Here is a 144,179-nt window from a genome sequence, read left to right on the forward strand (position 1 = left end):
GATCCGTTGGAACAGGTTCCAACGGTAATATAGCCGTTGGAACCGGTTTTTGATGCCCAAACCTATATATAACTTGTTTTCCACCACTAATTTCACCACCAAACTCAAAAAACAAACTAAAATACTACTCCTTTAGCAAACCCGTTCCGTTACCCGACCATCCAACTAAATATTATTATGGCACCCATCAAAAAAACTAACAAGAAGGCTAAGAAGAGTGTTTTTGTTGCCCCCGTTCCTGTTACGGAGGACCCAAGGGTTGTTACGGTAGTCAACCATAACCGCAACCAAGACATATGGAAGAATTGGGATTTGATTGTGGATGACGAAGGTTATCAAAAGGCTCGTTGCAAACTATGTGGTTCAATATTAAAGCACGATTCCAACTCTACTTTGAGAAAGCACATCGAGAAGCCATATTGCAAGGCGTTGAAAGGGATTGGCGCGACCGATCAAATTGACTTGGGTAAAGATGGTACACTATTTCGTTACAACACGACTCAAGTTCAAGATAGAATGGCAAAGTTCGTTATTCAACGAGGTTTGCCGTTTAACCACTTTGATGACCCGGAGTTGACGTCGTTGATTCGGGAAACTCTACAACCGAGATACACACATGTAAGTCGTACTACCTTAAGACGTCATTGTATCAGGTTGTGGGAGTGTGCTAAAAAGAGTTAATCGAGTCTTTTCATTCTTTAGAAGCCATGGTTAGTTTAACTACCGATGTTTGGTCGGCACCACACGGGTTGCCCGAATCATACATATGTGTCACCGCTCATTGGGTTGATCCGGTGACATGGCAATTGATGAAACGCACCATCGCTTTTGAAAACTTCCCGTTCCCACATACCGCCGAAAATTTGTTTGAATTACTTGATGAAGTTATAACGACTTACAACTTGAGAAATAAAATATTTTCGATTTCGTTTGACAACGCTTCAAACAATACTAAGGCGGCTGAAAAATTTATCATTAAATATTCACCACATTGTTTCGGGGATTTTTTTCATGTCCGATGTGTTGCACATATCATCAACTTGGTTGTTCAAATAGGTCTTGACAATGAAAACATTTGTGATGATTTAAAATACTTTAGACTTATGTTACAAGATGTCTTCAAAAGTGGTAAAAGAAGACATCTTGAATATAAGAACTATTGCAAGTCGGTTGAAAGAAAGTATTTGGGGCCGAATTTGGACGTTCCAACCCGTTGGAACTCAACTTGTCATATGTTAAAGTGTGCTTTTGCCCAACGCCAAACTTTACAAGCTTTTCATAACAATCTTGTTGAAGAACGCGAGGCCGATATGTTTCCGGAAAGTGTTTGGGTCAAAGTCGGTTATTTGTTAGAGTATCTTGACGTGTTCAAAAAGTCAACAACAAAATTATCGGGAGTCTATTACCCTACTAGTTGTTGGGTTTTGCAAGAATTGTACTATATGTCTTGTGTTTTTAAAAGCTTTGCGGAGAAGAACAAACTCTTCGAAAATATTGTTGCGGTGATAAAAGAAAAGTTCATAAAATATTTTGAAAACATACCGCCGGTCTTTACTTGTGCCGCCGCATTAAACCCCTATTGGAATGTTAATGGGGTTGAAACAACGATTGAGGAAATATTCGACAACTTAGGTATGCACGAGATTGACCCGAAGTTGTCGACGGAAGCGAAGGACAAGTTCAACAAAAACCTTCAAGACCTTTATGACCATTATTTTCAAATGTATGGTCCAAGCACGAGATCGTCTTTTGTGAAAAAAACAACTAGTAGGCCGTGCAATGACCCACTTATAAACTTGATGAATGGGATTCGTGAATCGGCATCTAAGAGGCAAAGAGGAAACACACCAAGTAGCGAACTTGGTCGATATAGTGGAGCAAACTATGTTGAGGGCGCAACGGTCGACGAAATTCGCAATATTGATTTGTTGGCTTGGTGGAAAGGTAAACAAAACGAATTTCCCATTCTATCCGCCATGGCTCGTGATTTGCTTGCCGTACAAGCCTCAACGGTTGCTTCCGAATCGGTTTTTTCTCTTAGTGGGAGGGTGTTATCTATGCGAAGAACAAAACTAACTCCCGAGTCTCTAGAGGTTTGCATTTGCCTAAAGGACCATTTGGATGCTGTGGATCGTGTACAACACAAGGCGAACTTTGAAGACGAAATACCAATAGAGCGTCATATTCATGATGAGGAGGCGGAGGACGGGGTTTCTTCCGATAACGAAGACAAGGGTGAAGACGAGAATGAAGACGAAGAAGAGTTGTAATTATTTGTTTTGGTAAAATTATTTGTAACTTGTTCAACTAATATTTAGTTTTGATTTGTTTTATTATAATTACTTTTGTTACTCATGATTAATTTTTGTTACTTTTTTAATAACGACGAACATTTTATTTATTTAAAAAATAACTATTACAAACATTATTAAAACATAAACGATACTAAACATAACAACTAAAACATAAAAAACAAAGTCCGTCGTTTTAATCCGGGAATACTTATTTTTGGATTGTAGAGCCGGACGACTCTCCCACTTCCGTTTTTTTAGCATCCAAACTTCTTTTCTCTCGACAATACTTATTCGTATGTTTTCGTAATGTCGAGTTGGACCATGCTTTAAGAAACTTCGAGCAATATTTGCAACGTGCCAACTCATGTGAGTCGGTCATGAGACACAAATCGTAATGAACCCAAACATCGGGGCATCTTGTTGTTTCGATCACCATAACAACGTCATCATTAGTTGTCATTTGTTGTCGGTTTAAGGTTAATTGTGGTTTGGAGTGTGTTTTATAGTTTTGGAAGTGGTTTAACAAGTACACAAACAAACCTTGCTATTTAGAGTAAAAAAATAACCTATTTATAGTTAAAAAACCGGTTCCAACGGTCAAAAACGGCTATATAGCCGTTGGAACCGGTTCCTAACGGCTATGATATTTAAATTTCAAAAAAACCGGTGGAACCGGTTTTTACGTAAAAACCGGTTCCGGTTCATACCCTACCCGGTTCTTAAAAGTTAGCATATCTGGGCATCGGTTCGGGTCGGGAACCGAACCGGTTCTTGATTGGAACCGGTGCCATTTTACAACCCGGTGTGAAAAAACCGGTTTCGAACCGGTTCGGGTTTTCCAGTTGAACCCGATTTGTGCACCTCTAATAGCCACGTCTAATATCTTATATCTTCCACATAATGGCCTCATGATAAGAAAACTAAATAATCAATATACGCCTTCTGCGAGGGAAAAAACACCCGGAGAAATGTGGGTTTAGCTTTTAAGTTTAGATTTATTTATTTATTTTTAAAGTTTTTTGGGGGAAAAAACACCACTAAAATGCGAAATGTAAAATATCAAATAACACAAAAGAAACACCATAAAGTTAGATGGATGACTATAAATCTTTTACACCTTATTTTTAGAAAATTATTTATCAATAGTTTGACACAATGCCACATCATTGTTTACTTTTTTATAAGTCCAACATATCAAATTAAACTTTGATAAATTATCATGTTTATTTTAATGTTCTTCTCAAATGTATCACCTTAATATAAATCTAGAAATTGTAGGTACTGCTAAATTAATACCAACATATCGATCTCTACCGGTTGTAGGTATTGCCTAATCTTGATAATTTACCGGACCAACACATACTGTATACTGATCTAGTGGTTGTAACTACGTGGGGTAAAACATGTATGTAAAGGGCAATGACATCATATTTGTTGTTGCTGCAAACAATTGAACCCTTACTGCCAAAATCTATGAAAGCACACGAAAATCTTTCTTAATATGGTTTACAATGAATTGAAGCTAAATTGCATGTAAAAGACGATATGAACTAGTTTTTTCTTTCCACAAGAATTTCTACCACTGGTGATGCATGTTGGGATGATAAAATAATTCCTGAGACCTGCTTCTCATCATCATCGTCAATGTCCTTCCATAACGATATTTTGGCCTTCTTTAGCACCGGTGACGTGGCCAAGATAAGCTTCACAAAATCCAACTCAAGTTTCTCATTGTTCAAATTAAAAATCTCAAATTTGTTCAGACGTGGCAGCCAAATATCCGAGTGATCTTTGCGTGTAAGAGAGTGTTTCTCACAATCAAAAAAGCATGGTTCATCAAAGACCTACTTAAGAGTGTTAGTATTTACTCGTATGAATGTATTCTACATAATAACAAAAAATAAAAATTATGCAAAGTGTTGTCTACCTCCAGCTTAAGTTTTTCCAAGTTTGGGGAGCTCCTAATCTAAAGAAGAATGAAAGGTAACCCATATTGGAGATCCATATCATTAATATATAAGTATTTGAGGTGGACTAGTGCACTTGGAAGCACGCGTGGAACTCCATTTTGAGCAAAACACTTGAAAAATAGCCAAAACAAATATTGAGTACGTGAAAAAAAAAAAGTTAAATGTTCATGAATCTGTTAAATAATAATACCATGTAGATGATATAATTACCTTCATCGCCATAAGCCAAATACACAGATTTTCAACCAGTGGTAAACACTCAAATAGATTTGTAATGGAGGAATTACCAATATCTTGAATATCGTCAGTATACTGCACCGACATACAATATTGAGGTAAGTAATAGAAGCCGAAGGGATCAATACTATAATTATACAAGAACTTACCAAAGTTAAGCTCTTAAGTAATGGATAACTGGATAGGAAATGAAGAAGCGTGCTTCTAGTGGTGGTTACATTATCCACAAATAAGCTTGCAAGGTAATAAAAACCTTTGAATGTTGGTTGATGGTAAAGATCACAGTAACCGAGATATAGGTCTGTTAAGTGATCAAACATGAAGAAAGATGAGGGTAACCTATACCCGGCCACGTCAAGTTTTAATTTTTTGACATCCCTGTTCCTTGACAAATAAGATATTATATGGTCTATTTCAACACACGTCTTATCCGGTAGCATGAAGAGAGTAAACTCATCTATTGGACCCTCATGTTTTAACAGAACTTGATATATAGCATAGAAAAATTTACACCTCTTGGTCATCCCTTTCCTTTGGCTTTCTATGTTGTCAAACGTTTCCTCAAGAGTAGACAACTCATCCCCATAAGACGATACTTGAAACACATCCTCATGAAACACAATTTTAGGAATTTTTGTCCAGTGGTACCTCCATTCCTTAGACAAGATACTTGTCCTTGCCGCCTCTTGAATCGGCGAAAGACATAAGATGCTTTCTATTATAGTTGGAGGAAGCTTGTTGATCATGTCCATCACTAAGAAACTCTTTCGGTATTCTTGTTTGATTGCTAGCAAATTATACTGCAATATTAACAACCGTGAAATACAATACATGACCAGCTCATACACAAAATAACACCATCAACAATAGTACATAATATTTTTATTTTGAAATAACACAAGTGATAAATGCTAAAATTAAACATAAGAGTTGTCAATTGATCAAACATTAAGCATAAATAAACTTTTCATATTGATTTTCGAGCACAAAGATGAACATAAGAAAATGATATAAGGAATAGAAAATAGACCCTTCCAACTAGAGGTGGCAAATGGGTTGGGTTGGGTCGAAACGGGTCACTTAAAAAAGGGTTGTTTTGGTTCGGGTCGCAACGGGTTAGGGTCAACAGGTACGGGTTAGAACGGGTCAAGGTTGGAACGGGTCAAAACTCGTTTAAGTGATTTTTCATTTCGTTTCAGCGCGTAACAGCTCGTTTAAGCGATTTTTCAGTTCGTTTCAGCGTGTAACAGCTCGTTTAAGCGATTTTTCAGTTCGTTTCAGCGCGTAACAGCTCGTTTAAGCGATTTTTCAGTTCGTTTCAGCACGAAACAGCTCGTTTAAGCGATTTTTCAGTTCGTTTCAGCGCGTAACAGCTCGTTTAAGCGATTTTTCAGTTCGTTTCATCGCGTAACGGCTCGTTTAAGCGATTTTTCAGTTCGTTTCATCGCGTAACGGCTTGTTTAAGCGATTTTTCAGTTCGTTTCATCGCGTAACGGCTTGTTTAAGCGATTTTTCAGTTCGTAATTTTTCAGTTCGTTTCATCGCGTAACGGCTCGTTTAAGCGATTTTTAGTTCGTTTCAGCGTGTAACAGCTCGTTTAAGCGATTTTTTAGTTCTTTTCATCGCGTAACAGCTCGTTTAAGCGATTTTTCAGTTCTTTTCAGCGCGTAACATCTCGTTAATGCGATTTTTCAGTTCGTTTCAGCGCGTAACAGCTCGTTTAGCGATTTTTCAGTTTTTTTCAGCGCGTAACAACTCGTTTAAGCGATTTTTCAGTTCGTTTCATCACGTAACAGCTCGTTTAAGCGATTTTTCAGTTCGTTTCATAGCGTAACAGCTCGTTTATGCGATTTTTCAGTTCATTTCAGCACGTAAAAGCTCGTTTAAGCGATTTTTCAGTTCGTTTCAGCACGTAACAGCTTTTTTAAGCGATTTTTCAGTTCATTTCAGCATGTAACAGCTCGTTTAAGCGATTTTTTATCTCGTTTCAGCACTTAACATCTTTCTTTAGCGATTTTTCAGTTCATTTCATCACTTAACAGCTTGTTTCAGCATGTTTTAGTTTCGTTGTTGTCGAATTTTCAGTTTCGGTTAATTTGTCGATTTTTTTTGAACGAGGACAACGGACGAAACTTTTTAGTTTTTTTACATTTTTTGTTTTTGTTTTATTTTTTGAGTTATGATTTTTTTATTAATTTTTTTGAATATTTTTTGATGATTTCTATTAAGATCAAAATCCCTCAAAAAAAATTCAAAAAAACAAATAAAAAATCATAACTCAAAATATAAACGAATAACGAAAAAAGTAAAAAAACCAAAATATTTTCGCCGTTAACCTCGTTCATCAAAAAAAAAAACAAAAAAAAAACCGACAAATTAACCGAAACCGAAATGTCGACGAAAACGAATCAAAAACCTTAATCGACCCGTCTAGTGCGAAAACTCGAAAGAAACCGAAACCCAACCCGACCAGTGCTAAAACTCGTGTCGGCACGAAAGCTGATCCGAGCCGAAACCTAAACCGATATCGTTCCAATCTAAAACCCGTTTCAACCCAAACATGTCACTTTTCCTTAAGACACTAACCCACATCGACCCATGTAGTTAAATTTGTCAACCCATTTTGACCCAAAAATAAGAATGTGGAATTTCAAGTGACCCATTTAGACCCATTTAATTAAAACTTATGACCCAAATCAACCCATTTGAATTTTAAAACAACCCAAATTGACTCATTTGGAATGGTTTGGGTCAAGGTTGCCACCTCTACTTCCAACTCAATCAAACCACACATTCATATGAACCAAAAAGTAAGTGACAAATAGAGTATTCTAGAGACAAACAATGAGAAATATATAGATTTAAACACATACAAATTGATAAAAGGAATAGCCCATAATTTATTCAAAAATTAACCCTAATCAGCAATCAACAATGTAATTTTGTGTATGGGAAGTAATTATAAAATGATTTATTAACATATATTAAAAAACCACCTGTTACAAATTTCAAATTTCCTTTCCTAAAGCTAAAAATAAAAATAAAAAACATGTCCCCTTCTTAAAACATATATATTACATACATATTATCCATTTCATTAAAGATAAGTTATTCAATTACTCGTTTACCCTTTTTTTACTAAAGGAACATTTTAGACATTAACAGGTGTCCGAGGCGTTGCCAGCCCTGGGCGTCGGGTACGGCGTTACCGGCGCCAGACATGCTAACCAGCTTCAGACCAGGTCGGGCGTGTAATCAATGACTATTTGGTCAGAACACTACGGGTTTATCAAGTTTCCAGCTTTTACTCGCTTATTTAATCCACATTGTAACACACTAAATAATTCAAGTAAACCACATAGGTTATTTTGTGGAGGCATTACAACAAACACCTTGTAGGCATAAATTCTTTAGCTCACATAATCACAAGTTTCAATAGCTAAAAGAAATGGTGTTAAATTATTACCTTGTGCGAACCAATTATTGACTCAAACTTGGGGATTGCCTCACCAATTTCTGGATTCACAACACACACACACACACACACACACACACACACACACACTTGATTCTTTAATTTTAATTTTGACCTAAACCCCCTTTTGACCCTTTTTAATTGATCTTCCATCAATTGACAAAGCTAGCCCCTCTAGTTCTTTTAGTTTTGTAAAATAAAAATAAACTTAGCTTTTGTCATGTGTACTTAACCCATCCATTATTTTTAACATTGTTCCAATCATTTTATGAAAACACTTTTATCCTTTCTTATATAAATCTTTCAACTTATATTTATGTTAAAACATTCTTTTGATATTCAAATACTTGCATAGTTTCATGTCTTTTTGCGCTCTCCGTTCTCGCATTTCTTCTGACTTTCTGAGTTTAACTAGGTTATGATAGGCGGGTAGAAATATTAAAGACAATATACACATGTGAGGTTTGTGTAACTCAATTGCTTATTATTATTTTTTAAATGAAACCAACATACAAAATAAATCTAAATCTTGCAAGTATCACTAAATCTTGATTAATTATCGGGACCAGTACATATCAATATCTACTTGTTATGTTAAATCACTCTTAACCATGAAACCTAATGTGCAAAGGTAAGGGGGAGTGATATTACTATGGTTATAAACAAGCCGTCTTATAATCCTAAAACTTTTATATAATATTTTTTTGAACGACTAAATTTTTACATTTTTTATAAGATTTAAACCATAACCACCTTACAATCCCATCAAATGGGAATGATAAAAGCTTTTATATAATTAGTTATGATCTATAGTTAATAGTTGTTATTATATATAAGATAAAAATATATAGTTTGGTGTCACAATTTCTTTCAAATTTTTGTTTCTACTTTTTATTTCCTTTTTATATTTTGAATTTTTATTTGGTATATTTTTCATTTGACATACAGTTAGGTTTAGCTCTATACGAACAAGCCATCGAATACTTAAAACAAGCCGTACACCACGACAATGCCGGCTATAACTACACTTTTTGGATCAAAATTGTTAGCCATGTGTTTGAAACTTTAAATAATCAAATAATTGGTAGTTGTTTGAGCGTTTGGAGAATTTTGATTAGTCAGAAATTTTAATAAATAAATGAAACTTATTGCAGATTAATCCACCGCCTATCATGCGTGCCGACTTTGACAAGGTTCTTACAAGGCAGAGGCCAACTGTGAGCAGAAGCGACCTCGAGGTTCATGAGAGATTCACAAAAGAATTTGGGGAAGAAGGTTAAAAGAACGGTGAGATGTGCGCACAGGTTCATGTGAAATATATCTTACTAATTCATGTTGGATTATTGTACACGTTTGAGCATGTTCAAGCTTTTTCCAGGTGAAAAGCAGATAAAAGTATCGTGTTTTCTTAACCTCGAATCAATTAAATTGTTTGTTTTGGCTTTTGGGAATGTAAAGGGATGTTTATATATTTGCAGATTATGCCAAGTTGACTTGGTGTCTTAATAGTCTGCTTTTCTCTATTTCTATTTGAGTCTTACGTTTCAGTGACTTGTAACCAGTGCATTGAAATTAGTTTAATCACATTATTAGTAATGTATATTATTAATAATAAGTCATAAGACACCTCCACATGCAAGCATCCTGTGCTAGTTTGCGTTATCTTTTATATAACAAAACACACGCTCGCGGAGTGAGTTTGTGAGTTTGAGAGAACCAATTTAAGTATGAAAATGTGAGACCGCATAATATAATTGTTGTTTGAAGTAATGTCATGATTTAACAAGTGTGAGTGGGTTATGCGGTTACATAACCGCTTTATGTATTACTGGTAAAGTAGAGTATATACAACTTTTTCAGAAAATCAGTTAAATTATACTATTAGTTATCAAAGTATATTATTATTAATGATACAATTTTCTTGGAACAAAAACAAAAAAACAAAAGCCGGCTATGGAAACTGCATTACCAGCCGGCTAACTGATGCTAGTACCATTCAACTCAATATTTCTTAATTCATTAAACTATTTTAAATTAATCATTTATAGCGCTCAAAATCTCAATGACTTCATCTATTTAAAGCATACAATTCCATTTGCTAATTAGTGCCTAAATCCACTAAGCAACCCTTTGGCTCCTCAAGAAATATGAAGTTTGTAGGAGTTTTCAGTTTTATTTTGCTTGCTACACTCGTGGTTGGCCATGACGATACTAGAAAGGTAACGCTTTCCCTTCAAAACGTTGTCACTTTCTTGTACTTCTCGAAATTGGCACCAGCAGAGTAGATAAGTTGAATGAAACAAATGTAAAAAAAAAAAGAAGTCGAAAATTTGGGACCTTATAATTGAACATTTTAGTTATGTTAATGTCTTTATTAACGATATCTCCTTCGCAAAAACATAAAATTTGTTGCTAACATATAGTACTGTTTGATCAATGTGTAGCATTACATAGTCTACATGGGACAACACTCGCACCCGATCTCAGAATCTGTCATCTCGGCTAACCATGATATGCTTGCATCAATTCTTGAAAGGTAACCGCAAATAGATGGCTAATTGGCTATAACTACATTTTTTCATTATATTCACAATACTGTGTTTTGAACCGACGCTTTCTTTTTTCAGTCATAAAGGAGCAAAAGAAGCAACAATCCATCATTATACTAAAAGCTTCAGAGGCTTCTCGGCGATGCTTACACCTGATCAAGCTACAAAACTTTCAGGTTTCTTTACTACATTAAAACTGGCTGGTTGGTTTATAAATATAAATACCAACATTTGTGCCGTCAAAATCCAATGGCTTTAGCGTAAAAAAAAATAAAAAAAATCCTAACTACAGCTTTACTGACACATGCTATGCTATACAAACACCAACCTAAACTTTACACCTGTCACATCATATACAAGGTCATTTGATGCCATGTGGGCCATGTTATGTTATATTGGTCATTTGATAGAATGAAAAATGATCATATGAATTATATCATACTAACTATATGACAGGACAAAAAAATAATTATATGAGCCATATGACTTTGTTAATTGTCACATCAAGCATTTTGTGTTAATTAAACATGTCATATGAGTCCTATGATTTGTTAATGGTCACATCAATCATTTTATTTAATTTTGTGTTAACTAAACCACCTCATACGACTTATGTCCATTTTCCGTCTGTCATATGGACCATATGGCAGATTTTTCTTGTCATATGACCTATCTAAGATCAGATCATATGGGCCGTGTGACACATGTCACAGGTGTTTCTTAGCCATACCCTACAAATCTAGAAAAAGTTTCTAACATATAGCTTAGTGATAGAAATCTAGAAAAAATAAAAATCTAACCTATGGTATTATAAAAATTTGGTTTGATCAAACTGAAAAGTTTTTAATCGTTGCATTAAATTGTTTTTAACAGTTCATGGTTTGGTTTGTGAGCAGAAAATGAAGATTGTTTCGGTCTTTGAGAGCAGGATAAATCGGTTGCATACAACCAATTCATGGAAATTTTTAGGAGTCGATTCTATTCCTCGGTATAACAAGCTTACAACAGATATTCAATCGGATGTTATTATTGGTGTCATTGATTCAGGTACTTGTTACAAATACTAGTTCCTTATAAACTTGTTTTTTAGCGACACCATTTGTTTAATTGACACCCCTAATGAAAAATGATACTCAATATAGGTGTGTGGCCGGAATCACAAAGCTTCAATGACTATGGATTAGGGCATGTGCCGGCAAAGTTCAAGGGAGAATGCATGTCGGGAGAGAGTTTCACACAACTCAACTGCAATAGGTAATCATTGTGATGCTCGTCTCTATGTACTACTAAGCTTCACGTTAAGATTTGCACTAATGAAAGATTAACCACTACAAACAAAAAGCCATTTAGTGGCACAGAAATAGTGTCACAAGAAACCACAAAATTGCCACTAAAGAACCTTTTTGAAATGAGTGACACACAAAAAAAGTGTTACTAGAAGTGCTACCACTAAAGCCTTTTAGTGGCACTTTTTTCGTCTACCACTACAAACTTTTAGACTTTTAATGGCACTTTTTTTTGTTTGCCACTAAAACTTTTGGGGCTTTTAATGGCACTTTTTTCGTCTGCCACTACTTACTATTAGACTTTTAGTGACACTTTTTTACATTTGCCACTACAAACTTTTTGGGCTTTATTGGCACATTTTTTTCGTATGCCACTAGAACCTTATGGGCTTTTAATGGCACTTTTTCTTTATTTGCCACTGCAAACTTTTGGGTTGAGTGACGCTTTTAATGCCACTATAGATGTTCATCATGTTACTTTTGATTAATTAAAAACAATATTATTTGTAATATATACTTAAAATAAAACCTAAAATATATAAATCATAATATCTTTACCACGTTTAAAAGTCTGATCATATTCCAAAAATAACCAAATGTCTAATAAGTCTCAAGCTATGTCTAAATATTAGATATGTAAAAAGGAAAACTAACAAATATCATAATAAAAACTAAAAACTTCATTGCATTCATGAACATCTTTCACAATCTTCAATTTTCATGCAAAGTACCTAATAAAAAAATTAAGACATTTTAATAAGCAAACAATAGGGATACTATTAGGGATGAGATATTTTTTTCCGATTACCAATATCAGAAAAGGATATAAATGAAAACAAATGTTAGTACATGGACAGTTTATGCAGATATTTTTGTGATAAAAAACATGCAATATAAATATTTAGTAATCGTACATGTGCGTTGCTACGGGCGGATTTTGTGTCATGTTTTGTTTGTCTTAGACATGTTCATAAAGTCATTTTTTATAGAGCAGCCATACCGTTGGTAAATCAGAACTCAGTTTGTCTCTAGAACCAACCAACGCGTCACCTGCACATGCACAATTACCTACTTACCTATCCATGAACTCTCCAACAATGAGAAGCACATAAAGTCGCCTATTAACCCATCTTTCTTAGTTTGAATAGGGACTGCTTGATGACATAATTATTTACACCTATTGTACCAAAGAAAATGACATGAGTTAAATACATCAAATTTGAATAATAAAAGTATCATAATATTGCATACAAAATATTAGATTAAAATATAATACATATGTAAGAAATTTAATACTTATCTTGTTTGAGAAGTAAACCCACAAAAAGAGTGTAGCCGTGAAATATGCACCAATTAATAGTAGTTAAAAGTAAGAAAATAACATTATCAATAAGTCAAATGAAGAAACATAAAAGTATTATATGGCATTAGCTATTTAGGCATTGCCCAACTTTCAACAACTTTTACGACACACCCACGTATATGCACTTTATGTCCCACATTGACATTTGGTATAATTCCAAATTTTGTATCGTGAACCATTAGTAGACCTTTCTTGAGACATTGTATCAAATACCAAAAAATTCAGGTTTTTTTATTGGATCAGATATATAAAACAAAAAATATCTAAAAGTGAAACGCATCAAATTACACTTCAGTGGGTATAATAGTTTCAAAACAAATTTTTTATCAATATAAAACACTCATATCGATAAAATTATTTGAACTACTTATTGGGGGGGGGGGGGGGGGTTTCAAAAAAGTTACCGTTGATTTAAATGCTAGCAGTTTAGTTTCCTCTCTGCGAACTGCTAAATCTGTGGTCCTTAGGGACATAAATCTGTAAGTACGCAACATACCAATTCGGCTTTCCGTATTCGAATCTGTAAAAAAACACCACAAAAACATTCAGGTACCAAACAATACAACAATTTGATACTTGACTTTGAAGATCAAACCTAAGATTTTTCAAAACTTAAAAATGCTATAGGTATACTAACAAATTGAGTATTTAGGATTTTAATACCACAAATTTTTTAATACGCCTTATCAACTATATGGGGAATTGGTGTTATAGCGCAGGTCCTTGCATAAAGGGCCAAAGATGGCCAAATATAGATCTACTGCAAATATGCAAATTGGAGTTCATGTATTGTCTGATATTTGACATGAAGACTACGAATTAATGATGGGCCTGCAATTATCGATATGTGGTATTTGACTGTATGATGATCAGCTATGATACACTAACAAAAACAACACGCATTTAAGGATAATTAGTTTATAAACATAGTACCGATAATCCTATTTAAAGTATGAAATCGAAATAGTAATCACAAGACAAAATTCATAACTTTTGACTATCATGAGTAGCTATATCGATATAAGTATACAGATTGTACAATAAACGAATGCAGATTGTTTGTTCCAAGGCCCCTGATACAGTGACAGACAATTCAACTTCAATCAACAGAAAGTTATAATCAGTCACTGAAAGTCCTAATTTTAACCCTTACATGCTTGCCAAGACGGAACATACATCTATGGTTTTAGTAAATATGATTTCAATGAATAGCTCGTGAACAAAAATGATTATTTGTAGCAACAAACAAGGTACAAATAGCAAAATACATCAATGAAAACCTAGAAGCAAAATAATATAAATTTTTACCTAATTTCAACTTAAACACGCAAATGAACATCCAGATATTAACATACCGCAGTACTCCAAAAGGAACGGAGGAGGAGCATAAGCATATTGAGAAACAGTCATTGGCTGGCGGTCCTTCATAGGCAGTCAAACGTGTTATGCCTTGGTTTGAAACAGATAGACTGCAACTACATAACAAAATTAGGTCAACATAAACAAAATGAAAGAGTGAAATCGAAGAACTGAAGGCGATTGATTACCTTCCTAGAAGAAGAAATTAAAGGATCGCCGGAGTTGTGAAGATGCAGAACGGGAGCTAATCCATCACTTTCGGCTCAAAATTGATATGGTAATAACTCTACATTGATTTCCATTTCGAGCCCTAATTTTCAATAAATTATGGAAAACATCAATCCGTCATCGGAGGATTCAATTCAGCTTGTAATACATCGTCTTACATCATTTTCCGTCAATGTCGATGAGTATAATACCAGTACAGTGTGTGATTTGACGGAGAAACATGAAGAATTAGGTGTGCAAACGATTCAATTCGGTGACGCAATCAGATCCAATCTAGATTCAAATTAAGCGGAACTTCGAACAACAAAGCAACAAGCGAATCATCGAATCAGATAAATAAAAAACCTAACAATTGATTCGAACTGATGTAGCCGAATACAGATACAAACTAACAATCAAAAGCATTAGCGATGTAACCTAGATAGTGAGATTACCGACGTCCGCCGTATCAGGTGATGCAGATGATAAGGCGACGGTGTAAGCAGCGAATTGAAACCGTAGAAGATCATAATCGAGCCGGAGATTGCACAAATTTCCGAAATAAGGAAGCGGAACTGGTTGTGATTGTAGTGGCAGTGGCGCCGCCGGTGAGCGGCCATGGATGACGGTGGCGACAGTGGAGGTGGAATCTCACAAACACACTCTCTAGAAAGTGAAAGAGAGATGCCAGCTATTTTTTGGGCACACGATCTATCTACTGCCAACAAAGAAAGAATTGCATTTTTTTTTATAAAACAATTAATACTTTTTATAAAACAATTAATACTATTTCGTTATGCGCCCAGTAGACGAAGAGGAGAAGCCAACTATTTTTGAGTTTCATTGAGTTTGATTTGCTGGGTGGAGTTTTGGAGCATGTTTGGGAATGAGTTTGACAACACCTTACTGGCTTATTGGCTTTTTTAAAAAGCCAACAACTTAAATGGTGTTTGACAATCATAAAAAAGGCCTTCTATTTTAGCTTTTGACAAGGGTTAAAAAGCAGCTTTCTAAAAACCCCAAATTCTGCCTTTTTAAAATGGTTTTTTTGAAAAGCCTCGCACTTTTCAAACTCAATCCCAAACATGCTCCAAGGATGGACAGGGTTGGAATGAGTTAAAAAAAATTTTAGGAAAATAAAGTAAAAAAATATAATTACTTAGTTTACATATATAAGAAAAAATTATTATTTAAAATTATACCAGTTTATTTTACCAAATTGAGTATTTAGGCGATGGGTTTTCACGTAATAGGAGATGGTGGGCTTAAACTATCCAAATTAATGGCACAAAAGCTAAACATCATTGAAAATGTGTGCCATGCACTAGATTTTTAGTGACACACACAAAGTGCCACTAAAAACCCAAATTAATGACACAAACTCTAAATGCCATTAAAAGTGCGTGCCACCATAATTTTAGTGGCATACGCAAAGTGCCACAAAAATAAGAAATTAATGGCACTAAAACTAAGTGCCACTAAAAATGTGGTTATAAACAAAGATGGCATATGCAAAGTGTCATTAAAAACCAAATTAGTGGCACAAAAGCTAAATGTCATTAAAAACATGTCACAAGAATTTTTGTGGCATACGTAAAGTGACACTAAAATCATAAATTAGTGGCACTAAAACTAAGTGTCACTAAAATTTTGTGCTACGCATACATGACATACACAAAGTGCCATTAAAACCATATATTAGTGGCACAAAAGTTAAATGCTACTATAAACGCGTGACGCTACATTTTTAGTGGCATACGCAAAGTGCCACTAAATCATAACTTAGTGGCACTAGAACTAAGTGCCACTACATATGCCATTAAAAACGTAAATTAGTGACACAAAAGCTAAATGTCATTAAAAATATGTGCCACTAAATGGACTTTTTTTTGTAGTGAACGATCTTCATTGACGGGCATTAGTCGTTAAAAATATGTTTAATGTTGTCACTATGTTTTTGTGAGTCGCTAAAGGGTCTTGTTCTATATATCGTGACACGCCTGTGACTAGGGGTGTGCATATAATGGATTTGTTACGGATAATTCCTGATTTCGTCTATTTTAATTGGCGTTTTTCAGGAAGATTATAGGAGCTCGATACTACTACAAAGGATTTGAAGCGATAAACGGCCCTCTTGAGAACTTTAACCAAACTTTCTTTCGATCAGCACGAGATAGCGATGGCCACGGGACCCACACATCATCTACCATTGCTGGATCAAAGGTTTCTAATGTTAGCCTATACGGGCTAGGCTCAGGCACCGCAAGAGGAGGTGTTCCAAGTTCTAGGTTGTCCATATACAAAGCTGTTGGGTTCGTAGGCCTTGTTGGCCCGGTTTATTATATGAAGTCAAAAGAGGAGACGGGTGTGGGCGGTCGGGCCCAAGCCCGGCCCGGTTTAGATTTCTTGCATAATAATTTACTAACCCTAGTTCAGTCTCTATATAAACAACATTATGTACTTGTAATATTGGTCACTCAATAAAGATATACCTAGTTGCCACCCGTGGACGTAGGTCAGTTTAGACCGAACCACGTTAAATCCTCGTGTTCGTTTATTGCTTTCGTGTGTGTGTTCGGTTTCGTGTGTGCGTTTAATCCTAACAAGTGGTATCAAAGCTTAGGTTCGGGATCACACGAAGAACACTTTGAAGCAGTTACGCTTGCCGCCACATCAATCGATCGGAAGTATACCGAAGGCTTTTGGCAGTAGACCGTTCGTTCATAGGGTTGCGCGGTTCCGTCGGCAGAAAGCCGCCGCCTCTCTAACTTTCGTCTCAGCCGCCCTTCGTTGATTGAAGTTTATTCTGTGGAAAGCAATTATAACTACATCTAGTAGCATCATCACTGGTATCGTGCGCCGTCGTAAAAATTATATATAATATAAATTTTGAGCAGGAGCTTGGATTTAGGTTTGACCAACATTTGTTTGCTTTGGACGAAACACAAGTTTGTTTTTCTTTGTTGGGCTGTGTAGTTTTGGGCTTTAAAAAAACAACAAGGGCAGTAGGCCCAGTGTGATTCTTTTGTGTGGGTAAAAAGAGGTCGAGATCCTATTTGCAAAAGGACGAGCCAGAACAAATAAATCAAGATTTTATTTTTCGGAGAACCCTTGTCAATCAGAAGAAGCGTTATAGAAGCCAGAACCAGTGCCAACCGCGTTTGTCAGGTTTATCGTTTCAGTTTAAAGTTTCGGTTTCTGATTTACAGTTCGTATTTCCGTTGCGTTTAAATAGGTTGATTGTTTAACAGAGTTCAGTAGAATAGTTGTTAGGTTCAGGTTCGTGTCATTGCTTTTTTTGTCTCTGTTTTTATCCAGTTTTTCGTTTTAGTCATTGTTATGGCAGAAGACGGAAAGGTTTCGATACAAAAGTTTGACGGACAGAAGTTCGGTTGGTGGAAGATGCAGATTGAGGCACTACTTTGTCAGAAAGACTTAGATGTAGTGCTTGAGGATGAAAAACCAGAAAAGATGTCAGAAGCAGATTGGAAGAAGTTAGACAAGAAAGCTAGGGCTTGTATTACTTTGTCGTTGTCGGAAGATGTGGCGTTTAACATCATGAAAGAAACCACAGCACGTGGTATGATGGAGGCGCTATCCAACATGTATGAGAAGCCTTCGGCAGCGAATAAAGTCTATCTTATCCGAGAGCTAGTGACAACAAGAATGAAAGAGGGTGGGTCAGTTACAACTCATATCAATAATCTTAATTCGATCTTGTCCCGCTTAGTGTCAGTTGACATTAAGTTTGATGATGAAGTTCAAGGCCTCTTGTTATTATCCTCTTTGCCCGACAGTTGGTCGCAAACAGTGACTGCAGTTTGTAGTTCGTCTACAAATATTACTTTCGATGGGATTCGAGATCTGATTCTGGGAGAAGATTCAAGACGCAGAAGTTCAGGTGAATCATCAGGCAATATGCTAGTCACAGAAGGTAGAGGTAGGGGAAAACAGCGAGGCAGTGGGAGCAGGAAGAGGAGTCAGTCTAAGACTCGTAAGGATATTGAATGTTGGGGTTGTAAAGAGAAAGGACACTTCAGGAATCAGTGTCCGAATGGTAAGAAAGAGGTGAACGTTACAGAAGACGACACAGATGACGGGGTCAGTAGTGATGAGGCTTTGGTTTGTAGTGTTGAGAGTAGCGTTGATGCTTGGGTGATGGATTCTGGTGCATCGTTTCATGCCACTCACTGTAGTGAAACGATGAAGAATCTTAAATTTGGGGATTTTGGAAAGGTTCGACTAGCGAATGATGATATTGGGAGACGTTGATTTGATAACTTCAGCCGGGTACCTCTTAGACTTTGAAAGACGTGAGGGTTATTCCAAGTTTGAAGAAACGTTTGATTTCAGTTGGGCAGTTGGATGACCAAGGGCACGATGTTAAGTTCGGGAATGGGCAGTGGAAAGTAGTCAAAGGGAATCTCGTTGTTGCTCGTGGAAAGAAAATGGGTTCATTGTATATGGTCGGCATGTCATCAAAAGGAGTGGATCCAGTTTTGGTGAAAGACAAAATCCGGTTCACAGAATCTCGTGGGCAGAAGAAGGTTCGTTTTGCAAGTAACAAACCCAGAGCCAAAGTGAAGATTCAGGATGAACGAGCTAGGAAGGTTAAATCAGTTGGGGGACATCGTGATAGTAGGAGCACAGGTCGTGTTTCAGTTACAGTTCCAGGTCGACAGTGGATTAAGAAAACCAGTATTCCAGCTGTAAAAGTCTCTCCAATGAATTACTTGCTGAATATGGAGAGTGTTTGTTCTCAGGTTATCTCAGGATCCGGTAGTTCGTTACAGTGGGAGCCGGTAGGGACAGAGAACGGGTCAGGGGCAGTTTCAGCCATGACTGACGTGTTGGAGCTCCGGGGAGCTTCAACGGGCCTTCAGGTTAATTGATGAGAAGGCGGTGACAACTAGAAGAAGTTTAATGTTCAGATTACAGAAGTACAATTAGGAGTGCAGACGAGAGTACTCAAGGCCTCCGAGTGGGAGATTGTTGGGTTCGTAGGCCTTGTTGGCCCGGTTTATTATATGAAGTCAAAAGAGGAGACGGGTGTGGGCGGTCGGGCCCAAGCCCGGCCCGGTTTAGATTTCTTGCATAATAATTTACTAACCCTAGTTCAGTCTCTATATAAACAACATTATGTACTTGTAATATTGGTCACTCAATAAAGATATACCTAGTTGCCACCCGTGGACGTAGGTCAGTTTAGACCGAACCACGTTAAATCCTCGTGTTCGTTTATTGCTTTCGTGTGTGTGTTCGGTTTCGTGTGTGCGTTTAATCCTAACAAAAGCGTGCTGGTTCGGTGGTTGTGAAGATGCCGACGTTCTTGCAGCATTTAGCGACGCTATTCACGACGCTGTTGATGTTATTTCTATTTCCTTTGGTCCGAATCCACCCCAACAAAATTACTTTGAAGACGTAAACTCTATCGCATCATTTCACGCGTTTCAGAAAGGTATTGTTGTAAGTGCATCAGCGGGTAACAACATAGTTCCAAGAACAGCGGCGAATGTGGCTCCATGGATGATTACTGTGGCTGCTAGCACAGTTGACCGCAAGTTTCCATCATATGTACTTCTTGGGAATCTAAAGCAGTTAAAAGGTTTCGGGGTAAACACAATGCCAGATCAAGGGAAATTGTACAGTATAATATCTGGTGGCGTTGCTGCAGCGTCGGGTATCCCCTCTACAAATGCAAGGTAAGTTATTTAAGAAAATCACGCATAGCGTAAGCCGAAATAATAATAATAATAATAATAATAATAATAATAATAATAATAATACTTCTGTGGAAGTCTGGCTAGTCCAAGTATGAGTCTGCGAACTCTTGAATCAACTACATATTATAAAACTTAACAAGCCCATTGCACAGACACAAAAGACAAAGCATAATTAATACAATCTATAGATGTTTTTCAACCCAATCGTCACAAATGTAACAGCCAAAATGTACCATAGACGACACTATTTGTCGCGTGGGACACTTACATTTTGAACTAAATTATTCATTGTTTTGGCTCCTCTTGTCTAGTTTTTGCAAGAGCAATACCTTGGATTCAAACTCAATCAAGGGGAAAATCGTGGTCTGTATGCTCGAGAAGCTTAACGATGATAGGAAAGAGAAGGCCATTGCGGTGAAAAAAGGTGGTGGTGCCGGGATGATCATCATCGATCCTATTGGAAAATACGTGTTGTTTCAATCCGTTATTCCAAGTGTTTTAATCAGGAAAACGGAATACATACATGAAAACAGAAAAGTAAGTCACTAAATCATAGATGTACAACTTATCCATAAAAGAATGGTTTAAAAGCATAATTCACTAAACCTTAAACCCTAAATCAGAATCGTTTCATTGTGATTCCAGGAATCCAACAGCTAGAATCTACCTAACAGTAACAAACGTCGGTATTAAACCAGCACCAGCGATGGCGATCTTCTCTTCCAAGGGACCGAACATTATAACTCCCGACATCATCAAAGTTTGTATCTTTCCATTCTATGTGTTTTTTACCAAATGAAACTTGTGTTCTAATATGTGTTGTATATTTGAATGCAGCCGGATATAACTGCACCCGGAGTGAACATTTTGGCAGCGTGGTCACCTCTCGCGACTAAAGATACTGCTGGCAATAGCATTGACTATAATATTATCTCTGGTACTTCTATGTCGTGTCCACATGTATCTGCGGTAGCTGCATTGTTGAAATCGGTTCATCCTTATTGGAGCCCAGCCGCGATAAAGTCTGCAATTATGACCACAGGTTAGCACTTTGGTTAGCAAGTTAGAAAACCTTAGCAGATGAGTTTTACCGAAAATGGATGTCACTAAACATCGGTCGTAATATCAATTTTTTGCAGCTACCACCACTGACAATACCCAAAACTTCATAAGAAACGATGATTCCACAAATGCAAATCCTTTTGATTACGGATCAGGACACATAAATTCAGGTGCAGCAGTAGACCCGGGACTCATTTACGATTTTGACACCAACAATGTCATTGATCTCCTATGCAGCTATGGTGCAAGCATTGCACAGCTCAAAAACTTGACTGGGACACCGATTTCCTGCAAGAATCCTCCCACCCCCTCTTATAACTTCAACTATCCGTCAACTGGTGTCTTTAATATGGCTGGAAATTTATCGGTTTACAGGACTGTTACATATACCGGTCAAGGCCCGACTGTTTATTATTCAAAGTTAGAAGCAATTGCAGGAGTAAAAGCTTCAGTTTATCCTGATGTCCTTAGGTTCTCAAAATCAGGGGAGAAGATGACTTACAGGATCGATTTTGTGCCTTATAAAAGTAGCAATGGCAGCTTCGAGTTTGGATCGTTGACATGGAGAAATGATGTTCATATGGTCAGGAGTCCGATTGCTGTTAATGTGATTTCGATTTAAGTTTAGTATGTGGAGGAACTTTAACGTACAAAAAGTTGTTGATCGAGGGACTTATGTGAGAAAAAAAATAGAAAGTATGTTGGGATTTTTATTTTGTATTTGCTGTTTATATTTATTGCACTTTCCGTCTTCTTAACATCAACTTGTTCTTGTATCTAAATGCTATTTTACCATTCACATCTCGACCTGATGTTGGGTTGGGTTGGGTTGTCAGGTGAAAATTAATTAACAAAAAAGAAAAATCACTTTTCATTGGTTTATCATCACGACCGGTTCTACATAGCAGCCTAGGTTGCAACCAATTTTCGTGTCAAATGTTAACTATTCATGTGTTTTTCTTAAAACTTTAGATTTTTAGTTGCTAACTTTTTGTTTTTATAATTAAATTCATACGAACGGACTTTGACAAGGTTCTTGCAACAACGTTTTTCCTCATAAGGGGTGAACTGTGAGAACTACTTAATACGGAGAGGAGTGGAGAAAACGGTTATGTGTATTAAGGTTAAAGCAAAATGCAAATCTTTACTTATTTTTGTCACTAATTTTATTTTATCAACAATAAAAATTAGTTAAAACACATCATTAGTAATCAGTTTATCTTATTTGCAATAATACAGTTTTCTTAGAACAAAAACAAAAAACAAAAGCCGGCTATGGAACCAACATTAGCATTATACCAGCCGGCTCATTGCTGCGACCCTACAACTCAATTTCTTTTTAACTAATTAAACAAATATAAAATTTTTGTTTTTATAGCTCTCAAATTCTCAGTGACCTCATCTACATAAAGAGTATAAGTTCAATTGTAAAGTTGTTAAAACAGAAACCCTTTGGCTCCTCAAGAAGTATGAAATTAGTAAGATTTTTCAGTTTTATGTTGTTTGCTACGCTTGTGGTGGGCCATGGCGATACTTATAGAAAGGTAATGGTTTTTCCCATCAAAACATTATCACGGGGTCACTACCTTGGTCTGTTCGTAATTTTGTTTCGTGTGTCTTGTTTCTAATTACTAGCTGGGTTCATGTTAATAAAATGTTTGCCTTTCAAAAGAAATTCTTGTACTTTATTGGCACCTGCAGTGTAGATTAGTTGAATGAAGCAATTGTAAAAAAGAATTATTTTAGAGCCTAGTAGTTGAAAAATCCTAGTTAAGTTAATGTCTTTATTATAGATGTGTCCTCCCTAAAACATTGGATATGGCGCTAACTTGTATTTTCAATATATAGCATTACATAGTCTACATGGGACTGCACTCACACCCGAACTCAGAGTCTGTCATCTCGGCTAACCATGATTTGCTTGTATCGCTCCTTGAAAGGCAAGCACGAAAACGTACATGGCTATAACTATATGTAGACATTTGTTTTATGCATTATATTCGTACTACTACTATATATGTTTTAAAATGTTGCTTTTTTTCCAGTTATAATGGAGCAAAGGAAGCAATGATCCACCATTATACTAGAAGCTTTAGAGGCTTCTCCGCGATGCTTACTTCCGACCAGGTAACAAAACTTTCAGGTTTCTTTACTACATCAAAACTGGCTGGAGCGATTAGTTGGTTTCTAAATAGCTAATTACTACCACCATTTGTGCCGTCACAAATAGACAAATAGTCCAAGTTAAATAGTTTCTTTTTGGCATATGTAGTAATGTAGATTTAAAATTTTAAATGGCTAAACTATCACAAATCAGAAAAAGAAATATCTAAGTATAGCTTTACTGAGACATGTGATGTTATACTGTTATAGAAACACCACTCTAAACTTTACATGATACATGGTCATATGATGTTGTGTGGGTCATATTGTAGCATACTAGCCATATGATAAGACGAAAAGTGAGCATATGAGCGATATGACGTTGTTAGCAGTTACATCAGTACGTGTGTCAAACATGTCATATGACGTGATTGGTGAACACCGCCTCACACGGCTCATATGACCAATTTTTGCCCGTTATATGATGCATGTGACATTTTAGCATGTCATATGCCCTGCTTAAGGTCATATGGGCCGTGCGACATGTTATTGATGTATTAATATAGTGTCATTACTGTTGCTTAGCCAAACGCTTCTAACATAGCTTTAATAACCTAGAAATGATTCTAAAATATACCTTAGTGACACAAATCTAAAAAAACTCTGACCTATAGCTTTACGAACATAAATCTAGAAAGTTTCTGACATTGTTATATTGAGCCGAGTCAAGCTTGATTTTGAAAACTTACACACGAGTCAAGCCAGAGCTTCAAACATCGAGCTTGAAAAGAGCGGGGCTCGACTCGTTTACACCCCTGTTATTATATAATTATTGGCTTTGATCAAACTGAACTAGATCTTAAAGTTTTAGGTCGTCACAGTTGTAATTCCTTTTAACAGTTTACAGCTTGGCTTCATGGTTTATGTCGCAGAAAATGAAGATGTTGTTTCGGTCTTTGAGAGTAGGACGAATCGTTTGCATACAACCAATTCATGGAAAATTTTAGGAGTTGATTCTATTCCTCAATATAACAATCTTCCTACAGACATACAATCGGATGTTAATGTTGGTGTCATTGATTCAGGTACTTGGCTACAAACACTAGTTCCTTATAAAATTGTTTATAGTGACATTCCCTTCTTTCGCTTGTTTTTAGCGACGTCCCCTAATGAAAAACACTATTCATTTAGGCGTGTGGCCGGAGTCACAAAGCTTCAATGACTATGGATTAGGGCCTGTGCTGACAAAATTCCAAGGAGAGTGTGTGTTGGGACAAAATTTCACAAGATTTAACTGCAACTGGTAATCATTGGGATGCTTGTCTCGATATACTGAGTTTTATGTTAAGATTTGCACTAGTGAAAGATTAACCATCTTTATTAATGTGTATTAGTCGCTAAAAATGTGTTAAAGCAGCCACTATGTTTTTAGAAGTAGCTAAAGAGTCTTGTGATGTCACTGAGAGTCTTAAGACACATTGGTAAGTAGGGATGAAACCGAAATAATTGACGCATAACCGAAATACCAGACATAGCAAAAATTAACTAACCGAATCCGAACCTAAACTCACAATTTGGTTTTATGTTTTCTTAAAAACTAATTCCCGGTTCAGTTTTAGTTTTGCATGTACTAAAATTGAACTAAACAGCTTTTTTATAGATTATAATTTTTATTTTTGACTGGTGAGTAATTTATAAGAAATTAATAAATTATGCAACCTGAAAAATTTTATGCCCAAATATGTAGTGATTAGTGAATCAATAATTAACAAAAAAAACAAAATTAGGCCCAAAAGTTACAAGCCCAATAGAAAAAAAAAAAGAAAAACCCGAAATCGAACAGAACAAAAAACCACCCATACACACCCTTACATGTAAAAAAAAAGAAATTTATGTGAATTAAAACTTGAGAAGCATTATGTAATCACTAACCCAATAACGTCAAAAAGAAAAAAAATCATTATTTTACGATTAATGTGAAACTTGGTGCAATACTAACTTGAAGGACTCGAATGATAATGCGAAAAACATAACGGTGGTATGGAAGATTTCAAAGGACGGTTATGATAGAGATCTAGAGTCTATGGACCAAAGTTAACTACTTGGGGTTTGGACCTTTGGTGTCTAAGTTATGTTATTTATAGAATTAGTTTGTATTTAGAATTAGACGTTTTTCTTCCTGATTTATGTATTATTGTCCATTAAGTGTCTTGTTGCTTAAGTATCTAGTTGCCTATAAATAAAGGTTTGAGTTTAGATGTTTTTGTTAAGCATTGCAACTTATTTAGTTTTTCCTTTTATTAAATAAAAAGAGTCGTATAAGGTTTATGTAATATCGTGCTCCGTTTCTTGATTTCCTTGATCGAATAAGTTCAATATTTAAATGTAACACTATTTGTCATTAGACATCCTTTACAACACATTTTATCAAACCTGTTTTGTGCCATATGATAGATAAGTTACGGATAATTCTCGGTTCGTTTATTTCAATTGCCGTTTTTCAGGAAGATTATAGGAGCTCGATACTACTCCAAAGGATTCGAAGCAGTACACGGCCCTTTGGAGAGCTATAACCAAACTTTCTTTTGATCAGCACGGGATAGTGATGGCCACGGGACACACACATCATCTACTGTTGCTGGATCAAAGGTTTCTAATGCCAGTGTATACGAGCTAGGATCAGGCACCGCAAGAGGAGGTGTTCCAAGCGCTAGACTGTCCATATACAAAGCTTGTTGGTTCAGTGATTGCGACGATGCTGACATTCTCGCAGCATTTAGCGACGCTATTCATGATGGTGTCGATGTTATTTCTATATCGCTTGGTCAAATTCCAGCCCAACAACTTTATTTTGGAGAAGCGATTTCTATTGGTTCGTTTCACGCGTTTGAGAAAGGTATTGTTGTATGTGCATCCGCTGGTAACAGCTTCTTTCCAAGTACAGTGACGAATGTGGCTCCATGGATGCTTACTGTGGGTGCTAGCACGATTGATCGCGAGTTTCCATCGTACATACTTCTTGGTAATCTAAAACAGTTGAAGGGTTTCGGGGTGAACACAAAGGCAGATCAATGGAAGATGTACGGTATAATATCCGGAGGAGATGCCGAAGCCCCAGGAATCCCCACTACAAATGCAAGGTATTCTTAATAAAAATAATAACAAATACTCAAGCTCTCTTTTATAGCGTCGAGCCAAAATTTGAAAACTGAAATTTGCTGTATAATTATGAATTTGGCTTCTTGAATAAACACATAAGTTAGTGAGAAAAAGATTTATGTGTTTTGAGGCATGCTTGGTGAAGAGGTATGTACCCGCCTCAACACCAAGCAAGGCGGGTCAACCCACAAGATAAAGACATTATGAAGGCACAAAGCCAAAACCCAGGCGCATCGCGCATACAAAACATGCTCAGGCATCATATGCTCGCGCATCACATATGCGCGCGGCGCATATCGCATGCTCTTGCACATCACATATGCTCGCGCGTCACATATGCGCGTGGCGCACCAGCGCGCGGCGCATATCACACGCTCGTGCATATCACACCTGCGCATGAAATATCTGCGCGTGAGAATAAAAAGAAGACTTCGCGCATTCTCAGGATGGGCGCATATCACACGTACACATAATCAACCTCGTCCTTATCCAAATCAGGATCAGGGCAACCTTGATTGTGCACGTCAGACACTCTTCTAGAAGGCATCTTTTTAAGGAGTAAGAATATGCTGATGTTGACAGCTGCCAAATGAAAGGTCGACAACTCAGCATGACACATGTGCTACCACATGATTTCAACCAACGAGAAAGCGCCAGGTGTCCCAGAGGACACGTGGCGCAGTGCGATTGGAGGAGGCCAACGAGGCTGAGCCCAGCCAGTGGAAACCCTAGCACTATAAATACAGCATCAACTCCACTTTGATGACACATTCATTCACACTCAATCATTGACAGTTACAAGCAGTGATATCACATTCAATCATATTGAATTGTATTCACTCACAGTCAGTTACAGAAAACACACAGTCACATAATCAAGAGTATTCAGCGATTCAGCAATACTCTTGAGATTTCACTGACTCACACTTTATTATCTTCTCCACAAAGATACTGATTCTCACGCCGGAGGGTTACCCCAAAGAGGACCCCTCTGTCCCTTTCTGAGGGGTAAGTAACGGCGCTGTTCATTTTGTAGGTGGAAGAACACGGATTCAAAGGAACCATCGGTAAAACAGTTTAATCATACCCGAGGAAAGTAGATCTGCTACCAGTGAGTAGAACACAATGCCTCTGTATCTAGAGCATGTTTAATCCATGGGCGCGCGAGCTGAGAAACTCCAGGCGGAGCTCAGTGAAAACAGAGCAAGTGCCAACACCGCATACATCAAGCGCTTCTTTTGACATTTTCAGTCCGTTAACTTGGTTTCACGATCGTTATTTTCATATCGAACCATCCTGATAGAACTGGGGACATACACATGACATTTCATGTCCTAACAAACTCCCCCTTGGAGCCAGTTCTATTTACTTATAATCAATCGAGTTCTCTTGCTCGATCGTAACTCCCCCTTGGAGTTATCTCACTCTCTCTTTTCTCAAAGCTAGTGGTGCGCACGTTGCATCCACGAACTCCTTTCTTCATGAAGTTCTCTCAAGATCAAATGGTTCAGTCAGTCAGACTTACCATAGGTTCCGCATATCCTGAGAAGCTTCGTTCCTACAGAACATATAGATCATAATACATTAGTAACAAGTGGAAAAATATCAGGCTCAAACATCTTTGGGTTTTCTTGTCACTTCATTCTTTCTTTCATGCACAGCCTGTTGCACAGATGAACATTTAGCAACCTGCATGAAGTTTTCTTTCATTCCTACACACTGGATAAACATTTAGTAGGAACAGACAGGGATCAGACTACCTGTCACGATGATTTCTCATTAAAAAAAAACAGAATAAAATTAAAAAAAATTAATTCAGAATAAAAATCTCTTTGGGTTTTCTTGTCACTTCATTCTTTCTTTCATGCACAGCCTGTTGCACAGATGAACATTTAGCAACCTGCATGAAGTTTTCTTTCATTCCTACACACTGGATAAACATTTAGTAGGAACAGACAGGGATCAGACTACCTGTCACGATGATTTCTCATTAAAAAAAAACAGAATAAAATTAAAAAAAATTAATTCAGAATAAAAATCTTTTTGTATGTTTTTTTTTTTTTTATAATATTCAAACTGAAATAAACAACTGTACAAAAATTTAAAACACATTATTTTTGGTTGAGAAAGATCTATAATAAGAAATCATACAGACGTATATGACTATCTACTGAGACTTTTCGGGAATTTTTTTTTTTTTTTTTTTTTTTTTTTTTTTTTTGGTCTGGAACATGTTCGATCGAATTTTTTTTTTTTTTTTTTTTTTTTAACAGAATATACGAAGTTAAACAAGACATAATGAATATTCTTTTTGTGAGAAAGATCCGAACAGGAATCATACTAATTACGTGACTGTCACACAGATCCGTGTTTAGCTGTATTATGACATAAAGAAACAGGTTGTGAGCATGTAAATAACTTAAAATGGTTTTCATCGTTTCTGTGATACGAGTTAGGTTCAATTATGTCTCAAAATTTAAGTGGGTAACAACTCAGAGATTATGATGCCTCCTATCTATTCTCAAAGCGTATTTGGCTTTCCCCAAGTCACCCCGAATTGACCTTGACCCATAGTGTCTGATTAAGGTTGTAAGTGTCTTCATCTGCTTCCCGTTTTCTTTCTTACTCCATGATTGAGAAGTCTTGACATTGTTAACTCTAGAATGTTTCAATCACTCATAAGGTAAAATTTTTTTTTTTTTTTTTTTTTTTTTTTGAATGTTACATAGACTTCAGAGTAGTAAACAATTGCAAGTCCCGAATCTGGATCACTGCAGTTTCTTCACACACTATCTTTACAGGAATCAGAACACTTATGGGCTCGTGTATGACTGGGTAATCGCTTTTCTGCCTATCATTCGGAAAGATATATATGAAGACATACAAAACTCTTAAGGAGTTTCCACGTAAAATCGAGTAGATTTAGTTTGTATCACATCTACTTTTACGCACCATAAAAAGCTACCATGACACACAATGACCGTTCTAAAGCCTTTTAAGCCTAATAACTTCACTAGTTAAGCTCACAGAATCAGTGTATCTATCATTTTCCAAGGTTGGATCAATTTCTCATTTTCTGAATATATATGAATGTCCTTTTTTTAAAAAAAATAACGTTTAAATTATTTCGCCCCGATCAAGTCAAAGTCTTCAGGTAAACGGCTATCCTGAAGATCCAATGGATCAACTGGACCGACCACATACGAGTATGTGTCCTTCTAACTAAGTATAACCGACTATTTTTCAGCGAAAGAATAAAAAACCCATCAAAACCCGCCCCGATCACTTTCAGTCATCTGGTTAATGGCTATCCTCATAATCTACTAGTAGAAGTAAGGACCAAAACACGTCCGAAAATGTGTCCATCAAACTGAGGTAACCGACATAATTTTAAGCGATAGTGATGTATAAAAATTTAATATAAGAAAAATGAAAATAAGCTGTACAGAAATAACAAATCTTTTTGATGTCTCAGTATGATAGCGTCTGTGTACTATCACCTTTCTTGTAACAAGATCAACTTCTCAAAATTTTGAAAATTTTTGGTTTTTCTTGAAACCTTTCTCCCCCTAGAATTTATAAAAAAAAAACAAAATCTTTTTGGATTTTTTTTTTTTTAAATTTTAAGAAAAGAAAAAATGAAAACAATTTAAATGATATCTTCAGGAACATCTTCTGATATACGTTTAATGCCGTTGATCTCTAGTAAATATAAAAACCGTGGTTTATCAAATGCTTTAGTGAAGAGATCAGCGCGTTGTTCCTGAGTGGGGATTTTTATCACATCGATTAACTTCTTTTCGTAGCAGTCACGAAGGAAGTGATATCGAATTTCGATGTGCTTCGTTTTGCTAAAATGGACCGGATTTTTGGTAATTGAAATTGCAGCAGAATTATCAATATATATGGGAGTAGTAGAACATTCAATACCGTAGTCACGCATTTGTTGCTGAATCCAAATAACTTGAGAACAGCAACTGGCAGCCGCAATATATTCCGCCTCAGCTGTTGAAGTGGAGACTGACGTCTGCTTTTTGCATTGCCACGTTACTAAACGACTTCCAAAGAACTGACATCCTGCTGTTGTTGATTTGTAATCGAGTTTACAACCACCATAATCCGAATCACTATACGCATGAAGATCGAAGTTGTCATCATAAGGATACCAAAGACCCCAATCTGGAGTACCCTTCAGATAACGCAAAATTCTTTTGACTGCAATCAGATGGGAGACCTTCGGCTTTGACTGGTAACGTGCACAGAGACACGTAGCAAACATTATGTCTGGCCGAGAAGCAGTCAGGTACATTAGAGATCCGATGATCCCTCTATAGTGAGTTGGATTGATCAATTCACCCTTCTCGTCAGGATTAATCCCGTGATTAACCTCTAAAGGAGTTCCCTGTGAAGAAGAACTCAACATCTCAAACCGTTTCAAGATGTCATTGACGTATTTTGTCTGGTGAATGAAGATACCGGAATCTTTTTGATCAACTTGAAGTCCTAAGAAGAACTTCATCTCACCCATGGAGCTCATTTCAAATTTTTCTTTCATCACTTGTTCGAACTCCTTACAAAGTGTTTTATTCGTGGACCCGAAGATGATGTCGTCCACGTACACTTGTACCATAATTAGATCTCCTTCTTTTTCTTTTGAGAATAGCGTGCAGTCAATGGTTCCCCTTCTAAACCCGTTGTTCAGAAGGTGTTTGGATAGTTCTTTATACCAAGCTCTCGGGGCTTGGTGAAGACCGTACAAAGCCTTGTTGAGCAGATAGGCTTTGTCCTTGTGATATGGGTCTTCAAAACCTGGAGGTTGTGCCACATATACGGTCTCTTCGATGTGACCGTACAAAAAGGCACTCTTGACGTCCATTTGATATACTTTGAATTTCTTGAAAGATGCATACCCCAAGAACATCCGGATTGCCTCCAAACGAGCAACCGGAGCATATACCTCATTGTAGTCTAGGCCTTCGATTTGCCTAAACCCTTGGACCACCAGGCGGGCTTTGTTGCGAACAATCACTCCACGATCGTCACGTTTACATTTTAGTACCCACTTAGTGCCAATTTTCTTCTGTCCTTTGGGGAGATCCACCAGCTTCCACACACCAAGTCTTTTAAACTGCAATAATTCCTCTTGCATGGCTGAGACCCAGTTGGGATCTTTCAGCGCATCGGTAGTGCTGTGTGGTTCTTCTTGTGCTAAGAAGCATTCATGGGCATTAAGAGCAACTGATCCTGACTCCATCATTTCTGTGTAGAGACCAAAATTCAGCTGTCGACGAGTTTTGACACCCTGTTGAATGTCCCCTATAATGTTGTCTTGTGGATGATCACGTTCAGTCCTAACAACCGGATTGTCAGGAACGACAACATTTTGTTCCAAGTTAGTTAAGTTCGGCTCAGGAACTGGAGCGGATTGTGGTGCCTCTGAAGTAGACGTTAGAGGCTGATCTGCATTCGGCACTTCTTGATTTGACGATGAAGGTTGTGAAGTAACCTGAGTTGGTGCCGATTGTACATCATCTGCTGGAGATTCATCTTCAGATTCAGATTCGGAAGATTCTTGAACTTGATCGCTAGACTCTGTGGAGGAAGATGATGACGGACCAGGATGAGTTGAAGATTGCAAAGATTCATCAGGAGGTGCATTTTGCGCCTCATACATCATTTGAATAGCAATCTCATACAGATTGAAAGACTTGAACAATTTGTCATAATCAAACAACCAGTCTTCTCCTGTCCCCTTGGCTGGTTCTGTGTAGCGTTGAACATCGACATGGTACCATTCTTCAACTAATTTTGTTGTTCTGTTGAAGACCCTTTTGAGAGGTACGCTGTAACCCAGAAAATAACCCTTGATAATCTTCTCCTCGAACTTATTATCAACGTGCCTTTTAAGTAACGTGCAAAGAGCTCCGAATGGTTCCAGGTGCTCTAAGTTAGGCCTTCGTCGTTGAAGAAGCTCGAAACTTGTCTTGCCGTGGCGCTTGACAATGCCTACCCGATTTAATGTGAAACAGGCGTTGGCAATTGCCTCACTCCAAAACGTAACAGGTAACACTGAGTCGGCTAACATTGTTCTTGCTGTCTCGATTAACGTACGATTTTTCCTTTCAGCAACCCCGTTCATTTGTGGAACATATGGAGCACTGAACTCCTGAACGATCCCTTTTTCTTTGCAGAAATTTTCAACATTCGCATTTTTAAATTCTGTACCGTTATCTGACCGCATTCTTCGAACCTTCAGATTGTATTGAGACTCAATAGTTGTAACCAGCAGTTGTATACATCCAAACGTTTCTGATTTTACTTTCAAGAAAAACACCCAAGAGAATCTAGAATATTCATCAGTAACCACTAGACAGTATGAGTGCCCAGAGATACTTTTGACGCTTATTGGGCCAAAAAGATCCATATGAAGGAGTTCCAACGGAATATCAATCGAGTGGAAACTCTTAGACTTGTGGGACCTTTTTATTTGCTTTCCTGCTTTGCACTGCACACACGAATCAGGGAGACGAAAGCTTCTCAGATTAACTCCCTCAACTAGTCTGTTGTGCACAAGCTTGTTCATGTTCGTGACATTTATGTGTCCCATCCGTCTATGCCATAAGACAGTATCACGTTCGGATGCCTTGGACACAAAACATGTCGCCGTTGGAGACGATGACCCTGCCTTAGCCATATCCAGAATGTAGAGATCACTCTGGCGTGCAGCTGACATTAAAACCTTGTCTTCAGGAAAGTTGAAATCCTTAGCCAAGATGTGGCAATCTCGGTCGTCAAACATAACTTTGAAACCTTTGTCGCAGATTTGACTTATCGACAACAGGTTGTTCTCCAACTCTTTGATGAAATTAACTTTCTCAAACGAAATTCGCCCATTAGACACAATTCCTTGGGCCGTGATATAACCTCCTTGATTTCCTGCAAAGGAAACTGCACCTCCTTTTATTTGTCTGACACTTGAAAGGAGATTCATGTTTCCAGTCATGTGCCTGGAAGCTCCTGAGTCTATGATCCACATGTTGAATCTTGGATCATATAGAGCAACCTGCACACAAAAACAAAAGGTTTAAATATCATTGGAAACCCAAGCCTTTACGGTCTTGGGTTTTCCATTTTCATCACGAATGTACAATTCAATCCATTTACCCTCATTAACACTGTTTTCTGGTTTGACATTGTTGTCAACAGTGTTAGTTTTCTTTGGTTTCCAAAAGTCAGTCTTCTTCTCAACATGTTTGAGATAGATGGTTGAAGACTGAGTTTCACTTGTCGAAGTGGAAACATTTGGATCTGAGGGGTTTGGGGATTGGTGTGGTGAGGTTGGCTGAGGTTTCCGAGGAGAAACCGACCTCGGTGTGTGAAACCGTTCTTGACCTTGAACGTCAATGGTCGGTCGCCTCCTAGGAGGTGACTTGGCATACCTCGGATCCGGAGTCGATATGTACTGCTTAGGATCCGTGTACTTATAGCAAAATCTTGCTATATGCCCTACCTCTCCACACGAAAAACAGTAGTTTCTCCCCCTTTGACTTGGTGGAGAGAAATAACTCTGTTTTTGTCGGTTATCATAGTACCCCCTGGATTTGATATTTTGGGGTGTAGTTTGTCTAGGAGGGTGTTTTGGGAAATTATGTTTTTCATTAACGTTACCCTCCTTTACAAACTGGGTACTATGTTCCACATAGACTTTCTCAGATTTAGGATTAAACTTTTTCTTCTGAGAATTTCTTGTTGTTGTTGCCTTTGACTTAGATGGTGGTGGGCCCGACTTAGTTGTGGAACCTAAGTCTGTGGCAACAACATTTTGTTTGGACTCAGGAGCCGGGTCAATGACTTCTTTTCCCTTAGACTTAGAAATTTGGTTTGTGTCCTCGGGTATATAATCATTTGATTCATCATCCGGCACAGCTCCTGGTGTGCTTGCAAATTGATTCAGGATCGGGGGTGGGACATTGTTATATCCCACGCCTTTTTCCTTTTTGCCTCGGAACTCGGGAATGATGTGTTCTAATAAATAAGATGAATTTGAGTAACTTTTTAATTTGAAATTCAATGATTCAAAATCAGCTTTCAAGTTTTCCAATTCTTTTTTCAAAACATTATTCTTATTTATGTGAAAATTGATAGAATCTTGTTGATTCAGAACACATATTTCAAGTTCCTTGTTCTGACGCTTAAGGCTATCAATCTTTTCTTTAAAAGCAGACTCTTTCTGCTTCCAAGCCTTATTCTGTGCAAGCGCGTCAGTCAGTTCCATTAAAGATCTTGAGGCTGCTTGTTTGTAAGCCTCGAGATCTTCAATTCTCTCTTTTAGAGATTGAATTTCTTGTTCATACAATTCACATTTTAAACATTTAACATTTTCTGGTTTGGGAGTTGATGGGTTAGAACTTACCTTGGCATTTGATGTCTCTGCCATGAATGCAAAGCAAAGATTCCCAGCTTTTTCCAGAAACGATGCAGAAGTTGCTTTAGACTCTACTTCGTTGACTTCTTCAACTTTAGCAGCCTCTGCGGGAATTGTCGAACATGGAGATATTTGAGGAACATTTGACTCTTTATCGTGATCCTCCTTAATCTCCAAAGATACCACTTCAACCTCAGGTTCTTCTTCATGGACTTCAGCAGCTGGTTCATCGACAATATATTCTTCATTGGTCGAGGAAACAACAGACTCGGTTTCAGAGTTTCCATCTACTATTGTGACATCAGCCATGTTGATGCTGAAGTTCCATGTCTCGCCTTCATCCCCTTGAACTGCAAGAGCAGTTTCATTGTTGATGTTGACGTTGTTTGCTGCGGTTTGATTTTGAGGGACCAGTTGTCTCTCAAGGTTGACAGTTGCAGCAGCTGCAGCAGGAGTGGATGATGATGAAGTGGTTCGGAATGGATATTGGTGACCTTCCCTTCTTGGCTTCGAACACTCCTTGGCAAAGTGACCAAGTTCGCCACAGTTGTAGCATTTTACTTTGTTTTTATCAAAGCCGAACTTGGATTTGTTGTTTATTGAGAGGGCCTGACCTGTTTTCTTCGTCCACTTTCTGGCCCTTCGGAACGCACTGCCAAGAGCCCACATAATGTCTATGCGTTCCATATCATCTTCGTCAAGCTGTTCATAGTCATCACTGTCCAGATGACTATTTCCTAGCTTACCCGCCACCATTAAACTGTAGGACTCAATTATCGTGCCTAGAGTTGCCATGTGTTCTTTGGCAACCTCCACTGTTACTGTTCCCAAGCCTTCAGTATTCAACGTTGCTTTCTCCGTTGACTTGGGTCCGGAGTTAGTACTTGAGTTTCCAGAAGTTGATGGTGGGACGGAAGATCTCGTTTCAGTCCCCTTTGATTGATTTGACGTTGAGGAGACAAAAGCGGTCTTCATCGGAGCATGATCAGTTGAATCTGACATAGGAGGTTTTGACATGTAGAGTGATTTGTCAGAAGTTGATCTCGGTTTTCTGGAGGAGGCTCTTAGTTCAGCCTCTTCTTGTCTGATTTCTTTAATAAAATCAGACAGGAGAATCGTCTCCAGCTGATGACTTCTTCTCATTACTGTCAGGAAGGTGTTCCAGCTGGTTGGAAGTCCTTGAGCAAGACATCTAACCTTTTCAGTCCCTGTTGTTTTGACATTATAGGACTTGAGTTCTGACATTAGATGATAGAATCTCGACAGTAACGATTCAATGTCTTCTCCCGATTCTGGACCAAACAAATCAAATTCACGCTTGAGCTCCCGTGCGTGAATTTCTCTAAGTGAGTCAGATCCTTCACATCGTTCAACCAGTGCGTTCCAAAGAGTTGACGCTGTTGTAAACTGGTTAAACTGATGGAAGAGATCGCTTGAAAGTGCTTGTGACAGTAACGAGAAGGCTTTCTTCTCAGCATCAAAGGCTATCCTTTGATCTTCAGACAGCCTAAAGTAACTCAAAGTCTCACCATCATCATTTGTCGGATGCACCCAAGTTGTCTAAACAGCTTCCCAAAGTCCAGGATTCACACCTGTTATATGAATTTGAAATCTTGTCTTCCAGGTTGTAAAATCGTTTAAAGTCATTAGCTTTGGTGGCTTGTTATAGCTTCCCGATTCAGAATCACTTTCGAGAATCGATTGAATCCTCTTTCGAGAATCGATTGAATCCTCTTGTTAATGAGAAATCATCGTGACAGGTAGTCTGATCCCTGTCTGTTCCTACTAAATGTTTATCCAGTGTGTAGGAATGAAAGAAAACTTCATGCAGGTTGCTAAATGTTCATCTGTGCAACAGGCTGTGCATGAAAGAAAGAATGAAGTGACAAGAAAACCCAAAGATGTTTGAGCCTGATATTTTTCCACTTGTTACTAATGTATTATGATCTATATGTTCTGTAGGAACGAAGCTTCTCAGGATATGCGGAACCTATGGTAAGTCTGACTGACTGAACCATTTGATCTTGAGAGAACTTCATGAAGAAAGGAGTTCGTGGATGCAACGTGCGCACCACTAGCTTTGAGAAAAGAGAGAGTGAGATAACTCCAAGGGGGAGTTACGATCGAGCAAGAGAACTCGATTGATTATAAGTAAATAGAACTGGCTCCAAGGGGGAGTTTGTTAGGACATGAAATGTCATGTGTATGTCCCCAGTTCTATCAGGATGGTTCGATATGAAAATAACGATCGTGAAACCAAGTTAACGGACTGAAAATGTCAAAAGAAACTGATTCGATCGAATCAGTGACTGATTCGATCGAACCAGGACTCATTCGATCGAATGAGATACTCATTCGATCGAATCAGTATACGATATATAAACGAAACTTAGGAAATTTCACAAGAGAGAGCACACATTACACACAGTCACGAACCTGCTACTGCCGAAAATCCTCTCTGCCCATCTTCGTCGTGTCGGTCTTTTCCTCCGTCCCTAGGTGTCAAACCGTCTTAGGAATCGTAACCGTGCGTTGTTGATCACCACCGAATCGCCGTGTTAGAGGATTCCGCACTCTAACACGTTGCCCCATGAATCGTTGGGAAACCGTGTCCCGCACCGGTCCGACAAAGTGGTATCAGAGCCTTTGGTTCTAGATTCACGTTAGATTCGTGGTAAAATTCGTGTTTTTCTCGCGAAAATCGTAATTTTTGCCGGAAAATTCCGAATTTTTGGTGTTTTTGATCTTGGTGTTCGTCGTGTTCTTGTCAAAAACTGTTAAAATTGTCATACTTTGGTGTTTTGATCTTAGAATTGTGTGTTAAAAGTTCGAGTTTCGTCAAGAACGTTCCTCGCGTTCTTCGTGTTCTTCGTATTTTTGGTGGTTTTGATCCGTTTTTTGGTTGGTCTTAAGTTGTTTTTGTGTTAAAAGTCATATTTTGATCTTAAGTTGCTTCTTGATCTTCCAAGATTTGTGTTTTTGATTCAAAATTCGAAAATCCGTCAAAATCTTCTAATTTTGGAATTTCCAGATTTTCCGATCGAACGTGTCTATTTTTGGAACTCATTCGATCGAATAGCCTTCCTATTCGATCGAACAAGTTTAAACTTTGACCGAATCAGTTTTTTCCCGCCGAGAATTACTCCTAGTTCATTCGATCGAACCAGATTTGTTCGTTCGATCGAATTAGTCACCATTCGATCGAATAAGTCTTTTATTCGATCCGCCGATTCGATCTTTGTCTTATTCGACTGTCAGAACCCGTTCGATTGAACCAGAAACTCTTTCGATCGAACCTCTCAACCCATTCGATCGAACCAGATTCACTTTCGATCGAATAACTTACAGATCAGCATTTCAGAGAGACATTCGATCGAACCAGAACACATTCGATCGAATAGGTCACTCATCCGATCGAATCAAACCCATTCGATCAACAGTTCAACGTTAAAGCAAAGAAACAAAGATGGCTGCAAGTTCGAGTACCAACAAGAGGATTCCGCACTCTAACACGTTGCCCCGTAAATCGTTGGGAAACCGTGTCCCGCACCGGTCCGACAAAGTGGTATCAGGAGCAGGACCAGAACCAGCAGGACTAGAGGCGCATGTTGATTCTTACTTGGTAGCTGCTCAGGTCAACGGCCTATATGACGCCAAGGAGAACACAATGCCTCTGTATCTAGAGCAGGCAAAAAAGCTCGTTGAGCAGTTTGACTTCTTCAGAATAATACACATCTCGCGCAGCGAAAACAAGTCCGCTGACGCGTTGAGTAAAATGGCATCAACTAATTTTGATCACTTTGGCAAAGATGTCAGGGTGGAGGTAATGAGCAGCCCGTCAGTGCAAACGCAATCGGTCCTTGTAATTCATACAACCCCTTCATCCTGGATAACTCCAATAACAGAATTCCTGATGAAGGGGAAGTTACCGGACGATCGCGCACAGGCGAGAAAGATAAGACACAAGGCACAGAACTATGAATTACTTGATGGTACATTATATCGGCGCTCTTATCTTGGACCGCTCATGAAGTGCCTGGATGCTGAAGAAGCAACCTATGTGATTAGGGAGATTCATGAAGGAATCTGTGGAATTCACGCTGGCCCGCGCATGGTGGTTTCCAAGGCGATGAGCTCAGGCTACTATTGGCCAGGCATGTACTTGGATGCGCTAAAAGAAATCCAAAAATGCAAGGCATGTCAGAGCTACGCGCCAAACACCATGCGTCCAAAGAACAACTTGATTCCAGTCACCTCCGCATGGCCTTTCCACAAATGGGCCATTGATATTGTAGGGCCCCTGCCGCAAGCGCAAGGGCGAGTGAAATTTTTGGTTGTGGCGATAGACTATTTCACAAAATGGGTTGAGGCCAAGCCACTAGCAAAAATCACAGCTGAGGCGATGAAGCAATTTATCTGGAGCCACATCATTTGCCGTTTTGGCCTTCCCATGGAAATTGTGAGCGACAATGGCAAACAATTCACTGACAGGAAGATATCAAGCTGGCTCAGAGAATTGCACATCAACCAAATCTTCACATCCGTCTACCACCCTCAGGGGAATGGTCAAGTGGAGCGCGCGAATCAAAGTTTGCTAAATGGGCTGAAGAAAAGGTTGGAGGGAGAATCACATTCTTGGGTCGAAGAGTTACCTAATGTCCTGTGGGCGCACAGGACATTAAGCAAAACTAGCAATGGCGAATCCCCGTTCAGCCTAACCTATGGGACAGAGGCTATGATCCCAGCAGAAATTGGATGCCCATCCCATAGGGTACTCATGATGAGCAAAACTGATAACGAGCGCGAAAGAAGATTGGACCTTAACTTGCTTGAAGGGCGCAGAGAAGCGGCTATCATTAATGAAGCCAGATACAAGAAAAAGCTGGAAAAATATTATAATCAGCGCGTTAAAGAATGCCACTTCAAGAAAAATGATTTTGTCCTTCGAAACAATGAAGCTAGTCGCGCAATACCCCCAGGAAAAATGTCCCCCAATTGGGAGGGACCTTATCAAATTTCAGAAGATTTGGGGAAAGGCGCGTACGCTTTAAAAGATTTGAATGGAAAAAAGATACCGCGCTCGTGGAACGCGGCACAACTTAGAAAATGCTTCATGTAAAAGTTCAAATTTGTAATCAAGGCTTTTAAGCCATCATGAATGATGATTCGCGCTATCTTTCAATATTTGTCGCGCTATCTTTCAATATTTGTTCTATTACCTTTGCATACATGTTTCACACTTCCTTTATTAAATTGGAACAATATGACAACACTATATTGACTTCAAAACAAAATAAAGCGAAGTAAAACATACATGCGCGAGCCTTAGCTCAAACGCGTTAACGAGTCTTAACTCTAAAACGTCAGGGCCTTAGCCCAAACTTACGAGCCTTAGCTCAAACACGTTAATGAGTCTTAACTCTAAAAACGTCAGGGCCTTAGCCCAAAACAAAGAGCCTTAGCTCAAAACACTCACAAACATCCATCTTACATCCCGCGCAGCCTGATCATAAAAATCCTTAAACACAACTAAGGCAAAGTACATGCCATATCATGTTAAGGTCTCAGGTCGAGGCCGCGCGCGGAATCATAGTGGATATCTGAGTAACACAAGCTGACATGTAATGGCTAAACTCATACTTCCATACCGCGCGACAACGACGCGCAAAAAATAAAATAACGAAAAGTTAGCGCGCATGTCAGCATGAGCAAGATACTGCGAGAACCACAAACAAAATAGAACAGAGGTTAAGTGAATAATTTCCATACAACCTTGTTCTTATTTTAACGTGCAAGCATATCTTATATCTATACAACCAAACATGAAGAGATGAATGGAAATGCGCAAGATATGAAAACGAGAGAACAAGTTTCATTCCATTGGATCGAAATTTACAAGTATGATGAGTTACAAATTACAAGTATAAAAAATAAATATACAAAATTTGATGAAGGGCTTCTCAAGTCTCCACGTCGACGTCAGCCGCTTCATCACCCTCATCATCTCCCGCAGCATCTGGCGCGGTCTGCTCCTCATCCCCGAACTGACCATAGTCAAGTTCTTCCTCCTCATTGGAGTCTTCGATCACAACGGTGTCACGAGCAGATTCTTTCGCCGCGCCAGAGCCGCTGGCAGGGGCAACATCCCCCGCGCCACCATCATCGCCACCAGCCCTCTCGCAATCATCAAGCAACTTCTTTAGCGCGCCGAGGTCGGGCTGGTCAGCAAGCGCAGCTATCTGTAAATCATTAGAAAAGTAATGAGTACAAAACACTTAGAAAAGTTAGTCAAGAAAAACTCATTATGATCAAGGTACCTGCATAAGGATGGGGATGGGAGTATTCATATACTTTTCCCCCACCGCGGCCATGTCCGCGCAGGCCGCATCGCTCTTGTAAGGGTACTCGGATGGGTTCTTCCTCAACATGCCATATTCATACCCATCCGTAAACCCTTCAGCTCGGCCCACCAAACGCGCGGCGGCATTGCAGTCCATCACAAGGGCTTGAAACTCGGCGGAATATTTCATCGCCAAAGCGCAGCGAGCCATGCCCTGTGACACCAGCCATTGGCGATCCTGCGCGAGGCCAGCAACAGACGTCTCGAGGGCAGGAACCTGAGAGTTTAATAACTCAACAGTTTCCTTAGTCTTTTTTAGTTCCTCCTTATCAGACGCTGCTGCCGCCAAAATTTTTTCTTTCTCCGCCTGCGCAGCACCAAGTGCTTCCTGGCTAGACGCCGCCGTCGCTAAGGCCTCATCTCTATCGGCCTGCGCGGCCGCCAAATCCCTTTTCAGGCGCGCAACCTCGCTCTCCAGTGATGATTTCTCAGTGATACTCTGGACGATAGCTTGGTCACGCGCCTCGGCCTGCTGTTCCAAGACACGCACTCTACGCGCGTACTTGGCAACTTCGGCCTCCGCCAACTGCTGCTTCTCCCGCGCAGCTTGGAGCTCATGCCCGCGCTTGATGTATGCGGTGTTGGCACTTGCTCTGTTTTCACTGAGCTCCGCCTGGAGTTTCTCAGCTCGCGCGCGAGCATCAGACAGGTTCCAGGCGGCCACCTTAGCCTCTCGCTGGGCTTCCACAAGAGCGTCGCGTACTTTAACATAATCACGACGAAGCTCTTGGGAAGCAGCGAAGAAAGCCGACCCAGCGAAAACATGGTCGTTCAGCAAGTCCGCGCGGGTGCGCTCCTCCTGATACCTCCTTTCAGTAGGAGGCACGGCATGAGCCCAGAAGTCCTCGCATACGCCCATGGATTGAAAGGAACTCTCTTCATTAATATTCCATCTCGGGCGGTAAACGGGGACACCTTCCTGCAAAACACAAGAAAAGTTCTAAGTCATAAAACATACTTATATGGAGATACGCGCAGCGGACCAACAAATCAATACATACCTGCGGGGATGAAGCAGGAAAGTCAGCGCCAGCCCCACCAGAGGTCTGCGCTGCGAACACTTGCGGCATCGCAGGGCTGGCGCGTGTGACATCTGACCCGATCCGACCCGACCCAGGTACCCGTTTCTCTGACCCGATCCCTTTCTTTTATGATTTAATATTTATACTTATATTTTACTTTTAATAATAATAATAATAATATATTTTCCTTCCCGCCTCTTTCTCTCTCTTTCTTTCCGCCGTCCCGTCCCTCTCCTTCTCTCTTTCCGCCTTCTTTTCCCTCTTGTCGCTGTCCCGCCCTTACGCCTTGATTCCCTCTTTTTCTTCTAACTCTTTGCTTGTCCTTTGGTTCTTCCCGCCTAAGGATGTCTGCAGCTCCACGCGCCAGACTCCTTACATGGAAGCCTGCGTGAAGACATCTTGTTCCTGCGATGCGTGAAGAGAACTCTTCTCGCAGCGCGCTAAGAATGCATGTTCTTCCCGCAATGCGCTAAGAATGTATGTTCTTCCCGCGATGCGCTTAGAATTCTAGTTCACGCAGCACGCTAAGGATGCGATTCTTCCCGCAGTGCGCTAAGGGTTGTTGTGCCAGCCTTCGCGCTCGCGCACTCAGCCTTCCCGCGCTTAACCCTTGTATCTTCTGTTTAAATCTAGCCGTTTGCTTTTGTGTTGTCTTATCTTTTGAGCCGTTGACCTAACCCATCTAATGTCTGAATAGTTACTTTCGGCGCAGCATGCGCACCAACCCCATTGGTTGACAGATAAAGTGACTGACATAATCTTTTGAGATCTGCTTTTGCCATGCTTGACCAGTACCTTTATCTGATCCGCCCATGCTTTTTACTGTTCCCTGTCAGCTTTATCTTGCCCCCTGCAGCTGCCATATCTTTTGATATCTTTACTTTTCAGAACTTTTTACCGTTGATATCTTTTCTTTTACTTTTTGAGATCTTTTCCCCTTTTTCTAGGGTTTGTGTCTCCTAGGGTTTTCCTATATATAATAATAATATTTTCATAACACATCACACAAACACTTAATCTCTCCTGTTCTCTTGCTCCTTGCTCTCTCTGCCGTCTTCCTCTCCTGCCTCCGTCTTCCTCCCTGTTCTTCCCTGCTTTTCCGGTAATATATATATATTATATATAATAATTTACTTATTAATTATGCTAACTTATAATCAAGACTTAAAACAGATCATTAAAACAATAATCTTATTTATAGGTTAACTTGTGCTTGTTTAAAGTTGGTTCTTGCTTTATCTTACACCGCATCGTTTATCAAGTGAGTTATCTCGTATCTAATCCCTTTTTATTTTAAATGCTTTGGGATGTTCATGTGTTCATACAAAACTTGAGTCTTAAACTGTTTATGAACTTTAGTCGCGCAGTATCCCATGTGTTGAGGACGTAGACTTGGCTGTTTATCTGTATGTGTGGATCATTAACCGTATGGACGGTCTATTCCGCAGTTTTCATGGTACCATTAGATGAACACGGGAGAACATTCGTTTATGATTTTCTCTTTTGTTTACACATGCACAGTTAGTCTTGTTTGTGAGCTCAATTGTGAGCACTGGCAGTCTTGTCTCTTAGAGTTGGTCCCGATCAGATTACACCCTTGTTGAAAACCAGACATACACATGTTGCGCGCAGATTTATTGTTATCTATGTATTGTATTAAACTTGATTTCTCACCAACACGCAAGTGTTTGACGTTTATTTTAACACATGTTCAGGTTTGCAGTAGCTGTTTTGGAGCTTGTGGACACATAGGACGTTTTTACTTTTGGACCTAGATTAAAATGTATCAAGACAAGTTAATGTTGTTTGAATGTTATAATTTAAAATATATTGATTTATGTTTGATTTATGTTCTATATTTTCCCCGCTGCGCGTGCGCGATAAAATGTGTATTAATAAATATTGACACCAATAGTGTCGCGAGTAATGAAGCAATATGTGGCGCCCCGATGTATAATCCGCCTTTGGTCGGGGTGTTACAGCGCGGTCTCCCAAGGAGTCTTCAACTTGAACCCCCTCGTCCTCCTCGTCTTCTTCAACAGGCCTCTTCTCCTGCGACCTGGAAGGCTCCAAACCAGCCTCGCGGGGAGGGCTGCGTGCAGGAGGAGGCGAGGGAGGTCTCGACGCCGCCAGTTCGGCGCGCAATACGGTTTCCTGCTCTTTGGTAATCCCAATAAGGGGAGATTCAGCACTAACAGGAGCAGGACCAGAACCAGCGGCGCCGGAAGTGCCGCCAGGAGTATCACCAGCAACTGTTGCGCCAGCTACAACTCCTATGAACAAATAAACAAGGAAAAATTGTTTATGACTGACTCCAAAGGGAAAAATTTAGAAGACATATGTGCAAAACTTACCTTGGCGCAATTCTGTTCGCGCATCGAACATCGCCATAAAATCCATTCTACCCTTTTCAGAGGGTAGAACAGGGGACTTCGATGGAGTCCCCGGCGCAGCCGTGGCACCTTGTGGCGCATGCGGCTGATCTGTTACCGTCGCTGCCTCTGCAAACATTTAAAGGAGCAAAGGTTTAATAACAATTCAGCCAGATGAAGATAAATAAAGTATACCTGTTGCAGGCGCGGCACTGCTTCTCTCTTCAGCCGCGCGAAAGGAGGAGGCGACGCCACCATACCTCAAGTGGACAGGAGGTCTGCCCACTCTCACAGGCAGAGAAGCTAAAGAAACCTTTGTGGTAAACACCTGGGTTTCCTTAGGTCCCTTCGTTTGAGCATGGGGATGAGCGACAGGGGTGTCCTCTTTCTTCTGTTTCTTACTGGCCCCTGCGCCAGATTTCCCCTTAGGTTTGCGCTTTAGTAGAGGCGCCTCCTCTTCCTCCTCCTCCTCTTCCGCGAGCTCTAGCTCGTAGTTTTCAAGCGCATCTACAAAAACAAGCGACAGAAATGTTAATAAACTTGGGTATTCTAAAGGAATGAGCAGCAGTGCGAAGGCTTACCAGGCGCGTCACCGTCAAAGTCAAAATCCAGATCTACTGGGATGAACAGGTCATCGAAGCGATCCGGGAAACCAACCTCCCCAGCGCCAAGTTCGACGGAGCCGCCCTCCACATGTTCATCATAAGCGGCAAGGATGTAATCCTTGGTGACTGCACAAAGCCAAGTTAAATGATATCAGCAAAAGAACGATGTTCGCGCAAAATAAAAAAAAAAAAAAAAAAAAACTTACACAACCCGTCGACTTGGATAACGGGCTCAAGCGCGCTGTCGGCCCAGAGCCTGCTCATGCCGACCCCAACCAGCGCCTCCTCGCAAATTTTCTTCGCAGGGGATGGTTCGGCGGTCAGTTTCTTAACCCATGCGCCAGTTGGGTTCTTGAGGACACCCTCATCCGCAGGCGCAGAAGTGATAGAGCGCATGGTCATACGGATGGGGATCACACCGGCCTTAATGTAAAAAAACCTCTCAGACCAGTCATGAAGGCTCTTGAATGAAACAGTGGAGCACTTCACTTTCTGACTGCGAGGAATAAAAGAGATCCAATTGTCTTGGATCTTGGCCTTATAAAAATATTGAAAGCGCCGAGGAGTGGGTTCCTCGCGCTGGGATTTGCACATGAACTCAAAGTGAGTCACGCGCACGAGTCCAAACGGATGGACTTGGGATATGTGAATCCCATAGAACTTCAACAGTGCACCCACAAACCTTGTCATCGGGAGACGAAGGTTGCAGTGGGTGAAAAAGTGGCTATATAGGGATATATAGCCGGCAGGCGGGTCCGCCGCCGTTTGCCCGGACCTAGGCAACATGCAGCCAAACAGGGTGGGAAAGCCCTGAGAGGTGATCAGGTTGTCGAGATCTGCCTGCTTCAATTTGCAGGGGATTTCATTCCACCTTTTGGTGGCCTTGGTCCTCCCTACTTCCTCCGATGTGGTCTCAACAACCTTCTTCCCCTTCCCCTTTTGCTTCAATGTCGACATCACCACAGATTTCACACGGCGTCTTCGAGAGGCAACGGAGGTGATTGAAGGGCTAGACGAGTATGAACTATCAGACATACAACTGTAATAGCCGATAATCGAGGATTCGAATCGATGTAAACACTCAAATCAGAATGTGAAAGCAGAAATTTGAATTTTAGCAACAATGAAGATGAAGATAAAAATTTCCTAAGGGCCTGCTTTTATAGGCCCAGGAGAGAGAAATGTGGCAGCTGATCGGGTTTCACGCGCCCCCACTCGCAGGGGCAACCCAACGAAGGCGCGACACGTGTCCCTAACAGCTGTGTGAGGGGACAAAAAGATGTAACCGACCTGCCACGGAACAGAGACGCGCCCCCACTCGCAGGTACTAACCAATGCGAGTGCGACACGTGTTCAAGACAGCTGTGTGAGGGGACGTGAAAGGCAACTGTAGCACCTCGAGCACACGAAACGTCTGACACGTTTACGGCGCACGTCATCACCAACCAACCACGTGTTTGGACCTTTCGTTTTCAACCAAATGGATAGAACTTCACGCGACGATGGAAACAACCAAGAAAACGACAAAACCCCCTATAAAAGGACAATTCAGTGAGTCTAATATCTATCTTACCACGCTCGCGCAAGATAAGACACACATTAGACTGGGGGGGCTTGAAGAGGTATGTACCCGCCTCAACACCAAGCAAGGCGGGTCAACCCACAAGATAAAGACATTATGAAGGCACAAAGCCAAAACCCAGGCGCATCGCGCATACAAAACATGCTCAGGCATCATATGCTCGCGCATCACATATGCGCGCGGCGCATATCGCATGCTCTTGCACATCACATATGCTCGCGCGTCACATATGCGCGTGGCGCACCAGCGCGCGGCGCATATCACACGCTCGTGCATATCACACCTGCGCATGAAATATCTGCGCGTGAGAATAAAAAGAAGACTTCGCGCATTCTCAGGATGGGCGCATATCACACGTACACATAATCAACCTCGTCCTTATCCAAATCAGGATCAGGGCAACCTTGATTGTGCACGTCAGACACTCTTCTAGAAGGCATCTTTTTAAGGAGTAAGAATATGCTGATGTTGACAGCTGCCAAATGAAAGGTCGACAACTCAGCATGACACATGTGCTACCACATGATTTCAACCAACGAGAAAGCGCCAGGTGTCCCAGAGGACACGTGGCGCAGTGCGATTGGAGGAGGCCAACGAGGCTGAGCCCAGCCAGTGGAAACCCTAGCACTATAAATACAGCATCAACTCCACTTTGATGACACATTCATTCACACTCAATCATTGACAGTTACAAGCAGTGATATCACATTCAATCATATTGAATTGTATTCACTCACAGTCAGTTACAGAAAACACACAGTCACATAATCAAGAGTATTCAGCGATTCAGCAATACTCTTGAGATTTCACTGACTCACACTTTATTATCTTCTCCACAAAGATACTGATTCTCACGCCGGAGGGTTACCCCAAAGAGGACCCCTCTGTCCCTTTCTGAGGGGTAAGTAACGGCGCTGTTCATTTTGTAGGTGGAAGAACACGGATTCAAAGGAACCATCGGTAAAACAGTTTAATCATACCCGAGGAAAGTAGATCTGCTACCAGTGAGTAGATCCACGTTTCTTCACTTGGTATTAAGTTCGAAAACAACTTAATGACTTATTGGTTTCTTCAAAAAGCTAAAATAAAAGTGAATTTTGTGTTTACCAGACATTTTTTTAACTTATTAGTCAATAAGTTAATAATAAGTTGTTTTTAAATTCAATTCCAAACATACTCTTACATATAAAAGGAAATAAATTAAAACTTGTAGAGAGAAACCACTAAGTATGCAACCAGGATTCCATGTGATGGAATTCAAAACCAATAATTAGAAGTCTAGAACAAATTTCTTATGACCCGTAACTTCATTTATAGACCAAGTTATGACGTTTTTAAGTGAGCCATTTTGCTAGCTCATGTGCCCTTGTCCGACTTGTCCAAGTATCGACCGGCTAGTTCTTCAATCAACTCTGTACTAGAAAACTTAACAAGACACTGGTATAGCTACAAAAGCCAAAAACAACAACAACAACAACAACAACAATAATAATAATATTAATAATAATAGAAATACAAGATAGCACCCAAAATGTACCAAAGATGACACTATTTGTCACATGCGACATTTACATTATGAACTAAATAAAATTATTTGTTGTTTTGACTCCTCTTGTCTAGTGTCGAAACATGAAACGAATCTGACCTGATCCATGACGATGTTTCCACGGATTTTGAGATGAACGAACCACGTCTTGATCTTCTTCTCCGGTTGCTTGAGACCTGCAATGGCTTTTCGGGGGTGTGGAGGTGACTGCTAAGAAATCTCAAGGATCTCTTGTTTACAGACACAAAAATATGGTGGTGGCTCTTATTGAGCATGACCCTTTAACAAGGAGGTGGAGACCTCCTTATATAGAGAGCCTCATGGCCACCATCATGGTACCCTAATGGGCCTAGCCCAGTTAGGGTTACCTCCACAAAACCCCCTCAGCCCAATAACATTGTATTAGTCCATATAATAAAATAAGCCAAACATAATAAATTTAGGGTCGTAAAACCGGGTTTAGTACCATACCCCTACATCTAGTTTTTGCAAAAGCAATACCTTGGATTCAAACTCAATAAAGGGGAAAATCGTGGTCTGTATGCTCGAGGCGTTGACTGATGTCAGGAAAGAGAAGGCCATTGCAGTAAAAGAAGGTGGTGGTGTCGGGATAATCCTCATCGATCCTGTTGCAAAATACGTGTTGTTTCAATTTGTTATTCCAAGTGTTTTAATCGGGAAAGCGGAAGCTGAAGAGCTTCAAATGTACATAAAAACCGAAAAGTAAGTCACCAAGTCATGCATACTCAATGCAATGAACGGTTATAAACATAATTATGAAAAAAATTCACCAAAATTTGTGTCGCAGATTTCTACACATTGAGACAAAGTTTCTACGAAAAACCTTTTAGCGACAACATATCGACATGATAGCGATAAAAAACAATTCCTGAAATATGTACCCAAGTTTGCGACCCATTCTGAGTAATGCCTTTTAACATTGTTATTATTATTAGATCTAACTGAAATCATTTCATCATGACTCTAGGAATCCAATAGCTAGGATCTACCTAATAGTAACAAATGTCGGGACTAAACCAGCACCAACGATGGCAATCTTCTCCTCTAAGGGACCGAACATTATAACTCCAGACATAATCAAAGTTAGTATCCTTCCATTATGTGTGTTTTTTATTAATTGAAACTGGAGTTCTAATACTTGTTGTAATTATGTATGCAGCCGGATATAACCGCACCTGGAGTGAACATTTTGGCCGCGTGGTCACCTGTAGCGATAGAAAATACTGCTGGCAATAGCATTAACTATAACATTGCCTCTGGCACCTCAATGTCATGTCCTCATGTATCAGCCGTGACCGCACTGTTGAAATCGGTTCATCCTAATTGGAGTCCAGCCGCGATAAAGTCTGCAATAATGACCACAGGTTAGCACTTTGGTTAACAAGTCAGACAAACTTGTTTTCCTAATGCACTAGATGAGTTTTGTGCCACTAAGATATAAACTTATATACGTGAAACGCTCAATAATACGAAAATAATTGTGATAACAATAAAATATAGCAAAGAAAAGTTTATAAATTGACCTCCACCAACACACACACAACGCCCCCCTGCACGATTGGCATAGTCTGGCTTTTGGATGAGTTTCCGAGCAAGCCTTTTCGAGCTTTCCGAGCAAGGCTCTGGCTGTGAGGTTTTTGAACAGCCCTAGATACATAGCGATGAAATACATAAGAAAATTTAGCGACGGATTACAGACAAATGTTTGCGATGGATCACCTATGATCAACAAAAAAATCATTATGTTGAACTTTATTGTCATTGGAGATTATAGACTACCATAAAAAAAGATACTTTTTCTTTATCTTTCTGGATTTGATTCATGATAATCACCAGTGAAACTCTGTTTTCTTGCAGCCACTACCACTGATAACACCCGACATTTCATAAGAAATGACGATTCCACGAACGCAAATCCTTTTGATTACGGATCAGGACATATAAATCCAGCTGCAGCAGTAGATCCGGGACTCATTTACGATTTTGACACCAACAATGTCATCGATCTCCTATGCAGCTACGGGGCAAGCGTTGCACAACTCAAGAACTTGACCGGGACACCGGTTCACTGCAAGAATCCTCCCACCCCCTCTTATAACTTCAACTATCCGTCAATCGGTGTCGCTAATATGACTGGAAGTTTATCGGTTTACAGGACTGTTACATACATTGGTGAAGGCCCGACTATTTATTATTCAAATTTAGAAGCAATTGCAGGAGTAAAAGCTTCGGTTTATCCTGATATCCTTAGGTTCTCAAAATCAGGGGAGAAGATGACTTACAGGATCGATTTCGTACCTTATAAAAGCAGCAATGGCAGTTTCGAGTTTGGATCATTGACATGGAGAAATGATGGTCATAGTGTTAGGAGTCCTATTGCTGTTAATGTGGTTTCGGTTTAATATAATATAAAATCACATTTGTAATTCACATGTATTGTACTTCATCAAAATTGTCATAAATGTATCAAAATGTCAAGCTTTCTTAAAAGTTGCAAAGGAAAAGAAGTTTTAATATTCTGTTAAGCTATGTGTTATACATATCACTTTTCATGGATTTCTCACTTTCACCTTCCGTATCTTCTCCAGCATTAACCTCCACGAATCAATCTACTTAAGTCCCAACGAGACATGGTGGTGAAGTAGTGTAATCTCTAACCAAGTGATTATGGATTCAAATCTTATGGATTGCAAGTGTGGTGATTATAACGATAGAGTAAGTGTTAGATAGAGTGTGTGCTCGACGTTTAAAAAAAAACTTTCTTATTTTAATATTTTTAATACCTAGAAATAAATAAAAAAACTACATTCAACCAATGAACACGTGTCACTTCACCAAAACTTTATGTTTATGTGTTTGCGACCATCGGGATGGCAGCCACTCTCATCATTCAAAAGCGAGGAATGAACGGAGAGGCACGGTATTCCCATTCACCACTCACCTTTCACCTCATCTTTCCACACTCCTCACGTACCGCAAGTATAACATATAGCCTTAGACTATACATAATCACTAATATTAGTGCAAATTAAGTATTGTCACGTCATCATCATATAGCCATGAGTGGTTCAATTTTTCACGTTCACTGATCATACTCGTTTGATAATCATTACTTAATCATTGGTATTAATTCTTTTACTTATACTCTTATCTTTAAAAAATTATTTTAATAAAATTAATTTCTTAAAATTAAAAGAATAAAGCATAAACAAGACATTAACAATCATGAAATTTAACTAAAAACATAATAAAGCAAACCCAAGTCTTTAAATTTGGGTGATTAGGGTAATTATAATTACTTAAGGGATAAAAAAGAATCATCATGATAATAATTTTTATAAGTGATCCGATTAGGGTTATATAAACCCACGTCGTTCACATTAAGTTTAAGTTTTTGGTACTTTTATTTAGGTTTAAAGCTGGTGTCATCCCCACAGACCATCACCATCGTTGCTGATCATTGTTGGTCGGTATATGATTAGCTGTTGTCATTTTTTTATACTCATATAATTTGTGACTCTTTAAATTATTGTGTCAAGCAAAACTTTGTCTTAAGATATTTACACTTCAACTATTTTTGCAGCATTATTTAGCATCTTAGTAGTTCGGGATGGAAGCGAAACGTTTGCGTTTGGATATGATAAGCAACCTTCCTTCATCCGTCATAGAATTCATATTATCTTTTCTACCATTTAAAGAGGCAGGAAGGACAAGTATCCTCTCTCGGGAATGGAAACACCACTGGACAAATCATCCCAAACTTGAGTTTATTGAAAATGTGGTCGAAGGTGACGGGCTTAGCGAACGATTAAGAATGTTAAGTCACGCAAAGAGTAAACTTTTCAATGATATAAACCAAGTTATGTCAATGCACCAGGGCCCAATACATGAGTTTTCTCTATCTATGTTTGTAGCTGGTCGGTGTGTTGAAGTCGATCGTATAATAGATAATTTGTCACTAAATAATTTAAAGAAATTAACACTTGACATGTCTGGGTATGGGTATCAGTTACCTGAATCCCTTTTCTCCTTGCATAGCTTAACTGACTTGTATCTCCGTCATTGTCATCTTGATGTTCCGCCAACATTCAGTGGATTTGGTAGCCTTACAAACTTACACATGGAAAATACAATCATCACTAATAAAATGCTTCTTCTTTTCCTATCCAATTGCCCATCACTTAAGACCGTTGTTCTGGTAAGTTCTTAATACGTACAATTTAAAATTTAAAATCGATCATTATAACAACTTGATTGAATACTATATATATTATAGCATATTGCATTGTAGTTGAACAGGTTCGAGTCATGGTTTACCATTTTAATCAAGTTTTTACAGTTATATTTTCTTGGTTATAACTTATAATAAACATTACGTACTTGATGAATATATTGGAAGTCACTGCTTTGATTATGGAAGTTTGCGAGCTATTGATGATTCCACCATTCTCGTTGAGCTATTCGAGTGTTTGTCCATGATTAAGAATCTGTTTATTCATCTTCCGATGTTGGAGGTAATATACTCACATGTATGTAATTGATCATTCAACTCATGTGCTTATGGTTAATCAGATTGTGTATGCTATGTATGGTTCAAGCATTTTACTAAAGGCAGGCTTCCAAACAAGCTTCCAGACGCATTAGTCCACCTTAAATACTTATGTATTAGAGATATGCTTCTGGGTTACAAATACAAAAGTCCTTATGCTTTTTTGGTCAGAAGCAGCCCAAACCTAGAGAAACTTAAGCTGAAGGTAAATAACATAAATATATCCTTTGTTTCTTTACAAATGCACAAATAATATTCTCTCTTCTTGTAGCTTTCTTGCAATCTATCTTTAGGGATATACAATAAATGGGATGATTATTCGGAAATGTGGTTGGAACATTTGAAAGAATTAGAGATTGAATTATCGACCCTAAAGACGTATATATGGGGTTTCTTGAAGCATATCTTGGCCAAGTCACCTGTGTTGAAGAAGGTGAGGATACTGTATTGCAAATCGATTTATGAGGACGAGGGTGTGATTCTGGATATTTCAAGATTTTTCTTGCAATCCCTACGTCTATCATCGGGGGCAGAAATCACTTTTAAAACTGATGGTGAGTGTGATTGTAGGCCTGTTAAGAAGACTATAGACTGATAAACATATAATTGTTTGGTTAACGCTTAATGTTTCTTTTTTTTTTTTTTACGTTGGATGTTTAGTACTCTTAGAATACAAACTGGTGTATTTCTACGTCAACTTTAAATTACTCCAGTTAACAACTTTTTTTGTTTAGTGTGCCTTCAAATACAACCGTGGGTGGTTAGAAGAGGGTCACAACCATCTAGTATGGTTTGTAAAAAAAGATATGGATAACATGTTTACAATGTACAAAGTACAGGTGTAACAAATGATGACCAATCTTTTCATTAACATGATCATCTGATTGTTTAAATCTGGATCTGAAGAGTTTTAGCCATTATGAATTATATTGTTTGTGAGTGATTAATAATGAGTGAACAGACCCTAAACGGTAAACTGATAAATAAACTACCAACAACTCAAGTTGAGCTTTTACCGCGGATTAGAACCAAGTGTGCGCTCTAGTAGATCGCATTTGTACAACAAACTCATGGTGTGCAGTAATATTCAAATTAATTTATCAAATACACTTTTAGGAGTGTTATAAAGTCATTGTTGGTTGTATGGTTCGTTTGTTTTTAAGCCACGGAAGAAGCTACCTTTTGCCCAAAAATAAAGAAGGGCGAAGCAGAGGTGTGAAGGACAAAACTTGTCGAGTGAAGCACAAACGGCTGCTGAATTGAATTGGCTAAACCATAGGGACGAAAAAGGTCATTAATTCACTCGTGGGGAAGTTTACTGCCATCTAAATTCTTGGTTTTTGTTTTGTTTTTTTAACCATGGCATTAACTTATGTTTGCAGCCATTGTGTTATGACAAGGGTGATTAAAAGAGGTACAGATGTGAGGCTGGTAGCGGGCGTCAACGGAAGTTATTTGATTTTGTTTTTAATTTTTAGTCATCAATTTGTATTACAACCAATCATTTATCTCCACCTAATCCCACCATCGCATTTCACATTTCTCACCGCCAGTGTGTACATATTATTGGTGTGAAATGTGAAAAGCCCCAAGTGTATGTGTGGCACACCTGCCTAACGAGTTCACGTTTCACATTTCACTTCTCCCATAACGGATGGCCTAGCAATGTTATTTCTTTCACCGCTTATGTAGAATTGTATGAAATTTCATTGAGACGTTTGTGTCGAACATGTGGAGTTCATAATGAATCAAGCGAAAAGATCAATGAACTAATTTGGGTTATTCATTTAATTTTCAATTAAATCGATTTTAAACCAATAATAAACACCCTAGCACGTTGTGGATTATTTGAAGGTCGTCATCGTACGAGGTTGATATCAAGAGATCAAGAGAACGATTGAAACATTTGGAAACATCCTGGCTGTTAGTTATTGATTCTGTTCGGTTTTTTCGGTTCATTTAATTCAGTTTTGGTCGTTTCATTCGGTTACATGCACACCCTCATAAAGAACCGATATATTGTTTATATTGGGCCTATGATCTAGACTAGCTACCGAGCCGGCCTTTTTTCTTTTCTAAACGGCTATGTATTATAAACGGACAGGCCCATTATATAATGCATGTCCTAGCCCTATAAATAATAATAATAATTTATAATATAAGGGGTCGGATTAGGGTTATATGTAAAGTTATATATATAAACCCATTGGTCATGTTGGGCGGTGTTTTGTTTTTCTTTTTCATCTAGTTTAGGTTTCTCATACCTTTAGACTTAAAGGCTGGTCTTATCAACATCAACCATAGCCGTCGTTGCTGTTCATCGTTAGTCGATATATTATTTGATTTATTGTATTAAACTAAACTTTATCTTAACCAGATGTTTACACTTTGCACTAACTAAATTTTGCAGCATTATTAATGTAGTACGTACAGCCTCAACAATATGGAAGCAAAACGTTCGGATATGATAAGCAACCTTCCTTCACCCGTCATAGAAACCATCTTATCTTTTTACCATTTAAAGAGGCCGTTAGGACAAGTATCCTCTCTCGGGAATGGAAACACCACTGGACCAATCATCCTAAACTTGAGTTTGCGTTAAAATTCTCAAGTTTGGCAAAGCGTAAACTTTATAAAGCTGTAAACAAAGTTATGTCAGTTCGCCGTGGTACAATACATGACTTTTCTCTATCTATGCGTGTTGATGGCACGTGTGTTAAAGTCGATCATATTATAGATAATTTGTCAAGGAACAATGCTACTCTTAAGTAAATTAGCAATTGACATATCTGGGTATTGCTTACCTAAATCTCTTTTCTCCTTGCATAAATTAACGGACTTATGTCTCAATTTTTGTCGTCTTGATGATGTTCCGCCAACATTCTGTGGATTTGGTAGCCTTACAAACTTATACATTGAAAACGTAATCATCGCTAATAAAATGCTTCTACATTTCCTATCTGGTTGCCCGTCACTTAAGACCTTCGTTCTGGTAAGTTCTTACTACAATTTAAAATCGATCATTATAACTAGTCGGTTGAATACTATATAATTATAGCAAGTTGTATTGTAGCTTAATAGGTTAGAGTTATGGTTTACCCAATCAAGATTTTAGAGTTATATTTTCTTGTTTGTTAATCTTTAATATCGATTCACCACTTGATGAATATCGTAACTGCTGCAGGATGCTAATTTTAGAATCGTGTTCGCTAATGATCATGATTCCACCACTATCGTTGAGCTATTCGAGTGTTTGCCCATGATTGAAAATCTTTTTATTTGTCTTCCGATGTTGAAGGTAATATTATTATTCACGCGTATATAATTGATACAACTCATGTACTTATGGTTAATCAGAGTGTGTTTGCTATGTATGTTTCAAGTATTTTGATCAAGGCAGAGTTCCAAACGAGCTACCAGCCGCATTAGTCCACCTGAAATACTTATTTATTAGTGATATGTTTTCAGTTACCGATTACAAATGTTATGCTTTTTTTATCAGAAGCAGCCCAAACCTAGAGAAACTTAAGCTGAAGGTAAATAGCATAAATTATAAATATATTAATTTGTTCATTTACAAACACACGTACACAGTACACTGACAAATAATACTCACTCTTCCTGTAGCTTTCAGATTGTACTCCACATTTTTTGACTGATAATATGGGAGATTATTCGGATATGTGGTTGGAACGTTTGAATGAATTGGTGATTGAATTTCTGCCCCCAGGGAAGCGTAAGTTGGATTTCGTGAAGCTTATCATAGCCAATTCACCCGTGTTGAAGAAGGTGAGGATATTTTATTCCGAACATGTTTCTAAGGATGAAGAGTTCAAGATTATAAATTTTTACTTCAACCCCCCATTGCATCACCCGTGGTGGAAATCATTTTCAAAAGTGGCGGTATGTTTGGTATGTATAATTGTAGGCCTTTTAAGCCGCCTAAAGACTGGTAGATCGACATATATTTGTTTGGTTAACGTTTATTGTTTTTTTGACATCGTACTTTGCATGTTGGATGTTCGATACTTCTAAAGTATTAATTGGTGTTTTTACGTCGACCTTTTATTTAGTGTACATGCCGTGAGTTTATGGTTAGAATGTGGATCTAAGTACCTATCTGATCTGCTCTATGCATTACGATTTATTGTTTACCCTAAACGGTTGAAAATCTTATAGAGGGGCAAGTTTATATAAATTAAATTAGAACTTAACATATATTTGTGTGAAAAAAAAAAACAAAATACTATTTATATGCAGGCATGACAATGGAACAAGATAAGGCCCATAACATGAATTTCACATTGCTATCAACATATATAAGTAGAATGGACCAAGTTCTCTAATGTGTTTAGTTTAACATATTGGTTTGGTAATTTGATATTTTCTGTATAATAGTCTGTTTTCATGTGTACTTACATTTATCAACCCTAATCAAAATTACGTTCTTTTGTTTCTGTTCTGTTTTGAAGAATGGTCCATTCAGACTTGAACCCATTCGGACTGTTATCCTTTGTATCAGTTATAGTTGCCATCGAGTACTAAATCAATGTCGCCCCTCAAACCATAAATTTCCTTGTAAGAAAGTATAAGTAACTTGTTCCACGTTTAAGATACTTTTTTAATCATAAACGTTCAAAACCACCATCAACTTCTATGTTTAATCTTTAAACTCTGAAAGGCAAAAGCGATAGTTAAACACTTATACGCTTCAGTTTTTCCAAAAAATAATTGCCGGTTATTGCTTCTGTTCGGTTTTATCGGTCCAGTTAATTTGGTTTTATGCACATCTTATAAATATAGAGAACTGAGAATTGAGAAAGTCTTCATCTTGGGCCCATTGATCTAGACCAAACTACTGGGCCGGCCCACTATTTAATGCATCAATCCAGGCCCTGTAAAGAAGGGTTATAAAATGAAACAGGTATCACCTTCTTCAATTGTCTCTCAAAAACCAAACCATTGCTTCTTTGTTCAACAGAATTGTAGTTGCAAAATGAAGGTTCTTGCTGCATATTTGTTGGCTCTGTTGGGTGGTAACACATGTCCCTCTGCCCATGATTTGAAGAACATACTTGGTTCAGGTATATACAGTATATATATAGTTCAAACCTGCTAATAATTATTATTATTATTAAATGTGAACTAGTAACTCATGAGTTCTTTCATTTTTATTTTTTTTTGGTTTTATTTAATGTTAGTATTGTTTGGTTGCTTATTTACGTTTTGCCGTTTGTATTGGTAGCTACTTGCTAATGTTTCTTGAATCGATGTTTTAATTGTTGGTTTGTAACAAAAAAATTCATGACTCATATCTGTACCAAACCGAAAAATCGGCACGGAATTCAGTATATAGTTTTACTCAATTTTTGTATATATATTTTTCGGTATATCGATCTCTACTATATAGTAAACACCTAATAATAATATTATTAAAAAATAATGCATGTGAAGTAACTCATGAGTTATATAAACTATAACTTGTAGTTGGAGCTGAAGCAGATGAAGAGAGAATAGAACTGCTACTGAGTCAAGTGAAAGGTAAAGACATCACCGAACTCATTGCTGCCGGACGTGAGAGGCTGGCGGCGGTTCTATCCGGTGGTGGCGGTGGCGTTGAGACGGTTTATATACCTCCACCATTTCCTGAGTCTCCAAAGAAGGAGAACAAAGTTGAAGAAGACTCTGGATCTGATTCTGTAAGCTGTTTCTTTTTATGTTGTTCTTGAATTTGATTATTTCTTTAGTTATTTGGTTACTACAATCTTTGTTTCTATTTTCAGGACTTGATGCTGGATATGTTGATTGATATGGCTAAGGATTTGCTAGCGGTTTTCATGTATTTTCAGGACTCTATTCGGCTTATAAGGAGTTGTAGTTTTCGTTACTTTATTATCGGTTTTCATGTATTTTTCTCTTACGTTTGTAGCAAACTATCATGACTCTATTCGGCTACGTCGGTTTTAATGTATTTTTCTTTTACTTGTGTTTATAACTATCAGGACTAAACCGTTTGAAATCACATTCTGGTAACAATAAATTCTACAAATCGAACATAGTATTTATTCTATTGAACTTTAAGGAACAAAATATATAAGTAATTAGTAAACTGAATAACTAATCACATATGGAGCTGGTTGCAACCAGCTTCCCAAATAATGTGCCAGTATGTTTGAACCTAGGACTAGGACCGCAAATGAACCAAATCGAACCAAAACAAGACCTGGCTTGTTCATGTTTGTACAGTATGTTTTTATCGGACAAGCAAACCGTTAGCAAACATCTACCGAATGAAATTTATTGCTTTATTATCGGTTTTCATGTTCTTTTACCTTTGTCACAAGCTATCACGACTCTATTCCTCTAAGGAACAATAGTTTCAGTCACTTCACTATCAATTTCCATGTATTTTTCTTTTACTTTCCACATTAATCTATCATGACTATATTCAACTAAGGATTTTTAATTTTCTCTTCATTATCGGTTATGATGTATTACTGTTTTACTTTTGTCACAAACTATAAAAACTTAATCGATTGAAATTACATTCTAATTTCAACAAGTTCTACAAACCAAACATGTATTTATTCTATTAAACTTTAAGAAACCAGTAACTATGTTTTAGTAAACTAAGGCTTCCTCCAACGCTAGCATTAACATCCATGGCTTAACTTGAGGCCGCATGCCGGGTAAAAAGGCTGAACTTGCATCACATAACGATGGGTTATAACGTGCTGGACAGGATAATACTAAGTTATGATCTTTACATACCACCTCCATGGCCACATACTGCTTGTATAGGGCTATACAGATCGCATATGCCACGCATTACTGACAAATGTACAGAGGGGACACAAAAACAACTTTTGCAGCTTATACGGCTTGTATAGGCGTATAGTCCTATACGAGTCTTATAGGTCTTCAACAACACGTATAAACCTGATACAACTGACACGACTCAAGACCTATACGAATCGTATAGGTCTATACAAGCCGTATAGACAAAAATAATGTATGAAAATACATTCACGTTAGTAATGATTTTGTAGGGTTATAATTGAATGTGAAACCTATTGCAACCAACTTTCCTAATTAATTCGGGTATGGGTCTTTGTCTGTTTACTAAAGAGAGTAAAAAAGAATCTTTTTGTACGATGTTCTAATCTTTTTCAAAGCTTTGCATTGTTATTACAGGCCCACTCTTACAACTTTTGTTTATTACTACTGACACGTGACAAACGTTTTAACTTTATCAACAATATCAATTTCAATTTAAAACACATTAACCCTACAAAATCATTACTAACGTGAAATGTATTAATTCATTTAGTTTTGGCAAAATGCAAATTGAAAATAAATAATCCCAACTTTTATGTATTGGTTGATAATAATCATAATTTTAAAAATCACTATCAGCGATTTCAACTACTTTTGTCTCAATAGAAATCTGTTAAAAAATATTTAACGGTAAGTTTTCTTTTCCGAGTTTCAAACCGATATTTAAGGGCTTTTGTTCAAAAGAACGATACAAGTCGACCAATATAAAACCTTACGCAGCTATTACTAGTGTTAAATAATAATGGCACATGATGTAGGGCCGAGCATCTTTCGATCCAAATTGAATCAAAGACCAAATCTAGACATGGCTGTCATGCCTGACTCTCACAGTCTCACCCCATACAAGGCTCGGTGGCCGTGTTGGAACTGATCCGACGTGGGCTCAAAATTAAAATTTTTTAAATGTATGATAATGTATTATGTTTATTAAGGGTCTGAGTTTATATAAAGGGTCTGTAAAGTATTCAAAAGTCCAAATTAAAAACATTTTTCATATATATGATAAAAAATTATGTTTATTTAACAGTCTAAGTTTATATAAAGGGTCTATAAAGTATCCAAAAGTTCAAACATAAACAAAAGAATGGATTTGATATTTTCTAAGTTCGAATCTAAAAGGCTTATTTTTCATAGGAAGACGGACAATTGGCGTTGCTTCCTTATACCAGGACAAATAGGTGTTTCTGTCTGGTTTTAATATTTGGTTTTATGGATTTTCGCTTTCGTTGTGTCCAAAACCATACCTACCATGATATACACGTGAGAGAAATATGTGTGTAAAACAATTTGGATGTGAATTAAAAGAAATAAAAAAATCTGGACTCCAAATAGTGTTATAAATTGGATTTGATAAATATGGATAACTTTTGTCAGTCATCAGTTGTAGCAAACAGCAAAAGGCAACAAAATGTTTACATGGAAGACAAAAATGTACCGAAAAATTACTTTTAATTAATGTAAATGTTACAACTAAATGCCTAGCATTACTTTTATAATTATATTACAGTAGTATATTATATGTATGTCATCATTCTTTTTTATAGCCATACACTCATTATAAATGTACTTTGAATAATTTTATGTGAATACTAAGAATAAGAATTAATCAACACACTTTTGGAGTGTTAAAAGGTTTTAACTAACCTTTGCCAACATTATCTTCGTGGCTCACCGAACTCTCAAAAATTTTATCTTACATAATAACAAAAAGTTTATTGTTGTTGTTAATTTCTTATAGTGTTCAATAAAATATTCGTGTATCAATTATAAGAATTATACATATGATACTTTAAATTTAGCCGATATTATAAAGTATAAGAAATTACAACTAGAGTTTACAATGTCACTTTACCTTTGTCTTTATTGTACCTAATACCTTTTTTTTTAACGGCCAACTAAGTAACTCCGGGTACCCCGTACGCAGCCCCCATTGGCTAAAGGTAGCCCGAGCCGGCCACTAGTCCGGGCGGACGGAGCCCCTAGCGGTCCACCTGTTGAGGGATTCACCAGATAAAACCCGACCCCCACGCCCCCAAACGGCACGACAGCGAGGAGCCGGTAAAACCGGGTGAGATCAGGACTCGAATCCTGGCAAGCCAGGGTCATCCCTTATATCTCCCATATAAGTTGGTGGTAGTGAGGTTTGATCCCCCTACCTCTCACTTGTAAAGTGAGTGCTCTACCATTAAGCCACAACCAACTTATATTATTGTACCTAATACCTAGCAGAGAATAGATCAACATTCAAACTTATGTCAAAATGAATTTAAATTTAAAACAAAAATACATAAATAAATTTTTTTTTAGAAAAAAACCACCCCACGTGTCGCCTTCTTTCTTCACAACGCTATCCAACCCTTCACGACTTTCGTCTTGATATTTCCTGTGCCCTAACGCACCATCAACCACAAAGTTGTTATCAACACTAGTATCCTCAATATCATCGCAAGCTATTATCAACCATAGATCCCAAAGACAAAATTATGATGTCTGAGAGTACAATAGAAATAAAATCATCGATTTCAAAGACAAAACTGTGATGGCTGAGGGTAGAATATGAATAAAGTTGTTAATTATCATTTTAAGGACGAAACTTAAATTTTGGCATACGTACCCTAGGTATGATTCGTGTTATTTACTCTATCTATTTTATGATCTCAAACTGACGAAAATCTCAATTTATATCAAATTTGACCTATTAATCCAAATCTTAAGTTCAAAATTATGACCTTAGTTGCACACAATATTGAGTTCCAAAATCAAATATGCATAACCACACATGATAACTCATACAAACCCTAACTTGCCAGCAAAATGTAAACCACAAAACAAATCACATAAATGTACATTTGGACAACAATGCTTTTGTAAATGTATCATCAGCAATACATTTAGTTTGAATTTTTTTACCATGAATTTATTTTTCTCATTTATTTCTTTAAGAATCCATCTTCCTCTCTTATTATTTACTCCTTTTTGAACAATTCTTATTGCCAAGGTCGAACACAAAACATGTTAATTCAATCAATATGTGAGGTTACATCATGGAGTTTATGGAATGCAAGGGAACAATAAGATCTTCAATGGGATTAGTACAAGCTCAACCAAGTTGTTGAAGAAATAAAAGTTCTTAAGTGTTTTTTTTCTTTTCTTTTCTTTTTTGGGTGAGTTCAAGTTCATAGAAATTTGATGTTAATTGAGAGAAATCATCTAATTTTGATATGGTAAATCTGTAGGTATGCTCGTTGTTTACGTTTTTGTTAACTAGGTTTTGCTTGTTGCCGTTTTATCTAATACCCTCAAAACAAAAAAGTAACTCTTGTTATTTACTAATTACACTCAAATGTGTCACCATTAATTTATTTTGTTGCTTTAGCACATATTTAAGTAAAAACCTATGATGCCAAAAGATGTGAAGTTTATCAAAAGTCTATTGGAATTAAGTTTATAATAAATAATAATATAATTCACTTTAAAAAACTATCTCACATCCGAATATAATAATTGCCATTTAGAAAGGTACAAACGAACCTATTTTAGATGTTACACAATACAATAAAAATTAAGATACGGTATAAAAGTAAGAGGAGAAACAAAATCTAAACCAAACAATTAGAACAAGCAAAATTTTGGTTGGTGTGTGATACGATCCAAACTACTTGAACCGACCCATGAAGACCAGTTAAAAGTGCAAACCATGTTTTCCAATTTCTATGTTTAGTTTTTGCATTTTATTAGCAGATTAGTTTTCATTATTTGCATTTTTTTATCCATGATTCCAAGTTCATTTCAGTTTACTTTCATGCACTTGTATGCCTATTTAATGGCAATTATCCTTTAATCTAAGTGGAGAAGAAAAATGTTCTAAAGTATTGTGTCTTTTATCTATATTTCTTTGGAGTTTAACCTGCTCAAAGGGTCACTATTTTGGGAGATTAGCCATCTCGAATCGGCTTCTATCAGTGTGTTAATGTGATCGATCCCCTTAAAACAAATTCGAGATTGTGTTTCCACATTGCAATATCTAGCACGCATGTACCACCAGAAATTACGAATAACTTGTCTCGAAATCACACTATATGACGTAACAATTGGCAATGGAACAAGATAATGCTCATTGCTCATGTTATGAATGCACATAGTGGCCTATTACCATTTATTTGGGCTGAATGGCACTTTTATATTCTTTTAATATGAGGGTTTGGGACTTGGGTTAATTTGGATTGTGTATTTATTTATTATTTTTTTTTATTATTATTATTATTATTATTATTATTATTATTATTATTATTATTATTATTATTATTATCATCTTATATATTGGATGGAGTAAAATCAAGAAATAGGTAATCGGCCAGGTTAGGCCGGTGAACAAACTGCGGGCTATGTTTAGAGGTGCAAATGCCGGTTAATGGTTAAACGCAAAACTGGTTTTGAGAATATTGGAACGGACGCCATTTTTTTAGTGGAAAAACAATAGCCTGTGTAACTGCTTAGGCTTATTTAAATCTGGTCTTCTATTAAAATTAGAGAAAATAAAATTTAGTTCATTAAATACTAAAACATAAAATAACTAGCTTTATTAAAATAAAAAAGAAATTAAAGAACAACACACAACATTAAATGAAAAAGAAAAAAAGACGACACATTTATTTATTTGGTGAAATAGAATCATCGTCGTCTTTATATAGTTTTTATCTATAAGTTTTCTTATAAGAAAAGAAAATGTAACGTTTAACATACTTTTTTAATCATCAATGTTCAAAACCACCTTCAATTTCAACGTTTATAAACTTTTAATGGAAAAACGATGTTATACACTTGTACATACTTTATATTCCAAATTTAAAAAACAGTTTTTTCAAATAATTAAAAAAATACATGTCTGATTGATTCGGTTCGGTTAATATGATTTTATGCATACTCATAGTCATAGTCCATGCTCCATAGAGTAGTGGTACACAAATCTGGTATTTGAAAAACCTAGGTTCAGATATGGAACCGGGTTCAGGTATAATCAGGTATTAGAAAATCAGGTATTATCAATACCCGGGTCGGGTTCGGGTCCGGGTATTGCCTCTAAAAACCATACCCTATGTATCGGGTTCGGGTAGGATATTTTAAAACCGAATATTTGAGTACCCTATTTCCGGGTATTGAAAAAACCATATTTTTGGGTTTTTCGGGTATAGATTGGAACTTTTTAGGGTTTGCATTTTTAGGGGTATTTTTCGTGTATTTTTCAGTTAATTTTCGAGTAATTTCGGGTATAGATCGGGTATTCAAAAAACCCGGTTCCGGGTAGGGAACCGGTTCGGGTTTTCGGGTATTACCGGTACAAATCAGGTCAGGTTCGGGTATTGGTTTTGGTACTAAAATGCATACCCTATCCATGCCCTACGTGTAGGGTCGGTTACGAGTTCAGGTATTAAAAACCCTGGTATAAAAAAACCGGTTCCGGGTTTTTTTTCCAGGTCCGATTCCGGGTTTGGTTATTCTTTTCACCTCACCATAGATAACTGATAAAGTGTTTGTTTTGGGCCCATGATCTAGACCAAACTACCGAGCCAGCCCATTATTTAATGCATCAATCCTAGCCCAGTAACAAACGGTTATAAATTGAAATAAGTATCACCTTCTTCAACAGAATTGTTGTTGCAAAATGAAGGTGCTTGCTGCTTATTTGTTGGCTCTGTTGGGTGGAAACACATGTCCCTCTGCTCAGGATTTGAAGAACATACTTGACTCAGGTATATAGTTTTACTCATTTTTGATATCGGTAATTTTCTCAATAGCCTACCGATCTCTTCAATATAGAACACACCTAGTTATTGTTGTTGATGTTGTTATAAATTGAAAATGCATACCCTATCCATGCCGTTCGTTGTTCTTCATTGGCGCCATCCGTGCATAAAAGCTAGAACTAATTCTTAGTTTTTTCAAAATTTCTGAATAAATGGTTAACGTTACTCCGGTCCCAAAGCCAGTAAGTGACCAAGAAACCCCGGTAACCACAACCCCAGCAACTGGGGGGAACACCGGCGGTTATACAAATTTTACGAACACTACCCCGGTTACCCAAGCCGGGACAAGTGCAGTAAACAATATTTCACTGGGGTTCACTGATGCCCAGTTGGAGAAACGGACGAGGGTCCCTCGCCAAACACTCGATCAAGTTAAGGCGTGGGCCGAAGCACGTCAGAAAGAGTTCCAAGCTGAGTTGGATGAACGCTTGCGTTCACTTCAACAGGCTGACGAATTCGGCAGTACTCGCCAACATCTCAACATGAACAGTGAGTGCGAGTACTCGGACGATGAGCGGGAAGAATCCGATACCGACGCAAACCCTCGCCATAAGGCAAAAGGGAAGCGTAAGGAAACGGACTTCCAACCGACAAGGAATTTTGGAGAAATCTTTAAACCAACGAACGCGGGGAGAAACCCACGTGACTTCTCCAAAACCTTTAGACCAACTGCTGCAAATGCAGGAAAGTCCAAGTTTGCAAGGGACATTGCGGAAGCAATCGCCCCGAGAAGTGCCAAACAAATGTCCAACATCGGCACTTATGATGGTCTATCCGACCCAGACGACCACTTGAACAGATTCATTGCGGGGGCAACCGTCAGTAACTGGACGGAACCCACGTGGTGTTATATGTTCCAGATGACTCTGGTTGGAGCGGCCAGGGCATGGTTCGATCGTTTACCGGTCCACCACATCTATGATTGGGCGGACTTTCAGAACAAGTTCAGCCAACACTTCAGCCAACAGAGGAAATATACTGAAGAACAGTGGACGATCCTCAACTGCGTTAGAGAGGAGGATGAATCTTTACTAGACTTCATCACTCGCTTCAACTCCAAAAAGCTGAGTCTGGGCAACATAAGTGAAGATCTTGTTCGCGCCGCTTTCATCCAGGGCGCCGAATACCCAGAGCTTATCCGCACATTGACGAGTAAGGACGGCATGCCATCCACATGGGATGCCATCATGACGGCGGCCAAGCGCTTTGCCGAGACGGAGAAGCAACTGGGAAGGGATCTTCCCCAGAGTACATACCTCTACACGCAAAGGACTAGAGAAAACAATGTTCGGATCGCCCGGCAGAACAAAAAGAGGAAGCTAGGTATTTGGCAGTCAAGGGTAAACTTTGACACCTCATCCAGCTCTCGCCCTCTTGTTGGCGGAAGGGATAACACACACCCTTCAAGCCGAAAACACCGGTGGACGCCACTCACCAAAAGCGTCACGGAGATATTTGCCACCGAAAAACTACCATGGCCAAAAGCTCCAATGATCCGGCAGCTACCTAATGCAGATCAAAGCAAATCCTGTGACTTCCACGGGACAAAAGGTCATAGTACGGAGGAGTGTACATCCTTGAAGGATATTGTTGAAACATTCGTCAAGGATGGAAGACTTGCACACCTTGTGGCATCAATCAAGAAGGGAGGAAGGAATGATAACCGGTACAGAGGCAACGGACGAAAGCCCGTTGACATCAGCATCAACATGGTTCATGGCAACATCAGAGGAAGAAAAAGGCGAGCGACAGAACCATGCGCGTGGAAGGAAGCTGAGGTACGCTTCCCGCGAGTGCCAGGAGGACCCAGCAAAGAAGGCCCTATCGTCATCAAAAGCCAGCTGGGGCACTACATCACTTCTCGCACTCTTGCTGACAACGGCGCCTCGTCAACGGTGATGTACAGGAAGTTCTTCGACAAGCTAGATGACGAAGACAAGGAACGCCTGGAAACGATCTACGCCTCAATGGAAGGGTTCGACGGCAGCACAAACACCCCCCTGGGTATCCTATCTTTCCCCGTCACTCTTACGGACGGGAATCACTCACGCACAGAAGACGTGGATTTTGTCGTGATGAGGAAGCCACACCACACATACGACATTCTCTTCGGAAGAGACGGGATGGCAAGATTCAACGCCGTGGTATCTTCAGTCCACGGCATGATGGGATGGCCAACAGCTGAGGGTGTAGCGATGATCACCAGCATTCCCCAGGTATGCATCGCATCTGTCTCATCTAAACCCAAACCAAAGATGGCTAAACCAACCATCACCGAACCGGAAAGATGGGCCTTCAACGGCAAATACCATGACCAGGCCGTTACCATTGGCCCAACAGTTGTTGATCCCACACGCACCTTACTCAAATGCTTACTACAGAAAAATGCTGACATCTTCGCGTGGACACCAGCTGACATGACTGGTGTACCCCGAAGTAAGGCAGAGCATAAGCTCAAGTGCGATCCGGCTGTTACGCCAGTCGTACAAAAGCGCAGAGTAATGGGGCTAGAACAAACTAACGCGTGTAGAACCCAAGTCAAGGAACTCCTTGACGCAGGCATCGTACGCGTTAGCAGATATCAAACATGGGTTATAAATCCCGTTATGGTACCGAAGAATAACAAACAATGGCGCATGTGCATAGATTTCAAGGACTTAAACAAAGCATGCCCCAAAGATTGTTATCCGTTACCCGAAATTGATCTTAAGGTGGATTCGTTAGCACCGTTTCGCCTTAAATGCTTCCTGGATGCGTATAAGGGGTACTATCAAATCCACATGGCCGTTGATGATCAGGACAAAACCGCTTTTCGGACGCCCGATGGTACATTTTGTTATCAAATGATGCCATTCGGACTTAAGAATGCCGGGTCCACATACAAACGCCTGATGGACAACCAGTTTCATGCCCAAATTGGGAGGAACTTGGAAGTCTACATGGATGACTTGGTCATCAAAAGCCCTGACGCAGAAGCGATGTTGAAAGACATCGAAGAAACTTTCAACACGCTCAGGAAGATAAACATGAAGCTCAACCCGAGCAAGTGTGCCTTTGGAATGGAAGAAGGGAAGTTCTTGGGGGTCATCGTCACTAAAGATGGCTTCAGAGCGAACCCTGAAAAGGTCGAAGCCATTATCAAAATGGAATCACCTACTACCATCAAACAGGCTCAGACGCTGAATGGACGACTAGTCGCACCTAATCGCTTTTTGGCAAACCACGCGGATAAGTCGTTTCCTTTCGTGTCAACGTTGAGAAACTGTTTAAAGAAAACGCACTTCCGCTGGACACCAGAAGCGGAAGCAGCTTTTCAGGAGATTCGGTCACGCTTGATCGAACTCCCGACGCTCACAGCACCAAAAGCGGGGCGGTCCTGCTAGTTGAACGGAAAAGCATCCAGATGCCAATCTATTATGTCAGCCGTATCCTAACAGACGTAGAAACCCGGTACTCTACCCTCGAAAAATTAGTCTTAGCACTTATACACGCCTCACGTAGGTTAAGACGATATTTCCAGGGTCACCCAATCACCATTCTCTCCAACTTCAAACTTGCAAACGTTCTACGCAAACCCGAGTTATTGGGACGCCTAGCCAAATGGGCAATTGAGTTGGGGGAATACGCGATAAAGTATAAGCCAAGACCAGCCATAAAAGGCCAGGTTTTGGCCGACTTTATTGCGGTAGTGCCTGCATCACGGGAAAAAGAGTGCCAGGAAGAGGCTCAACCCTCTCCAGCACAGGACATCAATGGTGTCTGGCGACTCTACACTGATGGAGCAGCCAGTAGCGAGGGTTCAGGCGCAGGGCTGAAACTAACCAACCCAGCAGGCCAAGAATACACTTACGTTATTCGGTTGGATTTTCCAAGTACGAATAACGAAGCCGAGTATGAAGCATTCTTGGCCGGGCTGAGAATTGCGCGTAAGATGGGAGTGAAACACTTGGAAGCCCGCGTGGATTCCATGTTAGTAGCCAATCAAATCAACGGGACGTACACGGCCGTGAACGACACAATGGCCCTGTACCTCGCACAAGCAAAAACCCTTATGCGCGATTTTAACGATTGCAAAGTCATACACGTCAAGCGTAGTGAAAACAAATCTGCGGATGCGTTAAGCAAGCTTGCATCATTAGCCTTCACCCACTTGGGAAAGGACATCCGCATTGAACTCCTCGAGGCACCTTCGGTCCCACACAAGGAAATTTGTGTCATCCAAACCGGCACAGAAACGTGGATGACACCAATAATAAAATACCTTGCGGCAGGTACACTACCAGAGTCAAAAACACAGGCAAGAAAACTACGCTGTAAAGCACTGAATTATCAACTCATCGATGACATCCTTTACAGACGTAACTTTCTTGGCCCACTCTTAAGATGTGTGGACAACCAAGATGCTGACTACCTCCTAAGGGAAGTACACGAAGGCATCTGTGGAGTACACGCATGTCCACGCGCTGTTGTAGCTAAGCTAAACAACGCGGGATACTTTTGGCCGGGGATGCATACGGATGCGCTGGCATACATCAGAAAATGCAGGTCTTGTCAGCTCTACGCACCCAACACGCATCGCCCGAAGAATGAACTTGTTCCAGTCACCTCTTCATGGCCATTTCAGAAGTGGGCCATCGATGTGACAGGCCCATTTCCTACAGCAGCAGGAAATGTTCAGTTCCTAGTGGTAGCCATCGACTACTTCACCAAGTGGATAGAAGCAAAACCCTTAGCCCAAACAACCGCGAAACATATCAAAAAATTTATTTGGGAATTTATTATTTGTCGTTTTGGACTTCCACAGAATTTGGTGAGCGATAACGGCACCAACTTTGTTGACAAGAAGCTACAAAAGTGGCTGGAAGAACTTCAAATCACCCACACCTTTACCTCAGTGGCGCACCCGCAGGGTAATGGTGAGGTGGAAAGAGCAAATAAGAGCATCGTCGAAGGCATAAAGAAAAGACTCTTGGAACACAGATCTGGCTGGGTGGACGAGCTTCCGCACGTCCTTTGGGCAAACAGAACGCTGAAAAAGGCCAGTACGGGAGAAACCCCGTTTAGTCTCACTTATGGCACTGAAGCCATGGTCCCGGTCGAAATTGGTTTACCCTCACCAAGGGTCTTGATTCAGCCAGAAGACAATGATGCGGAAAGACGGTTAGACCTTATGCTAACCGAGGAACGCAGAGACTTAGCCGCAGTGCGTGAAGAGAACTACAAGCGACAAATGCAAAAGTACTACAACACGCGGGTAAAACTCTGCAACTTCAATGTAGGAGACTACATACTGCGTAACAACGAGGCTTCGAACCAACAACGCCCAGGAAAACTGGCCCCGGTCTGGGAGGGGCCATACATCATCAAAGAAGTTCTGGGAAAGGGCGCGTACTGGCTCGAAAGGCTCGATGGCACGTTCAAAGGTTAACTTATTCTAAAACACTTAGAAAATTTCAAAGGAAAAGATGAGGAAAACTTCCACGCAGGTCAGATATAAGTAAAGCCATCCTACTAAGTGTAAGTGATGGTCATACCCGCACAATCATGAAAGAGGAAGCGAAACAAACTTATAATTTGCCACGTTAAAAAGTTAACTTATCTAAGTACTAAAGAAATTGCTAAGTTAAATCAAAACATGCGTAAAATAAACAAGGCAAGGAATTAACACAATCTTTATTCCATCAAAATTCAAACATTACAAAGATTGCTGGGTGCATACCCGCATACAAAAGAAGCTATACAAAAACAAAAATCTACTCTAATGGTGGAGAGGGATCTTCAAGATCAAGCCTCAGGACCACTTCCACTTGGACCCGCACCATCAGTAGAGTGTGGCGGTTCAAGGAAAGCTTTAAGGATAGCTAGCCCATCATCCGCAGCGGCAACTTCGTTTACCTTCTCCACCACCGGATGCGGGAAGGCGGCATACTGATTCACTGCTTGGTCGTATACAGCTTCAGTATCCACATCAAATAAAGGGAAGTTGGAAGGCGGGATGCCTTTCTCAACGAACCCTAGACCAAGCAGGAAGCCGGCCTTTTCCCCATTCTCATGAGAAGCGTTGAGGGCTGCGCTCATAGCATCGTCATAAGACGTATCAGTGAAGACCCGATGCACAACCTACAAAAAGAAAAAATACAAGTATCAAAACCTTTTCTATTTACAAAGAAAAGCGTAAAGACATTATGAAGTTAAGCTTACCTGAGACAACGCTTCTCGAAGAAGCCATTCCTTGGCAACCAGAGCCTCTTGGAGGGCGGCTTGAGCTTGGTTACGGGCGCGTTCGGCTTCACTTTTATTGAGGTTGGCAAGCAACACTTCCTTTGCAGCAGCCTCTTCAACGCCCTTTAGCTTCCGCTCAGTGTGGGTCAAGCACACCCCTCTGGTCCAAGATCTCTTGGAGCTTCTTGGCGTCTTCCATCGCCAAGGCATCATGAGCCTGTTGGAGCGCCTCTAGTTTGGATTTGAGTTCCTCATTCTCGAGGCGTAAAGGCTCAGCAACAGCTTCAGCCTTGGTGGCCCTCTCGGTTGCGTTCCGTGCAGTTTCCTTAGCCAGCCGAAGCTGTTCGTTAACAGCTTGGGCAGCCTTGGAACGGGCCTCGAGCCGGGCCTGAACCTCAACCTCGAGGGCCTTGAAGGCCTTCTCCTTTTCCGCAGCCACTGCGGTAAGCCTCCTATTCTCCTCCCGGACAGCCCGCGCCTGAGCTACTTCTTGGATGCGAGCTGCTTTTAACTTATCGTTTTCACGACAAAGCAGCTCGACGCGCGGCTGCATCCGGGCCAGGAGAACCCGAAGCTCATTGGTTAGCCTACCCTCCTGGTAGCTAGCCATGGCTTCCCCCAACGCACCACTGGGAGCTGCGTGACGAGGCCGCTCCACGCACTCCACAGGCGTGCGACGGGTTGTTCCTCGGCGGATGTTCCATCGTGGAACATACACTTCATTGGAATCCGACACTGCAAAAAACAAAAAGCAGTTAAGAAAAGATGATACAAAAAAAAAGAGGCCAAAAGAACCCTACGCACCTGTAGGGTCGATAACAGGCCGATAGCCGCCAAACCCATCACCTGAACCCAAGGGAAATCCGTCCAAGAGGTCAGGCAGATGGGAAGGAGGCAGAGGTTGGCGAGAAGCCCCAAGCATACCTGAAGGATCGGCCGTCGTTGCCGATGACGGAGGAGGCATGGTGAAGGCCGCCGCGGTAGTAGAAACCAACGGAGGTGAACTCACCGTAGGTGAACTCACAACCGTGGTTGCCGCTGCGGAGGAGTCCGCAGAAAAAGTCACCGCCGGCTCAGTGAAAGATTCAGTAAATATGGCACTGACAGCCGGCGGTGATGTCATCACAGTTGGAACAGTTGGCTCAACTGGGTGAGCAACTGAACCAACTGAAGCAGGCGCAGCCGCCTGGGTCGTCGCCTCAGGTAGGCTGACCAAGCCTACCGTCATGGGTCCGGAGGTATTCCTCCCCGCTCCACCCTGGAATGTGGTAGCATCCACGCCTGCACAAAGAAGATAAGTATCAATGATGGAAAGCTATGAAGTTAAAAATAAAGGAAGTTTGTACTTACGGGTTTTCTTGAGCCTAAAAGTGCGAACAGGCGGGGACGAACCCGATGAAGCCGGCCTCTTTACGCCGCTCACCGTCGTCATCCTGGGCTCTCCGGAGGTGACAGTCGTCGCAGCCTCCGGAGCAGTGGTCTTATCACCACCAGGGTTCCCCGCCACCTCCTCGCTCTCGGTCTCTGAATCAGACCGAGGCACCGGATCAGCAGTGGAGGCCACCTTCGCCTTCCCCTTCCCGCCGGCAGCCTTCTTCTTCCGCACCAACGGAGGACCGTCTGCGGATTCCTCATCAGAACACAAGATTAGAGGAATTCCAGCAGAGGTTTCAGCATTGAGGGGTCGAGGGTTGAATAACGCCTTACCTGGCCGCCTGGCGCTCAGGATCTCGTGGCCTGGCGGGTAGACCTCCACGAACCGGTCCGCCGTCTGTTCAAGGATGGGCAACTCGTTCTCATCTAGAGCACGAGTACCCATCCGAGCAGGACTGTCAGCCTCACGCGGATACAGGAGCGACTGCAAGTCGTTCCCCTCTGTAATAAAAGAAAAGCAGTTAGAAGACAAACCTATATAAACAAAGAAGACAGAGCATACCGTAAGGGACAGAGTTCAAACCGTATTCAAGGACGATCGGGATCTTTTGCGCATCCGCATCCTTCCACACCCGGCTCATCCCGAGCATCACCATCCCGGACTCCGCAAAGCGGTAAACCGGAGATTGGACTCGGGAAATCTTTGAGAACCATTCCGCCTCCTGGTAGTTGGAGGCGTGAAGGCTGGGGAGTGCTTGCCCATTCTTGAACTTCATGGCAAGGGGGATGGCGCGAGCGGAGATATAAAAGAACTCCCGCTTCCATGAACGAAGACTGCGCTCGGTTGCGCAAATCTTCAAACCCTTGATCCGGGTTATCAGAGTATACCACCCCTGGATGCACCTCCAAGAGTAGAAGGTCATCAGGCGGTCGACGAAGGGCTCAACGCCCAGAATCCGGCACACCCACTCGAAGTGGCGAATCTTCGCGATCGCCATCGGGTGTACCTCGGTCAGGTGTACACCGTGCCTCTCCAGAACACGGTACACAAACTTCGTCAAGGGGAACCTAAGATTCCCATAGACAAAGAATGCGGCATATACCCCGATCTTGCCTCTGGGGGCATCATACACCGTCTGGTGAGGTTCAGGAAACTCAGGCTCGAAAGACTCGAGCATGAACTTCCTGACGATGTACTGATATAGATCGACAGGCAGAGCACACTGGCACTCGCCAGCAGTACTCTTGTCATCCTTGTCGGACGTGGATGACGGGTTCTCGGCGTACACCCCAGCCTCCTGGGCTGTAGCCTCAAGATCGTAAGCAGAAGACATCTTGCAGGTATGAAAGAAGAGAACGATTTCAAGAGAATGCTCGACTGAAAAGGTGAGTATTCGCCGGAAATCGTTTTGAAGATGAAAAGTGAAAGTGTGGATTACAAAGGACCCTCTCCCCCTTTATATACTAATCGCAATTAATGCGATGAATTTAATGCGGAAGAGAGAGAAATCGCAGGTGCAATGAAACTATGACACGTGGCCATAAGCAAGCTGGCAACAGCTGTTGAAAGGACGCGTGCCAGTAATTTCGCGGCCACGCGCCCGAAAATTCGCGCCCACGCGCCTGAAAAAGCGCCTGGAATGACCATATACTGTCACGTCGCCATAACTTCCTGCACGTCCTGACACTGTCAGAAGAAACCGTCGGACGACGTTTCAATAGTTTGGACTGTTCTTATCCTTTCACCAACTCTTCGAATTTCAAAATTTCAAAAAGATTCAAAAGCGGGAAAATACCCCTTACCTTGGCAACCAAGTAACTATAAGACAGGTGCGAGTAAAGTGTTAAGGCAAAACCCTTCACATACTTAGCACCCGCAAGGAATTGATGCCAGGAATACCTTGGAAGTAAAGTAACCGTAAGACGAGTGCGGGTACAGTGTCAAGGCAAAACCCTTCACATACTTAGCGCTCCGCAGGGAATTCAAACCAAGAAGGATCTTCTGGGCCATGCTTGCGGAAACGGGAATAACATCCCCGCATAGCGGGAACGTCGAGAACTATATTGTTTGAAACTCCAAGATGGAATTGGTGGTTTTAACATAATTGATCACTATGTTCAAAACTACCAAAACCCCATGGAGAATCCACACAAGTGGGACTCAACGCTCCTGACTTGCGAGGAGGTTACAGACCTACCCGCTTCATACCCAAAGATCAAGCAGAAAAGTCGGGAATTTCTGCGTGACATTAGGAAAACCGCGGGAAGAATCCCAACGGAAAACCTTAAAACTAAAAACCCCTTTTCAAAACCCCTTGCTAAAGTCCAAAAGTTCACCTCACTTATTAATAATTCATGAGAAGAACATTGGACTGGGGGGACTTGAAGAGGTAGGTCCCAGCAGAGCCCAGTTGGACCCGCAAGACTCACCTTGAAGAGGGACGTCTGCGCAACGACCAACTGCTTCCGCAGGACCCACCATGCTCAGAGAAGACCTTACGCGCAGTACGCCAGCTGTTCCCGCAGGGAAAGCCTCCCAATGGTAAAGTACCCCGCTTGTTCCCGCAGTTGCGGATACAAGCCATCAGGGAAGGCTACCCGCACTGATAGCAAGGCTACACGCACAAGGCACTAACTCGATACTTCAGTAATGTCACTGAAGGAATGAGCAAGGCGGGAATACTCCCGCCCAAATGAGCCAGTCCATATGCTTCTGGAAGATCTTTTGTACTATACCTGCCAATGTATGGGCAAAACAGACGATCTGACCAAAACAGCCCATGAACCAATCACAGGGTGACAGCTCACCGACAACAATAAGAGGAGGAGCACCCTCTAGTACTGTTTGTCACTATTAGCCGCTGCCTACTCACCAACCCTTACTATGGGACGTGCGTAGCCTACAGTTGGTGGAACAGTGCATAGCCGGCAGTAAAGGAACAGTATACAGCCGGCCTTGTCACTATCGGCCGCAGCCTATCCACCAACCAGCATGGCTTGTGCGTAGCCCACTGTTGGTAGAACAGGAATACTATTCAGCCGGCTGTGCCTTCTTGGAAACCTACCTTCGGCTATAAATACTCCAACACCTTGGAATGGTAAGGACATCATCTGATATCTCATTATCTTCTCTAGCAATCTCTTAATATACACTTATATTCAGAGCAATCTAGTCTGATTCTCACGCCGGAGGGTGGTCACAAGGAGGAACCCCCCCTTCTCAGTGACGAGCTTACGGTGTCTGTTTTGCAGGTCACCTGAAGAACAACTTTCTTTGCTGGACCTCATCCTCGTGGGAAACATCTATTTAACCCCCAGATTATCCGTAATCTGCCCGGGGTCACTTAGTGTTTCTTCAGGCGAGTAAGGTGCGTGTACTAGTTATATCCTTGAATTGTACGAACTTTTCCCATGATCGGAAGGCAAGTGTATATGATTTAGCCAGTAGCTTATTTGTAGGATTCATTGGAAGTTAAAAAAATGTGGGGTAACTCCTGAGTTTTGTAAACTATAATTTGTTATTATTATTATTATTATTGCATGTGAAGTAACTCATAAGTTTTATAAACTATAATTTTTAGTTGGAGCTGAAGCAGAGAGAATAGAACTGCTACTAAGTCAAGTGAAGGGTAAAGACATCACCGTTTTTTTCGAAGTGGTGTTTATTCACCAAAAGAGGAGGAAAACGGGAAAGTCAAAAAAAAGGAAAATGGTGTACCCGCTGCTGCTAGCAGCGGATTAGGAAGAAAATCAAGTAGGATCTGCCATTGGCAATGGCGGATCAATCATTGGGAGCTAATCCGTCACTGCCAATGGCGGATTAGGAAGAACTCATATCAAATTGTTATTGCTGCAAATTTCTGTAAAAAGCTCCAATTTTTATTTACTTTATTTACTCCGGTTACCAGAAAACTCGCCGAGCTAAATCGACGGCGTTTGCTTCGGAATTTGAATAATCGACAGTGTCGTAAGGGTGGAAACGATCGAATTCGAACAATTGAACGAATTTGATCTGGGTTTGGATTTAGACCATAAAAATCATTGCTGCAAGCTCCGTCCGTAATTAAGTCGTAACCGGGTTAAATTCGAACAATTGAACGATTAGCTCAAACACCACATCTTCGATTGAACCCAAACACTTGATTTTCTTGGGTACAATAACAATTTGATATGGGTTCTTTCTAATCCGCCATTGGCAGTGACGGATTAGCTCCCAATGATTGATCCGCCATTGCCAATGGCGGATCCTACTTGATTTTCTTCCTAATTCGCTGCTGGCAGCAGCGGATACACCATTTTCTTTTTTTTGTTTTTACTTTCCCGTTTTCCTTTTCTTTTGGTGAATAAACACCACTTTGAAAAAAAATTCAACTCATCGCTGCAAGACGGGAGAGGCTGGTGGCAGTTCCGTCGGGTGGCAGTGGTGTTGGGATGATTTATATACCTCCACCACGTCCTGAGTCTCCAAAGGAGGAGAAAGTTGAAGAGGACTCCGGATCTGATTCCGTAAGCTCTTTTTTTATCTTCCAAAAATTGATTATTCAAATCTTCCAGTATTTGCTAACCATAATCTTTACTTCTGTTTTCAGGACTTCATGTTGGATATATCGCCAAGGAGATTTGTTGTATTCTAGACTTTATTCGGCTAAGGAATTGTAGTTTTCGTTACTTCATTATAGCTTTTTATGTGTTTTTCTCTTACGTTTGTAACAAACTATCGGGACTCTATTTGGCTAAGGAATTTTAGTTTTCGTTACTTAGTATCGGGTTTTAATGTGTTTTCCTTTTACTTTTGTCATTAACTATAAACACTTGATTGTTTGAATTACATTTTAGTATGAACTTCTTCTACAAACCAAACAATGTATTTACTCTATAGAACTTTAAGAAACCGATAACTATGTTTTAGTAAAAATAGACCACCCACAACACTAGTGTTGAAGCGCATTTGCTGTTTAAGTGGAGACCACATGCCTAGTGTAGCTATGTTTACACGATTATATACCCAAGTAACTCAACATGTAGTTATTTTCCCGGAAATTGACTAATTGGAATTTGTCAAAACATGTCATGTAAACCCGACGGATATTTTTAATAAATTAATGGGTACATCCGAAACCAACGGCTTTGCTCGATACTCGACGAATTGGGAAAGAATTTTACTAACCGGGTATAGATTTTGGAACTTAAACTAATTTTAAACCCGAGTGAGATGGAAAATTGGTTGCGACCAACTTTCCCAAATGTGCTAGTACTCGGGAGCTAAGTTAGGGTACGGGCTTTGTCTGTTTACCAAACAGGGTACTAAGAATCTTTTTGTACGATTTTTATCTTTTAAATAGCTTTCTATTTACTATAGCTGGCCCATTGTTATTATGTTTATTGCTACTGACGTCTGACACACATGGTAAACGTTTTCAACCTTATCCAACTTTATCGATTTCAAATTAAAAACACATTACTTTTAATAAGTATGAAAAATGGAAATAGGAAGTACGGAAACCTACAATATCTCGTACTAGGCTTGGTGGTTGAAGGCTTGGTCCTCTTGTAGAAACTCAAGTTTAAAATTCATTTGTATCATTTTTTTAAATTATGGTAATAAAGATTTTGAACTAAGTCTTGCGAGTTGTTATTTTAAATTATGAGTCCACCAGTGTTTTCGTTCTAATTATGTTACATGACTAGGACTAGGGAACTAACACTACAACCAGCCTCACCAGTTCTTTATGATTTTCCAAGTTAACCTCTATGACTACCACCAATCACCAACTAGTACTCTTTTTTCTCCACTCAATTGGGACTTCAGATGGTTATAACTTTCACTTTTTGAATTGATAAAATGCATTCTCTAGTCAAACACCATATTTGCTATTTAAATACCTTTTTGCATGCAACTTTAATGTGCACACTAATTGGACATTAAAATTATAGTTAAAGGTCTATGGAACAAGGACTTGCAAGTTAGAGCGAAAGGTTCAAAGTCAATGGTTTATGAAACTAAATGCAGATTTTTTGTATTATTACTGTGAGTGTATATATATATAGGTTGTAGCAAAGTATGAATATCTATAACCATTAGAAAATACAATAAGAGATGATGAGTACTTTGATTTTGCTTTTATTTTTGTTTCTCTCTCTTACATTTTCCTCTTCTATCAACTCAAGTCATAAATGCTCTATTCAACAAACCCTTGCTTTGCTTCAGTTTAAACAAAACCTCTCCTCCATTGATTCCCTGACCAGTGATCATATCGGGTATTCCGAGTGTGTATATTGGCTTAGTTCAGAATATACTCCAATCATGGTAAACTAGAACACAAGTATAGATTGTTGTGAGTGGAATGGAGTCACGTGTGACCATTCCACGGGTGATGTTATCGGTCTGGACCTTAGTTGTGGCATGTTGCAAGGTACTATCCACCCTAACACCACTCTTTTCAACCTCCCTCATCTTCAGAGACTCAACCTTGCTTACAATGATTTTACCGGTTCCCAACTTCCACCTGACATAGGCAAAGTTTCTAATAGTCTCACGCATCTCAACATCGCTTATTGTAGGTTTAAGGGACAAGTTCCCACGGTTATTTCATATTTTAGGAAACTGGTGTCTCTTGATCTCACTTGGAGTGGGATTGGTTTCGGTTTCAATCTTGAACCGGATGTGTTTATCAATATGCTTCAAAATTTTACTGTTTTGGAAGAACTTTGGCTTCCAAATGTTAACATCTCTTCAATTTTACCCACTAATCTTAATATCTCTTCTTCTTTGATTACTAGATCTTAGCAACACTGGATTGCATGGAAACATACCTCACATCATATTCAATATTCAATCTTTGGAGAAACTTGACTTGTCGAGTAACCGTTTCACTGGGCATATCCCTTCAGATATCACACGTCTTCCTAAACTAGTTAGTCTTAATCTAATTTGGAATGGGATTGGTAATTTGCTAATCAACCACATGTATTGAGTACACTTCTTCAAAATTCTACTTCTTTGACAACCCTTTATTTAGGTGAGGTTAATATAAGTTTGGTTTTACCCGCTTATCTAAATATCTCTTCTCCTTTAAAATCACTTGATCTTGGCTCCACAAACATGCAAGGGAAATTACCTAATAACATCTTTAGCCTTAAATATTTGTAAGAACTTAACTTGCAAGAGAACAATAATCTCGGCGGTCCACTTCCGGAGGTTAACGCAAGCACTAGCATTCCCCTCTCCTCGATAGATCTGTCAGGGACAAGCTTATCCGGAGAGATACCCGCCTCAATTGGCCATCTAAAGTCTTTAGAAATCTTGATACTCTCAGATTGTAGTTTCAATGGGTCCCTTCCCAACTCCCTAGTTAACCTTAAAAGGCTTAGCTTGTTACATTTATCATCTAACATGCTTTCTGGAACACTACCTTCTTCATTGTTTTCTCTCCAATCTATTAAAGGATTATACCTTGCTAGAAATCAATTAACTGGCCAGGTTAATCAGCAAGCATTTCAACAACTTACCAACCTCAGCTCGTTAAACCTTTCGTACAACAATTTTACCGGTGAATGGGAGCTGGATACTTTGTTTTCAAGTCTCGCAAGCCTTGACGCACTCTTTCTCTCATACAGTGGCCGGCATACATGTCACGACCAGTAATGCTAATCATTACGTCAACCCCAACTTTCAAATTTTAAGTTTGTCCTCTTGCGGTCTAAAGGTGTTTCCAATGTCCTTTCGAGCCATAAAAACTCTTATACACTTGGATCTATCTAACAACGATATACAAGGATACATTCCAGACTGGGTAGGGGAGATCGGTGGAAACCAGATGTCAGTTTTGAATCTTTCTAATAACTCACTAATCGGCACCATTCCAAATGTATACACGAATTGGAGTGGATTAGAAGGGTTTATTTTGAATGGAAATAAGTTAGAAGGAAATGTGCCAACTTCTTTGAACAAATGTAATAATTTAAGAATACTTGATTTGGGAAACAACCACTTACATGGCACATTCCCTGGTTGGTTAGGCGATCTTCCGAGGTTAGAGGCTCTTGTTCTCAGCTCAAATGATTTTCATGGTGACATTGTAACCTCTTATGCGGTTAAATTCCCATTTCCAAGGCTGCGAGTTCTTGACTTATCTCATAACGGGTTTACAGGACAACTCCCTACAAAATATTTTCAAAATTTCAATGCCATGAAGAATGTGGTAATAGGGAGCTCAAAACCAGAATATGTGGCCATAGGTCCCATGTATTATTCTATCATTGTTGCGATGAAAGGAGTGGTTCATGATATTCCGCGACTTCTGGTTGAGTACACGATTGTTGACCTATCAAACAATAAATTTGAAAAGGAGATTCCAAACTTGAACATGAAGCCCACACTTCTCATAGAAGGCCTGATATAAAACACAACATGACCTAAATTTTATGTTGTTTGCTTCTTTGTAATTCGACCCTGTTGAAACGAGACTAATCTTCTAATATCTACCTTAAAACAAAATGTAAATGTCAATATGGGGTTTCAAACATCATCATTGTTATTATCATTATCATTGTCTCCTTCATAGTATTCATCATCACGTTGAATTTGCTTGTCTTGTGTGTGTTCTGTTTGAAAGAAAAACTATAAGAACCAAACAAATCTTCAACAATTATGGGTCAACGGGTTTGACATTTTGACCTCTAGTAAACAACACAATTTTTGCTGTATAAGATGCTTTGTACTTACGATCTATACGTTCATCAGGGTTCTTCTCGTCTTCATCAAAATCAGGAATATAGAAATCAGGTGGAACCTGCAATATTAAGATACTTTGTCAACAATCTAAAACACCCTTTCGTAAAAATAATTAAACAAAAACTACAGTTAAATGAAGTTATTATAGTACTTTTTCATCGTACTCAGTATATCCCACCAATAGCAATGCTATGGTAGGGTCTGAGGAGGGTAAGATGTAGACAGCCTTACCTCTATCCCATAGGGATAGAGAGGCTGCTTCCGGTGAGACCCCCGGCTCGATAGTAGTTTTGAATCAAGCCTTGGACATAAGACACATAACACTCAATCATCGGGACACCGGCTGATTGGTGCATGTGCCCTTGTCTTTCGGCTATCAACGCCACCACATGATGCCTGATTAACCTTCCGCCACTTTTAACGTTATTTTCACGTGATTAGTAAAATAACGTCAAAATTAGTGCAATTTTACTTTTGCCCACCCAAGGGTTCACACATATATACATTATATGTGCGCACCGCAAGCAGGGCGTATTATAGTACTTTTTGTAATCCTTAATTACCTCTTGCATTTGTACACTTGGCGCGTGTTGAATGCAGCGAAGATTTTCTAGAACTTGCATCTTTATGGTGCTGAGATATGACTTGCTATTAAAATTTTCCTGTTCAACCAAACGAATTAAGTGTCAAGGCAGGTATTTTCGGTACGGATCAGATAAAGTTGACCAGAAATCCATTTTGTGAAATAAGAGATGACATACAATATGACCAGTTGGAATCCTTAACGAACACTCAGGAGCAAAATACTTGATATATTCATTATCTGGGATCTCTGCATCAGTCACACATGTGAATCTTTTAATCAAGCAAGTAATTTTGCAAAAATAAACGAGTGGAAACGATTAATATAATAAATGTATATACCGTTAGGAAGCTCAGTGTCTAAAAGAACTCCTGTTTCAACAGTCCAACACCGAGCAACATTTTCTTTGGTATATCCACCACCTCCGGTTACCTGCATAGAAACCCTAGAAATTAGTTTCTACTTAAAACAACATTTAAAAATACAAAAAAGATTAAAATGAATAATATTAGAATAGACCTACCAACAGTGGCAAACCAAACTTTTTCACAAACTTGACACATTCAGCATGTCCTGCCATAAGTCAAAAGTAACAGAAGGTAAGCATTCCAACATTAGTCAACTTATTAGCGTTTACATGTAAGCAAACCGAACGTACACAAACGGGGCATGTTCGTGTTCATTCGTTTAACTTTAACCAAACAAGCGTCAAACGATTAAACACGAACTATTAAACAGACAAAGTTTTTTGTTCGTATCCGTTTGTTAAGAAAATGAGTATGTTCTTGCTTATGTTCGTTCCACAATAGTATAAATGAATGGTTCACTAAATGTAAACAAACATAACTTAACATAGCTGAATGAATATCAATATGTGGACCTAAAAATATTAATAAAACTAGACTAAATTGTACTTGGTGATATTTTAATTTTACAAAAGTACAAAACTATGATAAATTGTAACGGGAATATTAATGAATATGTAAACAAATGAACATAAATGAACGGACGATATGATCACAATAAAATTAGCACCATCTATAGAGAGATTGAAGCAGCCCAAGCGGTCCCCAGCAAGTGAATCAGCCCCACATTGGAGAACTATCACACCCGGTTGATATGTCTCAACAACCTTTGAAATTATCTACAAAATATAAAAGTTTAAAATCCGCCCCTACACTATCATTATATTAATAAAAGTATTTAATTTTGAAACTTACTGTTCTAAACAAACGAGTAAAGCTGGTGTCATCTATCCCATCCTTTAAAGGAATGTTAATTGCATAGAATTTACCTTCTCGTTCCCCATTTTCCTACAAAACCAATGAGATACACTGAATTAGTCGCTATGTAACCCATATGTATCATCAGTTAGATTATTCGAGCATAAATTAAAAAAAGCTTTTATCATTAGTACATAGTGCCTATAGTTTACAATACAGGATTTTCATAAAGTAGTAGAGTTTACACATAGGAGGATTAATAATATACTTGACTTGCAGTTCAAGTTTATCATCATCATCATCATCATCATCATCGTACTCAGTATATCCCACCAATAGCAAAGCTATGGTAGGGTCTGAGGAGGGTAAGATGTAGACATCCTTACCTCTACCCCATAGGGATAGAAAGGCAGCTTCCGGTGAGACCCCCGGCTCGATAGTAGTTTTGCATCAAGCCTTGGACCTAAGGCACATAACACTCAATCATCAGGACACCGGCTGATCGGTGCATGTACCCTTGTCTCTTGGCTATCAACGCCACCACATGATGCCTGATTAACCTTCCGCCACTTTTAACGTTATTTTCACGAGATTAGTAAAATAATGTCAAAATTAGTACAATTTCACTTTTGCCCACCCGAGGGTTCACACATATATACATTATATGCGCGCACCGCAACGGTATCCTTATTTAGTCCAAGTATTGTATATAAATTAAGACAATTAGCCCAATATTTTATGATATGGTGTGCAAGGAAATGAAAATGTAACTTGAGTTCCGTTTACTTGACGCAACGCGTACCAAGAGCATCTACAATGCATTCCCTTTCAAACGCGCCATGTCAACTGCCACATTAGATTTCTACTCATCCTTCAAAAACACACATTTTCTCTCCAATGCTATGTCTCGTTTCAGACATCCCTTTTTAAAATAAAAGAATATAATAACATTTGAAGGGGACATAACATGAGAGAGAAAATAGGTGTTTCTGAAGGATGAGTAGAAATCTGACGTGGCACGTTTGTGGGCGTTTGAAAGGAGATGCATTGCAGATGAAAAGAACTCGACTAAGATAAACATATAGACCTCTGATGATCTCGGTACAAGTTCAGAACAAAAAGAACTAATATATAGACAATACTATACACATACATAAGGAAGCATATTAAAGTAAGTACACGTATAACTTGTGGAGTGTAGAATACCTTAACATCACCCGTTCCAGGAAAGAACAGATTTCCATATTTGTGAAAACTAACAGTCATCACCCTGAAAAGTCAAACCATCAAAAAAGTCAAAACCTGTGCCGGATACAGAGTCACACAGCAATATGTTGCTAAATTAACATATTAAATCAATTCTCTACAAAAGTAACAAAAAAAACACAATGTTTGAAATGGGTAGTTTGACTTTGAGGTAACGAGATTATGTTATTTATCTCAATTTTAAGCTCATTTTTTGATCAATGGTGAATAAATTTTCCATACATATCGATTTTGTAACTTTATAGCCGAAAGTGAAATCACAGAATGATGTTACCTATCAGTAAAGTAAAAGGCTTCTTCTACACCATCACCATGATGAACATCAATATCAATATAAAGAACCCGTGCATGATATTTGAGAAGCTCCAAAATGCCCAAAACCAAATCATTGATGTAACAAAATCCAGACGCCTCGCACTTTTTAGCATGGTGGAGCCCACCAGCCCAATTTATGGCAATGTCACAAAGTTGATTGTTTAATCTGCGTGCAGCATCTACTAGTAAGCAAGGTTACAATTAGGTTTGTAAACAAACTGAATAAACATAAATAGGGCATGTTTGTGTCCATTCGTTTATCTTTAAACAAATAAACGATCGAACACGAATAATTATACACACATAGTATCTTGTCCATGTTCGTTCTTTAAGCAAATGAGTGTGTTCGTGTTCGCGTTCGTTCATTTGTTAAGAAAATGAGTGTGTCCATGTTCGTTTGTTTATAGTATAAACGAACATAAATGAGCAAGCATAACTGAACATAGATTAATAAACAAAACTGAGCGAACACCAACTAAAACTAAATGTGAACATCAATCTGTCAGACCTAAAAAATAATAAAACTAGACTATATTCTAGTGAGTCTAAAAAAATTTACTGAATTGATTAACAAATGAACTTAAAAGCACGTAGACTAATGAACATAAACGGAAGTAATCTAACAAACATAAATAACCAAAAGAGACGTGTGTATGTTTGTTAATTTAACTAAGTGAACAAAAAGATCTGTTCATGTTCGTTCATTTATTAGATCAACGAACATCCTACCGAACACTTCACGAACAGGGTTCAAGCCTAGTTACAATGTATGTATAAAATATGAAATTCAACTAAAATATTATGTAAAAATGAAACTTTACCAATCGTTCCACCAGCATATATTTGGCAAAACTCAAACATGTCATCAAAGACCGGACAATCTTCTCCAAGTTTAACTAAACATCAAACAAGTATTAACATGTTAATACCCTCTGGATAAATCATTAAAAATATCTGATTCGTATCACTAAACAGATTTCTTACACTTTGCCATTTCTTCTGGAAACAAATGTTGTGTGTCGGGGTTGATTCGCTGCAAGAACTCCACATAATCAGCTGAGTGAAACTGCGCTAGCTCAACTGGATATGCCTTATGAGGCCTCTGTATTCAACAATCACACATCACATATCAAGAAAACACACCAACATCATAACCAGAAACCTATAGACAAATATAAAAAACTAACATAGACTTCCATCTTCTTGTGAAGATCATACGAAAGCACCAAATGATGAGTCATACATAATCGATGCGGCTTCATTGGATGATTCGGTCCAAAGTAAACATTACCAACATCTCCTGCAAAATTCAATTACTCCAATTTTCAAAATCATTTCTCAAATTCTGAATCTCATAAATCATAATCATTTTTAGCTAAACAACTGTGTAACTTATATGAAGGATAATCTAATTCACTCAATTGTCTTTACTAAAACTAGCAGTCTGCATGAATCTGAAAAAACTGAACCCAAACAAAAACCGACGGTTTGGTTTTATGTTTGTGTAGAAACCAAACTTACAGTTCGCTTTTGGTTTTGCATGTAATAAAAACCGAAGATACCAAACCAAACCGAGTTTATAGATCTTTATTTTGAATTCTTTATGTTAAGTAATCTATAAGAACTTAATAAACATGTAAGTCAAGTATTTTAGGCTTTTAGCACAAATGTATAATAATCAATTAGTTATTAATTAACAAAATAACTAATCGTAATTTCATTATTTTTGGGGCAAAATTTTTTTCCGCCCAAAACTTGAAGCTCAAATGGCAAAACAGAAAAAACCAAGCCCAAACCAAGAAACTAAAAATGAAACTGAAGGGTTTTCAAAAGTTCAAAAACCGAAGTTTCTGTTTTAGCTCAAAAACCGACCCAAACCAGAAATTTATTTTCGCCCAAAATTTTCAAGCTCAAATGGCAACCCCGAAACTGAACCCAAACCCAAAAATGCGAAACTGAACAATTCTCAATATATCAAAAACCAAAGATTTTTGTTCGGTCTTAGCTCAAAACCGACCCAAACCGAAATTTTTATTGTCGCCCAAGGTTTTCAAGCTCAAATGGCAAAACCGAACCCAAACAGAAAATTTTATTTTGCCCAAAATTTTCAAGCTCAAATGACAAAACTGAACCGGACCCAAAACAGAAAACCGAAACTAAGCGGTAATAAAAAATGAAAAAACAGAACTTTGTTCGGTTTTAGCTCAGCCGAACTGTGCATAGCCCTAACTAAAGCATAAAAGGTTCTAGGCTTTGAGATTATTAGGCAAAAACAGCTAAAGTAACCTAATAAAGACTCTGTATGAATTGAATTAGTAAATTGAATGAACACTTAAATCAGTAATTGTATGCTAATAATATAGAGATAATAATATTATCGGAAGAGGAAAAGCATACCGTCGTAGAAGTATGAAGTCCTGTCTTTTGACCGCATCTTATCGGCGAATTCAACCAAGTTTAGAAGATATCTGTGCCGGAGTTTTAAACCGCCATTGTTGAGGTTTCTTAAAAGCCAACAGCAGTCGGCCGGTATCGGTTAGCTTACGATGCAAACACTTAAACTCAATAATTAAATGCGTTAAAAGATTGTGTATTCATGTAGTGCTGACTGGACGCCGACTGTATTCGTGTTGAAACCTCTGTTAAAGGCCACTGAGCATGTTGTGGTTTAGGCGAACACGGGCTTCAACGATTTTTTTTGGTTAAATGACTTGTTAGGTATTGTTTTTAGTTAAAAGTTTTTATAACCAAGAATTGGTGTATATAAACTCCAACTAAAAGTTTATATAATGGGTAATTATAGTTATTAAATGAAGTTATAAAAGCCATATAACATATTATAAAATTGAAGATGAAAAGTCAAACTACAAAATACAACTCTAGAAAACAAAATGAACTATTGTTTTGAATTTGACTCGAACCCGTCACAAACCAAATGAACCATTTTTAGAATTAACATGTTTTGACCTAACCGTGACCCGACCCATTTACCGGCCCTATTAAATAATCTATCGATTTTAATAAAAGAAAATAATCGTGACACATGTCGGTTTGTGGTTAAATCTCACAACATTTTTTCCTCCAAAACCAAGGTCTTAATTGACCCTAATATATGTCATATTTATTTTCCCTTTACATTATATTTATATTATATCTATACATTTTTATAAAAATAAATATTAACATATTATTTTACTATATATTCTAAAATACATGGTGAAATCCAAAAATTAACAATAAACGATGTTTGCTAAAGATTGAAAAAAATATAATTTTAAATGTCATTATTAACATGTACTATGTATGAAAAACAAAACTCCAATATGCTTTCATTTTACAAAACAATTTTTTAATCATTTAATTATAAATCTATGCTTCAAAGTTTATCCATTTTTTTAAAAAATCAGTTCATTTATATTTGTTTTTATTTTGAATTGCTATATAAATTTATAAATTGTAAATATATATGCTTTAAATCTATCAATTTATTTTTTTCGTTTAATTTAGTGAACTATATATTTTTTTGGTTATTTAGTAAATATATATCAATTACTTTCATATATAACAAAGTTTATCATATTTAATTTCTTGATTCTTTTATGAAGGATTGTTTCGGGGTTTGTGAAACGTAAATTTGATTTATACAGTCAAAAGTTGGTAAATATATTGTTTGGTACAAGTTAAATACATTTGTGTCAAATTTTGTTACGGGTCAAAATTGAAAAAATCTTAGTATTTTTAAAAGTTTGAGAATACAAATAGATTTATCGTCAATTTTGTAATGTGTTCAAAATGTTGATTTGAAAATGTCAAACGGATAAAAGTTAGAATTTTAAACATGATTCGGGGTTTCAAAATTTATTTTCAATTACATTTTTGAAAATAATCAAAAGGCTCGAGATTTGACAAATTGACTATTTTTCTCTCAGTTATTAAAATTCATGAAAAGATAGTGAGCACTTCCGACATGCCACCCCATGCATATCAATGATTCTAAAATTTTATCAAATTTGAAACATTTGTGTTAGCATTAACTTTTTTTTCAATGGTGATCAGAACGTTGTATGAGAAACATGTTATGCAAAACTATGCTAAAATGAAGCAAAATATTCACAAATTTGAATGAGTTAACATGTTATTTTTTATATTGTTATTATAGCAAAGTCGAGAAGCCCCTGAAACTTATCAAAATATTTTTCATGATTTAACTCTGAAAAACATATTTATTGAAGAACATTCGTCATTATAATTTAATGTTCTCATTTTATTCTATGTGTTGTAAATTAATAAATATATCAATAAAGGTAATGCTTCTTCGGTATTTAGACCGAGAGGTTAGAACTAATATTGTATGAGAAGTATTCTTCCTGAATTCTTACAGTTATAGATATATAATACTGACAATGAAAGTTTCAATAGCGTTCTCGGGTACGTTTTTGCACATGCATTTTTTATTAAGTTCATTTAAAAAGTCATTTTGTGATATAAATAAAATCATTTATGTACACAAAATATAGATACAAACATAGATGTAATGCATTTTTTTATATATGTTATGTAATTCTTTGCGTACTCGCGCTACTTGCGGTCATATAATGTATATATGTGTGAACCCTCAGATGGGCAAAAGTGAAATTGCACTAATTTTGACGTTATTTTACTAATTTCTTGAAAATAACGTTAAAAGTGGCAGAAGGTTAATCAGGCATCATGTGGTGGCATTGATAGCCGAAAGACAAGGGTTCATGCACCAATCGGCGGTGTACCGATGGTTGAGTATTATGTGCCTTATGTCCAAGGCTTGATACAAAACTACTATCGAGCCAAGGGTGTCTCCGAAAGCAGACTCTCTATTCCTAAAGGGGAGGTAAGGTTGTCTACATCTTACACTCCTCAAACCCTACCATAGCTTTGCTATTGGTGATATACTTAGTACGATGATGATGATGTAATTCTTTGCTTTACTTGTAGTTTTATAATTTGGATAATCTTCTGTGTTATATGTACTCTAAATCTAGTATTATTAATAATAAATAATGTAAGATGTCAAAAGTTTTAGGAAAATTGGTTTTTATTGGTCCCAACTATCGTTTTTTGGTCACTGCCGGTCCTAACTAACGAATTGGCTGCTGACGGTCCCAACTTTTAACGTATTTGTTCCTAACGGTCCGCGACTAATAGAATTCTAACGTCGTTAGTTTAAGGTCGGCGGAAAAACGTTTTTGGCCGGAAAGCACACAATTTTTCCCAAAAACTCAACAATTTTGCCCCAAATATTATGGTAACTTTGTATCGTATATTTATGAACTTTTTTCTAGTAAAAGCCCCAATTAATGAGGTCGCTGGAACCCTAGAACCGTCGACGGAATTAGTTGATGGTGCTTAAGTGATGGTGGTTGGTTGGCGGTGAGTCAATTGGTGGTGGTTAGGGTTGTAAACGAGCCGAGTCGAGCCGAGCCAGAGTGTGCTCGAGCTCGGCTTGTTTTCTTTATTAAGCTGAAAATTGAGCTCAATCTCGGCTCGTTTAAAGCTCGATCCGAGCTCGTCGAGCCAGTCTCCTTTTTTTAATTTTTAAATTTTTTTATCATTTATTTTACAAATTTTGATATAAAAGACAAAAAAAATATAATTTTAACATACATATTATATAAAATTTATAAATTAGAGAATTTATAACTTTATATGTTTTATTTTCGTTATTCTTTTATAAGGTTTTAATTATCGAGTGACATAATATTTGTATAAGTATGATATTATTATATATAGATATTAAAATTTAGGGTTTAATCTAAACGAGCCGAGCTAATGAGTCGAGCCAAAACCGAGCCACGAGCCGAGCTGACCCTGGCTCGAGCTCGGCTCGTTTAGAAATCGAGCTGAGCTCATTTAGAATCGAGTTTTTTCGAGCCGATCTATTTTCGAGCGAGTTTTGAGCGAGCCGCGAGCCACGGGCTTTTTGAACAACCCTAGTGGTGGTGACGGTGTTCAGGTGATGTTTTTTGGCAAAAAATTGACTTTCCCGATCAAAAACGTTTTTTCGGCGACTTGAAACTAACAGCGTTAGGATTCTGTTAGCCACAGACCGTTAAGAACACATACATTAAAAGTTGGGACCATCAATGACCAATTCATTAGTTGGGACCGACAATGACCAAAAGACAATAATTGGGGCAAATAAAAACCAAATTTTCAAGTTTTTAAAATCTCAAAGTTTAGCGATTGTTATTTATCTCTACTATATATAAAGGAGGAGTTAATGACCTCTTAAAACTTAAGAGGTACAAATTGTATTACATAAAACACAACACTTGATGCATGTCTTAAGGTAGTTAAGAGGACATAGTAGTCTTTAGGCAAAATCAAACACATGATTAAAAACAAACTTACACTAATAGCCCCTTAACTTTAGTTAACTACTTGTAAATATAAGTAATAATTACAAATTTGGCACTTCATCTTTCCCTTTATATATGACAAGTTTATTCATTTTTTGTTACTACTATATCTTTAAATATATTATGATTTAAAAAAACCGAACCTACTGTTGCAACATGCTTATTTTTGTTGACGTTTTGACATAAAATTTGTTTAATACCGAGTTATTGATTAAAATGTACAACTCATTAATACATCAATGTACAAGTCCCTTGATAATGAAAAAATATAGTGATTTAATTCACATTAAATACAATTTTGGCAAAATCAAACACACGATTAAAAACAAGCTTACACTAATAGCCCCTCAACTTTAGTTAACTACTTGTAAATATAAGTAATAATTACAAATTTGGCAGTTTATCTTTCCCTTTATATATGACAAGTTTTTTTTTTGTTAATACTATATCTTTAAATATATTATGATTAAAAAAAACCGAACCCATTGTTGCAACATGCTTATTTTTGTTGACGTTTTGACATAAAATTTGTTTAATACCAAGTTATTGATTATATTGTACAACTTATTAATGCATCAATGTACAAGTCCTTGAAAATGAAAAAATATTGTGATTTAATTCACATTAAATACAATTTTTAAATCTAATTGAAAAAATTGTTCCATCCCAGACCAAATTATATAGTTACCACCTTTATTCTAGGGTCAATTTGTATGGAATTTCAAAACGAATGTCATAGAAATCTTCAACAAGGAGATCAAATGATAATTTTACAAATTTTATTTTCTACTTTTATGGTTCATCTATTATTGTATTCTGAATTTGATTATTTAAAATGTATTTAATGTTTCATTTTTATTTTCTATTTTTATGTTCCAACTATGCTATTTTATGCATACAACCTACCATTTAGTGACCACCTTTATAAAATATATATGTGTATATGTTAGTGTGTATTCATGTAGTGTGAAAAGAGAATTTAGTTTTTTTTTTCCGATATGTTAACTAAGTGTATAAGGTGTTGTTTGCATGGCATAAAAGAGGATGGCAAGTGAGATGTTTTGCAACCCGTATTGCAACTACATCTGCTTAATAGTTAGATCTGAGCCAAACATCGACCCTAACGAAACCTGTAGCAGTTTTCCTGTTCTGGACATATCGTCTAGCATCAAGCTTAACAAATTGGTATTCTTTGTTTTAATACAATTTAGTGGTATACTTTGTTTTGCTGCAAATTAATGCTATTTTTTACCTTTATGCAACATTTTAAATCTTTTTAATGAATTTATAATTTTAATTTTTTAAAAGCTTTGATATGATTTGCAGGATTTTCAAACAAATTCCCCGCATGGTCTAAATATGAAATCATATGACAGTTAGTAGAATAATTACAACTTACAAGGCATATGAAGGAAATGATCTTCATTCATCAAGACATATTTCATTCCTCTTATTACTTCGTAAGTGCCAGTGCCCGTGTAACAGGTACCATTACTTAAATTTCTACTTGAAGCCATTATGATGAGATTATACTCATATAGATCGTAATTTACACACTTCATTAAATGTAGTTTTTGTACTCAAATGAAACCAAAAAAACTTAATAAAAAACTGAAACGAAGCGACAAAAAAAACTTGAAAAAATCAAAACTAAACCGAAACCGACCTGAAACCAAAAATCGAAACTTAAAAAAACTAACAACAAAAAATACCGAAACGATACCAACAACTCTGAAATTAAAATTAAAAAAAAAACGAAACCAAAACTTGAAGCTAAACAAAACTGAATATAGATTTGGGTCAAAACAAGTAATTTTTAGTACGAGTTAAAATGAGCACGTTGACTTGCAAACAATAATTTTACATTTTTGTTGACCAATTGACTCTTTTGATAATTGAATACTTTTTTTTGGATATTTACAGATTAGATGAACCCGAATAAGTGAGGAAACTTCAAGATCTTGCTCCAAGTATGGACAAGATATGATTAATGTTGTACAAAAAACTTAGTGTAACACTATTATTGCTATTAAGGTCATAGTTAAGGTCTTCAAGCGTGCAGCAAACAAACACATCTGACACGTTGGATTTCAGTGTTGTCTATATACTTCGAAAACAAGCTTAGGTATGACAAAAGCTTTAAATTTATGCCAGTTGGGGCTTCAAATGCGTATTAGACTTTCATGGTTATGATTTATGCGATTGTTTTAAATGAATAGAATGTGTGAATGTAAGCTGTAGGGGAAATAGAAATAAAGGCGCAGATAAAGCTGTGTTTCAAGACAACGTAGGTAAACATGTGGTGTAAGATCATTCCAATTGAAGCCCATCGAAAATTTATTGCCGGTTTTGAGCGAAGATTGTTGAATAGCAGGCTAGATACATTAATGGACCGAGCCAGTCTTGAGCATTTACCAGCACCAACAAGAAACGAATGCACACTAAAACGTGTGGGTGATAACCACTAACAGAATACTTATACAATATATCACAAGCCAATGATAAACTAAAAAAACACGCGTTGCAAATTGCCGACACCGCGGCCTCGCGCCGATACCCTATTAGTTTATATATTATTGGGCGGTGTGGTGTGGTTCATCAAGTTTAGGTTTGTCTTTGAAGAACGAAGTTAAGGTTTTTTCCACCAGTATTCGCCACTACGATCCGCCGATTAGGATAAAGTTTACGTTTTCGATTTCTGCTCGTGCAATCAAAGGTAATCAATCAATCGAAATTTATATAATGTTTTATGGAATTGAAATTTGTATTTTGATTATTCATTAGTCAATCCAGTTCAATTTAAATTCAAGAAGAAGTGATATTCTTTTTATTATTAATTCAAGAGGTCTACATGCCCATCAAATTTTCATCAATTGTTTCTTATTTTTGTTATTTAGGAGTACAATAAAAAATACCAATTTTAGCAGCAATTGTTATGACTTGCAGGATGGAAAGCAAATGTTTGTGTTTGAGTATGATAAACAACCTCCCTCCATCCATAATAGATACCATCTTGTCCCTTGTAACGCTTAAAGAGGCCGCAAGGACGAGTGTCCTCTGCAAGGAATGGAGATACCATTGGACCAATCGTCCCAACCTTGACTTCGTTGCAAATGCCGTTCGACCTACTGATGACCACGACACAACCTTAAACAACAAGCAAATCTCAAACTTATAAACGCTATAAACCAACTCATGTCAGCTCGCCCGCATCCGATACACCACTTTTCTCTTTCCATGTATGCAGAAGGCCCGTGTCTCGAAATCGATCGTATAATAGGCAATTTGTCTAGGGACATCAATTGTGTCAAGAAACTGACACTTGACATGTCCGGCTACTCTTTACCTCAATCTCTTTTCTCCTTGCATAACCTAACGCACCTGCATCTCAATCACTGCCATCTTGATGTTCCGCCAACCTTTACCGGTTTTCGTACCCTTGAAAACTTATTCATGGAGAATGTAATCATCACTAAACAAATGCTTCTGCTTTTCCTATCAAGATGCCCGTTACTCAAGACTATCATTCTGGTAGCTTCTTATCTTGTTACTATAATATGAAAGAAAGATTTCATCTATCTTACTTACTTGAATTGCTGCCTGCAGAATCCTTGTCTCGGAAGATTGCCATCAGTTGATGGTTTCACCGTTGTTGAGTTGTTCGAGTGTTTACCCATGATTGAAATCCTCACAGTTAATCTTCCAATGTTGAAGGTAATATTTTATTTATTAAATTGATTCAACTCTTGTGCTTATGTCTAATCAGATTTTGTTTGCTATGTATGGTTCAAACAAGTATTTTGGTCAAGGCAGAGTTCCAAACAAGCTTCCAGCCGCACTAGTCCACCTTAAATACTTATGTATTAGAGAGATGCCTACGGTTTTCAAATACAGAGTCCCTTGTTACGCTTTTCTGATCAGAAGCAGCCTGAACCTGGAGAAACTTAAGCTGAAGGTAAATGACATTAATCTATCCTTGTTTATTTACAAATACATATAATAACAATAATAATAATAAGAGTTAAGTGCTATTTTAGTACCCGTGGTTTGGTTAACTACGCAACTTTAGTACCTATTCTTTATTTTGTGCAAATGACTACCTCAGTTTCAAAAAACTTGCATATTTAGTACTTTTTATCTAACCCCGTCTATTTTTTCCGTTAAGTCAGAGATAATTTGGTAACTTCGTTATTTTATTTGTTTTTTTCTTTTCTTTTAAACGTTTATATCTTGTGAACCCTAAATCCCCAAATCATAACATCAAAATCCAAATCCTAAATCCCCAAATATCGTAAAAATTCAAACCCTATGATGATATGGAGAAAGGGTTTGGGGATTTAGGATTTGGATTTTTGATGTTATGATTGTGGATTTGGGGTTTACAAGATATAAACGTTTAAAAGAAAAGAAAAAAACAAAAAAAAATAACGAAGTTTCCAAATTATCTCTGACTTAACGAAAAAAATAGACGGGGACGGGGTTTAGGGATGTGCAACGGTTCAGAACCGCGAGAACCGAACCGAAAATGAGTGAAAAATAAAACCGGAACCTATTATTGTAAACCGGTTCGGTTCCAGAACCGCTAAAGCCGGTTCTCGCTAAGCGGTTCTGGCTAGAACCGGTTCGATCATTTATTTATCAAATGAGTTATGCAAACTTTGCAAATTGCAAAACAAGTTTATACAATTGTATGTCTTCTTTCATGGTATTTAGATTATAACATGAACATCCGTTATTAAAACCTAAGTGTTGAAGTTAAATAAATCATTAGCAACGATAGATTAATGGAAGATCATATCATTTTATATTAAATTACCTTGATAGCTTAAATTAAAATTGATCATGGTTGCTAGTTCTTGAACGTAAAGAAAGAAGATTTTAATTAAAAAATAATTGAATGGATGCCGGTTAATAAGTTACTCTATAAAAAATGAGAATTGTTAAATTTATTTAAAGCGTTTTGAATATTCCGGTTCTTCGGTTCCAAGTCTCGAACCGCCAGTTTTACCCGGAACCGAACTGGGAACCGTTTAATGCAAATTCTGAGAACCGAGAACCGAACCGGTACACACATTAGCGGTTCTGAGGCACCGGTTCGGTTCCGGTTCCTCGGTTCTGGCGGTTCCGAACCGTTTTTTGCTCACCCCTAGACGGGGTTAGAAAAAAAGTACTAAAAATGCAAGTTTTTGAAACTGAGGTAGCCATTTGCACAAAATAAAGAATAGGTACTAAAGTTGCGTAGTTGACCAAACCACAGGTACTAAAATGACACTTAACTCTGATAATAATAATAATAATACCCCATACTCCTACTGTAGGTCTATCTTGATCTATACTTTGGGATAGCCGGTACAAAGGAAAGTTATTCGGATATGTGGTTGGAACATTTGAATGAATTAGAGATTGAGTTGTGGACAAAAAGAGGGTATAGGTTGGATTTAGTGAAGCTTATCTTGGCCAAGTCACCTAGGCTGAAGAAGCTTAAAGATACTGCTTTGGAACAGGGTTACTAAAGATGAAGAGTTGAAGTTGAAGTTGTTTTATGAGATGTTTTTACGATCCCCTCGTGCATCAGCGGTGGTTGAAATCATTGTTGAAAGAGGAGTTAAGATGGATCATAAGCCTTTTAACCTTGGTTAATGTATTTAAATCTGTTGGATGTTTAATTAGAACTCTTTTAATATTAATATAAATGGTGTTTTTACTTGAACTTTCACTCGGGGAACATCTTTTTGTTTAGTATCAACTCTTATGGACTGGGTCAACGCTTTCAGAGTATCTATTGACTCTGTATAGACATTTGGTTTTTATGGGATTTATGCCAACAAGTATATTAATGTTGCTTGAAAGAGGTACTAGCTGCCTGAGACTAAAGTCCTAAACCTAGAATTTGGACCCAAATGTAGCTTGAAAGAGGAAGTTAATGTGTTGAAGAGTTTTGACTCTTGTCTGGATCTATCAACTATGTCTGCAAGGGTCTTTTGGAAACACACACTTTTTGGATCGGACTTTCATTCGTGTGTTTCATCTGTACTGATTTACGTGTCTGCTAAATTTGCCTCGCATTCTAATATTTCATTTTGTTTGTTCAGTTTCTTGTAATTCGTTACCAAGGATTTATGTTATCAGTCCAAGGAAGCCCATATTTCAAACATGAGGGGCTTTACACGAATACCTCTAACCTCTGTTATAAATCGTCCATATTTTTATATAATATTAATAATTGTAATATTATATTCGATCAGCGTCGTCTCGATTCAATTTCTAGGTTTTTAAATCACGTTCCGTTGGATTTTTAGTGTTTCCGATATATACATATACTTGAAGCTATTAATATGCACACTATACGTCGATTGTTGATATTAGATCTATTAGCGTCATGAATTGCAGGATCTTAATTCGAGACTCAGTTTCAAATTGTTGCCTGATGTTTTTGACCTAAAACTGATTAAAATATGTAATATTGAATTAACTGTATGCTAGTATTAGAGATATATTATTGTTGACCTGATTTTGTTTATTAGTTGTATGGATTTTGTGGTAATTGTGATTATTGTTGACTGTTAGCGGTGTTGCGGGATCTATGTTAAGCATGAGTGCGTGTAAATGTTCTTACAAAAGTTTGACGTATGTAGTCATTGTAGTTTTGCTGATATGTGTTGTTGATGGTGATGCATTTGAGTTTGAGCCTGCTTTCGAATTATTAGATTTTATCGAGAATGTGTTGGTAGTGGTTGCTCGATGTTGTTGACCTAAAACTGAAAGAAATTATAAATTATACTTGTGTATGTTAGAATTAGGGATGTATTATTGTTGACATGATTTGTTTATTAGTTGTATGGATTTTGTGGTAGTTGTGATTATTGTTGATTGTTTGTGGTGCTGTGATTTTTGTTTAGCATTAATGCATGTGCATGTTCTTACAAAAGTTAGACCTGTTTTGATTTTTAATCATTCATTTGTAGCCATTGTTATTTTGCTGATATGTACAGATAACTGTTCTAAAACCTATTGTTGATAGTAATGCATTTGAGTTTGAGCCTGGTTTCGAATTCTGACATGTTTGCTAGATCTTATCGAGCTTGCGTTTGTGGCGGTTGCTTGATGTTGTTGACCTAAAACTGAAAGAAAGTATAATATTAAATATGTGTATGTTAGGATTAGGGATATATTGTTGACATAATTTGTTTATTGCTGGTATGGATTTTGTGGTAATTGCAGTTGTTTACTGTTAAGACTGTTAGTTGGGTTGCAGGATCTATTCTGAGCATGAGTATATGTAGATGTTCTTACAAAAGTTAGACACACGTTATAGCTTTATTGTTATGTATATGCAGCTTTTTTTACAGCCATATTGTTGATAGTTGATAGTAATGCGTTTGATACTAATTGATTTGTTTGTTCAATGAATCTATTGTATGTGATATTTGATTATTAGTTACACAGTATAATATAATCCACTTTGCGTTATGTAAAAAATAATTGGTATGTTAACAAGGTCTTTTTAAGTAGAAGATTACAGATGTCTTTGAGTTTAGTCATTATGTTTACATTTTGACTTGCAAATGGTGGACAGTTTTTGTGTTTTTGAAGTTCATCATTGATTTCCAATGTCATCAATATGGTTGTATGACTGTATTTTTTGTGTTAACATTACCATGGATATGCCTCGAGTTGATACATATCTGATTGGCTGTATCGATTTTTGTTTTTATGTAAGTTTATGATTTTCATTTGTTGGTAAGCTTATAGAACCAAAAGACCACTGATTGGGCAAAATTTAGGCATAATATTCAAAAGCATATTCTTTGCTTTGTAGTTTTTATATGTTTGGTTTACTTTTTTTTTATCTGTCTGACAAACATGACAATCTTGATATTGAGATTGAATTTGGTTCAAATTTAGCTTCTTGGTTTAGCAATTAGTATAGCTTGAACTGTGATATGCTAACTTCTTAAAATCTGATTACTAATTTTTATTGTTATTTAATTATAAGCATGATTTAGCTGCGACCGTTTCCACCACATGTTGGAAGTTTTTTATTGTCTGTGTGGTATAAACATTTTTTTCCAGCACCTCACACAGCGATATTTGACAATAAAAAGTGAAATGGATTGAAAAGTTGTTTTAAAAATCTAAACTTGGTACTAAAAACCAAAATAAGTTAAAGTTGATGCTATTTTTATTCCCATACTGATTTGAAAACCGATATACATCATTGCACCAACACACAATGATTCTCAAGAGTTCAAAAGTATGACCGATGCAAGTTTTTTAATTTAATTTTGTAATGTATAATGTTGCAGAATGGCAGAAGAAGCACCTTTTAGTCCAAGAGAGCAACTTATTGAGAAGCAAAAATTGTTTCAAAGCATCCACAAACACACCCACTTGAAAAGCCCGATGGGCAAGATCACCTCGGTTGCAATCCCTCTTGCTTTAGCTGGTTCTTGCTTGTTTCTCATTGTGAGTTTTAAGAGTGAAAACACAAATTACACAATACCTATTTACCCATTTTGTACAAGTAACTGATGATTTGCATATTTGTACAGGGACGAGGAATTTATAACATGTCTCATGGGATCGGGAAGAAAGAATGAGAACATGAATTATGAAGTGTGCTAATAAAGGCGCATGAATGGTTATCTACTTTTGATTTTTTTTTCATATTTAGACTCATGTTGTTTCAAGTTTCTGCTTTTATAAATCTTGAATAATTACTTGGTAACAGACATGTTGCTGGCATTTGTGTTTTCTACTTTGACATCAGTTTTCAGCAATCATTTTTTTGTTTGCACCTTGTTAAACTTCTGCATCAATATATGTTGACATAATTATGGTTTTGTGACATGAATTTGTCAAACAGAATTGTGTGACGATTAATTGGCTGTAAACAAGAATCATGATTTGATGAAGGTTTTACTTTTAATCTGGATTCAAAAATAGGCTCGCATCCGAGTATCTGACTGGTGATTGGTTGTCATCGGACGAATTTTAATCAATCTGACAGTTTTTGTGATCAACAAATCTTTATCTCAAATGAAAGCACACTCAATTCAAAGTTTCAAAACAAATTGTAATAAAAAGTAATGTATCTGACAAACAATTGTCATAAACATTGCAAAGAGGTATAATATATGATAATGTAACTTCATTTTGAATACATACACGTGATAATTTAGTACTCCATGGTTTATCTAGGTAGTTCTACTGTCTTTTGTTGTATCATGTAAGACATGCGCATTCTCTTAGAAAAAACGGAATTTGTTTTAAAGTAGCAGGTATTAAACACGGGCATCAACCACCTGTTTCTACTTGTTTTTGGCTTTCTCTTGACAACATTGTAAATTTCCTTGATTATATTTTTCTTCATTTCCTACTACCTTTATAACCTATGCATTAAAGTACATGTTTTTTTATTATATCGACATTTTATATGCTGGATGTGTACGCTTATGGTTTTGGTTTATTTATGTAGATGTAGAATAGGCTTTGCGATCCAAAAGGGGATAGCGGCGCAGCTTGTTGCTCGCTTACCCATTATCCAGATGTAGTTTGGGTTGTGTTAAATGTTAATAAATTAATTTATTAAATAAACTTGTAGTATTATTCGAAGAAGCTTTGAAAATTTAATGATGAACCGAAAAAATCTAAACAAGCAAGTATCATCTAATTATCCAAATTAAACATGGTGGAATCAAAATGGGCAGGATTTTCACTTGGATGATGCTTCTACAGTTGACAAATGTTCTATTTTTTGTGTTTTATTAGAAGATGGGGATTATATATTATTATAGAATGTGAACGTTAATAAAATTTGTGCTGCTGTTCAATCACTAGATGTTGAATCTAAAATTTGAATTTATACCCCGTGGTTAAACCTACCTTTCTAAATATAACACAATTTCTATGTTAAAAATATTAGCTATCACATAACATTAGATATTTTATTCTTACTTCAAAAAATTGGTGCAAGTTTATTAAGTAAATACACTAAGTCTTGTCTTCATTAGCTAAAAACTAATCAAGAATAAGTCTTGTCTTCATTAGCTAAAAACAATCATAAAATTTTTACCGTAATATACCGTTATCAATACCATAGGATTTACTAATTAATCTATACTCAGTATTTGTGTGGTATTTTCAATATATTACCGGCATCGATACTAGCTAATACCGAAACTCAATAGGGCCACAAATCAAAACCAGTACTATCACCAAAGGAATGCAGTCGGGACAATAATGGTTCGGTACTGAAATAATATTGGTATGGTACCAGAATTCTGTGTTATATGTCAAATCCCTATTTCAGATGTTAAAATGTTAAGTTCTATTAAATGATAGATATATGCAAATAGTTTATTCTTAAGAAAATATAAATAAACATTTAAACATGAAAGACGTAGACAAACATATATTACTGCTTAGCGTATCCTCTTCTTTTATTAAAAAGCAACATTTTTAGAATGGACATAATAATATAAAATGGCATAATATCATTTTAAAACACTTATTAAAATTATCTTTTTAACCACAAGTTTCTTTTGATCCTTATTGTTTGTGGACTTAGAACCAAAATCTTCAAACCTAAGTGTTTTAAAAGTTTTGTCTTTGCTAAATGACCACTATTTCCATTGTTACCATTTTAAAAAGGTAAATTGAATTTTAATAATCTCAATTTAATGCATTTAGCCGATAATAATTTCAACTTATAAAATGGTTGTTAGTCCCAATTTTCACACAATTTGTTTTCATTGGATCTCTGTTAAAAAAAACTTAACGACGTTAAGTTTTTTCCAAATTTCAAATTGATGCTTTAGGACTTTCGTCTGGAATGAGGATACGAGTTGATTGATGTAAATTTACCTCAAAACGGTGATCCAAACGACTAAAGGATGCTTCAATTCCGGTGTGTAAACTTGTAATTAACAAAAATGAAGTTGTTTGAAGCACCGTGTTGAGGTAAGTCTTATATCAATCGATTCGTATCCTCAGTCCGGACGAAATCCCTAAAACATCAATTTGAAATTTGGAAAAAAACTTAACGTTGTTAAGTTTTTTTTAATAGAGGTCCAATGAAAACAAATTATGTGAAAACTATTTTTCAAGTTAAAAGTATTATCGGCTAAATGCATTAAATTGAGATTATTAAAATCCAATTCGCCTTTTTAAAATTAATCGTTATAAGGGATACACTCATACAAGTCACATATGTCCAATGTGAGTGTTTACTTGAGAAACTAACGCCAAGTTAAATTATTACTATTTATTAAATAAATAAAGACAATTCTCAACCCTATGTATAGAGTTACAGAAATTACAAATTTTGAAGCGAGGTTACATTTAAGTGGTGAAGTTTAGTGCTGGGGTGTTTTTTTGGTTTGTATTTTTATTCGAGTTTGTCAAATTGGATTCTTCATATTTGATATTTGAGAATTTTAAATCTAGAATCAAAACCCGACCTAATCTCTTTCGGTTTTTAGGTTCCGGTTTTATCATATTGGGTTTTTAAACTTCGAATATGTGACCTATAAAACTAAATAAATGAAGTACTAAAATTAAAACAACATCATCTCTTCACTCAAAAATGGGAGCGGCCGAGCTCTGGGCTCACATGATGCAGCTGAAATTTTATACATGCATATTAACAAACTAGTCTATCTGAAGGTAGTTTATAATCCCAAAAAATATTCATTCTTAACTTTGTTTTCAGCAAATGTATGTAGTAGGAATGTTAAGATAAAATATTAAACATGTATTTAAAATTGTTTAAAAAATGATTAAAGAAAGTTATTGAGAAAAACAAATAAAACGTAAATAAAATACTATTAAAAAAAATTAAATTGGTTTTATATTTATATTACAAGTGTAAGGGATGAAACCAAACTTGAAAAAATGTGTCAAAAAGTGATTGGTTGAGGTGATAGTCATGAAAACCTTAGGCTGAGGGGTGTGGGGGGCAATCCTGGGCGCGAGAGCCCCTCCGCTCGGGCCTCGGGGCGCTAACCCCACACCACCGGGGCGCGAGCCGGGGCGCGAGCGCGGAAATCCAGGCATGCGTGAGTGTGGTCGCGGGAGAAGAGAGAGAAAAAGCTGGTGGGCCCGCCCAAAAGAGCCGTTGAGCTCCGTTTTTAAAAAAAAAAAACCTTTAAAAACTCCTATATAATAACCCAAAATCAACCCATTTCAACCATATCAAAACACAACTTCAATCTCCAAACTCCTATATAATATCCCAAACTCCTATATAATACCCAAAAATGTCTGGAAATTGGTACCCAAACCTAGATTCAGGTTATAGTTACAACGATTTATGGTCGTCACCAGACCAATCGATGTTTTTTTCGGGGTCGCAAGAAACATCCGGCTTTCAACCATCCAACATACAACCGTCTCCTAACTTTGTTGTTCCAGAGACACAAGAATCACACGGTGATGCTACGGGAGCAAGAAGACGCGTCCGCCGGAAAAAACAACTTGCAACGGACGGGCCGGGACCGGCTTCGACTCCGAGGACGAAACGGAAAACCACTCCGTGGTCATCGGATGAGAAGGAAGCCTTGTGTCGGGCTTGGATAGTCATTTCTGAGGATCGGCGTTGCGGTAATTGTTTTAACGTTTTTAAAAATGATTTTTAATAAAAAAGTTAAATAAAAAAGTTATCTGGAAATCTAATTTAATTATTCATTTTGCAGCCGACTACCAAAAAAGCAAGGTTTTTTGGACAAATGTTAGGGAGACGTTCTATACGCTCGTTGGGAGTACAGAGCGAAACGCCGATATGATTTCGGGTCGGTGGTCCGAAATCAGAAAATTTGTCGGCTTGTTTACTAATCTTTTCAACAAGAACGCCGGTCGTATGAGACCAAGTGGCAGTGATGATTTGGCGGTTTACAATTTCACTGTCGAAGAGTGGAGGCAGGAGTGTTTGCGGAGGTATGGGACGGTGAAGACGTGGGACGATTTAAAGTTGTGGGAGAGGTTGAAAAGGTGTTCCAAGTGGGTTGAGCTTGTGGCGCCGGACCATGATGCGGAAGTAGGGCCGAAACGGACTAAAACTAGTTCGTCTGGAGCGTATAGCACTTCCGCCGGGTCGGATTGCCGCGTTGGATTCGACCTAAACATTGCGGGGGAGGAAACGTCTTCACCGCCGAGGAGGCGGCCATTGGGACGGGACGCCAAGGGGAAAAAACCGGCTGAGGGGGGAGCCGTATCGTCGATCTTGTTGAATCCCTCAATAAATTCAACAAAACCATGGAGGTGGTCTCTAATGACAAAAAGGAAAAAAGTCGAATGAGAGATTTGGACTTCCTTACAAGAGACTTCAGTAACCTAAATCCGGTCGATCAAATGCTGATGGAAAAGCAAAAGGAACGTATCCGAAAGAGGTTGATCGAAGAAGACCAAGCCGAAGAATAAGAATAATGTTTTTTTTAGTACTTTAATTTTTATTTTATTTTTAGATATTAATGTGTTTTTTTTAATGTGTGTTTTTTTTAATAATTTATGAGTTTTTTTAATAATACGTTTTTTGAATATATTTATAAAAAAATAAAAAAAAAATCCGCTGGAGCCCCTGCTGGAGCCCCTCCACACCAGGGCCAGGGGCTCCAGCGGGGGCTCCAACACCCACCTTATCCAGTTTCTCTCTCTGCCACACGTCACAATATTATTGGCTGGAGCCCCCACTCGCGCCCCCGTTAGAGCCCCCACACCCCTCAGCCTTATATACATCCATAGCTTTATTCACATTTCATGATTAGTCAATAGCCCTGTCTTCGGCATCCCATTTCTTGTGGTTAACGTAACAACTACAGCTATATAATTGGGAAACGTTTGGGCTTATATTACTACAAATGCCATTTCAGTTATTAATGGGCAAATATTCTTATCTAGTGACCTATTTATGCTCCATCTACAAACAAATAAATAATACTTTGGTCTATTGTAAACTCTTTTTCACAAAAATAGAAAGACTTTTTGTAACTTTATAATAATATTAAACCCAAAAACACACCAGGCGACAAATACATGTCGCCCCCCTTGTCGCACTTCTTATCGCCGGGAAAGGGGGGTGGTGTTCTCACCCACGTCATCTCAAATTATCGCTCACTACACATTGTCTTATGTTCACAATTTTACACAAACCAAATTATAATAATCTTATTAAAGGTTGCATTTCAAATTTGTGCCCTTATGTTCACATGTTTGATAAACTATGATTTTGGACCCCGCGCTTCGCGACGGGATCATTAAATCAAACAAAAAAAATATACGTAAAAACGTTAAACCACGAAGGCGTTGTGACTCGATGCAAAATCAGCTTGTATCGGGGTATGACATCGAAACTAAACAAAAAAAAATAAATGTTTTAATGGCAAAATAAACAAATTATCACACGTGGAACAAAAAAACCAGCATGTTACAGTTGCGAACTGATGCAAATTCGGTTAGTATCTGAAGTACCAGCACAAATTGGTAAACATGAATTAGTAATCCAAAAGATCATATTTTAAAGGTGTGGTTTCAAACGTCGAAACACAAATATAAAAACATATGACGATGGGATGATTTTAAATCACGAAAAAAATTTCAATCATTTTAAAAACCAACCATTACAAATATGAAAGCAAAGTTTAAGAAATTTTAACCGACAAATAAAACATGCAAAAACAACACTTGCCAACGTTTAAGGTTTAGATTTATAGTTTGTTAAATATTATAATTAGTTGAAATAAAAAAGTAAAATAAAGAAAATAAAAACCATCTGATAGTGTATCCATCTATATTGTATTTTTAAAAGTTTTTTTTTTAAGTTAAAACATATATAAAATACAAATAATAAAGTAAAACTTAAGCAACATAAAATTATAGCATAATTTATGTAAAAAATAGTAGACTTAAACCCTTACTTTAAATTAGACAAGTCCTTCGTAGTCAAAATTGACATTAAGTGGTTTTATGTCGCTGGCAGTGATGGTTATTTTGTGCCGTTGGTAATGATGGTGGTTTTGTGTTGGTGGTAATGATGATGGCGAGTGAACCATTACATTTGAGATGTTGAGCCATCAAACACGAGGTGGAACCCTAGCACCGCCTAGTCAGAAACCTTGATCGTCGACATAAGCAGAGAATGTCGCCAAAAATCGACTATATACAAATGCCGCACATCGTCATCTTCATTAACACCAATTCTCGTTGGAAAATCGTCACAACCGCTGAAGCTTCTGGTTTTGGTGGCGGTGTGCGATAGCTGTGGTGGGTTGTTACGTTTGCAGATGAGGACAACAATCAACATCTGCCTCCAGCCATGATACAAAACATTATTTGCCTTGTACCCATTAAAGAGACTACTAGGTCCTCCCTAAGCAATGAATGTTACATTAGGCCAAGATTCTCAACCTTGTGTTTGACCATGACACGTTTCAAGTATCTATTGTTGCTTATCCATTGTCTCCTCATAAGCTCACGTATGGAAACGTGCAAAGTAAAAGGAGATGAATGAATAGGTGTAAGATTTTCTCAGCTGTATATCAAGTTCTCCTCAACCCTGAGGCTCTAATAAAGTTCCACGTGTGCTTCCCCGCTCCACTCACTCATCTTAATTACGCATTTATTGATCTTTTGAGTTTCACACACACACACACGTTGTCTTTCTTCATATTCTTGGTCAAGAACTCCCAAATCTAGAGACACTTATGATAAAGGTGACAAAAATCTTGTGTACTTTCTGCTTCCTTTTTTTTTGCAGCCAAAACATTAACTCACTTGTGTAAATGCAGGTTTATGATGAGTAGTCTAGGTCCTTTTCTGAGTCAGTGGGATCGCCTTCCATTCTCCAAGATAATCTTGATATTCCATTGGCGCATCTCAAGGTTTTAGATATTCTCAATATAACAAATGTGGAGAGGGGTGAGTTGGACTTCATCAATCTTATTCGGGTCCGACTGCCTAACTTGGAGAAGGTCGATATCTCTCTTGAGTATAACGTGGACGGGGATGAAAAGTCGGAGATTTTAGAATATATCTTGATGGCCCGACGTGCTTCACCCATGGAGAGATTGGAAGCTTGGTTCTGTGTCTGCGTTTCGTTGATAATAATAGAGAGGCTTACAATTGGTGTTGTTCAACCTTGGCAGGTACATGGGGCTGCAGATTCTTAGAGAAAGAACAAGGCATTTCAATTCTCATATTTGACTCAGCTTTCAGATTGCTGGCTTGGGAGGATGTATGTACGCCTAAAGGGAGGATTAGGCATTCGTCAAATGAATCAAGTGCATGAGGCCCTGCTCGACGCTTGGGGAGACTCTGTATCGACTGAATCGTATTGGGTGAAAATATGCTCAGTCTGCTTCTCCCGCTGTTTGTTCGAGAACTTGTCGCTCTTCTTCGAGTTTTTAGGTTCCTTGGACTCTATCCTTCTATCCAATAGTTATAGTAGATTAATACAAGATCTGTCCTGCGCAAGTCATTGTTGAAAGGTGAAAATCTTGACCAGGGGTGTGTATGGGTTTGTTTTTGTTCAAATCCCTACATGTAGATTACCTCAATCGCCGAAAGATACGCGGACAGATTTTCAACCATGAAGAAAGACTGAAACAGCATTGTAAGGGTGGAATTGTCGTCATCGTCGATAGCATCGGTATTCTGTATGATGTCAAAATTAGAGGTTAGCAAGTTACAACTTAACGAAACCAAACATAAGAAAACAAGATAACCGGCTTGTGACTTTTAAATTTACGTTCCTTCCTATGCACTAACATAATGTCATAAATACACATTGAAAATTAAAAAGAAGAATGCTCTATAATCCGAATTCTGTGATGTATTGAGTTATTTCAAACAAAATAGCAAAGCCACCCAATGTATTTACATGTCTCAACCTACACATACAAAAATAGTTCTTGTTATCACCTAGTGTCATGGTTCGGTTTCAAATCGTGAAACCGTTCAAACCGCTAACCGGTTTGGTTTCAAGGTCAGCTTATTTCTTTAACAGCCGGTCAGTCGGTTTCAAACCGTAACGAACGGTCTGGTTTACAGTTTATCCAAAATCCGACCGGTTTTAAACGGTGGGTTTTTAATTTATATTAAACTTAATTAAAATAAAATACACCCATGTTCTATCTCTGGTTATTACTTTTATCAGTTTATCTTTTTCCTTTATTTTGTGATTATACATGAAACTCTACTTAAAACCAAACAAACTTTTTTAAACTTGCTTTTTGTATTCTTAAACTTGTATGCTGCACATCAACTGTATTCTAGTTGTTTTGAGCACCGTTCAAAACAGCTCGCTTTGGTTCGGTTACGGTTTGACCTAAAAACAGACAAAATTGGACCGTGAACACCCCACCCCAACATGTTATCAGATTATTCATAATAAAATACAAAAACTCCTCACAAATTATATTATACACAAAGCCATTTATATTTACCTACACACATACTACAACTGTTGATAATAACAGATATCACCTACACATATCACCGTATTAACCTACACGTACATAACTAATTCATGGTAACGCCAACACAACTGTCGACACTTTTGGATCCCTAGCTCCCGAGGCGGTTCGCTTCTTGGAGCGGGTGCAGAAGGCGGTCCACAGTGACTCGCAGAGCCCGAGGAACCAAGGATTTATATTTAGTTGAATAGGCTTTGCGATTCAAAAGGGGATAGCGGCGCAGCTTGTTGCTCGCTTACCCATTATCCAGATGTAGTTCTGTTTGTGTTATATATAAAAGGATTTACGGCCAGACAATTAGTTTGCATAACCTGCACATACTAGACGGTATTTACCTACACAAAAACCACAATTGTTCATCATACCACATATCACAATAGTTGCCAACACGGATAAAAGTTTTAACATACAAATACAAAGCTAGTTCATGTGATCACCTACATATATCAGGGTATTAACCCACACATACAAAGCTAGCCGTGGGTCCTTTAGGTCTAGTCATTTATTGAGTAATATTTAAGTAAGTTATAACTATTTTCAGCAATACATTTTTGACCAGTTTCAGTTTCAAAACCGAACAGCCCAATACCGAGGTAGATTAGATAGTGGAAGGAAGTGAACTTACGACAGTCAGGCTTTCCAGTGAGGGGCATCTGGACAGGAGCAGCAGCAGGCGACTTTTACTTGCGAGCACGTCTTCCATCACCAAACTTTTAAGGCATAAAAAGCCACCAAAGTCCTCCGGTACACGTACGAGATCACATAAGGAGAGGTGTAGGTAGGTTAGTTGGTCGAGCGAAAAGAGGGAGAGAGGAAGCTGGTATCCGTCAGAAGTAACGAGTGTAAGCTTCTTGAGTGTCTTTTGCTTGGAGAGATAAGCTATCGCCTGATCAATTTCAACACATGTAGCATCTGTGGGAATATTAAGAGTGAACTCAACTAGTGGAGCCTCACGGTTGAGCAAGATTTGATAGACAGCTGAGAAAAGCTTGGACCTCCTGGTCATTCCCCTCCTATCACTTAGCACGTTGCCATACGTGACCTCAAGAGGAGTCAATGGATCATCAGCAGTGGATACATGAAAGGTGTTATGGTGGGAATCTTGGTCCAATGAAACCGCCATTGTTTAGAGAGAACACTTGTCCTAGCAGCCTCTTTAATAGGTACAAGACAGAGTATGTTCTGAATCAAGGCTGGAGGCAAGTTGTCGATGGTCGTCATCTGCAAAATTAACAACAAATAACGAGTCTGTTCAGTTCAGTACAGTATAGAAGCCTGTTTGAAATGCCAAAAAAAACAACATAAATAACTAAACTAACTTCATAATGAGTTGTCTGTCAAACATGAAGCATTACTTAAGTCATATATAATCTCAACAGATATCAAAACATCCAAAATGAATGTAATACTAACCCTGCTACCCTGTTCTGTTCGGTTATTGTACGAATATTATTTTTTAGGTTTTTCTAGAATTAATCATTCCTGTAAAACATATATTCATTCATTTACTCACTAGATTAGATTATATTAGATTATTTTTTCGAACCCTAACCCCACTTTAGAGATTTTAGGATATTAATTAATATTATACTCCTAAAATAAAATAAAATGCCAGCAGCCAATCGGTAATCCAATCAAAAATGAAAACAAAACGAAAATTTAGGAAAGCATGAATAAGACAATGAGATTTGGTTTGGATTAGTATACTCACAATCGATCGCCACTATTCTTTGGCCTAAACCCTCGAGAGTCTGACGAGAGAATAATAATAATATAAGACCCCGGGGTTTATACTCTCTCTACTCTTTTTTATTATTATTATTATTATATCAAAACGGAAACCTATAATTAATTATATTGGGTTATTTGGAACTATGTTCCAAAATTAATAACATATCATATACATACAATAACAAAGTTACTTTCTATGCATCATTGGCTAATTTTTGGGGGTTATACATCATTGAAGACCTGAAATTATACATTAATTAATGAACTTAATTTATTTTCTCACCGGCTACCTTAAAATGGAAGTTATAACTAGTTAAGTACCTATAGCTTTAGCTTTTTCATGATTCATTTCTACATAATAATTAGAAAGAATTATCGCTTTAGAAGCTGCACTGGCACACACTCAACTAATGCATTGAACCCGTCAATGGTTTCAATTCATATTTCACTTCTTTTTTAATTCGGGCTTCGCGTTTTCTTTGCTGATAAGATCGATGCACAAAACATATAACAATTATGTTGGCATATTAATATTCTTTATTTTCTTTGTTGATTTTTAGAGTTGGATTTACATGAAGATGTCTTATAGAATAACCATGTTGTCGGTTGAATATATTACCGGAATAGGGTGCGTGTCGAAATGAGTAACATTTTGTGTCCATCTTTTATAAGATACTTTGTTAAATCAAGGGATGTTCACATCCAAGTTTCTTCGGTTTTGACGTAAATTCATGGGCGAATTAAGTACCTTAATATTTTCGTCTAAGCTTCATCACTGCGTAAATTCTATGCCGAAACCCTAACTATGGTTTTGGAAACGACAAGCCAAACTAGTTGGGACAAGTGTGATGGTCGGCTAATCAGTTTTACTAGTTTCGTGGCGTAGCGCTTTTAGCAGTTTGAGCTAATTTTCCTTTTTTTTTTCTTTTTCAACTCATTAACTCTTTTAAAAACTTTAACGCGACAATATGGTTATGATTGCATTACATGTACATAACGTAAAGTATTTAAGCCAACAAAATAAAGGGGGGTAGAGATACATGGTGGAATACCATCACATGCATGGATTGATTGTTACTTGAGGATGATAACCAACTTATGAAAGTTATTGCTCGTAACTCTCCTTGCATGAAGAAGTTAACTAAACTCACCCAAATCTGTAATATAAGTTAAACATCAATAAACAACAAGACTTTTTTTTTTTTGAAGTCCTGACTCAATATTTAACCAAAGTTTCATATAAAAATGTGACATATATATATATATATAGAAAATAAGTCCCCGGGGTTATTATTATTAGTATTATTATTATTAGTTAACTTATTTTATAAACTTATAATATTATGAAAACCTAAACCTATATTTAATTATATTGGGTTATATTTATTTATTTATTTATTTGGGACTGTGTTACAAAAATAATATATATTCTATCATATCCTATCCTATCCTATCATATTCTATCGTAACATTACCTTTTTCGCATCAATTTTATAGTACAACCTTTTGAATTCGCGCATTTCATTTTTCTTACGCACTTAATTGCATTTTTCCAATATTAGTTAGTAGTTACTTTGGTTAAGACCTTTTATATTCATAAAGGACAAAAGGTGTAATATACACTTTTACATTATTTGTTTTCCTTTTTTACTAATAAAAGGGGTACATTGATAATAATGTTATAAAACCTTAACGAAACTTTTAACCTTTGTTAGTGCTAGAGACAAAAAATGTGATGGTCGTGAATATTGTGTTTCATTTGATACTGACGGAAGATGAAACTTACTCTTCGCTTTTTGATGATTTATAAAGATTTATGCCTCTTTCGGCTCGTCTATTTCATGTTTGGTAATATTAAATGTATGCATGTAAATGAACACGAGCAGAGCATGTTCGTTTAAACTTGACTGAACAAACAATTGAACCCAGACAGTTAAACGAACGTGCTTGTTTGTGTTCATTTGTTAGAAAATGAGCATTTCTGTGATCGTCTATGTATGTTCGCTAACAACAAAAATATTGAACATAGATGAATGAATTAACATAACTAAGCAAAGTAATAACAAAAAAAAAATGTGTTTTTGCTTGTAAAGTTATTTAAACTAGACTAAGTTTTGGTGGGTGTAAAGTTTTAAATGAATGTATTAACGAACGCAAACGAGCAAACTTAATTAAATGTAAACTAGTGAACATTAAAAGAAAGAGATAAATATAACATAAACTGATAAACGTCAAATGAACGAACGTAAATAAACAAACCAAACATGTGCTCATGTTGCTCTTTAACACATCAAACAAAACTTATATTCGTATGCGTTCTTTATTTAATAAGCGAGCTTCGAGCCAAAAGAATCACAGATTGTTCATTGAACGTTCTTGTTTGTAAACTAAACAGGAATCTGAACCAGACAGGCCATTATTGTAACAGTTGGTCATCCCATCATATTTTTCTTTTCACAGCTGGTCATCCCATGCGTCTAACGTAGGATTATTAGTACATTGTCTAACTCTAATGAAAGATTGGTTAGGATCAGTTCATCTTGATGGGCCTTTTGAGAAAGGTGTTGTGAGAGAGATGCATAAACTATTCGGCTCATTTTGGAAGGTTGTTTAAAGAATGATATATTATTGTGTAAAATGTTATTTTTCTCATTCATGGTAGTAATACGTTTAAATACAAAGAGAAATCATGCATGAATGAAGGAAATTAAAATATACGGTTACATATCAAAATTAGAGGAAAGATGCAATTATGGGCATTAAATATGTTGAACTTGTTGATGGAAAGAATAATTCAAAATAATTTGTATTGAGTGTAAATTAGGTTTATCAATTATTGTACCTTAATTAGACGTCATTATTCTTTTTCACATTTTTATGCCTTGGTTTTTCTATAAGTTGTAATTTTTGTATGAGAAAAATAATTGAAAATTTTGTCCCAACTCGGTTTCTCTTATTCTCTTTTGTTCTTGAAGCCTAACACAATCTACGAGTCTATCGAAGAGATTGACTATCTCGAACTGGTCTTTACCAGTTTGGTGTGTTCATTGAGATGTTTTCGAAGGGTGGCGGCGATGCTAATAAAATATGGGCCAAGTTCAAAACTGAAGATATGTCTTAACCAATCAACCTCAACTAGGGATTTCGAAGAGGAAGCTAAATTCAATGGACCAATATGTGTGAACATAAGTGAAACCCCAATCAGAACAGTTGGAATAGGATAATTACACTCAGTTCACAAGGATGATTAATTAGCATCGATTATACAGACAACCTGAACAATTGACACATGAAGGTGTTGTCGGACCAGGTTTTGGCTACTCAATTACACTCAATTGAGACGTAGCAACAACATTGACATGTTCATCGAATCAGGGTTACCTAGGGTATCAATACGGAATTGAATAAGCTTTGTCGTAATAAAAGTATCCCATGTGATGAAGTCTAAACTCCGATGAAAATCATTAAACCACCAAAATGATTCAATGAAAATTTAATATTTATTTGGAAATATGTTAAAAAACTAATAACATTTATCCTATCCCATCCTTTTTCACATCAATTTTGTAGTCTTGACTTCCTTAATGTTGATGATCCAAATTTACCCTTTTCGTTTTTCTAAAACACTGAAGATAAATAAACATGACCACGCAATTCTGAAATAAATTCCTTGCAACTAGTAATTCTTTTTTTATTTCTTCTGTATACATTCCAAAATGAGAATCCCCCATATGGTACTCAAATTTAAATCAAGACGTAAAAGGAGTAGAGATACTATTACATGGATCAATAGTTACTTGAGTATAGTAATCTTCTTATCATTGCTATTTCTCTTAACAGGAACTGATTATTTTAACTTACTTAGCCAAATAAGTAATAAACAATACTTGTTCAAGTCCCAACTCAATAACTAACCAAAGTTTCATATAAAATGGATAAAAACAAAAAAGAAGAAGAAAAAAACTTGGAAAGTTTACTCTAAATTCTTGATGACATGAGTCATGGTGGAGCCATAAAATAACACCTAAAATGATAACTAACGATGCTATTAGATACATAACATTACAAAGTTTCTATCACTGGTCAATATTTGGAGGTTATATATATATCAATACATCATTGAAGACCTTAAAAAATAAATTAATTTAATGAATTTTGTTACCTCACGAGTCACCAGTCACGCCTACCTTAAAATGGAAGTTATTAAGTGCATATCTATGGCTTTAGCTTTTTTTAAGATTTACTTAAGTGGGTCCCCGCGCGAATACATTTAACCCGTCAATAATGTCTCACTTTTTTTTTTAATTCGGGATTTACGTTTTCTTTGTTAATAATAAGATGTCCAAAAACACAAACAATTATATATGTTTTCTTTTTGAAAGGCAGGTTGCATTAAAAAATGAAAAGAGCAACTTGCTCATCAAAAGTACACGTTACAAACCAAAGAACATATTAGCCAACAACAAACTAAAACTAACTCGGAAATTTCTCAAAGTTAAACGCGCACCAATCATATGAAACAAAGCTCGATCGTTGGTGCCCATGCTTAACCACCAACAAGAATGATGTTGCATTTATGTTGTTTGCGACCTTTTCTATTGATATCGACACCTTTTTGAAAATCTCATTGTTTTTTGTTCTCCAAATCAGCCAACATGTGACAGACGAGATTGCTTAATTATATTATTTCACACTCCATCTGTTGCTTATAAATTTGCTGGGAAGGTCTAGAAACAGCTTAACGGAGGTGAACTCATATGTTGATGGAAATTTGACCCCGTTACGCCGGTATGATGTTGCATATCCACTTACCCACCCTACACCGAGCCATGAGATAAACCGACGTCTCATCGCCCACAATATTAGCACCTCTCGCTAATAATGTCGGTTTAATTTGTTGATATGCGATCCAATAGTAGCCTCCAACTCCCACCTAAGCGATTTAACAAGAAAGTTTCAAAGATTACCGTTCGCATATCCAATCACCAATTTACCAACACCCTAAAAGTTAAACCCAAGTTGTAATGTTTTAAACCGACTAATTAAATACTTACACGTTTGTGATATACATGTGATTACTAGCTCAATGAACCAATGTGTTCACATATGTTTACACGTAGCGAGGATGGTCATGTTTGTTTTGCGGTATTATTGATGATGCATGGTGGTCGGAGGATAACCCCGTAAATTTGATCGAAAGACCTGCTTGATGGAGTCGATAGTACCGGTGTTCAAATACACAAATGGCATTTCCTTCAACAGTTTATCATTTGGACGAAAGAAACATATCATTCTCTTACAAAAAGTTTGTTCGTTGGGTTCAATTTTGTCATATATTAGTTCACCCTACAGTCTGCATGCCTTAATTAAATTTCATACAATTCCAAATAAGGAGCAAGTGCAATATCATTGTTAAAAAGAATCTAATGCCATGACCAAAGAAACTAAGAAGTTAAATGGCACTAAAAGTTTTCCACATTGAATGAATGTCTTAAATCAAGATATCAAAGACTAAGTTTATCGCATTATTTTTAAATTCTTAGGAAGATTCTTTGCGTTTTTACAATTTATGCGGTTGATCACATGAGAAAACCCTTTCGTCCCTGTGGTTTACCTAGTTCAGTTAGGTAGTCGTTTGTTCTTCGAAGACCTAAAACCAAGCCACCCATACGGCTAGTAGAGGCTTTATAAGTTTATAACATTCCTAAAAGTGTTTTTTCTTCTTTTTTTTTTGGGTAAATGCCCAATGATTTATTGTTTGTGATAGATTAATGAGTTGACTAACCCCAAAACGGTTAATTAATAAGTAAACTACCAACAAATTTTAGTTTTTAACACGAATCCAGAACCAAGAGTTATATAGTAAACCACATATTTTCCCTACCTAAAAAGCACGTCTTGCACTTTAAACTAATATAAATATAAAACCAAATTAATTTTTTAATCGTATTCCATTTCGGTTTTTTCCCAAACTAATGTTGGTGAAAAGTCTATTTACCACTTTAGTGTTGATTAAAAAATATTTAGTAAACTAGTGTTTTCTGTTTATTTTGTATTCACCTTTTACTTTTACATTAACATATTAGAGTTTATATAATTTTTTTTATTAAGTTCATAAATTCTGTTTTTATATCATATTTCTTTAATATTTTTTCCAATCAATCCAATATCGTCTTTTTATTTCACTTGACTCTTTTTATTTATTTATTTTTTTTAAACTATTTTAGTTATGAATCTTTCCTTTTTATTTCTTCTTTTAAGTTGGTTTCTCCTTTTTTTTTCTTTTTTTTATATCATCATTTACGAATTTGGTTATTTTTTATTTTTTTATTTTTTTATTTTGTTTTGTTTTATAATCGCTTAACTATCTTTTTACTTGGTTATGAATTTTTATCCGATCAATATCGTCGTTTTACGAGTTTTGTGTTTTGAATTTAGTTATGGCATCTTAACGAACCTAGTGGATATCAACAAAATTCGCATCGAATACTCGCCGTAGTGCCATGGTTCTGACATCCCGGTTTTTTTTTTTCATAAAATGAACATATTTAAACATAACAAATGGGTAAAACTCGACGTTGTTAAAATCCAAGCGTTGACAGTACTTCGATTGGTATCTGGTAGGTTCTTTACAATATTGGAACTAAACCCAAAACTTTGATATTGGCCTATTGTCTGTGGTATCTTCGGGTTTTCCGGGAGTTCTGCCTTCGCAATCCTTTTGGTGAATTTGGACTTTCCTACCGAGATGATTGGCATGTATGGCTCTGAGAAGTCTTCGTTCGCATCGGGGTAGTATTTGATGAGTTTTTTAATGGAAGCATCCTGATGGTCCGGATCTTTCCAGCTTTGTTCATAATCTGGGTCATCCAGATGTGAAAAATTCGTATGGCGCGAACGTCGTGCCTTATTATGCTTGCTGACACGGCTATTCGTTTAGCCATCTCGCTTTTGTGTTTTCACATACGGTAATTTGCGCACACTAGGGGTTTCATCGTCAACTTTGTCTTCTTCGTCCGAGCTGTTTGGACGATAGTTGACAACATTTCTTGCATTATGGCCATGAGTTTTTCTTGTTCCCCTTCCCACCAAGTCATGACGCTTGGTGGGTAAAGGCGTTTGTGATTGTGGTTGTGATCATAGCCTGGTTGGAGCAGTTACTGTGAAGGGTGACTGAAGATTGGATGCGTTAGCGATGTCCTCGGTGTTCCCCAATCACAACATCTGCCGCCGGGTTTTCCCTTGGTTGGTGTTTGGCGACTGACCAACCGCCTTAGCGGGCGTTTTTCCACTCATCTGAACCAAGAAGTTGATTAGAAATAGTTCTAGCAAAATGCACGGATGGCACCAATGAAAGAACACAAAATCCCCCTTTAGTCTAATTGTTTAGTCTAAGGGTGATGATTAAGTATTTCCTATGATGGGTTAAATACTCTTCGGCGCAAATGAGCAGTTCACCTACAAAGCAAAACACCTTGAGCTCGTTACGAGTAGGAGATATTGGGGGGGGGGGGTCCTCTCGTAACCACCATCCGGCGTGATAATCAGTATCGATGTATAGATAATACTTTTCTAGAGAGTAATAATAAGTAAAAGTCTGGATCCTTTACTATTTGAAGGTAGTTTGGTATTTATAGCCGTTGGGAAGGAGAAAGAGGGTATGGTCACCTGTCCTGTTAGGCAATCCACCAATTAGGGTTCTAGGACGTGCATTAAGGATAGTTGGTGGGCATCATGGCTGTATGATGTTGGCATGTCATACTTTGTAGTACTATTGACTATGTGTTGTCAATTCATCATTGGTTGGGCGTTCTTTACGATGATTATATCTCCTTTTTGCACCATGCTCATGGAGATCTTTGATGCTCCCATTCCCGAGGTGTCAGAGAATGTTTGGCGCTTGAAGATATAACATCTGGCGCCACGCCATTTGCAAGACACAATAGCCAATGGAGGTATGTTATGCTACGGAGGTATGTTACGCTGATAGGTGGGTTTAGTATTCTACCTCTACAATACTGTTACTTTAAAACAAATTCCTTTTTTTCTTAGAGAATATGCATGTCTTACATGATACAACAAAAGACAGTAGAACTACCTAGATAAACCACGAGTATGAAATTATCATACATACTTCTTTTTAACGTTTATGACAATTATTTCTCAGATATTACTTTTTACTCTTTAGAATTTGATTGAAACTTTAAATTGAGTTGTGTTTTTATTTGGGTAAAGATTAGTTAGTCTTTTGGATTTAAGCAAGTAACGAGAAGAAACCAACATTCCAGATTACAAAAACCTTCAGATTGAAATTCGTCCGATGACAACCAATCAACAGTCAGATACTCAGACGCGAGTCTTGTAGGGGTATGGTACTAAACCCGGCTTACGACCTTAATTTATTATGTCTGGCTTATTTTATTATATGGACTAATACAATATTATTGGGCTGAGGGGGTTTTGTGGAGGTAACCCTAACTGGGCTAGGCCCATTAGGGTACCATGATGGTGGCCATGAGGCTCCCTATATTAGACGCGCACAAATCGGGTATTTAAAAAACCCGGAACCGGGTAGGAACCGGTTCCGGGTATGGTCAACAAAAGTCAAACCAGGTTCGGTTCCGGAACCGGTTCCGGGTATAGTCGGGTATTTGACCGGGTTTTGACCAGTTCCGGGTCGGGTTTTGACCGGTTCCTCCGGGTTTTTTTCGGGTTTTTGACCGGTTCCTCCGGGTTTTTTCCACCGGTTCCGGGTCGGTTCCGGTTCCGGAACCGGCTCCGAGGAGAAATCCTATACCCGGTCAGGAACCGGTTCCGAGTATGGGTTAGAACCGGTTCCGGGTCGGTTCCACCGGTTCGGTTCCGGAACCGGTTATTTTGTGCACGTCTACCCTATATAAGGAGGTCTCCACCTCCTTATTAAGGGGGTTCTCAATAAGAGCCACCACCATAACCATTTTTGTGTCTGTAAACAAGAGATCCTCGAGATTTCTTAGCAGTCACCTCCACACCCCCAAAAACCATTGCAGATCTCAAGCTACCGGAGAAGAAAATCGAGTCGTGGTTCGTTCATCTCGAAGACCGGGGAACATCGTCATGGATCAGGTCAGATTCATTTCATGTTTCTTCAAGTCTATTTTTGAATCCAGATTAAAAGTAAAACCTTCATCAAATCATGATTGTAGTTTACAACCAATTAATCATCACACGATTCTGTTTGACAAATTCATGTCACAAAACCATAATTATGTCAACATATATTGATGCAGAAGTTTAACAAGGTGCAAACAAAAAAATGATTGCTGAAAACTGATGTCAAAAGTATGAAAACACAAATGCCAGCAACATGTCTGTTACCAAGTAATTATTCAAGATTTATAAAAGCAGAAACTTGAAACAACATGAGTCTAAATATGAAAAAAAATCAAAAGTAGATAACCATTCATGCGCCATTATTAGCACACTTCATAATTCATGTTCTCATTCTTTCTTCCCGATCCCATGAGACATGTTATAAATTCCTCGTCCCTGTACAAATATGCAAATCATCAGTTACTTGTACAAAATGGGTAAATAGGTATTGTGCAATTTGTGTTTTCACTCTTAAAACTCACAATGAGAAACAAGCAAGAACCAGCTAAAGCAAGAGGGATTGCAACCGAGGTGATCTTGTCCGCCGGGCTTTTCAAGTGGGTGTGTTTGTGAATGCTTTGAAACAATTTTTGCTTCTCAATAAGTTGCTCTCTTGGTCTAAAAGGTGCTTCTTCTGCCATTCTGCAACATTATACATTTTAAAATTAAATTAAAAAACTTGCATCGGTCATACTTTTGAACTCTTGAGAATCATTGTGTGTTGGTGCAATGATGCATATCGGTTTTCAAATCAGCATTGGAATAAAAATAGTATCAACTTTAATTTATTTTGGTTTTTTAGTACCAAGTTTAAATTTTTAAAACAACTTTTCAATCCATTTCATTTTATATTGTCAAATTTCGCTGTGCGAGGTGCTGGAAAAAAATGTTTATACCACATTGACAATAAAAAACTTCCAACACGTGGTGGAAACGGTCGTAACTAAATCATGCTTATAATTAAATAACAATGAAAATCAATAAAAAAAATTTAAGAAGTTAGCCTATCACAATTCAACAACCAAGCTATACTAATTACTAAACCAAGAAGCTAACTTTGAACCAAATTCAATCTCAATATCAAGATTGTCATGTTTGTCACACAGATAAAAAAAAGTAAACAAAACATATAAGAACTACAAAGCATAGAATATGCTTTTGAACAGTATGCCTAAATTTTGCCCAATCAGTGGTCTTTTGGTTCTATAAGCTTACCAACAAATGAAAATCATTATATAGAAACAAAAATCGATACAGCCAATCAGATTTGTATCAACTCGAGGCAGATTCATGATAATGTTAACTCAAATAATACAGTCATACAAACACATTGATGACATTAGTAATCAATGATGAACTTCAAAAATACAAAAATTTGTCCACCATTTGCAGGTCTAAGAAGATGTAAACATAATTACTAAACTCAAAGACATCGTGTAATCTTCTACTTAGAAGGACCTTGTTAACATACCAATTATCTTTTACATAACGCAAAGTGGATTATATTATACTGTGTGAACACTGTAACTAATAATCAAATATCACATACAATAGATTCATTGAACAAACAAATCAATTTGTATCAAATGCATTATTATCAACTATCAACAATATGGCTGTAAATAAAAAAAAGCTGCATATACATAACAATAAAGCTATAAATTAACACGTGTCTAACTTTTGTAAGAACATCTACATATAACCATGCTCAGAATAGATCCTGCAACCCAACTAACAGTCTAAGAGTAAACAACAACTGCAATTACCACAAAATCCATACCAGCAATAAACAAATTATGTCAACAACATATCGCTAATCCTAACATACACAAATTTAATATTATACTTTTTTTCAGTTTTAAGTCAACAACATCAAGCAACCGCCACAAACGCAAGCTCGATAAGATCTAACAAACATGTCAGAACTCGAAACCAGGCTCAAACTCAAATGCACTACTATCAACTGGCTACAAATGAATATTTAAACATCAAAACAGGTCTAACTTTCGTAAGAACATGTACATGCATTAATGCTAAACAAAATCCCACAAGTCCACAGCACCACAAACAGTCAACAATAATCACAACTACCACAAAATCCATACAACTAATAAACAAAATCAGGTCAACAATAATATATCCCTAATACTAGCATACAGTTAATTCAATATTACATATTTTAATCAGTTTTAGGTCAAAAACATCAGGCAACAATTTGAAACTGAGTCTCGAATTAAGATCCTGCAATTCATGACGCTAATAGATCTGATATCAACAATCGACGTATAGTGTGCATATTAATAGCTTCAAGTATATGTATATATCGGAAACACTAAAAATCCAACGGAACGTGATTTAAAAACCTAGAAATTGAATCGAGACGACGCTGATCGAATATAATATAATATTACAATTAATATGATGCGATTGATTGCATGTGTGTGTGTTAGATTGAGGTGAAATGAGTTACCTGAAGATTTGATGATAAAGTTGCAAGGTGTTTGTGCAAAAGCTGAAATGAATTGAACCTAGAGAGAGAGACAGACAAGAGTTCAAAGAGACGATGGAATCGGTCTAATTTGTGAGTGAAGTTTTGGGCTTTGTTTATTGGGCTTGGGCTTTCTGTTTCATTTTTTTTTACTCTTTTAGAAATATTAATTTAAGGAAGTAAGGAATGATATCAAAAGAAAAATGTGTTCTAAAGGAGCATTGTCACACCAAAGGTCAGATTGGTGATAACTTTTCTTATGAGAGGTCAGAGTTTTTCGAGTCGCATGAAGTAATTTGTTTTAGATTGAGACAAGGGTATTCTAGTTGTGGGGTTTTTTTTTCTGGGTGGGTAGATTGGGTTATCATGTTTTGTTTTTCAGGCAGAAGAGTGATTTATTTGTCAAAGTGATTCTGGGTGTTCGAGACTTTACTGTTGAAAAAGAAAAGAAAAGGGGGTATTGTCACATACTTGTAATAAGTTGTGTATTATACATAACTAGCAATGAAGATTTTTTTTTTTATTCTATTTTACAAGTTGTGAATTTGTATATATTACGAAGGGGTGAAATGTGCAACAACAGAGGAGAGAAAAGGTATGTTAGACTCATGGATTTATGGCACATGTGATTAGATAATTACACATATTTATTAGGTATAGATATGATACAAGTTTCAATACATATAGGACACTACAATATTGGTGAAGCTTGGGGTTGATTCATAAGGATGACCAAAAGTATTCAATGCTTAGACATTATTTTTTCAATGATGTGACATTTTTTGGGTTAGACAAATGACTTGAACAAAACAATTCACGTGACATTATGCCGGGTTAGACAGATGATCTGAGCACAACAATTGACATGGCACTATATGTTCAACGCCGTGACATTGTGTCAGGTTGACGCTTTTGAAATTGATGAACCTAAACACAACTTGTATATTTATTTATTCTTATAAACACACATCAATCCTAACACGCTACTGTTTAGATATAACGGTTCAACGTGTTATCTTACATTAATAAACAAAAGTGCATAACTAATATAACAATGAGGCGTGAGTTTGATGTGAGTTTGAAATTGTGATAACAGTGAATTACAGACGCGCTTTTTAGGAGTTTTTGATTCGTGACTAAGAAAAGAAACAATGACCATGGTTTCTTTAAAAAAATAATACATAGCCGGTTTGATTTAAATTCTTTACTTTACAACAATAGATCGATTTTGTTAATTCAATTTTATAGATGCATACCAGTACCATATGAAAATTGTCGGTTATCAAAAGATTCATAACCTAACTATCGGTTTCTAATTTTCTTTGGTTATTTACAATTAGTGTTTCGATTTTCTCAATTATGTTTCAGTTAATCAATTTTTCCTGGCACTACATCTTTTTTCTTTAAAAAATAGTAAATACACATGTAATCATGCAAAAAATTGTAGGGCTTGCATTTAAAGATTTAAATGGATGTGTATGCACATATGTGTGCATGATTTTTGTTGGGTCAATTCCTCAAGTTTACTAGAGAAACTGGGGTTGTGGATACCGAAGAACGATTTTAAAGTTCGATAGATACTCTTGAATCATGATGCCAACTGGAGCGGCTTGTCAACTTTCAAAATCTCACAGATTACATATAAGTGAATCACAATCCATATTCTTCCCCTTTTCTTGTTTCTTCGTCAATTAGTGGGTAGGATGGTGAATCTGACAAGTTGTTTATGTTTATGTGTGTTTCAAAAGACAAAGTACCATATTGATTGTGTGCCTAACATAGTTTTATTTAAGCGGGCAAAATCAAAGATCAAAGTTCATATGTTAAGGATCTCATTCACAATTAAATTGTGTGATTGTGTCACCATCCAGGATTTCAAAGGGAAAGATCTATGGTGTTGGTAAGTTGGTTCTTAAAATAAAAGTTTGTATTGGTCATTTCAATTTTACTTGTATTCCTATGCTGTTTATTTCACTACCGGTACCGAAGTGGTACCGTACGACAACGTAACTTTGTAGCTCGCAACTTTATATTTGTAACTTTCATTTGATTATGTATGACAATATTATAAATTTTATTTTATCTTTTGTTTATATTGTGAAGTGAATTCCAGTCACATAATGATGAGTAAAAGTAAAATGTTATTTAGACAAAGTTATAGAAAACATATTAGCTTGCACAGGGCCGTCTGAACATGCCTGGAGGCCTAAGCAGAGACAAAAATTTGAGGTCCTTTTGAATACGATTTTTTACTTTCCATTTGACAATTTTTAACATAAAAACCATATCAGACATATAAATCTAACTGCTTGTCATAAATGTTAAATAAATAAAAATAAATTGTTTAAATCACAAGATGAAGGGATTATTATGACCAAATGAGTATTCTTCACTATTATTATTTTCTTTTATAATATTAAATCCTAAATTTATGATGGCCTTAGGAATGTGAAGACCCAATACTATTGCCTTACTTGACTTACCCTAGAGCCAACATTGAGCTTGCATGTTTCATTATGCTTTAAAATACACCGGTTATATATTATATTTCATTTTTGTTAAACGTCTAACCTTATTAGTTTTCAAGTTATACCAGGGCCTGTAACTAACATGTGTCATCTAAATATATAAAATTCTATAGTAATTGTAAAAAGAGAAATCTATATTATTATAATACAGAGATACGCAAGTGTTAGTCATACTCTATATAAAAAGAAATTGTACATTGACATATTTTGTACACTTTATAAAATAATATATCAGCTTTGAATTTTTTACGTTTATTTTAATCATGCTCATTGTTAAAGAAACAAATGGTGAACGTTTTAGTAAGGCCAACTTTGAAAAGGTTTCAAAATAGAAAGTATTTCACGCCAAAAAATTTACAACTCACCGTGACAAAATCGTATTTAATTCAATTAAATATGAGACCGGCCATTGTTAATATCTATACATATTATTAAAGCAATAAACAATTTCCACATGTCACCATTCTAGGGTGTCCACGTAGAATGCCACTTCAACTCCATGTCACCCATTTCCATTCTTAAGCTTGCCAACTCAGTAACTAATCTATATCTAACCCATTTAAGCTTAATTTCTCGCGGGTCTTGAATATCCATTTAACCCATTCACCCATTCCTTTCATAATTATGTCAACTCATCATCTAACATATATTTAAACAATAACATTTCTTAATTTTTCACCATAATCATGTTTTTCTATCTTTCTCTCTAATAATAACCGGGCCATCTTTCATCCTCTCCCATATTCCGGCCACTCCATATCTATATCTTTATTAATCGTTTTCCGGTAAGTTTCTATTATATATTAAATTCCGATTGTTGATCTATGTATTTCCGGCAATAATATATTTTCTTCCGGTTATTGTTTCCTTATATCTTTTTATGTTTCTTCTAATAATATCAGTTTAGGTTTTAACTAAAGAAAGGCGATGTCTACAATTTTTCGGCGTGTTTACGTTTTTTCCGGTGAGTATTGATGGTAGGTTTTTCCGGTTATATGTTATACTTATAACAATGATTGTTTTATATTTTTTTGTAGTTTTTAATTTTTCTTGTTTTTTTGTTTGACATGTTGTTATGTTCTATATCAAAATTATATTCATCCATCGACGGTATCAAAATCTGAGATTGCATGTTAAAAACCATATTTGTTTTTTTTTTCCGGTAAGACAAACAATTTTTCCGGTTACAAATTAAAAATCAAATATTCAATAATATAAAAATTAATATTATACATTCTGATTTTAGGTCAATGCCAAGAGTAATAGATCTTCACTTATTCAATTCTACACAAAAATTCTACATCCGATTGTCATTGTCACAATATCATTTTACCGGTTATTAACTCTAATTAAAAAAAAATAATATCAAATATTAATTTTTGATTTTATTATTTCAGGTTATTGTCCGACTCATAGATACAGACTTTCACGATTGATCATGACTTCATAACATTTTTTTTATTATTTTATCATGTATAGATTATTTTTTTTTGAATAATCGTGTATTTCAATATTTCAATATAATAGGTACATTATATGTCCTATGTCAATAATCATGTATAGATTATTCTTTCCCGATTGATCAAGACTTCATAACCTGGATGTATATTTGTTTTCCGGCTTCTTAATAAATTACACAATTAACTATTCCATTAATTCCAATTATTTTCTTTGACTTTTCTACTTTATGGTCATAATGGAATTCCCATGATTATATACATTGACTTTCCTACTTTATAATTTAAATTTCAATTTGTTTTCCCAATTAATGTCAATACTAATTGTTTGACTAATTTAAATTTGAATTTATAATTAATGTTTAAGCTTATTTTGACTTTCCCTTTTATTTATCAATTGTTTGACCATATTATTTTTGTTAAAAAAATAATATCAATATAAGGCAAATATAATTTTTTAAATACAACAAACGTAACAAATTAAAATACACTTTATTGTCATAACGGAATTCCCATTTTATATACATTGACTTTCTCAAGTAACTATTTCTTAATTTTGTTGCTTAATACAACTTATTTCATTCAAATTTCATACACAATTTGTTTCCTTAATTATTAAATTAATAGATTAATTTTACAAATTAAGTTCATTTGTTTCCTCATTTACTATTTTGACCATATCAATGTTAATTATACAATAAAATTTACACATACATAGAACTATTTTGACCATATCGGTGAATTTGATTTCCTAATTAATGTCCATACTAATTATTTGACTATTTTAAATTTGAATTTATAAATAATGTTTATGCTTATTTTGACTTTCCCTTTTATTTATCAATATTAAATTTATTTTTCACAGATTATGTTAAATTTAGAAATTATTAAAAATATAATTTACAATTTCAATTTTGTTTCTAAATTTTTAAACGGGTCCCAAAACTTTTCTCATTTACTATTTTGACCATATTCTTTTTGTTATAAAAATAATATTAGGCAAGTATAATTTTTTAAATACAACAAACGTAACAAATTCAAAATATAGTCTAAATGTTTCGACTTATATTATGATAAGCAATCCAAAAATATTTAAGTTAATTTGGTATTCGAAAATATTTAAGTTAATATTAAAGTTGATTTGAATATTTTTTGAAAGTAAATAAGTTAATCTTGTATATTTTTTATACAAGTTAATATTCTCTTACAATCTATTATTATGTTATTAAGAGTTACTAATAATGTTGAAAATAGTAACAGTAAATTTTTAATGGTCTTTTAGTCAAGCATAATTTATGCATGTTTATACATATATTTGTGTATTTATCAATAATAATAAATTGGAATATAATTATGGGTAGATAATAATAAGTTTACTAATTTATGTAAACAATTAAATGAAGGTCTTGATTTTCTTTGTAGTATTTCTCTACATTTTTTGTATATAATTTAAATTTGAATTCCTATTTAATGTCCATAATAATTATTTGTCAAACATAATTGTTTCTATATATGTTTTCCATTATTATATTGACTATAACCATATCTTAATAATTACCAAAAATTATAATTCAGATTATGTTAAATTATTAAATTTATATTTTACAAGTATGTTATTACTTTTACTATTTTTTGTTCTAAATATTTCAAAAAGTACTACCTTAGAAAGTTACCATTCAGACTATTATTTTTATTTTTGTTATAAAATTACAAGTTACCGTTCATACTATTACAAATTCAAAATTTGTAATCAATGTTAAAACAACTAAGAACTTCAATTCTTTATTTTTGTTTACCCTAATTGTATATAGTTTTTAATTGTTTCCCATTTTTATAAACTCATTCCTTAATATGGTTTGACCGAAATAATAACATAATTATCTTATTATTACAATTTATATTGTTTGACTTTCTTTATTTGTTAAAAAAACCGAATGAAGAAGTTATAAATTTCCGACCGATTTAAGTATTTGACAATTCACATTAAATCATTTTTGACCATTCATATTAAATCGTTTTAAATTTTAAATAACATTTATATACTAAATATAACTTTCTTGAAATATATCAACATGATTTAAGTACTTTTAAATTTAAGATTTGCACTCACAAATTATGTCCATATAAAAATTAACATACATTTATTTTGACTATTGTAACATTTTAATTAAATATTCTCTTAAAATCCATTATTATGTTATTAAGAGTTACTAATAATGATGGAAATAGTAATCGTAAAATTTTTAATGTTCTTTAAGTGAAGCATAATTTATGCATGTTTATACATATAATTGTGTATTTATCAATAATAATAATTTGGAATTTAATTATGTTTTGACCGAAATCAAATAATTAATTTGTATTAATTGTATTAAGTTTGCTTCAAGCAAAGAAAAAACAGTTGACACATTTGGATTTTAAAAAATGCATATATATTATGTTGACATTTTGAAGTCAAAATATGACATTTTAAAATTAAAAGTTAGACCTTTTAATTCAAACATGGTTTTTTAATTTTTTTTTCAAGATGGTAGGTTACTAACTATAATTTTTTCAAGATGGTAATATTTAATTCAAACATGGTTTACAATAAATGTTTTAAATTGATGGGAAAATAAACCCGAGTACTATCTTAGAGTAATAAATATTACAGTTATTGATTTGTAATAAATGTCTTAGACAAAGTTCATCTTTTAAATCAACACTGAGATAAAAGTTTTGTTGAATCCACATTGTAGAATTGTTTTATTGATTTGGAGACTAATTTCCTTTGTTTGCTTATTATTGTACTAATGCTATAAGTTATAAATATTTTAACTTTTCATTTATCTTTGTTAGTCTTTGTATGTTTTTGTATTTGATTCAAATAAGTTATGATGTCTTATCATTTATTCATAAGTAAAACATTTGCATTTCATTAAATTTATATTATGTTACTTATATATCATGTTTTTAAATATGTTGCACCGTATGTAACACGGGTACTATCCTGAATCAGTATTGGAATCCAATGATCTGTTTCTTTTAAGAGATTTGGATCACTTAAAGTTTGCTAATGTTAACAAGAAATGACAAATTTGAATTTGGAAAATGAAGTTAGTGATAAATGTTTTTCAATATGGTAATATTTAATTGAAACATGGTTTGTATTAAATGTTTTAAATTGATGTGCAAATAAACACGTGTACCATCTTAGAGTAATAAATATTACAGTTATTAATGCGTAATAAATGTCTTAGATAAAGTTAATCTTTTAAATCAACATTGATATAAAAGTTTTGTTGAATCGACATTGTAGAATTGTTTTATTGTTTTGGAGACAAATTTCCTTTGTTTGCTTATTATTGTACTAATGATAAAAGTTATAAAATATTTTAACTTTTCGTTTATCTTTGTTAGTCTTTGTATGTTTTGTATTTGATTCAAATAAGTTATGATGTCTTATAATTCATGTTAAAGTATCATTTTTTATAATTACAACATTTGCATTTCATTAAATTTATATGATGTTACATATATATCATGTTTTTAAACATGTTCCACCGTGTGGGTACTATTATAAATCAATATTGGAATCCAATGATCTGTTTCTTTCTAGAGATTTGGATCACTTAAAGATTACTAATGCTATAAAATAAATGACACATTTTAATTTGGAAAATAAAGTTAGTGATAAAAGTTTTTCAAGATGATAATATTTAATTCAAACATGGTTTATAATAAATGTTTTAAGTTGATGGGCAAATAAACACGGGTACTATCTTAGAGTAATAAATATTACAGTTACTATAAGATTGTGTTTATAAAGTTATGTTAAATTTTATGATTTTCTAAATGTTTTCTTGTTGAATTTTATGATTGTCTATATTTATATGGTAATTATTACATTCACACATTTTGTTTTTAGTTTTACATAATCTTCTCACCGGTATTAATGTTAGCATAAACTCATTATGAAATACATTAACATTTTAGTTTAATACTTAATTAATCAGGTTGCATGGTTTGTTTTGTTTTTCAAGTTCTATAGCAAAATGCTTTTGTTTTTGGACGGAAAATTTTGAAGTTCATACTGGGATAATACGATTTAAATATTTTCATAACTTTGCTAATATAGACAAGTTTGTGTAACTATTAACTTTTTATTTGACAATGTGTAACATCCCGAAATTTCAAGATAATATTAATTATATTACTTAATAATAGAGGGAAAGTTTACTCGGGTTATCAGGAAATAAATAAAAGAGTAGGAGTTGGTATGGGTCGGGCTAGTGTCGGGTAATGGACGTTGGTTATGGATTTGGATTAATTGAGATGGGTTAAATGAGAATGGGATTTCAGAGATATAATACCCCCAAAATCCCAAAATATCTTTCATTTACATCTATTTCTTCACACACTCAAAACACACACATTCTAACCGATCAAGATTCGAAGCCGAGACCCGAGATTTTGTTGATAGATCTGAGTTGGTAAGGTAAGAACAAATCCAACAAAGCTAATATTACTGAAAATGGTTAGGATTGGATGGGTTAACCGGACCCGAAACCCAAACTGCCCAAATCGGACCCCTAAAACGTCGATTTTAGGCCGATTTGATGGTTGGGATTTGTAGGCGCCGATCATACGATTCCGTGGGTACCAAAATCGAGTTATTTGGCTAAGAAACGAAGGATTTATGGGCAAACAGATCTGCAGCGCGATAACTTCGCCTGCAAGATTAAGTTCGCCTGATGAACTTCGCCTTCAAGCGTAACTTCGCCTTCAAGCGTAACTTCGCCTAAGGATAACTTCGCCTACGGCCAAGTTCGCCTAAGGATAACTTCGCCTGAAGCCAAGTTCGCCTAAGGATAACTTCGCCTGAAGCCAAGTTCGCCTAAGGTTTAACTTCGCCTGAAGCCAAGTTCGCCCGAGGTTTAACTTCGCCTGAAGCCAAGTTCGCCCGAGGTTTAACTTCGCCTGAAGTGAAGTTCGTTTAGAAAATAAATTTAAAATCTAATGAAAAATGTGTTAAGACAGTTAATGGAAATAAAATTTTTCCAAGCTGACCTGGCAGCTCGACCCCAGCCAGGGGCTCTGCCCCTTGGACCCTGCTAGGGGCTGCCGCCCCTAGACCCCGCTGCCAGGGGCGCTGCCCCCGGACCCCCGTTCGTTGTGGGTCATATAAGGATAGAGATACATTATGAGAAGTGATAGTTAATTGATACGTATACTTGTTATACAGTCAGCCGTGCACAACTGAAGAAAGGGATTACGATCAACGGAGAACGTAACCGTGTTCAGGTGAGTTTCTAGCCCCATTTATGTGTTATGTTTTCGGGGCTGTGTGCATACTCAATGTGATAGTTAATACACTTACCTTAAATGGTAAGTGGATGCCGTGTATGATATATGTGATAGATATGATTGATTGCATGACGGTACGTGAACGATCTTCGGATATTGCACGTACTGTCAGGATGTAAATAAAGATATTAATATTGTATGTAATGTGAGGATGATGTATAAACATTATGAATGGAAGCTTGTCGGTACGTGAACGATCTTCGGATATTGCACGTATCGTCAAGGGAAGTGATTAGCTCCTTACATGGATATTAAATAATAACTTATAGATAGTGTTCCTTATATGGAAAGTATAGTGTTCCTTCTATGGAAAGTATAGTGTTCCTTCTATGGAAAGTATTGTGTTCCTTCTATGGATAGTAAAGTGTTCCTTCTATGGAAAGTATACAGAGTGTTCCTCCTATGGAAATTCTATATAGTATGGCAATGGTAAAGGTTCTTTTAATAGATATTACGTAATGATCCTCCTATGGATATTTATACGAGGTTAAGGTAGAAATATGTGTCTTCAGATACGTTAAGAAATATATGAGAATAAAATTGTATGTTGCCTGATTAACTAGAACTCACTCAGCATAGCTGACTTTTAGTATGCACGCAGGTGAGCTGATTATAGAGTTAGCATGAGGATAACACACGGCATGGATTGAACGGCTGGCATCTGAAGAAAGAAGTAAAGATGTTTTAAATATAAAGTTTTGTGTTATGGTATCAAAGAAAAGATTTAATGTTTTGTAACAAATGATTGATGTTTTATATTCCGCGAAAAGTTTTAACAAACTCTGATTTGAAGAACTGTGTTTATGAGTAAATCCGACGCTAAAGTAGGGTCACCGGGTTCGGGGCCTTACACAATGTTACTGTCTAATATTTTGTTTAGACCATCCTAATGTTAATATATGGTTGTCTATTTATAAAATTTTATGATTGTTTATATTTATTTTATTATTTTATTTTCAACCCGTGTGTAACACGGGTACTATCCTAGTTAGTCATTAATACAATGTAAATAACACTATCACGTATTTTAGATATTTTTGTCTAAACTTTGATCTACATTTTATTTACATGTTGTTTATACATATGCTATGTTGGTGATTATAATGCCATCTAAAGCACTTTAATTAGTTGGATTTACTTGGCATGAAAATGAAATGAGGATAATTATTGTTACTAGCTATGAAGTGTGAAGTACACCCTTTTACAAAACTATGTTTACTTCTAGCACTTCAAACCGGCGGTTCAACAAGAATACTGATCCTAAATGACAACTAATCATTCGTGACAACTGATCATTCATAGCAACTTAATTGGTTGAAATTGTAAATCAACGTCAAATTGCCAGTGATACTTGGGGCGGCTGTCGGTTTTCTTATAACTATCAAGACATCAAGTATTGATGGTTATGTCATAACCGATAACCTTTTTCACAAAAAGTTTTATTGTTTCATTGACTTGGTTCCCCACCTACAATGGGTGATTTTTTTTATCTCATGTATGAGCTCTTAGCTTCTTTTGAATTATCCGATCGAAGATTTGAAGTGCCGTCAATTAACTTTAATCTGAAAGCGATTAGTACACAACTCTAAAAAATTATCTTGGGATTTCAAATCTACAAAACATACAAACTATTTTGTTTTATAGTATAAGTAATACTATATAAAGATGGAACATAAAACAATAGCTAGACAAGATATCTCATCGGATCCATATCTTATCAAGATTGGAAAGTTGATAACTCATAAACAGAACAATGCACATTGTTGAGAATATCTCCATAATATTCACACAAACCCCACATGTCTCTCATAAAGATATCAACATCATGCTTGAGAGGAAAAAGAGACACACTCCACATTTACCCCTTCTAAAATATCAATTATTGAATAAAATTATTTAAAGTACAATTAGTAGAGCAATTGTTATAAGCATGTATATTTATATGAAAATATTAAATTTTAGACAAGAGTTTAGGTTTGTAGTTATGAAATACTTGTGTGGATTCTTTATATCCATTTTATGTTTGTGTATCATCTTTCACGTCATAAATATACACATTCGACCTATTTAAAAGAAACGGTGCATGTAACTAAAGTAAATACACAAAAATATACACATCTAACCTATACTTGTAAAACAAGGTTACACACATAAATAGAAATTTTAAAAGTGGATGACATTTTTATACTCTAGCACGGTAATGATAACATGCGAAGATAAAAGCGATACATAAATTTGTTAACATGCCTCGTGACGATAATGGTTATTAAAAACTTGTTAGCATTAAATATTTTTAAAATTGTGTTCTTTTTTCAACTTTAACATCCTATTCTATTGAGTAATACTTCACACATCAAGAAAAACTCTTCCAATAGATATTCATAGTTAGTATATGATTTTGTATTAGTAGTTAAATTGTTGATGCCAAAGAAACAGTGTTCTAGTGGTGGTCTGATAACCTTTTCTATTGGAGATCACTAGTTTAAGTTTTATTCGTGACAAAATGTCGTGTGTTAACCAGATGTTTTACCACAGTAAGTCTTTGGGCGATGAGTTTCCTTAAAATTGGTGATGGGTCGTGCTTTGTTGGTCGTTTAAAAGAAAGTTAAAACTGATGATAGATAAAATGTTTTATCTTATCATTTTATTTATATCTATAGTTTATCTTCATATTTTATAAGATAATACACAATTAAAAACCACTGAAATATGTAAAAAATATTTAAATATCCTCACTGTAAGATATACAACGACTGCATTTTGCTTTCCGATTATGGACTGTTTGGGATAGTTTCTCTTTAAAACTAAAAAAGATCCATCAATAACCTTATTAATTTCAACCTGAAGTCAAGAAAACACTAACCTGAACAGTCGAACCTGACCGGTATCTTTCAATAAAAACAAGTTAAGTTATATACATTGTATACTAAGCATATTATAAATATTTGTGGGGTTCGATGAGAAAAATATATGCAGTTTCCACCGTTTGAAGATTTTCACTTTTCTTGGTGGGAGACAAAAAATAACTTATAATTACGTTATGGACATATGACCCTGTGTACTAAATTGCTTCAGCAGCTAAAGACGCTCCACACGTGCAGCCAACAATTCAATTTTATTAATAATAATAATATTAATGCTATTATGTTAAAAAAGTTTTTATCTTTGAAGCAATGGAATGGATAGTGAATGAAATGGACGTGGTAATGGAATGGACAAATGAATGGAATGAGTTATTACCATTCCAATGAAATGTTTGGTTACCACATGGGAATGAAATGAATTATTACTTTGTGTTGTTGGTAGGTAAGAAAACATAAAAAAATAAAATTAAAATGGTAGTGAGTGGTGGTAACGGTGGAGGTGGTGGTGGCGGTGGTGGTGGCGGTAACAGTGGAGGTGGTGGTGGGCAGCGGTGACGGTGGGCGGCGTGTGTGATTGTGGGGCGATGATTGATGGATGCAGTGGGTCGTTGGAGGTGGTGGGTGGCTGGCACTAATGGCGATGGTTTGTGGAGGTGGGTGGTGGCGGCGGTGAAAGCCGATGGTGGTGATTGGTGGCAGTGGCGGCGGTGGTGGGAAGTATTGAGATATATGCGATGGGCGGCTGGCGGTGCTGGGTGGCTGGCACCGATGGCGATGGTTGGTGGAGGTGCAGGTGGCGACGGTGGACGGCGATGGTGGTGGCTGGTGGCAGCGGCGGTGTTTGGTGGTGGTGGTGGGTGTTGATGTTGGGTGGTGGTGGTGTTGGGAGGCTGGTGGAGGTGATGTAGGGTGAATGAGAGAATGGAATGAAAAAAAACATAGGGGTATGGATGAAATGAAATTGAGGTATTTTAAAGGGAATAGAATGAACTAGGTAATGGGTCATTCCATTCCTTTGGTAAACCAAACATACTATTTTTCATTATCTCACAATGAGTCATTTCATTCCAACCTTCATTCCTGCATACCAAACGCTACCTAACAATTTATTTATCTTTGTGAACTAATAGTTGATTCCGTTAATACATTAGACACTTGTTAAAATGTGTGTATGTTTTGAGGCCTAACCTTGTTTTAAAATATATTTGACGTTAAAGACTTTAACTCTGTACAGGTTTAGACTTTTATGTTTGCTATTTAACATATAATACGAGTCGTATATTTTAAGTTTCGTGAAAAGCTGGAATGTTAGGTGCACGGCATAAAGGGGCAAGGTAGTACCACAATCCGAACGTGCTTTGATCGTCCTTTGTCTAGATATATTTGTCACCTTTTGTTATAGTTATGATACTTTAGAATCTGATTGGAACCATGCTTAATTAAATTAGATATGTGATAATTTATATTTAGTTTTAGAAACTACATATTTTCAAGTAACCATTCAAAATTGTAACACACCTTATTTAACCTTACTATCTCGAATTTATCTATAACACTTAAATGTTGTGATTGAGCTTAACTCTTTAACTTAAATGGTTTGCCAACTCCGTGCGTGATTGCAACATAGTTGAATTGTGCATTCTCTGTTATTCCTTACGTCCTCCTTTCTGAAGTTCCTTAATCATATGTGTTTTAGACAAATTTTTTTATAAATTATGAAGGCTTTAGAATGAATATATGAATGCATCAATATTTATATATTTCATATCATCAAAACTTTAAAAAAATGTGTACTTTGTTATAAATCATCACACACCAACAATTAACAAAAATAACCAACGAAAATAAGAAAATGAAAGGGTGGCAGATGATATATACCTTTTTATAATAATTATAAAATAATATTAGATATTAATTAAAAAAAAATACATCAGTTTAAAATATATTTAACCATCGCCATGCATCAACATTTGTGTACAGTAAAACATTAGTTTGAATTTTTTTATTTATGTGAAACTTTGAGTTAATTTGTTGAAACATCTAAATGATTTACAATGAAGTGGCAGGTAAGGGGACAACAAGCTGCGTCGCAACCCTTTTTTGGATAGCAAACCCAATCCTACTAAAAACAAAGTTTCGATTCTTATGGGCCGATACGTTACTATGCACAACTTTCTGAACCCTATTCAAAAGGTTCACGGCATCAGGAACTAAGAAACCAAAAGTGTCAAAGGCAAAGTGGATAAATATGTTTGAAACTTAAAAGTTTAACCAACTATTTTGTTTTTTTAATGGCAAATTTTTTTTAATCCTTGTTTGTTAGACTAAAACCTAAGACCTCCAAATCTTAAATCCAGATGTTTAAAGACTTTGTTTTTGTCAATAAACCACCACCACATTGATAATGGGAGCTAGTTTGAAAGTTTAACCAACTATGTCTTAGAGGATATATTTTGTAAATATTAATTATTTTATCTATATTTGAAAACATCTTTTAAGGTGCCAAAAGTGTGAAAAAGATCTACACTTGAAAACCTTACTTTTCATTTTTGCTAATGTAAAAGGTTAGACATTTAGATTTTAGACTAAGGTAAAAACTGAGATTGACCAAGTCAAGATGGTACAACAACTACTACAAGATGTACAACTTGAACTTATGTCATGATTCCGACACCGGTGTCGGTGGGTTTGACTGTGGGGACGCAGCGACGGAAGTGCTGACTTATGGTTATTGACCCACTTGTACATTGTGCATTGGGAGTTGTACACACCGAGAATATTATTATAATAATTGTGTGTGCCAGTGTGTGTGTCACATGCGTGCTGTTATATGTAGGAGGAGCCTTGGTTTGTTTGTCTATAAATATTATTATGATTTACACATAAGTCATAAGTGTTATTGGGCGGTTGAGATGGGTGAGTTCATACACTTGGTGGTGGTGAAGTTTAAAGAAGAGGTGGTGGTGGATGATATTATTAAAGGCTTGGAGAAGCTTGTTTCTGAAGTTGATCTTGTCAAATCCTTTGTTTGGTAAGTTTAATAGTATTCTAATGCATGAGGCACACACTTTTATATCATTTTGGTTTGGTTTCAATAGAAATGTTATGCTTTCAAGTTACCAAATGGTGAAATATGAATATATGATAAGTAATACATGTTGTGTAAAATACTATATGATTATTTGTAGTACTAGCTCTAGCAAAAGATATAAGGTACGTTTGGTTTACAGATGAGGAGGATGAAGGGTGTTTTTGTATTATATTGGGTATCTAAAATTGTTTATTAATATTATTATTATGAAGACATTCGGGGTTTATAAGACTTGTTATGTTTAAGTTAATGTTGTAGAATACGTTAGGCGTTAGTTTGAACAATGTGTCAGGGACTAGTGATTAATTAGGATTAGCGGGTTGAAAATTATATGTAAATTTTTAAATATACATGTATTGACCATATTTTGTATATAAAATTTTGCAACTTTGATCGATTTTGACCAAATAGCAAGCGAATAGTCGGTGGAGCACTGACTATCGATTAATTGTTTGTTAATCGAAGTTTGGGCGCGATTTTTACAACTGACTATTTGTTAGTGCTCCTCACTAATCTTCAAAGATGTTGGTGTTATGTAACTTGTTATGTTATATTTCTAACCCATGGTGATCTAAGGTAGCCACAACTCACAAGGACCACGATACATGTACTGGACCATACATGTAAATTTTAAACTGTGGGGGACCATAGATGCGATAGAAGCAAACAACACGTACCGTTCATGCAATTACCTTATAAATTTAAGGACTCAACAACTTTAAAAATCTATTATTATTATTATTTTCAGAAAAATGTATATTAGTTTATTCTTTTTAATATGATGTTATAAAATTATAGTATATTAATATTTATGTGATGTTTAAGTATTTTTTAAATTTAGTTATAACGTGATCCAGCTTCCTGAGTTTGGTTCAACTCAGGGCCGGCTCCGAAAAGACGAAAAAAAAACGAACTTTTTTTGAGCCTTAAGTAAAAGAAACATTTTGTTAGGTTTAAACAATTTAATTATAAATGAGCTTATTTGATTATGATTTAAGTTGTGTAAAAAACTTTTGTATAAAATAAGCTTAAAATTGTCTTAATAAGACTAGAACCCACAACCTTTTGGTTAGATGTCATACCCCTTTACTATTGGACAAAGTTAGTGGTTATGTAATTGTGTTGAAACATTGATCATACACATGTTTTTTTTAGAAAAATACATATATTTTTTTTTTGAAAAAAAAAATTGGGGCCTAGTGGGGTGTCGGGCCTGTGGCCGTCAACTACCCTTCCATGCCTCAAAGACGGCCCTGGTTCGACTGGTTATAGTGCTGCCAAGATCATCAATTACACACGTGTTGTCTGATTTTCTATAAGTAAATAATTTAAAATAACTAGCAATTTTTTTAATATATTGATGGGTTGATGATCTATGATACCTTGTTTGTTTAGATACACTCCGAACGAAATTTGACCGGTCAACTCCTTGACTCGAATTTTATAAGATACAATCGTAATATTACACATTAGCATAAATATTAGTTTGGTGATATTAGCATTTGATGTGACAGGGGAACTGATATTGAAAGCATGGAGATGCTAAGACAAGGGTTCACTCATGCTTTGATGATGACATTTGGCTCCAAAGATGATTTCAATGCTTTCCAAGCCCACCCGAACCATCTTGAATTCTCGGCAACATTCTCAACTGCGATTGAAAAGATCGTTCTTCTTGATTTCCCGGCTGTCGTAGTTAAGCCTCCAACCGCTTGATGTTTGGGCGCACAAGTATTTGTTACATGAAGAAATTAAGAAAGTTATAATCATTCTAGTGATGTTTTCAAGAGATTTGATGATTGTGTGAGGAACTTATGTATTCTTTTCTAATAAACATTGCTAGCTTGATTTATAATAATAATTTACTATTCATTGCACGAGGTATTAGTTATTAAGAGGGCGTTTGAATTCGTGTTTTAAATGATCATACAAAATAAATTAGAAAAAGGAAATGTTCTTGTGAAATTTTAATAAAACAACAATTAGTTATGTAAGTTATAAATATATACATCGATTATTTTAAAGTAGAAATTGTGTATATTCACCTCTAAACTTAAAAAAATTGCATATATTTTCCTCTAAACTTAACAATAGATAATATAACATGACTAGTGAGGTGATTAATAGCTTTTTATTAATAAAAAACTGATAAAATAACATAACTAGTGAGATGCTTAATAACTTTTTATCAGCAAATAACTAAAACTATCAAAATAGTGTACTTAACTAAAACTATCAAAATAGTTTTGATATTAGAACTTCAAAATTTTATAAAGGACCATAGCTATTATAATATGATAAAAGATTCTTGAATATTCAAATTTGAAATATTAGTATTTTATATATACCTATAAAACTAATTTAAATAATTAATATTAATAATTTATAAATAGCCAATTTTACTCCACCAAGTACAAAAAAGATTTATATAAACCTAAAAATTAGTCATAAACTCATATTCATAGTCACTTCAACTATACATACAACGGTGATTATCCCAGCTTCAAAACAATTATCCAGAGAATATAACATGCTGGATTTTAAATCATGAATTCAATATCAAGTGTATGCCAATGGCGTATACACGATTACAACATGAAAATGCATGAACAGTGGCAGACCCACAGATTTTTTACTGGTCACTCTTCAAAAATGTCGGGCGTCACTAGATACAAACATATACTGATATACATAAAAATAACCTTACATATTATACAACACATTTTCTTTTTACTAGAATTCTTCATCATCTTGTGTTGGCCTAGTAATGGGGATTGACCACCTTCCAAGATGAGCTGAATAATTTATGCACCGAACAACACCTTTCCCAGAAGGCCCATCCGGAAAATCAATGACGGTTATGCTACCAGCATCCAAATGAAATGATCCCAACCAATCCTTTGTTAGATTCAGACAATGTGCTAATAATCCTATGTTACTGATTGGGTGAGCAACAGTTACAACAATGTTGTCTGGTTCAGATTCGTTAGATAGTTCCTTTAATAGTGATTTCCACGCAGTCCCCGATCGGTCCCATATATCTGTTAACAATTCATCTTCGAAGCCGTTCACCCACCCAGATTCTAGACTAGATGCATTTACTGATTCCTGTTACAGAAATGAAAAGGAAAGCAGTTTATATTTTTCAAAACTAACAAAACATATAATTGCTATCTTTTAGAAAGTAATCTTATCGGGCTTGTTTTTTTTTTTATTGTGTTTAGGCCTGTGAATGAGCTGAACGTCAAGTGGGCTGTTTGTGAACTGTTCGGCTGAAAGTATAGTTCGTTATTAAGTTAAACGAACGGACACGAAATTTATGTTCATTGAGTTAAATAAACTAACATGAACACATGTCTAGTTCGTTCGTTAAAATTCGTTTATGTTCATCCATTTACTTTCATTTATGTTCGTGAGATTACATTTGTTTAGGTTTGCTCATTTACGTCCTTTAATATAATCATTTTAAACTTTTTGGCTCATTACAACCTAGTCTAGTTTTAATAACTTTCTAGGCCCAACACAGTGTTCTTCACATTACTTTTAACTGGTTTTAGCTCAGTTATGTTCATTCATCTATGTTCAGTTATGTTCTCGTGAACCGTTCTTTATATTTGTTAATGAACAAACATAAACAACCACGAACATGCTCATATTCTTAACGAACGAAAACAAACACGAAAACCACATTCGTTTAATTTTTTGTGTTTGATTGTTTGTTCGGTTAAAGTTAAGCGAACGATATGCTTTGTGCGTGTTCGTTTACAAGCATACTGTAAATGTTTAAGAAACCAAAGATAAAACAGATTAAGCTGAAAGAGGCATAAATCTTTATAATTCATCATAAAACGAGTAAATTATGTAGATCGTTCCTGGGCTATGCAAAAATTTCATCTTTCATACCTTAAAATAAAATATTACACATAGAGCGCATATTGTTCATTCGACCGTCACACACTCACACTTTTGGTCCAAAACACCAACTTTGTTTGTTAAGTCTCTTAGTATCAGATATTACAAACGCAAAAAAAATCATCTTTCGTCCCTTAGTATAAGATATTACGAGTTAGAAGTTTCCTTAGATTTTTGTAAAATTACCAATATACTCCTTTTAAAAAAGGGAAACAAATAAAATAAAAAGTATATTACACTTTTCGTCCTTTAGGAATATAGAAATATTTAGGTTTCGTAAAACTATGAAAATAACAAGACATGCCCCTTATTTTTTACAATGTTTGTACATTGCATCCTTTCCATTAACGAATGTTAATTTGCTTAGTCCAGTCATGTGCACATGAGAGGAATCTAGTCATTTTACATATTTATTTACTTAAAATATTTCTTAAATAAATGGTGTAAAATGACTAAGTTGCCCTAACGGCCATTGCACATGACTGGAATTAACAGGCAACTTTAACGCCCGCGAGTGGAATGGAAGAAACGTGCGAACATGTTACAACATAAAGGACGTTTTTTTTTTGTTATTTTCTTAGTTTAAGACGAAACCTAAAATTTGCTGTATACCTATTACCTAAACAACAAAATGTGCAACTTCTAAATAAATAAAACCAAAAAAGAAAACAAAACCCACCCCTAAAAGCATAATCGTTGAGTGATATGTAGGGACGATTCGTACCTTTTGATACTTAGGGACGAAAGGTGAATGCTTTACATAGCTCAGGGACACTTCATGTAAATTACTTTAAAACAAAATAATCGAACTAAACACTTTGTAAAAATGAAATGTATTAAAACTTACCTTTTTTGAACGATCAAGAATATCATGAACATCGAGGTCTTTCAACTGCTTTGTTTCAACATATCGTGCTACGCAATCAGCACCGAGACAATCAGCAGCTTCTTGAACCTTTAATGTTATATAACTAGCCATTTAATAATATACAAAACAAATGGTTTGATGAACAAGAAAAGAAATTTGGGAATGAGACTTACACGAGCAATTGCATTAGCAGTTTCAGTTGGCGCGATTCTAGGGCTGCTAATGATTGATTTCACATTCAAATCAAGAAGCAGTTCTGCGGTTTTTTGTGACTGTTATTTATAAAACAATGATTTAGACTTTAGACTATACCCTATTGCATATAGTCAACTTATGCATAACAAAATCTGTTTACTTGAATGGTACCAAGCATGTTCATTGACGTGTCACCAGCATCAGAATTGCCAGCCTGTTGATAAGAAATGTTAATATTAGTCATGTTGTAATTAGTACCAAACCTAAGGGTATAATAGTATTAACGAAAATAGTTACCTCAGTTAACCCATGACAGACGAGTACGATCCGTTTACCGGCCTTCCTGCCAGCAGAGCTTCCAGCGGCAATAGGAGAGCTTGGAGTCTGTACATCATAATATAATATTATAATATACCATTTTTTTATTTAAATATAATACCATAATAATGACTAGGAAATAAAAAAAATAAGCTACCTTACCTGATTTAATCGGTTAAGACATATATATGGAGATCCACCTTCGGGCCGTGGGACAAAATCTAGCACGCTAACACCACAGTTACTTTGAAGTAAAACCCTGAAGTACTCGGTTCCGAAGCCTGAAGATGAGATGAGCAAAATTTTCAAAAATAAATTAAAAGATGTGTCAATTATAGCCCATCTGCTAGAAAACGAGTCAATTTGGATTATCTTTAACGGGCCAAATGGGCAAAGTTAAAATTTAATTTAGAATTGAAACAGGGCATACAAGTTAAAATATAAAGTCACCCAAAATGTTTTTTGAACTAATAATTAACTCGTGAAAACATAAAATAATCAGACCTAATCAAACAAAAGTCACAAACATGAAGTTGCGAGTTCGTATCAAAACCAAAAACTATAAAATTGAATACTGGTACCGGTAAATACAACTCCTTTTCTAATAAAATTTATATCAGAACGTTGAGAAAAAAATTATTCACAACCGTGTATTTAGTTAATTTTTTTAAATGTTAATGAACGCAAGCTATTAGAGAAAATAAAGTTATTAAAAACTT

At 36.8% G+C, this 144,179-nt stretch overlaps 11 protein-coding genes, 2 long non-coding RNA genes and 1 pseudogene across 16 annotated transcripts in view; 9 read left to right on the forward strand and 5 right to left on the reverse strand.

Annotated features, from left to right (window-relative positions):
* Positions 1 to 3,550: 3,550 nt before the first annotated feature.
* On the reverse strand, positions 3,551 to 5,385 carry LOC143569703 (F-box/FBD/LRR-repeat protein At1g13570-like). The gene is made up of 4 exons (XM_077055551.1): positions 4,651 to 5,385; positions 4,475 to 4,576; positions 4,222 to 4,374; positions 3,551 to 4,138 (listed from the first exon to the last, which is right to left on the reverse strand). The coding sequence occupies exons 1-3, from the start codon at positions 5,332 to 5,334 to the stop codon at positions 4,261 to 4,263; spliced, it is 900 nt and encodes a 299-aa protein (XP_076911666.1). The 5' UTR covers positions 5,335 to 5,385; the 3' UTR covers positions 3,551 to 4,138; positions 4,222 to 4,260.
* A 4,415-nt stretch (positions 5,386 to 9,800) lies between these two features.
* On the forward strand, positions 9,801 to 26,729 carry LOC143569719 (subtilisin-like serine-protease S). The gene is made up of 6 exons (XM_077055565.1): positions 9,801 to 10,195; positions 10,421 to 10,512; positions 10,604 to 10,701; positions 24,561 to 24,713; positions 24,820 to 24,931; positions 26,133 to 26,729. Exons 1-6 carry the CDS (start codon positions 10,124 to 10,126, stop codon positions 26,215 to 26,217), a joined length of 612 nt encoding a protein of 203 aa, XP_076911680.1. The 5' UTR covers positions 9,801 to 10,123; the 3' UTR covers positions 26,218 to 26,729.
* LOC143569720 (uncharacterized) lies at positions 13,484 to 15,398 on the reverse strand. 3 transcript variants are annotated; one of them, XR_013141785.1, is made up of 3 exons: positions 14,483 to 15,398; positions 13,671 to 13,694; positions 13,484 to 13,636 (listed from the first exon to the last, which is right to left on the reverse strand). It is a non-coding gene; the product is annotated as an uncharacterized LOC143569720 (long non-coding RNA). The 3 variants fall into 3 exon arrangements; XR_013141784.1 differs by having other exon boundaries at positions 13,486 to 13,694; positions 14,483 to 14,649; positions 14,722 to 15,398; XR_013141783.1 differs by having other exon boundaries at positions 13,494 to 13,694; positions 14,483 to 15,106; positions 15,196 to 15,398.
* Positions 16,197 to 22,196, forward strand: LOC143569711 (subtilisin-like serine-protease S; annotated as a pseudogene). The gene is made up of 7 exons (XR_013141780.1): positions 16,197 to 16,333; positions 16,819 to 17,012; positions 20,034 to 20,442; positions 20,775 to 21,000; positions 21,109 to 21,223; positions 21,301 to 21,505; positions 21,603 to 22,196. The product of XR_013141780.1 is annotated as a subtilisin-like serine-protease S (transcript).
* Positions 26,730 to 49,210: 22,481 nt separating the features above from the next.
* On the forward strand, positions 49,211 to 51,763 carry LOC143569718 (subtilisin-like serine-protease S). Its single transcript, XM_077055564.1, has 4 exons — positions 49,211 to 49,462; positions 49,728 to 49,842; positions 49,920 to 50,124; positions 50,618 to 51,763. The coding sequence occupies exons 1-4, from the start codon at positions 49,281 to 49,283 to the stop codon at positions 51,160 to 51,162; spliced, it is 1,047 nt and encodes a 348-aa protein (XP_076911679.1). The 5' UTR covers positions 49,211 to 49,280; the 3' UTR covers positions 51,163 to 51,763.
* A 66-nt stretch (positions 51,764 to 51,829) lies between these two features.
* LOC143569704 (F-box/FBD/LRR-repeat protein At1g13570-like) lies at positions 51,830 to 54,765 on the forward strand. Its single transcript, XM_077055552.1, has one exon. The coding sequence runs from the start codon at positions 52,371 to 52,373 to the stop codon at positions 52,968 to 52,970; it is 600 nt and encodes a 199-aa protein (XP_076911667.1). The 5' UTR covers positions 51,830 to 52,370; the 3' UTR covers positions 52,971 to 54,765.
* Positions 54,766 to 58,269: 3,504 nt separating this feature from the next.
* Positions 58,270 to 59,076, forward strand: LOC143569705 (large ribosomal subunit protein P2-like). The gene is made up of 2 exons (XM_077055554.1): positions 58,270 to 58,393; positions 58,797 to 59,076. The coding sequence occupies exons 1-2, from the start codon at positions 58,306 to 58,308 to the stop codon at positions 59,036 to 59,038; spliced, it is 330 nt and encodes a 109-aa protein (XP_076911669.1). The 5' UTR covers positions 58,270 to 58,305; the 3' UTR covers positions 59,039 to 59,076.
* Positions 59,077 to 81,261: 22,185 nt separating this feature from the next.
* Positions 81,262 to 81,948, forward strand: LOC143569727 (uncharacterized). Its single transcript, XM_077055568.1, has one exon. The coding sequence runs from the start codon at positions 81,262 to 81,264 to the stop codon at positions 81,946 to 81,948; it is 687 nt and encodes a 228-aa protein (XP_076911683.1).
* Positions 81,911 to 88,211, reverse strand: LOC143569706 (histone deacetylase 9). The gene is made up of 14 exons (XM_077055555.1): positions 88,065 to 88,211; positions 86,855 to 86,967; positions 86,652 to 86,769; positions 86,489 to 86,563; positions 85,627 to 85,846; positions 85,293 to 85,356; positions 84,084 to 84,176; positions 83,899 to 84,007; positions 83,387 to 83,436; positions 83,205 to 83,295; positions 83,042 to 83,112; positions 82,844 to 82,942; positions 82,272 to 82,338; positions 81,911 to 82,150 (listed from the first exon to the last, which is right to left on the reverse strand). Exons 1-14 carry the CDS (start codon positions 88,099 to 88,101, stop codon positions 82,065 to 82,067), a joined length of 1,293 nt encoding a protein of 430 aa, XP_076911670.1. The 5' UTR covers positions 88,102 to 88,211; the 3' UTR covers positions 81,911 to 82,064.
* A 7,462-nt stretch (positions 88,212 to 95,673) lies between these two features.
* On the forward strand, positions 95,674 to 97,668 carry LOC143569707 (uncharacterized). Its single transcript, XR_013141779.1, has 3 exons — positions 95,674 to 95,776; positions 95,859 to 96,017; positions 97,381 to 97,668. It is a non-coding gene; the product is annotated as an uncharacterized LOC143569707 (long non-coding RNA).
* Positions 97,669 to 100,345: 2,677 nt separating this feature from the next.
* On the forward strand, positions 100,346 to 101,698 carry LOC143569708 (uncharacterized). Its single transcript, XM_077055556.1, has 2 exons — positions 100,346 to 100,528; positions 100,615 to 101,698. Exons 1-2 carry the CDS (start codon positions 100,370 to 100,372, stop codon positions 100,660 to 100,662), a joined length of 207 nt encoding a protein of 68 aa, XP_076911671.1. The 5' UTR covers positions 100,346 to 100,369; the 3' UTR covers positions 100,663 to 101,698.
* Positions 101,699 to 120,547: 18,849 nt separating this feature from the next.
* LOC143569709 (uncharacterized) lies at positions 120,548 to 122,936 on the reverse strand. Its single transcript, XM_077055557.1, has 3 exons — positions 122,864 to 122,936; positions 120,876 to 121,035; positions 120,548 to 120,789 (listed from the first exon to the last, which is right to left on the reverse strand). The coding sequence occupies exons 2-3, from the start codon at positions 121,032 to 121,034 to the stop codon at positions 120,742 to 120,744; spliced, it is 207 nt and encodes a 68-aa protein (XP_076911672.1). The 5' UTR covers position 121,035; positions 122,864 to 122,936; the 3' UTR covers positions 120,548 to 120,741.
* Positions 122,937 to 137,899: 14,963 nt separating this feature from the next.
* Positions 137,900 to 140,042, forward strand: LOC143569710 (stress-response A/B barrel domain-containing protein At5g22580-like). Its single transcript, XM_077055558.1, has 2 exons — positions 137,900 to 138,107; positions 139,682 to 140,042. The coding sequence occupies exons 1-2, from the start codon at positions 137,989 to 137,991 to the stop codon at positions 139,881 to 139,883; spliced, it is 321 nt and encodes a 106-aa protein (XP_076911673.1). The 5' UTR covers positions 137,900 to 137,988; the 3' UTR covers positions 139,884 to 140,042.
* A 627-nt stretch (positions 140,043 to 140,669) lies between these two features.
* Positions 140,670 to 144,179, reverse strand: part of LOC143569721 (putative 2-carboxy-D-arabinitol-1-phosphatase) — a 5,630-nt gene continuing 2,120 nt past the window's right edge. Inside the window, exons 4-9 of the mRNA XM_077055566.1 lie at positions 143,623 to 143,741; positions 143,440 to 143,526; positions 143,303 to 143,356; positions 143,121 to 143,219; positions 142,927 to 143,034; positions 140,670 to 141,275 (exon numbers count right to left, since the gene is read on the reverse strand). Coding sequence (XP_076911681.1) covers positions 140,901 to 141,275; positions 142,927 to 143,034; positions 143,121 to 143,219; positions 143,303 to 143,356; positions 143,440 to 143,526; positions 143,623 to 143,741 — 842 coding nt within the window. The 3' untranslated portion in view covers positions 140,670 to 140,900. The remainder of the gene's footprint in view (positions 141,276 to 142,926; positions 143,035 to 143,120; positions 143,220 to 143,302; positions 143,357 to 143,439; positions 143,527 to 143,622; positions 143,742 to 144,179) is intronic.

The sequence above is a fragment of the Bidens hawaiensis genome, unplaced genomic scaffold, assembly GCF_021521415.1.
Source record: "Bidens hawaiensis isolate Kalapana, Puna unplaced genomic scaffold, B.hawaiensis_p1.1 tig00024638_1, whole genome shotgun sequence".
Taxonomy (NCBI): Eukaryota; Viridiplantae; Streptophyta; class Magnoliopsida; order Asterales; family Asteraceae; genus Bidens; species Bidens hawaiensis.

Coding starts and splice junctions, on each gene's coding strand:
- LOC143569703 (XM_077055551.1), bottom strand. CDS start 5,334: ATGTATTGTATTTCACGGTTGTTAATATTGCAGTATAATTTGCTAGCA. Junction 4,577..4,650: donor TACTTAAGAGCTTAACTTTG/GTAAGTTCTTGT, acceptor ATGTCGGTGCAG/TATACTGACGATATTCAAGA. Junction 4,375..4,474: donor TTTGGCTTATGGCGATGAAG/GTAATTATATCA, acceptor CTATTTTTCAAG/TGTTTTGCTCAAAATGGAGT.
- LOC143569719 (XM_077055565.1), top strand. CDS start 10,124: ATGAAGTTTGTAGGAGTTTTCAGTTTTATTTTGCTTGCTACACTCGTG. Junction 10,513..10,603: donor CTTGCATCAATTCTTGAAAG/GTAACCGCAAAT, acceptor TTCTTTTTTCAG/TCATAAAGGAGCAAAAGAAG. Junction 24,714..24,819: donor TGTTGGTGTCATTGATTCAG/GTACTTGGCTAC, acceptor CTATTCATTTAG/GCGTGTGGCCGGAGTCACAA.
- LOC143569718 (XM_077055564.1), top strand. CDS start 49,281: ATGCTCGAGGCGTTGACTGATGTCAGGAAAGAGAAGGCCATTGCAGTA. Junction 49,463..49,727: donor ATGTACATAAAAACCGAAAA/GTAAGTCACCAA, acceptor TCATGACTCTAG/GAATCCAATAGCTAGGATCT. Junction 50,125..50,617: donor GTCTGCAATAATGACCACAG/GTTAGCACTTTG, acceptor GTTTTCTTGCAG/CCACTACCACTGATAACACC.
- LOC143569704 (XM_077055552.1), top strand. CDS start 52,371: ATGGAAGCGAAACGTTTGCGTTTGGATATGATAAGCAACCTTCCTTCA.
- LOC143569705 (XM_077055554.1), top strand. CDS start 58,306: ATGAAGGTTCTTGCTGCATATTTGTTGGCTCTGTTGGGTGGTAACACA. Junction 58,394..58,796: donor GAAGAACATACTTGGTTCAG/GTATATACAGTA, acceptor TATAACTTGTAG/TTGGAGCTGAAGCAGATGAA.
- LOC143569727 (XM_077055568.1), top strand. CDS start 81,262: ATGTCCTTTCGAGCCATAAAAACTCTTATACACTTGGATCTATCTAAC.
- LOC143569706 (XM_077055555.1), bottom strand. CDS start 88,101: ATGCGGTCAAAAGACAGGACTTCATACTTCTACGACG. Junction 83,113..83,204: donor AGACACTGAGCTTCCTAACG/GTATATACATTT, acceptor TGACTGATGCAG/AGATCCCAGATAATGAATAT. Junction 82,943..83,041: donor GGATTCCAACTGGTCATATT/GTATGTCATCTC, acceptor TTGGTTGAACAG/GAAAATTTTAATAGCAAGTC.
- LOC143569708 (XM_077055556.1), top strand. CDS start 100,370: ATGGCAGAAGAAGCACCTTTTAGTCCAAGAGAGCAACTTATTGAGAAG. Junction 100,529..100,614: donor GTTCTTGCTTGTTTCTCATT/GTGAGTTTTAAG, acceptor ATATTTGTACAG/GGACGAGGAATTTATAACAT.
- LOC143569709 (XM_077055557.1), bottom strand. CDS start 121,034: ATGGCAGAAGAAGCACCTTTTAGACCAAGAGAGCAACTTATTGAGAAG. Junction 120,790..120,875: donor GTTCTTGCTTGTTTCTCATT/GTGAGTTTTAAG, acceptor ATATTTGTACAG/GGACGAGGAATTTATAACAT.
- LOC143569710 (XM_077055558.1), top strand. CDS start 137,989: ATGGGTGAGTTCATACACTTGGTGGTGGTGAAGTTTAAAGAAGAGGTG. Junction 138,108..139,681: donor CTTGTCAAATCCTTTGTTTG/GTAAGTTTAATA, acceptor TTGATGTGACAG/GGGAACTGATATTGAAAGCA.